Source organism: Arachis hypogaea, chromosome 19 (assembly GCF_003086295.3).
Source record: "Arachis hypogaea cultivar Tifrunner chromosome 19, arahy.Tifrunner.gnm2.J5K5, whole genome shotgun sequence".
Taxonomy (NCBI): Eukaryota; Viridiplantae; Streptophyta; class Magnoliopsida; order Fabales; family Fabaceae; genus Arachis; species Arachis hypogaea.
In genome coordinates, this window is record NC_092054.1 from 147435898 (window position 1) to 147580076 (window position 144179).

Consider the following 144179-nt stretch of genomic DNA (forward strand, 5'->3'; position numbering starts at 1 on the left):
CTTTTTGGATAATCACCCAGAGTTGAGTCAGGTTGTCATCCAATTGTGGTTTTAATTAGTATATAGATATAGATATAGTAACTTTGTTTCTTTTGAAATTCCTAGAGAAAACATAAATTATTATTGATATATTTGTTAAGTATTTTGTTTTGTTTTTTGTTTTTTGTTTTTTGTTTTTTGTTTTTTTTTTTTTAGGGATCTTATTGCAAAGTTGTTCCATTGAAACTCATTTCAAGTCTTTTTCACAAAAAAGTTATATTCATGGTTGATGCTAGGCCTGTGGGTTATGAGATGAATCGATCTGTGTATATTGTTCAACAAATCTGGGATGATGCCTCTGTTATTAATGTTTTTGAGGTTGCTGCTGAGATGAATGACCAGAAGGTTTGTTGTATATTTTTTATAATTTGTTCAATTATTAGTGTTTAAAAATATCAATAACTAAGAGGATTTCAATTTTTTTCAGATTCATGTTCTGGTTGATTCTATGCCTGAAGTTGAAGATGCTTTCAGCCAATGTGAAAGTGATCATAAGGCTGTGGAGGATCTGCATGCTTTTTAGTTTAATGTGTTCACATACTATTTTAAATTGTTGTTTGATTTGTGATACTTAGTGTCTGTTGAATTCTAATATGGATATAATTGTGATATTTATGTATTTAATGAAAGTTCTTTTTAATTACAAGAAAAGAAAATCTTCGTTTATTTGATCAATTTCAAATGAACTGGCTCAATAATTAATTAATTATTACTGTGTTTATAAAAAGAAGAAAAGACAAAATATATTATAGTTACAAAAAGTCCATTATTTTTTATTTTAAATTATTCTCAACGTGTACGTAATAACATGAAAAATTAAAATACATTTATATTTAAAGAATTATTTGTATTTTTTTTTTGTCAATTTATTAAAAAAATAATTAAACTTTAAATTTATTGGTGTACTCTTTTCATGCTCACCTAAAAGATCTTATATAATGTTTATTGAGTTGTGGTGTAAATTTTTTTTCCATGGTATTTAAACGGAAAAAAATAAAATCTTATTTTAATAAAAAATTCATAATATATCTTTAAAACAAAATAATAAATTTTAAATATTCTTTTATAATAATATATAAATCTAATTAATATACATATATATACAATTTTAGTTAGTTTGCTTAGTGAGGTGAACGTCATATCATTATTATAGGGTAGCGGTGTCAGTGGCATGGTCGTGATGGTAGGGTGTTTTTGCATCAGCCGTCTCATCAATCACTAAAGCTATAACACCAAATAATATATATTTTAAATATTCTTTTATATAACATAAAAACTTCTATTATTGTATTTACATTTAATATCATAATTTTGTTTTAGACAAAACAAAATTTATTTAAATTTTCATATTATATACCTAATATATATTTAATATTAATTTTTTTAAGATTCTAATATATCTTTTTTTTATAATTTAGTACATAGATTTTCAACTTTTTTTCGTATATTATTTATTTTAGTTTTAAACACCAGTAATTTCTTTTGTTGTACAGATATGTTGATTTTAATATTTTTATACTATTTTATTTTTGTTTTGGAGTTCAAGCTAATATTTGAAACTTATAAAAGAATTTAAAACATAAAAAAAAATGCTTCATCTGATTAATAGGTTAGGTTTTTAAACTCAGATCATTCAAATAAGATATAGTAAATAAATAGTTTAGATTTAACCAATTAACAAAATGTACAACACTCCATACTTAATAAGGAGTGTTTAATGATGAGCTTTCATTGTTGCTGATTTTATTTGCTTTTAATTACAATAATATTGGATTAATAAAATATAATTATAATAATCTTCGAATGTTTAATATTGGTTTATTTTGGTTTCATTACTTTGTTCGGTGCTCAAGGGGTGTTATGGAACATCAATAGTCATCTTCCTCATAACTTTCTCCTTTCTTACCGAGACCTCAGCCCTATCTTTCTCTTTTCTCATTTTGCTAGTTGTTGCCACTCTCGGGTTCCTGCCTCTTTCTTCTCTGTGGTTGTTGTGACCCCGATTCGTTGCTCAGCATCCTCAACCCGTTTTCTTTATCCCCATGCAGTTCATGTTTCTGGATCGTTTCTTGGATTATCCGAGTTCTCTCTCTGTCGGAAAACTGTGCATCAAGGTTACCCATTTCAGTCGACATTTTTGGTCCCAAACGTCTCCTCGGAACATTATTCCTATCATCGTCGTGCTCTCTGTGATTTGTTTCCTTTTGTTTAAAGTAGAATTCTAATTTACTAATTTTTATACTGTAATCTGTTGGTAGATGAAGATGTATAAGAGATCAATTGAGAATGGAGCTGGTTTTGGATCTGAAATTGCAAACGGGTTCCACTGAAAATCGAGATAGGGTCTGTAAATTTGCAACAAAGTTAAGTTAAATAGCTTTTCTTCTGAGCTATCTGCGTAGAAACTATGTTCAATTGTGATCGGTTTTTTTATTTTTCTTACCAGCTGTTTTGGGTCATTCGTTTTATTTCTGACTGTGTTCAGGTAGTGAAGGAGAGAACAGATTCAAGTGGGAAGCATGCAAGGGACTATACCGTTTATACAGGGGCTCTTGGGACAGTATACTTGTTTTGATTTGTAGGGTTTTTTCCATGTTTGGTCTCAGGAAAATGGTGTCCTTCAAATCTATGCTGATAAGAATGAAACTAGGATCTCAACATTTCTTCAATTGAAATATCTCCAAAGCCTGTTGTTATTGGGAGCTCTCCTGTATTTAAAAGATAACAATTTGAAAAAGGGATATCTTTTTTATGTTGATTTCTGTTTCAGGTTAAAAACAAAATTATCCACCACAAAACAAGTGATTTATTGATTTTGAATTAGTCTGGGCTGGTTTGAAATTTATCTTTTTTTTTTGTGTATTTTTTACTTTCTTTTTCAGCTCTCTTGGAGTTTCAGCTGAGCTCTTGGGCATGATTGATAAAAGTTTGTAGCTTTTATTTTATTTTTATTTGGGTGAATCTTGATCATGTGTTCTATCTCACCACTCATATTGGTGGGAAACAGTATAATTATATAGTCAAAGATATCATGACTCAATAGGTATGGTTGGTTTATAGATAGATAGATAGATAGATAGATAGATAGATAGATATAGATTCATAGATAGGTTGATATGACATAGCTATATATAGAGGTATGAGTATATGCAATTTAATTAAGTATGGACACATTGAAAGTCATATGTCAATCAATCAATCAATCTATGCAAGGAGTTCAACAGAAACGTATTCTACAAGCTTTGCCTTACAGGGTTGCTCATTTCTCTGCTATAAGTAGTGATAAGGTGATGGAGTATTGTGCTGAACTCTCAGAACGTATCACTTGTTCCTTACTTGGTTCTATTCTCTTGCATTCCCTTCCATTGAGATAAGACTCAGATCCGACACAGTTTTCTCTTACCAACATTTTACTTTCTGTTTTTTTCATCTACATTCTTTCATTTCTGCTATTTATAAGATGAGTATTGCTATTGATGCTCTTAGAAAAATCTCTCCATGGAAGGAAGCTTGGATTATTGAGGTTAATATATTGACCATTTGGGAAGATGCTATGATTGTTAATAAAATATGTAGAAACTCTTACACATGGTCTTGATGGATAAGCAGGTGAATATGTGTGTGTGTGTCTGTGTGTATGTGTGTGCATATGTTCTATCAAAAACTCATTTATTAGTTAACTAAATTCTGTTTTTTAAAATTCTATATGTGATAATTTTTAGCATGTAATGTCTCATGGTATAATGTTTATAAAGGCTGAGGTGTTTTTTTTCCTGTTTTTTTTTTAGCACCACAAAATCCAAGCAACTGTTGAGGATGATTTGATTGGAACTTTTATTGATCAGTCAAAAGAAGGAAAAGTATTCATTATTTCTGAATTCAAAGTGATACCTAATCGTGGATTGGTCAGGGTTACAAGACATCGATTTCGCATCATTTTCAAGTGTAGTACATCTGTTGTTGCTGCTGCAAGTACACTCATACCCAACCCTGGTTTAAGCGTAACTTCTACGGACTAGATTCTTCAGAAGTGCGTTGATTATGAGTACTTAATAGGTAAGTTTCACTTTTTGAAATATGAACCATTATAAAGGTGTTTAAAATTGAAATTAAAAAAAATTCAACCAAATGTCTCATGGTATTCTATCTGAGGGTTTAATCTTGTCTTCTATAATTTTACTAAACAGATTTTGTTGGGGTCCTTTGTGGATTGAAAAAGAGAAGGGATGTTGAGTGTAATGGAAAGATATTGAAAGTTCTGACCCTTGAAGTTTTTGCTGATGGGTATCAATTATGTTTCTGTTTCTCATCCTTTTTTTAAATTACCTTGTGTTTGTTTTTCTTGTTTTTTTTACTGCTCTTGAATTATTCTATTGTTGTCTATCCTTTCTTATAATCATTACCCAGGAAGAAAATCTCCTGCAATTTTGTTGGTGATTGTCCTGCTCTTATAGACATGAATACTTTGAAAAGGTACCAGAGACCACCTGTTGTAATTCTGCAATATTTCAAGATCAAAGTCAATGGAGGTGAAGAGTTGTCCATGTTGCACATGTCTCAGTTTGATTTGTTTAAATATTTTTTTTATACCAATGAATACTTTCTTTGTGAATTAATTTCTTCTTATTGTCTTCTCTGATTTGTAGATAAAGTCAGTCTCCAAAGTGTCATCAATATTTTCCGAGTTTTGATCAACCTTGATATGCAGGAAGCTGTGAATTTTCTGAATCAGTTAGTTTTATTCAGTTCTCTTTAAGTTTTGCCTGTCTAAACTCGAAATTTGTGCCTCGCTCTCTATCACTCACTCTCTCTCTCTATCTCTTTCTGTTTCTCTCTTTCTCTTTGTGTCCCTCTATAACTCTCTTCTTGAAATTCTTTTATGCTAATATTAATTTTTTTTCCTTTTAAATAGATATGGTATTGCGAGCCACCATTTCAGTAGACTCCGTAGTAATGAGGTTGGGGATTTAGTATGTGTAATTGATGATGAATCTTTTGATTGGAAGCTAATACGCACTATTGATAATCTTAAGGCAAACAATGAGGTGCGCACTATTAGTTTTTTAACATGTTTTAGTGCTATGTAAGAAGTAACCATGTTAATTGATTTTTGAAAATTGTAGACATCCCTTGCCGATTCAATTCATATTTTTTTTCTAATAGGATGGACAATTCTTTGTGGTTGGAAAAATTAAGGAGATTGTTGAAGATCCAGAGTGGTGGTTTTTTTCTTGTGTTTGCGGTCATCCTATTGTAGGTGATGATAATGTGTTCCATTGTCAGCTGTGCAGTAGAGAGGTTCAGCATTTTATGATAAGGTAAATCCAGGTTATGATTTACAAATTTTCTTTCATGTGTTCTGATTCAATAATATAAGTAGCCTTCATGTATCAGCCTCTTGTTGGACTCAGAAATAGGTGAATCTCATATTTACTTTCTTTGTTATAGTTACAGGCTGATACTTATTGAAGACGGTACTTCTCTTGGAATATTTGTCTTGTTAGACAGCCCAGCCACTAAGCTATTAGGGAGAACCTGTTCTGATGTCTTTTTGTTGTTAGAAGATGAAATCGATGTAAGGTTTATCCACTTAGATTTTATTGTTGTATACTCTATGAATAAGTATTTCTTATACTTCATTTTTGTGCACTAATTAGTGATCACTTTTCAATATCTATGACAGAGAATTGAGCACCGATACTATCCACAGTTTTTTCATAAACTCCTTGGAAAAGAAATTATTTTCAAAGTTTAAGCAAAGAGGATTAGCACTCAAGGTTATTATGGTACCTTTAAAGTCATCAATGTCATTAGTGATGCACGATTTTTCAACAAACTTCAGGCTGATCAGTGCATCAAGGTTAGTGCTCTTTCTTTATGTTAGATATGGATGAATTGGAGGAATCATTTTTTATATATAGTTTGTCAATCCCCATTTTCTAATTATTTGGCTGTTGTTTTGAATGGTTTCCTTTACATGCCAACATGATTTTGCCTCATACTTTATAAAATTGGTTGTGTTTAATAATTCATATTTTCTTTCCAAATTTTAAGGATGTTAGTTCTGATTCGGGCTTTAGCCCAATATTTGAAGACTTCTCTCGGTATGGACAGCTTAGAAGTTATGAGAACCAAGTCATATCTGGTGTTCCAATACAACTTCATAGCATTAAAGAGATGCTTGCTGACATTCTTTGTGCTAAGATATATTCTTCTGCATCAAGAAATGTTAGTATTTATGTTTTTGTTTTCAACCATCTGAACTGTGTTTCAAAATGTGTAGTATGATAAAAAAAAATGTATCATAATATACCAATTATTGTTTCTCTACAGGATCAGATTTGTTTTTTGATCGGTGAGATTATTGATGTGCTAAAACATCAGAAGTGGTGGTACTACTGTTGTTTGTGTAATGCACCTGTTTCTCATGTTGGAAATGTATTTTATTGTTATCTGTGTAGAGTTGAGTGTGTTGATGCCATAAGAAGGTATCTATTTTATCTCTCGGAGTTGTTGGTACCAGTTTTCTTTTTGCTTTATTACATCTTCTGCACATGTTTTTCACTGTATATTTTTTTTCTTTACATTATTTAGGTATCGGATCAAAATTATTGTTTCCCATTCAAATGGCAGCAATATTTTCATACTTGAGGATGATGAGGTGATGCAAGTACTCAAAAAGAGTTGTTCATACTTTTTTATAGACGAAAGTAAATCCTCCCAAGTAATCATTTTGGTTTTAATTTAATTTAGTTGTCCTTCTTTTCGGTTTAGTATTTATGGTTCAGGTATGTCAATTTTGCTAATGTACCTTTTTTTATTTTTTCCTTAGTCAACCGATGATTACACTATTCCGAATGGGATGATTTCTCAGTTGATGAACAAGAAAATTGTGTTCATAGTGGATCCCAGACATGTTGGATATGAATTGAACACATCTCTTCATGTTGTTTATGCAGTATGTGATGATGTTGAAATTGTGAAGTTTTTGGAGGACTCCAGCCATGATAATCAACAACAGGTGATAAGATTGTTAATTGAATCTGATGTTGAGTTAGTCAAATTTGTTTCTAATCAGGTCAACCTGAATTGGTTATATTGTTCTGTGTTTTCCATGTGTCATGTGTTAATGGTTACTGATGTTACTTGTTTGTTGTTCAATTTAGAAATTTGATCTGGATCCCTTTGTTCCTCATTTTCCTTTTGAATTTAAGAATCCAGTTCAGTTTCACTCCAATGCAAGCATTCAGTGTTCATCGAGCTCAAATACTACAGTGGGTCAGGCTTCACCCATTTCTATTCTCAACTGGAATTGTTGGGTATTTGTTGACCTAATTCACTTTGATTCTTTATCTCTTTTTAAACTATGTGAACAGTGACAGATATATTCCTACGTATGTATCGCTTAAATTTTTTTAGTTTATTTGTTTAATATTTGTTTTATTGCTCTTTAAAGTTTCATCATACCTGGTTTCTTTCTCATCTTTTTTTATTTTATTTTATTTTTTTGTGGCTTCTTCATTCGTTGTTCTTATATTTTGCTCTGTTATTTGTAGACTGTTAACCATGATTTTCATGCAAGAATCTCATCCTCACAAGGTTCGAATTTATTTGGGAGTCATCAGCCTCTCACTATTAGGGAAGAGCTTTGAAGTGCTTTTGGACAATGTGAAAATACTGTCGTGGCTGTTGAAAGGATGGATGAGTGTAGTGGCTAATCATTTGTTACATTACAATATATATATATAGATATCTATAATATAATTCTAACTCTGTAAAGAATTGTCAGAACTTTGCTTAGTTGTGTTAAGTAGTTGGAAAATTGGTAAAATCTGTTGTCAACATATCTATTTTGGTATGTAATATCAAGTCATTTTCAGAGTTATGATGTTTATGAAACTTATTGTTCTCTTTCATATATTTAAATTTCTATGTGTGGGTATGTTTCTTTGTGTTGTTGAATAAACCATGGTTATTATATATAGACATGTGCTTTGTTTGGTATATATATATCCTTATATATATGTGATGTGTGTTTTTGTGGAAAAACGAATTCCAAACACACAAATCTAACCGGCAAGTGTACCGGGTCGCATCAAGTAATAAAACTCACGGGAGTGAGGTCGATCCCACAGGGATTGAAGGATTGAGCAATTTTAGTTTAGTGGTTGATTTAGTCAAGCGAATCAAGATTTGGTTGAGTGATTTGTAATTAACTGAAATTTAAATTGCATGAAAATTAAAGGGAGAGGGATAATTGCAGTAAAGTGAAGAGAACAGAAAATAAAAGTGCTGAATCTTAAAGAACAAGAAATTAAATGGCAGAAACTTAGAACGCAAGAAATATAAATTGCAGAATCTTAAAGTGCAAGAAATGTAAATGGCTTGAATTATAACAGGAATTGGGAATTGGATTTGCAGAAATCAGACAAGGAAAAGTAAATTATGATAAACAGAAAAGTATAAAAGGAATTAAAATGAAACGGATCTCAACTGGAAATGTAAATGAACTTGGAGACGCATTCAACAGAGAAATTAAAATGAAAACTCCAGATCTCAGGACCCAAGAGACTAGATAACCAAGTCTAGATCTCAATGCCTTCCTAGATCCAAATTCAGAATTCAATTGCAAGAAAAGTAAAGATCAAGCAGTAGAAGAAAGGAATGCAAATATAGATTTCTCAAAAATTGCAGTAAATGAAACAGAGAGATCTCAGGGTGAGATTGAAACAGAATTCCTTCAATTCTCTAACACCCAAGATTCAAGACGAGTGTAAATGAAACTGAAAATAAGAAAACTAAGAGGAAGAGAATTCAATTCTCCTTCCCCAAGACTCAGAATCTCCAAATAACTTCTAACCAAAAGCTCTCCCAAAATCACTTAGTAAAAACTAAAACGGAAAGCTCCCGAAAATCACTTAGTAAAACTAAAAAGGAAAAGCTCTCTTAAAAACTTAAATTCTAAGCTATTTATACACTCTCTTCAAATGATCTTCAAGCCTTGAATTGGGCCTTTGCTCTTGATGGAATTGGGTTGACAAAAGCCTCGGTTGATTACTTTTGGAGTTGGAGAGAAACCCACTTGTGAACCGGACCATGAACCAGAAAAGCTTGAGTAAAAGTTTGAGTCAAACTTTTACTCAAGCTTTTCATATCAGCTAGCCTCCCTTGCTGTCATCCACGTTTGAGCCAAAGTTTGAGGTCAAACTTTGAGCCAAACGTGGATCCCTCTTGCATACCTCTTGGGGTGCTACTTTGTCCTCTTGTCAACGTTGCCAATTTTATGCCCACTATAGACTATTATATATGGTTGGAAAGCTCTGAATGTCAGCTTTCTAACCCAATTGGAATCACCTCAATTGGACATCTACAACTCAAGTTATTTTTGTTGGAAGTATACCCCTTCAGGCTGTTGTGGCGCCAACGTTTGCCTAAAAGCTTGAGGTCAAACGTTGGCGCAAGCTTTTGCTCCATCCAGGGTGAATTCAACTCTTCCAAAAGTTTGAGCTAAAGTTTGAGGCAAGCTTTTGCTCAAGCTTTTTGTTCTCTCTTGCTCCTTGCCATTTCTTCTTTCTTCAACCTTCTTCAAAGCTCTTTTCACCTATCATCAATCGACCAAGCACATCAAAGCTATGCTCAAAATCATGAGATTGTTATTCTTTCATAATATATAACAATTATAGCACAAAATCTCATGAAAATGCATTAATTTATCCATGGTTGATTGAATCAAAGGAAATATGAAATTCTACCCAATTGGCTTACTTATGGCTCAAGAAAGTGCATAAAATCAATTGAAAACAAAAGAAAAAGACTAGTGAAACTAGGCTAAGATGACTTGTCATCACAACACCAAACTTAAAGCTTGCTTGTCCCCAAGCAAGAAAGGAATTATGCTCAAAGGTTCTTTCAATTAAGATGGATTGAAGAATAACTTGTAATGTCCTGTGAGTGAAGTGATTAAGTGACAGTGGGGTGAACTCTAAATTATATGCTCATGCAAGGGCTTCTGTGCTTACTAGTCCTTACATATTAGAAGTCTTAGGTCCTAGGACTTTCATCCAAATGATATCATGGAGATCTCTCTATAGGTAATCACCTTGAAGCAGCTTAGAGTTGCTGTGCTTTGGCCTTGACTCTAAGTGTCATGTCTCAAAGCGGCTTTTTAGATAAGCTTTCAATCAATACTCCTAAACCAGTTGGTTTTAAGGTATTAGGTGTTAAAGCACCCCTAAGGATTTACTTACTCAAGCCTCTCTCTTTGACACAATTCGACCACAAGCATTTACTAGGATAACAACTCTTTGAGTTCTTGTTTCTTTCTTCTTTTCTGCCTAGTAATTGATGCTCAGAGCCTTGGGCCACGTTCTTTTTGTTTTTATATCTTCTTTATTTTCTTTTGTTTGCTGCTTCTTGGATCAATAAGTGTTCGAAAATCTCCATAATACTTCTTTGAATTCTATGTTCTGCCTATGAACTCCCATGCAAGTTTTCATAAGCATGCAACCTCAATGCATAATCACACAACCAGAACCACCACTTCTCCTAATCTTTTGCTTGCCTCAAAATTGTTTAATTCCTCAATCCTTCTTTTCAAAGAACTATCATGTGGTGCCCGCAAGTTTGAAAAGTGTAGTGTTGTGAATAATCAAGCAATCTTAATTATTGAATTGCAGAAAACTATACTATGTAGACAGGCAGGGGTATTATATCACTTTCAATCATAGCAGTATCTGATATAAAATGGTCAATGAGCAATACAACCTTTTGGAATTTACTTGATGTCCTCCTCCTCATCATCATCATTGCTGGTCTTCACATTCCTCTTTCATCTCTTTGATTGATGATGCTAAATCTTCCCAAAAGTTTGTATGGTACTCTGCAGTGATATTGAAAGTTGCTTGTTTCCCAAGCACTTGAAAAATGGTTAGCATGCATGATTTATTTGTGGGCTTTTGAACTTACTTTGGTGTGGGAACACCAAACTTAGTACCTTGCCAATGGTCCTTGTGCATCAGATTAACCATGTGTAAAACTCTTTTTCTTTTTTTTTCAAAAGCAGTTAAAGCTGAAAACTTAGGAAACAGCAGAATAGTTAACTAGTTTATCTAAATGCTTGAAGCTAGCATTATGCAGAAAGTGAGAATGCGTTTTATGATGAAATTTTTGGTGGAACACCAAACTTAGAATCCTTCATTCTCCCTTAGATTGTTTTGGTGTGCAACACCAAACTTAGCTTCTTACAATATGGAATAAACTAATTAACATTTTTATTGAAATAGATATGAAATGATGGTTACCTCCGGTTGGGTTGCCTCCCAACAAGCGCTCTTTTAATGTCACTAGCTTGACATCGATCCCCTTAGATCATGGGGGTTGAAAATCATAGTGTCTCAGCTTTTCTCCTCTTACTGTGAACTTCCTTCCAGTCTCCTTTTTGATGATCTCTAGGTGTTCAAGTGAAAGGACCTGGTTCACAGTGTAGTATTCAGATGATTGTGGAGACACCTTCATTGGTTGGGTGTTTAACACTACTTTATCCCCTGGTGAAAAGCCTTCAGTAGGGATCTTCTTGTTTCTCCACCCTTTTGGCCTCTTCTTCTTTTATTTCTCAAAAGATACTCCCTGCCTTGGTGGTTCCTTATCTGAGATATTGAATTTCTCATCTGGAGGTTTTGGATCTAGTTCCTCCTCGATTTCTTTGGTTTGTTGCACCATCTCTACTGCTTTCAAGCATGGATTTAGAAGTCTTGGAGCTAACTCATTGACTACCTCCTTCAAACTTTGATCTCTGGCCTTATCCTTCATATAATCTTTTTCTTGAATGGGCTCATGCAAGGTTTTAAAAACATAGAATGCTAGGTGCTCATCATGCACTCTTAGCAACAATTCCCCCTTTTCAACATCTATCAATGCTCTGCCCGTAGCTAGGAAGGGCCTCCCCAGAATGATGGGAGTGTTAGGGTCCTCCTCCATATCCAGGATGACAAAGTCAGCTGGGAGAAGAAATTTTCCCACTTTTACCAGCACATTCTCTACAACTCCAAGTGCTTGCTGAATGGATTTATCAGCCATTTGAAGAAGTATTCGTGTGGATTTCAGCTCGACAATTTGGAGTTTCCTCATTAGAAACAAAGGCATCAAATTTATGCTTGCACCAAGATCACAGAATGACTTCTCAATTGTTATGTTTCCTATGGTGCAAGGTATATAAAAACTCCCAGGATCATCTTTCTTCTCTGGCAACTCTCTTTGGAGAATAGCACTACATTCCATTGTCATCTCAACAATTTGTCCTTCTTTTAGGGACTTTTTCTTTGTCAGCACTTCCTTCATAAATTTGGCATACACTGGCATCTGTTCAAGTGCTTCTAAGAGAGGAATATTGATGCTGAGTGTCTTGAATATGTCCAGGAACTTTGAGTATTGCTTATCTTCATTCTCTTTTTTGAACCTCTGAGGGTATGGAAGTTTGGGGATATATGGCTTCACCCCTTCCTTCTTCTCTTGTAGCTGTGTTTCAAGGATTTCTTTGTCTCTCTTTGAGCTTTTTGCATTCTTAGTCTTTCTCTCCTCTTCACTTCTCTCTTCTTTCTCTTCTTGTGGAACTTGTCTGTTGTATTCTTCCTGATTGATGGCTTCCTTCTCACTTCCCACTATGATTGCTTTGCACTCCTCCCACTTTGTAGCTTTTCCTTTGTCCCCTGGGTGGTCTTGAGTGGCACTAGGGGATGCATTTGATTGCTTCTCACCCATCTCTACAATTTGTTTAGCCATTTGCTCCATATGCCTCTCAAGATTTCTGATTGAAGCTTCTTAGTTTTTGCTTGTTGTGGCTTGATCTTTTCTTGCTGCTTCTTGGTCTTTTCTTGCTGCTTCTTGATCTTGTCTTGCCATCTCTTGATTTTTCATGAGTTTCTCCATCATTGTCTCTTGGTGCTTCATCATCTTTTCCATCAATATCTCCAAGTTGGAGATGCTTTGAGTGTCTTGTGATGTTTGTGGATGGTTGTGGGGTGTTGAAGGTTGATGGTAGGTGTTTTGGTTAGTGGTTTGGTTATTGGGTGGACAGTAGCTAGAATTTGGGTGGTTGTTTTGGGGTTTTCTATATGGATTGGGGTTAGTGTTTTGCTGGTTATGGTTTTGGTTGTTTCTTGAGTTGTTTTGGTTTGAATTTCGTTGCCATGGTTGCTGGTTTTGAGTGTGGTTATCTCCCCATCTTATGTTTGGATGGTTCTTCCAGGATGGATTGTAGGTGTTACCATAGACTTCATTTTGGCCGGAGCTTTGGTTGTGCACATATTGAGGTTGTTCCTGCTGCTGATCTTCTTGGTTTTCTTCATTTTGCCCCCATTTGGTTGATGATTGGCTTGTGTTGACTGCTGCAACTTGGAGACTATCAATCCTCTTGGTCATTTGCTCAAATTGTTGAATTTGCTGCTGCATCATTTTGTTTTGAACTAGGATGGTGTCCACTCCTTCCAATTCTAGCACTCCTTTCCTTTGTGATGGCTGGCGTTGTCTCTGATGAACAAAGAAATATTGATTGTTTGCCACCATATCAATGAGGTTTTGGGCCTCTTCAGCTGTCTTCATGAGTTGCATTGAGCCTCCTGCTGAATAATCAAGTGCCTCTTGAGCTTTCATTGTCTGTCCCTCATAGAAATTTTGGAGTTTATCCCATTCATTAAACATCTCAGGAGGGCACTTCCTGATTAGAGCCTTGTATCGTTCCCATGCCTCATACAGGGGTTCAGCATCCATTTGAGTGAATGTTTGCACTTCAGTCTTCAATCTAATAACTCTTTGAGGTGGGTAGAACTTGGCAAGGAACTTGGTTACTAGATCATCCCAATTGTTGATGCTGTCTCTTGGGAAGGATTTCAACCATTGAGTGGCTTTGTCTCTGAGGGAAAATGGAAATAGCAGCAATTTGTAACTGTCAGGATGCACACCATTGGTCTTCACTGTGTTACATATCCTCAGGAAGGTGGATAGGTGCTGGTTTGGATCTTCCAAGGGGCCTCCTCCATAAGAACAGTTGTTCTGCACCAAGGTGATGAGTTGGGGCTTCAATTCAAAGTTATTTGCATCGACATTTGGGGTAAGGATGCTACTCCCACAATGCCTTGGATTAGCAAATGTATATGAGGCCAATACTCTCCTTTGGGGCTGACCATTGTCGTTGGCCACTCCCACTTGTGGATTTGTTGGATTTTCCTCCATTTCTTGGTTCTCTTCTCAACCTCCAAAGTGTTTCAGGATCAAAAGGTATGGATTCATCGCTTCTTCCTCCTGATATAAACACAGAACCAGGAACCAAAATTAAGCACTCTATTGCTAGAGTGAAGTTAGTGTTAACTTAAGCAAAAATTCAAACAGTTAGTATGCTTAGTAAAAAGAAAAAGAAAAAGTGCTTAATCTAGATCTCCACTTCACTTAATCATTGTCAATCTATTTCAATCCCCAGCAACAGCGCCAAAAACTTGATGTGTGTTTTTGTGGAAAAACGAATTCCAAACACACAAATCTAACCGACAAGTGTACCGGGTCGCATCAAGTAATAAAACTCACGGGAGTGAGGTCGATCCCACAGGGATTGAAGGATTGAGCAATTTTAGTTTAGTGGTTGATTTAGTCAAGCGAATCAAGATTTGGTTGAGTGATTTGTAATTAACTGAAATTTAAATTGCATGAAAATTAAAGGGAGAGGGATAATTGCAGTAAAGTAAAGAGAACAGAAAATAAAAGTGCTGAATCTTAAAGAACAAGAAATTAAATGGCAGAAACTTAGAACGCAAGAAATGTAAATTGCAGAATCTTAAAGTGCAAGAAATGTAAATGGCTTGAATTATAACGGGAATTGGGAATTGGATTTGTAGAAATCAGACAAGGAAAAGTAAATTACGATAAACAGAAAAGTATAAAAGGAATTAAAATGAAACGGATCTCAACTGGAAATGTAAATGAACTTGGAGACGCATTCAACAGAGAAATTAAAATGAAAACTCCAGATCTCAGGACCCAAGAGACTAGATAACCAAGTCTAGATCTCAATGCCTTTCTAGATCCAAATTCAGAATTCAATTGCAAGAAAAGTAAAGATCAAGCAGTAGAAGAAAGGAATGCAAATATAGATTTCTCAAAAATTGCAGTAAATGAAACAGAGAGATCTCAGGGTGAGATTGAAACAGAATTCCTTCAATTCTCTAACACCCAAGATTCAAGACGAGTGTAAATGAAACTGAAAATAAGAAAACTAAAAGGAAGAGAATTCAATTCTCCTTCCCCAAGACTCAGAATCTCCAAATAACTTCTAACCATAAGCTCTCCCAAAATCACTTAGTAAAAACTAAAACGGAAAGCTCCCGAAAATCACTTAGTAAAACTAAAAAGGAAAAGCTCTCTTAAAAACTTAAATTCTAAGCTATTTATACACTCTCTTCAAATGATCTTCAAGCCTTGAATTGGGCCTTTGCTCTTGATGGAATTGGGTTGACAAAAGCCTCGGTTGATTACTTTTGGAGTTGGAGAGAAACCCACTTGTGAACCGGACCATGAACCAGAAAAGCTTGAGTAAAAGTTTGAGTCAAACTTTTACTCAAGCTTTTCATATCAGCTAGCCTCCCTTGCTGTCATCCACGTTTGAGCCAAAGTTTGAGGTCAAACTTTGAGCCAAACGTGGATCCCTCTTGCATACCTCTTGGGGTGCTACTTTGTCCTCTTGTCAACGTTGCCAATTTTATGCCCACTATAGACTATTATATATGGTTGGAAAGCTCTGAATGTCAGCTTTCTAACCCAATTGGAATCACCTCAATTGGACATCTACAACTCAAGTTATTTTTGTTGGAAGTATACCCCTTCAGGCTGTTGTGGCGCCAACATTTGCCTAAAAGCTTGAGGTCAAACGTTGGCGCAAGCTTTTGCTCCATCCAGGGTGAATTCAACTTTTCCAAAAGTTTGAGCTAAAGTTTGAGGCAAGCTTTTGCTCAAGCTTTTTGTTCTCTCTTGCTCCTTGCCATTTCTTCTTTCTTCAACCTTCTTCAAAGCTCTTTTCACCTATCATCAATCAACCAAGCACATCAAAGCTATGCTCAAAATCATGAGATTGTTATTCTTTCATAATATATAACAATTATAGCACAAAATCTCATAAAAATGCATTAATTTATCCATGGTTGATTGAATCAAAGGAAATATGAAATTCTACCCAATTGGCTTACTTATGGCTCAAGAAAGTGCATAAAATCAATTGAAAACAAAAGAAAAAGACTAGTGAAACTAGGCTAAGATGATTTGTCATCAATATGTATGATATATTTTTTTCTACTTACAAGTTATTTAAATGTATGCAAAAATATAAATAATGAACCCCAAAATCATTGAAAAACTGTATTTCTTTTCAATTGTGTTATAATTTGTACTTATTTCTACTTCCCTTTTTTTATACAAAGAAATTCTTTTTTTTTTCTGTTAATAGAATGAAAAATAAAACATTCTAAATAAGTATCACTCTTACATAATGTGTGTGTGTTGTGTTCTTGTTATTGTGACATATTCTTTTTATGATTTCTTTCTTCCCTTTTTTATCGGAAAAAATATATTTCCTCTTAATACATTTATAAATAATTACTGAAAAAATATTACTTTATGCATTTATAAAGAACAAATATATATATATATATATATATATATATATATATATATATATATATATGCATACATATTAGAAAAATAATGAGTCAAATATATGTTAAACAAAATAGAGACAGAATAAAAAAAATTAAAAGAAAGAAGAAGAAGGAAAAAGAGAAAAAAGATTTATAAAAAAAATTAAAAAAAAAAGATTTGAAACATTAAATTGTAAATTTAGTAATATATATCTCATTAATTTTTTTCATAAATTAAAAAATCATTTAACTTTTATAATTTGGTCAAATTTAAAAAATGTGAAAAGTTTATATGTGAACAATTTCTTTCTATTCCATTATGCAAATTTTTTCGGTCACATATAATCTTTTCATACTCACATTAATGGATTACGTGCTCATATATAATCTTTTCACACTTTTCAAATTTGACCAAATTAAAAAGGTTAAATGATTTTTGAATTTATTAAAAAAAATTCATGGGATGTATATATGATTTCTTTCTTCCTTTTTTATGGGAAAAAATATATTTCCTCTTAATACATTTATAAATAATTAGTGAAAAAAATATTACTTTATGCATTTATAAAGAACGAATATATATATATGCATACATATTAGAAAAATAATGAGTCAAATATATGTTAAACAAAATAGAGACAGAATAAAAAAAATTAAAAGAAAGAAGAAGAAGGAAAAAGAGAAAAAAGATTTATAAAAAAATAAAAAAAAAATTGAAACATTAAATTGTAAATTTAGTAATATACATTCCATTAATTTTTTTCATAAATTAAAAAATCATTTAACTTTTATAATTTGGTCAAATTTAAAAAATATGAAAAGTTTATATGTGAACAATTTCTTTCTATTCCATTATGCAAATTTTTTCGGTCACATATAATCTTTTCATACTCACATTAATGGATTACATGCTCATATATAATCTTTTCACACTTTTTAAATTTGACCAAGTTAAAAAGGTTAAATGATTTTTGAATTTATTAAAAAAAATTCATGGGATATATATTACTAAATTTACAGTTTACTCTTTCTCATACTTTTTTTTAAATTTTTTTTATAAATCTTTTTTCTCTTTCTTCTTCTTCTTTCTTTTAATTTTTAATTTTTTTTATTCTATCTCTATTTTGTTTAACATATATTTGACTCATTATTTTTTTAATATGTATGCATTTTGTTATATTTTTTTTTGTTCTTTACAGATGCATAAAGTAATATTAGATGCATATTCCCTTTTTTTCTTTTTGTTTAACATATTTCCCTTTTTGAAACCCTAACGCTTTGGCTCCTCGACACTCTTCGGCCGGGGGGATTAGTCTCGAGCTTCAATGGAACTACCTCAATGTCACTGTGAGTTCATGCTCTTTCTCTCTCTGTATCAAAAGCCTAGCCTTTCTCTCTCTAGGAATCTTTTATTATCCCCCTTCTTTTATGTCTAGTTTTTTATTTTCTTTGCAAATCTATGGTTGATTTTCTCACATTCTGCGTTGGGCTCGATTTTGGCAGCTTGTGCAATCGTTTGTGTATAGTATGGTGAATTTGGATACTGATTTTTAGGTGGAATTGTGCCGCGTTTTCGATCTTCTGCATTTTGGGGGTAAATTTGAGATTTACGAGTGATTTTAGGTTTTCGGGATGAGGTTAGTTGAGGGGTAAGTTGGGGGAAGGAGGTAGTAATTGGGGGCTTTTTGTCTGTTCTGTTTCGTCTCATTTCGGTTATAAGTGGGATATTTTATAAGAGTTAAGTGAAATTGTGCATAATATTATATTCTTGAGTTTCGTTGTGGTTTCCTCTTCTCTATCTCTTAGTGTTTCATTAGGTGTCTCATAGATATAACTGTGTGCTTTTTGGGTTTCTGATGTACATGGATGAGAGTTTGAATTAATGCCATCCCGGTTTAAGTTAAGCTTGATCACTTTCATATAACTATAACTTTGATATGCACTGTAAACGAAATGAAGGAGAAAGCTTTTTTAGTGCAGATGTTTTAAAATTAGTAGATTCTAACGTTATGTTAATGAGTAGGTATTTTCTTCTCTTTAAATTTTATTTCCTGTGGATATGGATCCCTTGCAACAAATGGTGGGTTTTGATTATTATGTGTTTACAATCTTTGATGCTTTTATCTTCTAATTGTTAGTTAATCATGTGTTTTCAAAATCAATTTTATGCTTATTAGTTTGTAAGAATTCATCATTAACACTAATTAAACCTATATTAGTATGTTTTCTAACTTCTTTTTCTAATTATGTAGGAAGGTGTTTCTCCTCTATGATATTAAACATCACATGTCAATTGGTTTACTCATCCACCAAGAATCATGATTTTGAGCTGATTCTTTGATTAATGGGGTCTTCTCTTCTGATGGAAGTAGCAGGCTTGCTAGCAGCGCCCATTTTAATAGTCTCTCTCTCTCTCTCTCTCTCTCTCTCTCTCTCTCTCTCTCTCTCTCTCTCTCTCTCTCTCTCTCTCTCTCTCTCTCTCTCTCTCTCTCTCTCTCTCTCTCTCTCTCTCTCTCTCTCTCTCTCTCTCTCTCTCTCTCTCTCTCTCTCTCTCTCTCATGTTCCTTTAGTAATCAAAGTTATGTTATTTTTGGTATGGTAGGATAAAAATTGAGTTATGTTCATATGTTTTCAGAAAGTTAGTAAAGTGTTAAAGTAAGACTTTAATCAACCTCCTTAATGATTTTCTAATCTAGATTCAGGTTAAAAGAATATTATCCATAAGAAAAAAAAGTGATTAGTTGGTTTTGAATTGGTGTGGGTTCGTCTCAAATTTGTCTTTTTTTTGGGCTTTGCTTTTATTTTGTTTTTCAAATATCTTGAAGTTTCAGCTGAACTCTTTTGCATGAGTGATAAAAGTTTATATTTTTTATTTTATTTTTATTTGGGTCAATCTTCATAACTGATGTGTGTAAATGAATTATCTAGAGAAAACATTCTGATTTATTTCCAAATTGAGTTCTCGAATATTATGCTCTTGCTGGATCCATTTCCTATTAGTGTGATTTTGCAATTTGTGAGGCTTCATTTGGTTTGCAGCATGATATATTTTGCAGTGTGGTTCTTATTGTTTTCATTTCCCATTATTTGCAGATTGCATTATATAAAATCCACTTTTCATCGGTATTGAAGTTTCAAACGTAAAAAAAGATCTGATTGTATGCTTATTAGTTTGTAGGAATTCATCGTTAACATTAATTAAACCTATGTTAGTATGTTTTGTAAGACCCAGAATCTTTGAAAAGTCTTATTATGACCAAATCTCAAATCCTACAGTTATTTATAGCCTTAATTTCAGAAATTATTTTATTAAAGATAATTAAGGCAATTTTTGATTTATTGAATTTGAGACGAGTTATGATTATTATCCAATTTTATAATTATTAGATTATTTTCTATATTTGAATTATAAAATTGATAGTTATGAAGTAATAATAATTTTATATGATTTGGATTGGATAAGTAATATTTTAAATATTAATATTGCTATTTTAGGAAAATAAAAGATTTAATTATATTATTCCCAATTATTGGATTTGAATATTTTATTGAAAATAATTTGTAAAATGGATGAGCAAATGGTATTTTCTATATGCAATTAGTGTTGGATTTAATTGGATTTCAATTACTATATTACCCCTACTTCTATTTGAAATTACAAAAGTAACCCTAACCCTTATTTTCAAAAATGAAACCCTAATTTTCCCAACCCCTAACTCTAACAGAAGCAGCCGTCACCCCTTCACCCTCTTCAATGAAAAACTTCAGAAAAAAGAAACAGAAAATCATGGAGGAGGGAGCTTGAGGAAGAAAAGAATCAGAGAAGGAAAAGAGAAAGGAGGCCGCGTTGATGCTGCTACCAATCCGCGCCGCCATGGTCGTCCCGTCCACGGCGCCATGAGCCGCGCCTTGCCGCCGGACTGCCTTGGATCTGCCACACGCGTTATCACCATAGAGAGAGGGAGCAACGCGATTGAAGAGAGGCGGAGGAAGGGAGCTTCACCGCGCCGTCACCCAGCCGGTCGTGTCTGCTGCCTCACCGCCGCCGTTGTCGCATGCGTCGCCACCCCGTAGAGCCGCACCTTGCTGCCGATCTGTCGCCGGTGCTGCAGCGTCGCCATGGATGAAGCTTCTGCCACCACCATGAACTGCGAACAGAGGTGAGAAAGAGAAGGCTGCGATCGAGGGAACCGCTCCGTCCAATCTCCGCCTGTGCTGCCAGACCCGCCGCGGCCAGCTGTCACAGGGTCGCTGTCAAGCCGTGTCGGAGGAGGAGCGCCGCCGCCGTGCCTCCATCGTCACTGAGGACGCCGGTTGTCGCTGCCGCCATCAGAAAAGGGCTCAGGTCGCCGCCGGTGTCGCTACCGGATAAGGGAGCTGCATCTCTGTGATTCTGGCCGCTGGGGATGGTCCTGTGACTTCCAGGATCTCCGCCGGAGCTCTGGGCTGAGCTTCTGCCGCTTGAGACCCTACTGCTGTGGCCGGAAAAGGTTGCCGGTAAGGGTTTTAATTGTGGTTTCTGTCCTTTTTGAATTCCGGGAATACTATAGTCGCTGCGTGTTGGTTTCAGATGTCGTGATCAGAATTTGTCGCCGCTGCCGCTTGAGGTGGCTGTCGGGCTGTTGCCGAGCCAGCCGGAGAACGCCGCTGTTTCGGTTCAGCCGTCCTTTCTTAGTTTCGGTAAGTATTTATGTTTCGGAAAGCACGCGTTAGTATTCTGTTGTGTTCGGTTAAGGAATATGAGTTTTGATAACGTGGGGTTGAGTCCTGGTTATTATATGTTGCGAATAGTGTTGCGATGGTTATTGCGAAAGTGGCTGGGAGCTGAGGTTTTGGTTGCCGTCAGTCCGGGTTGAGGCGGAAAGGACTTGGTGAGGCATTTGGGTTACGGAATTGCGTTTTGAGGTAGGGGCGCTTTCCAAAACTATACTTTATGTATTGAAATTATTACATATGGATACTAATGTGAGAAAATGTGTATTTGGTGATTATATCGGCCTTATGTATTATTTGATTGTCTCGAAAGCTTATGAATGATTGTTTGGCTGAATTGTTGTGTGGCTTTGTGAAATGTAATGTTTGGAAGTTGATTCTTTAAAGATTTGAAATATGAGTTTAATCCGTTGAGGATTGGTTCGAAGTGAGTCAATTATTTTGATGATGTGAAAGATAGAATACTCTTGAAATTCAGCCTGGGTTGCTTTAATTGATTTGGTTTTGATAAATGATTTATTGCTGAACTGATTCTTTTAAACTTTGGGAACGAGTTAAATCGGTTGATATTGAGTTGATTTTGAAATGGTTTCCTTGAGATATGCCACTGAGGCATTTAGCTTGCTTTTGAATTGATTTCTGGTTTCGGGCTGTTAAAAAGGAATGAGAAAACGGTTTAGTTGGGACCCGAACCGGGTGGCAAAGTCCAAGTTTTAGGGGAGGTGCTGCCGAAATTTCTATAAAATCCGAGTCTTTATTGAAATGTTGTCGGGCAAATGATGAGTTAAAGACTTCTACTATTTTATTTGAATTATCAAGAAAAGGATGATTCATGCTTTCAAAATGAGTTAGTAAAGAGGAAATTGTGATTTAGTCTTGCTTCTTAAGAAAGGCATTGTATCTCTTTCAGGAGAAAGTTATTTAGATGAAACTTGTGTTTTAAAGCTGTTTGAATGTAAAAAGGGTTTATGCCTTTGAATTTGACTTGGGGATTTCAATTAAAGAAGTTTTAATGATTTTGAAAGGACCTGAATGTCTATTGACAAGTTTCATTTTGAAATGTTTTGAGAAAGGTTTTAAGTACTCTTTGAATTCTGAATTCTGGCAAGACTAAGGCAATTTTGAACAGTTGAAACGCTTTAGAATTTATCATGGGGTTGAAGTTGGTTTTGCCTAAGTAAAGGAAACGGCTTTGAAAGAAGTAAATGATTACGTGACTCGGTTTGGTTTAGATCCTATTTTATTACTCAAATCGGAAAGCGAAGGTTTTAATGATTTTAAATGAATTTGGCGAAATGAGTTATGTTATTCTCCTCTAAAGACTCGGGACTCTACCAAGGAAATTTTGTTATAAAATTCCATTGTTGAATGGATGATTTTGAATGTTTCAAAATAAATCTTTAACTTGCCATGGTTATGGAAGTTTGGAAAGAGGATGCCGAGAGTGGCATTGTTTTCAAAGGGGAATTTACCTTGAGTAAAAGTGGCTTATGAGCCTGAGATGATTTGAGAAATGAGATCTTTAAAGCCAAGGCTGAAAAGAATTGAAACTCGATTTCAAAGTGAAATGAATTGAGAAAATGATTTATGGCTTAAATGCCGACTTTATGAATTTAATGATGTTGAATGGTGGAAGTGCTGTTTTATTGTGAGCCGGAATGGCTGTGTATGATTTATGAATATTGGCTGGTTCTGGATTGAACCGTGAGCCGGAATGGCTGTGCATGATATTGATTTATGGCTGATTGCCGAATGAGTTATGGGCCGTATGGCTGACTATGAATTATGAATTTAAGCCGGATGGCTGAGATGGATGTTGATCCATGGCTGGGACTGAATGAATATATGCTTGAGATACCTGGGTAGTAGCAAGGGTTGTGGTTCGTCCCACTTGCTCCAGGTTAGAGACTGTGATGCCTGGGTAGTAGCGGTAGTAGTGGTGATTCCACTCGCTCCAGGTTGAGCTTTTAAACACCCGCCTGGGTAGTAGCCGCAGTAGTGGTTATTCCACTGACTCTGGGTTGAGCGGGTAGTAGCAATGGGGTTGTAGCTCAAACCTAATTGCTCTGCGATGGGTGTTTCTGTCCATGGTTAGCTACCAGGACGTGTCGGGTTGGCTATATAACCGACAGATGATATCATCAGCCACTAGGGACAGGCATGCATCATATGCATCTATGTGACATTGTTTGGGTGTGCATATTATACTTGGTTTGCCTATGTGATTAATTGCTAATTGTTCTACTTGCAATAACTGTTTGTTTGTGCTTGCATCTTCTTATTTGTGTTTGCTACTGGGACTCTGTTGGACTGTGGTGATTGGTTGATGGTTGGATTGTTTAGGCCTAGAGCCGTGGTTGGAATGAGATGAACCGATGGTTGATTTCGGTTTTGTGTTTCTGGTTTGGAATAAAATATGAAAGGCTATTTTGGTTCAGCATAGATAAACCGTTTTGAAAGGCTTTTGAGCTTTTGAGAATTGAACGGTCCTCCTTTCAGAAAAGATTTTCAGACTTTACTTTTGTTGTAAACCGTTGTTTTTGAAAAGGAGGCATAAGACGGTTATTAATCACTGGTACGGTTTATCTTCACGTATCCTATTACAGTAATTCCCAAAAACCCTCTACTAAGAACCCTTTCGAGGATGATGTTCTCACCCCCTCCCCCCTACATTTTTCCCCTTTCAGGATATGGGCGCAGAAGTCACGAAGAGTTTATTTAGTTGTTGTTGAAAAGCTCTGTATTGCTTTAGATTATTTATTATACCCTCGCCGTTATCTTGATATATTCTGTAGAGGGATAGGAATTGTATTGGTTAATGTTTGTAATATTATTTATATATATTTATGTATATATATGGATGTACTCTTTGTGAGTTGTTGTACGTTGAATGGTATTTATGGATGTACGTTATCGAACGAAAGTATCTTTGGGAGCGGTATTGCGGTTTAAAGTTTTAAACAGGCTCATATTTTAGTATTAAATAGTATAAGCGTCGTCGTAATGTCGGAGCTATCAGAGTCGCGCAGCCGGAAGCGTGAGCTTTGGTAGTTAGGGTGTTACATTATGGTATCATTTGAACAAAAACAGAATAGAAGGTGAAGCCTATAAGGATGCCCTGGATCTATCGGGTATATTACCCAATAAAGCAGCTTTTTGTGATACAGCGGAGCCATGGCAATTAGGATTTCAAGACGCAGCAAGTCCTATGATGCAAGGAATAATCGATTTACATCACGATATCTTTTTCTTCCTCATTCTGATTTTGGTTTTCGTATCACGGATCTTGGTTCGCGCTTTATGGCATTTCCACTATCAAAAAAACCCAATCCCGCAAAGGATTGTTCATGGAACTACTATCGAGATTCTTCGGACCATATTTCCTAGTATCATCCCGATGTTCATTGCTATACCATCATTTGCTCTGTTATACTCAATGGACGAGGTAGTAGTAGATCCAGCCATTACTATCAAAGCTATTGGACATCAATGGTATCGGACTTATGAGTATTCAGACTATAACAGTTCTGATGAACAGTCACTCACTTTTGACAGTTATACGATTCCAGAAGATGATCTAGAATTGGGTCAATCACGTTACCGACTATGCTTCAATTGCATACTCTGAGCGTTTGTCATGTATTAGGTCTTGTCGAATGACGAGAATTAGAACTTTATGCACATGACGGTCTATTGATTAACGTTGTTAGTCTTGCATTGCATAATTCCTGATATTAAGTTCGGCCGGCTTAATACTAGTGAATTATGTATATGAAGGCACTGATGGGTTATCATAGATGTTATACGAGTTTTGAGTAAAGCGAATCGCGTGTTTTGGGAACGTTGGAAACTATTTCTCGAGGCTATTCAGTTGCGTGTTTTGAATTCTGTTCAAGTCGACATGTTCCTTCATGTCCTAATTTGAGGTTCTTGTTTGCTAATCCTTTTGAAAAGTAGTTTGATTTTTCAACTCTATTCCTCTATTCATATGCATACTTGTTTGATCTTAATTGCATATGCTTGTTTGGAATCCTTGTTGCGTCTATCTTCCTTTGTTTGAGTTCTTCTTGATTCAGGTATTCTTTGATATAGCTTTGAACTTGTCTCAATGCACTGTGCCTTTTTAACTCAGGGTTCTGAGTCCATTCTTAGAGAAATTGTTGATTCAGTGTTCCTCTTATTTGATAGTGAATTACAGCCAATTTTGAGATTTTTATAAAGTTGTTGTTGATTAGATATGTACTTATCTATATATGAATCTTTGAAGATTTCTTATACAGTTTAATAACTGTTTATCTCTAATACCTTGCATGTACTTTTACTGGTTTACAGAACTGCACTTACTTTAAAAGTAAATTGACTTTCTAGTAATTCTACTATAGCTCCAGTGCACATCTTCATTTGATTATGTATTTGGATATTTTTCAAAATTTTGAAAAGAAAGGATTTACCACTTTTGTCTCGGTTGAGTTTCGTTTGATAAACTTTACTTAATTCATTTTGATTTGAGTTTGATTTAGCATACTACATGGCTTATGCCATTGTTGTTCTTTTGAAAATGTTGGACTCATGGCTTTCTTCTTATGAGCGAACTCGTTCTCTCTTAAGCTTTTCACCTCTATGAATGTCATACATGATTCTGTTTTTAACTAATCTTTTACATCTTGTAAAATTACCATTGATCTTGGTTTGTCCTCTCTTGTGAATCTCATCCGTATGCGAGTCAGTTTGATTTGTTTCAAATTAGTGCATTGTTTATTCTCTCATTTCCTCTACAAGAATTTTTAGTTAAAGATTTACCTTTGAGAAATTACTAATGATTGAGTTGTCTTTTCCTATGACTTTTGTATTCTTTTGGATCAATTGAAAGCTTGTTTGATGACTCACGCCTAGTGAATCTTGTTTGGACTACTTTGGTTTAAGATCCTTTCTTGTAAGGCTTGACTCCTTTTTAGTACATCTTAAACTTCTTGAATGTTCTTCTGAGATGGTGATTTTAAGAACACTTTTGGGAGTCTTGTTCTGAACTTTTTAAAGAAGTTTTGGATTCTCTTGTAAGAAGTTTTAAACGGAATTTATTTTCTGTTGCTTGATTTAGATTGAAACCATTGTTCGATTTTGACGAAGTTAATTTAAAAGTTGGCATGCGCTATTTTAAATGAAGTTTTGAAAAGCTCCCTTGTTTAGTGGAAACCAGTTCGTTTGTAACGCACCACTTATTTCCTTTACCAAGTTGTAAGCAAGTTTTTACCACGGAGTTTCTTTTCTAAAAAGAGTTTAACTTCCTCTTTCGTACTTGCTAAAACTTTTATACACACTTGTTAAATATGGACTTTGGAAATTTTTGAACAAGCATTTGATTACTTCCGAGTTTTTATGAATTGCTTTTGGTTAGGTCGTGCAGCTAACTATCTTTCTAAAATACTTGAGGAAATATTTTAGCTATTAGTCGAACTTGTGTGCATTTTGTTTTAGAACTCTACAAAGTCTACTTCAACATGAATTTGCATTAAAGCAAAGACACGATTATGCTTTTGTTACTCTCTTGAAAAATGGTTGTTGCTTAACTTCTCTTTTAGACCGCAAAGTGATTTTTTTCGCAAGTTTTCGGCTCTTTTAACGAACAGCATATTCGGAAGTATTTTAATTATGCTCTTGAGTTCTGTGAGCTTGGTCTTGGGTCTGAGATATTCTTTTCTGTAAACCTTATACCTCTTCGACTCAGCTTGAGTTTGTTTTAAACTGATGCGCTGGTTTTCTTCCTATCGATCCTGTTGAACTTCTTTGATCCAAGGATTATCTTTGAAGTTGTCAATTGATTTATTTCTAGCAAACTTCATTGCTTGAGCGTCTTTGGTTATCTGAAAATTGGATACCTTCCCTTAAACCTGAGTATTACCCTTGACAATTGTCTCTTCGTTCTAAATCTGGTATCCTTCTGAGTAGACTCGAGAATTGTTTTGATATCACGTGCGACTTGTAGACATAGTAACGCGATGCGTTAGTTCTTTAAGACGTGATGTGTGTATACGGAAGTTGAAGCGGTAGGTGTGCAACGTTATGAGTTGTGGGTGTTTTGTTCTTTGCGGACGGGTTTGCGGTTGTAAGGCTTGTGATCGAGTATGGGTTTGTAAAGTGCTTGATGGAGTTGGAAAGTTGAAACTTTGAGGTTGATATGAGATTAGTGTGTGGAGGTTGAGCACGTCGTTTTAACTCCATCCTGTTTGATAGCCTTTGATGCCTTGCCCCTTCTATCACATGATTGACCCATGTTATCTTTTGCATTGAGCCTACCTTATAACGTTTGCTTTGCAATCACACTCCTACCTTACATCCTTATGCTTATGACAATCAAAGTATTTGAAAATCGTATATATGACTATATTTTGAGATATTTTTGCTTCTTCCTTAAATGTGTTCAAGGGTGAACTGTTATGGAATTTCTTTCATTTTGTATCAATTTTCGAGGGCGAAAATTTTTATAAGGTGGGTAGAATGTAAGACCCAGAATCTTTGAAAAGTCTTATTATGACCAAGTCTCAAATCCTACAGTTATTTATAACCTTAGTTTCAGAAATTATTTTATTAAAGATAATTAAGGCAAGTTTTGATTTATTGAATTTGAGACGAGTTATGATTATTATCCAATTTTATAATTATTGGATTATTTTCTATATTTGAATTATAAAATTGATAGTTATGAAGTAATAATAATTTTATATGATTTGGATTGGATAAGTAATATTTTAAATATTAATATTGTTATTTTGGGAAAATAAAGGATTTAATTATATTATTCCCAATTATTGGATTTGAATATTTTATTAAAAATAATTTGTAAAATGGATGAGCAAATGGTATTTTCTATATGCAATTAGTGTTGGATTTAATTGGGTTTCAATTACTATATTACCCCTACTTCTATTTGAAATTACAAAAGTAACCCTAACCCTTATTTTCAAAAATGAAACCCTAATTTTCCCAACCCCTAACTCTAACAGAAGCAGCCGTCACCCCTTCACCCTCTTCAATGAAAAACTTCAGAAAAAAGAAACAGAAAATCATGGAGGAGGGAGCTTGAGGAAGAAAAGAATCAGAGAAGGAAAAGAGGAAGGAGGCCGCGTTGATGCTGCTACCAATCCGCGCCGCCATGGTCGTCCCGTCCACGGTGCCACGAGCCGCGCCTTGCCGCCGGACTACCTTGGATCTGCCACACGTGTTATCACCATAGAGAGAGGGAGCAACGCGATTGAAGAGAGACGGAGGAAGGGAGCTTCACCGCGCCGTCACCCAGCCGGTCACGTCTGCTGCCTCACCGCCGCCGTTGTTGCATGCGTCGCCGCCCCGTAGAGCCGCACCTTGCTGCCGATCTGTCGCCGGTGCTGCAGCGTCGCCATGGATGAAGCTTCTGCCACCACCATGAACTGCGAACAGAGGTGAGAAAGAGAAGGCTGCGATGGAGAGAACCACTCCGTCCAATCTCCACCTGTGCTGCCAGACCCGCCGCGGCCAGCTGTCACAGGGTCGCCGTCAAGCCGTGTCGGAGGAGGAGCGCCGCCGCCGTGCCTCCATCGTCACTGACGACGCCGGTTGTCGCTGCCGCCATCAGAAAAGGGCTCAGGTCGCCGCCGGTGTCGCTACCGGATAAGGGAGCTGCATCTCTGTGATTCTGGCCGCTGGGGATGGTCCTGTGACTTCCGGGATCTCCGCCGGAGCTCTGGGCTGAGCCTCTGCCGCTTGAGACCCTGCTGCTGTCGCCGGAAAAGGTTGTCGGTAAGGGTTTTAATTGTGGTTTCTGTCCTTTTTGAATTCCGGGAATACTATAGTCGCTGCGTGTTGGTTTCAGATGTCGTGATCAGAATTTGTCGTCGCTGCCGCTTGAGGTGGCTGTCGGGCTGTTGCCGAGCCGGCCCGGAGAACGCCGCTGTTTCGGTTCAGCCGTCCTTTCTTAGTTTCGGTAAGTATTTATGTTTCGGAAAGCACGCGTTAGTATTCTGTTGTGTTCGGTTAAGGAATATGAGTTTTGATAACGTGGGGTTGAGTCCTGGTTATTATATGTTGTGAATAGTGTTGCGATGGTTATTGCGAAAGTGGCTGGGAGCTGAGGTTTTGGTTGCCGTCAGTCCGGGTTGAGGCGGAAAGGACTTGGTGAGGCGTTTGGGTTATGAAATTGCGTTTTGAGGTAGGGGCGCTTTCCAAAACTATACTTTATGTATTGGAATTATTACATATGGATACTAATGTGAGAAAATGTATATTTGGTGATTATATCGGCCTTATGTATTATTTGATTGTCTCGAAAGCTTATGAATGATTGTTTGGCTGAATTGTTGTGTGGCTTTGTGAAATGTAATGTTTGGAAGTTGATTCTTTAAAGATTTGAAATATGAGTTTAATCCGTTGAGGATTGGTTCGAAGTGAGTCAATTATTTTGATGATGTGAAAGATAGAATACTCTTGAAATTCAGCCTGGGTTGCTTTAATTGATTTGGTTTTGATAAATGATTTATTGCTGAACTGATTCTTTTAAACTTTGGGAACGAGTTAAATCGGTTGATATTGAGTTGATTTTGAAATGGTTTCCTTGAGATATGCCACTGAGGCATTTAGCTTGCTTTTGAATTGATTTCTGGTTTCGGGTTGTTAAAAAGGAATGAGAAAACGGTTTAGTTGGGACCCGAACCGGGTGGCAAAGTCCAAGTTTTAGGGGAGGTGCTGCCGAAATTTCTATAAAATTCGAGTCTTTATTGAAATGTTGTCGGGCAAATGATGAGTTAAAGACTTCTACTATTTTATTTGAATTATCAAGAAAAGGAAGATTCATGCTTTCGAAATGAGTTAGTAAAGAGGAAATTGTGATTTAGTCTTGCTTCTTAAGAAAGGCATTGTATCTCTTTCAGGAGAAAGTTATTTAGATGAAACTTGTGTTTTAAAGCTGTTTGAATGTAAAAAGGGTTTATGCCTTTGAATTTGACTTGGGGATTTCAATTAAAGAAGTTTTAATGATTTTGAAAGGACCTGAATGTCTATTGACAAGTTTCATTTTGAAATGTTTTGAGAAAGGTTTTAAGTACTCTTTGAATTCTGAATTCTGGCAAGACTAAGGCAATTTTGAACAGTTGAAACGCTTTAGAATTTATCATGGGGGTTGAAGTTGGTTTTGCCTAAGTAAAGGAAACGGCTTTGAAAGAAGTAAATGATTACGTGACTCGGTTTGGTTTAGATCCTATTTTATTACTCAAATCGGAAAGCGAAGGTTTTAATGATTTTAAATAAATTTGGCGAAATGAGTTATGTTATTCTCCCCTAAAGACTCGGGACTCTGCCAAAGAAATTTTGTTATAAAATCCCATTGTTGAATGGATGATTTTGAATGTTTCAAAATAAATCTTTAACTTGCCATGGTTATGGAAGTTTGGAAAGAGGATGCCGAGAGTGGCATTGTTTTCAAAGGGGAATTTACCTTGAGTAAAAGTGGCTTATGAGCCTGAGATGATTTGAGAAATGAGATCTTTAAAGCCAAGGCTGAAAAGAATTGAAACTCGATTTCAAAGTGAAATGAATTGAGAAAATGATTTATGGCTTAAATGCCGACTTTATGAATTTAATGATGTTGAATGGTGGAAGTGCTATTTTATTGTGAGCCGGAATGGCTGTGTATGATTTATGAATATTGGCTAGTTCTGGATTGAACCGTGAGCCAGAATGGCTGTGCATGATATTGATTTATGGCTGATTGCCGAATGAGTTATGGGCCGTATGGCTGACTATAAATTATGAATTTAAGCCGAATGGCTGAGATGGATGTTGATCCATGGCTGGGACTGAATGAATATATGCTTGAGATACCTGGGTAGTAGCAAGGGTTGTGGTTCGTCCCACTTGCTCCAGGTTAGAGACTGTGACGCCTGGGTAGTAGCGGTAGTAGTAGTGATTCTACTCGCTCCAGGTTGAGCTTTTAAACACCCGCCTGGGTAGTAGCCGCAGTAGTGGTTATTCCACTGGCTCTGGGTTGAGCGGGTAGTAGCAATGGGGTTGTAGCTCAAACCTAATTGCTCCGCGATGGGTGTTTCTGTCCATGGTTAGCTACCAGGACGTGTCGGATTGGCTATATAACCGACAGATGATATCATCAGCCACTAGGGACAGGCATGCATCATATGCATCTATGTGACATTGTTTGGGTGTGCATATTATACTTGGTTTGCCTATGTGATTAATTGCTAATTGTTCTACTTGCAATAACTGTTTGTTTGTGCTTGCATCTTCTTATTTGTGTTTGCTACTGGGACTCTGTTGGACTGTGGTGATTGGTTGATGGTTGGATTGTTTGGGCCTAGAGCCGTGATTGGAATGAGATGAACCGATGGTTGATTTCGGTTTTGTGTTTCTGGTTTGGAATAAAATATGAAAAGCTATTTTGGTTCAGCATAGATAAACCGTTTTGAAAGGCTTTTGAGCTTTTGAGAATTGAACGGTCCTCCTTTCAGAAAAGATTTTCAGACTTTACTTTTGTTGTAAACCGTTGTTTTTGAAAAGGAGGCATAAGACGGTTATTAATCACTGGTACGGTTTATCTTCACGTATCCTATTACAGTAATTCCCAAAAACCCTCTACTGAGAACCCTTTCGAGGATGATGTTCTCACCCCCCCTACATTTTTCCCCTTTCAGGATATGGGCGCAGAAGTCACGAAGAGTTTATTTAGTTGTTGTTGAAAAGCTCTGTATTGCTTTAGATTATTTATTATACCCTCGCCTTTATCTTGATATATTCTGTAAGAGAGATAGGAATTGTATTGGTTAATGTTTGTAATATTATTTATATATATTTATGTATATATATGGATGTACTCTTTGTGAGTTGTTGTAAGTTGAATGGTATTTATGGATGTACGTTATCGAACGAAAGTATCTTTGGGAGTGGTATTGCGGTTTAAAGTTTTAAACAGGCTCATATTTTAGTATTAAATAGTATAAGTGTCGTCGTAATGTCCGAGCTATCAGAGTCGCACAGCCGGAAGCGTGAGCTTTGGTAGTTAGGGTGTTACATGTTTTCTAACTTCTTCTTCTAATTATGTAGGAAGGTGTTTCCCCTTTGTGATATTAAACATCACAGGTCAATTGGTTTACTCATGCACTAAGAATCATGATTTTTAGCTGATTCTTTATCTAATCTTGTCTTATCTTCTGATGGAGGCAGCAGTCTTGCTCACAGCGCCGATGATAATACTCTCTCTCTCTCTCTCTCTCTCTCTCTCTCTCTCTCTCTCTCTCTCTCTCTCTCTCTCTCTCTCTCTCTCTCTCTCTCTCTCTCTCTCTCTCTCTCTTGTGTTTCCTTTAGTAATAAAAGTTATCTTATGTTTGGTATGGTAGGACAAAAATCTACTTATCTTCATATGTTTTCAGGAAGTTGGTAAAGTTTTAAAGTAAGACTTTAATGAATCTCCTTAATGATTTTCTAATCTAGGTTCAGGTTGAAAGAAAATTATTGATGAGAAAAAAAGTGATTAGTTGATTTCAATTGTTGTTGGTTGGTCTCAAATTTGTCCTTTTTTTGGGTGTAGGATTTATTTTGTTTTTCAAATGTTTTGAAGTTTCAGCTGACCTCTTTTGTATGATTGATAAAAGTTTGTGTTTTTTATTTGATTTTCATCTGAATCAATCTTCATAATTGATGGGTTTAAATGAATTTTCTAGAGAAAACTTTCTGCTTTATTTGTGAATTGGCTTCTCGAAAATTATGCTCTTGCTGGATCCATTATCTATTAGTGTGATTTTGCCATTTGTGGGCCTTCGTTTAGTGTGATTTTGCCATTTGTGGGCCTTCGTTCGATTTGCAGTATCATATATTTTGAAATGTGGTCCTTATTGTTTTTATTTTCCATTATTTGCAGATTGCATTATATAAAATTCATTTTTTCATAGGTATTGAAGTTTCATTCTGGTTTTACTTATGTGGTAGAGAAAGATAATTGATATATTTAATATTTAATTTTCTTCTTTTTTTTTCTTTGTTTGTGGGTTAATTAGAAACTTCATTCTACAGTACATATAAACAATTAATATCTACACAAAGTTTACTTTTTTTTATGTTATAAAAGTTATTGATTCTGTCGATATAAGAAAAAAGGAAATATTAGTTTAAAAAATTGTTAGGAAGATTTTATTACTAAAAAAAAAATTTTACTGATAAAATTAGTAACAATAATTAACTTTTCTTTTAACAAGTTTCAAATTTAAGAGGAAGAACCATATTTTTTTATAAAAAAATAAATGCATTCTTACTTATTTTTTTACTTATAGTTGTTAATTTGTATGTTAATCTGTTTTATATTGCGTACAATTTTCGTTAAGTAATTATTTTTTTCATTTTTTTCTGTGATTTTCCATCATTTTTTCTCTAATTATCAATAGAAAATAAAAATAGAAAAATTTGTGAAAATTAGTTAAACTTTGGGACACATAAAATTTATTGATATCAAAAATTCTGAAATGAATAGAAAAAAATTATATTACGATATATTTTTCTCAATATTTAGCTATTTTTAGCTATCATAAATATTAAAAAAATTTTCTGATTAATAATTGTGAAATTAATTGTATTGTCTAATGATTCATTTCTCATAACTGTTCTTTTAGTGTCATTTATTTTTAATGAATTATCTACATTATTTTAATTATAATCTTATATCTTCTATTAGTATTTTTAGTTGTTTAACGTTACCAAAGAAATATTAAAAGACCAAATGTGTCTCTCTCTTCTCCCACCCCCTCCCTACCCCCACACACACGCAATAAAAAAATAAAGTTCACAAACAAGACACACACACGCGAAAAAAAAAGAAGGTCAGAAAGAAGAGCTAACGTCGTCACCGTCCATCCTCTCCCTCTGGGGTCTCAGCTCACTCAACCCATAAAGACACCGCCCTACTTTTTGTAGCGTTAAACCTCAAATAATCCTACAAGCTACAAACTTATCGTCATCTCCAGTGGTCCCGGCGTCTCCATTTCTTTGAACAGGTAAATTTTCTAACAATCGAATAACAAGTTAAAGTTTTGCCCTAACTATTGCAGTCCCTACATAATCTTCTCTTCACTTTTTTTTTTCTTTTGCTTTTCTTTTTCATTTTTGGTATCTTTCCTTTCGGTGATTTCATCAACTAAAGTTTTGTCTTCTGAAAATATCCAGTTAATACCTTTATGTGAATAACCTCAGTTCAAGTATACTTTCTGAGTATTTTTTTTACTGATACTCAAATCTTTGTTGCTCTCGCATCTTGCTGAGTCTTAACTTGAACCAATATAAGAGATTGTCATATATTTTGGCATGCATGTATCATTCAAGGAGAAGTTCTTCCCCGATTTAAAAAGAAAGAAAAAAATTTTTGATTTCCAAAACAACTGATCTTTGATACTTGGATATGTCAAACGTCTCATTCTTATTAAGTTCTTTTTTTTATGCTTTTTGTTAGCAGATTGTCACACGTGGGTAGCTACTACTTTTGTTAATTATCTTGATTAGGAAGCTACATTTAAGGTAACACACTATAATGTAAATTATTAACATGAGAGAAGTTCAAAGGATAATAACAGGAAGCTATTTTTTTTTTGTTAATTTTTTTTTTAGCAAGTTAATTAATTCAGTTTCAGTGAGGTTGTATTGGCCGTGTGAAATTCGGTAATTTTGGTATTACTATATTGTATCCAATAAGAAAAAATATTAAGCAGATAATTTAAAATATTTTTAAGAGTAAAAAAAAAAATCGTATTTATAATTTTTTAATACTGATTCTGTTCTTTTATATTTTAATATTGATCTAATTTTTGTATATTTTTTTTTCATATCGTTTGTAATGCATATTCTAATTAACAAATTCATAATTCATGATTGTTTCATTAAATTATTATTAGTATTAGTGGTTAGCTTTATGAAACTTCTCAACATTATAATTAGCATTAGTAGAAATTTAATTTAGTAGAATAAATAATAATATTTTTGTTCGTCTATTTCTTCTTTTGTTTATGAATGGTTGCTATTCTTTCTTTATGTTTGTTCTTTATGTTTCTCGATTCAATTTTATCACCTGTTTTTCTTGAATTTGTTGAAATCTCCTATTAGGGTTTACTTTATTATAATGCTCTCTTTTGTAGTAAGAGACAAGATCTTTTCTTTCTTCTTGAATCTTTATACCAAGTCTCTCTATTTGATAAGTCTGAATGGCGATGGATGCCAATAGAGAAGATCCAAACAGGTATGGTGCTGAGCATTAGAGAAGATGTTTTCTTTGCTGCATTTTCAATTCGATTGAAGTCTCATTTACTTTTCCATTCAATATATTTCAGATTAACTTTTGAAAATTTTAATGTCAATTAAATATCGATGTTATGCCATCTATAGTTTTTTTTTTTTAATTCTTACTCAGATATTTTTTATGTTGTAATTTAATTTTATTGGCTTCTCATTTATATGTAGGCCAGATTTCAGAAGTTGTTGTAATCTGTAAAATATGTTGTGTAGTAGTTTTTTAACGTGGTCTCTTGGGTATTTTTCATTAATGTGCTTTTAGTTTGTTACTATTTTTTTTTCTATGGTTAGTTAGTTGTTTTCTTGGTTAAAAGTCTCAGTCTTAAATTATAATCGTACCATTATGTGCTAATAGGAGGTTTTTAGCAACCCAGCAATACTGGCCCAACGAAAAAGAACTGGTTTTTAGATTTTGCGTTTTCAGTAAGTAGGTAACGAAATATATAATGTTTTTTAATGCAAAAGATTAGTTTTGATAAATTATCAATGTCCATTCAAAATAAATAATATAATGTTTACTAATCATACATATATTCATACTGACTTTAAAGATTCAACATTTATTAATACCTGAAAAGATGATTCGAAGTTCATGTACATGATTTAGTTTCAGAATCCATCAAGATAACAAAAATTTGTTTTTCATTGTTGAAATCTCTCAGTTTTGTCTTTGATTCTTAATAAGCTTGATGGCCAATGTGCAGTTTTGGCCAGTAGTATCAATCTCAACTAATTAGATTCCTGATTTGACTTGATATTCTTTAATTTGTTATTTTCTACTATTTTCTGCATGTGTGAGAGTGATTGCTTTGCCCCTTTGTCCCTTTTCTATGGATATTTTGTTTAAATTCATTGAGCTGTTTACTAAACTAGAATCTTCTCAATTATTTATTCTAAAAGCTTTCTTCTCATTATAATGTTAGTTCATTTACGTGATTATTGTTCTGTTGTGTTGCTCAGTTGGTAATAATGGCAGATTTAAAATACCTCTCTTTGCTAAATAATTAGGTAAAATTATGTGAAGCTTTTTTAGCATGTTGTTACACATGAATTAACTTTGGGAAGAAATTTGAATATAGGGTGACAGAGCTCTTCCCCCAAATTTTGTTTCAACTCATGGGGAACGATTAGGGCCAATATTCTATGTCATTGACGAGTTAGATAATTGTTTATCGCTGGAGGTGATCAGAAAGAATGATCAGTTGTTCATAACTGACTCCTCATTTGAACATATTAGAACTTTCTATCTTATCGATAGAGGGGCATCTGTTCAATTTAGGTATGTCGGTTTTAGAATTTTTTTTATTTCATTGTGGGATAAGGACAACCAACCCATCCAAGTTCACCTTGATCTTGACTGCTATGTTCCTGAGCTAATGGACCCAGAGACACTTGATAATGTATCAAGAGTGTTCCACATAAAGTATACCAGGATGGATGAGGACTCATCAGCTGATGTGATTGTTTTATCTGGGTCTGAACCATCGGATGATCAGTTTTTATCAGATGGTGATGAAGACAATGATCAAAATGGGGCACTGATAGGGGATAATCCACATAATCCGATAGATTTGTCTAGTGGCAGCAGTTTATCATTAGAGGTCAATGAACACATTAACGCGTCAAATGAATTGGCTGATCCTAGGTAATGCTTGATGTAACTTTTTTTGCTTGTGTTTTGAATTTTAATATCATGGGATAGCTTGTTATTTTTTAGTGTGGTGACTAAGATTCATATTATCCTGAATTAGATATGCTCCAGAGGTTTCTTATGAAAAGAAAATCACAGCTTCGGATCTCGGACAATCTAGATTGGTAACTTGATCTCAAAAAAGTGTTTTCTTTTCTTTTCTTTTTTTTTCCTGCAAGCTTATTTAATGTTCTTCCTAAATTTGTTATTCATTGTGTATGAAAATATTATGTTTATGTTAACTATGAATTATTCGTTGCAGTATTTGGCTTCAAAATTTGCTGTGTATCTTATACCATCTGGAGATGGTTCGATTTAGACGATCACCGGTCCAGATTCCAATGTAGAGAAGAATGTGTTCTTTTTTCACTTACTGAATAGTGGAGGAAGACGTGGATAATGGAAATTTGGGGTCAGATGGAATAAATGTTGTAGAGTATACAATTTAAAGAAGGGTGATATCATTACTTTCAAAATCAGCTCGATAGCTAACTGCCAGATAGAGTTATCGATTCAGCGACGTTAGGCCTCCTATGTATAACTCTATTTTATGGATATTTTGAATTATATGTTAAGTTGTCTTGGACATATTTTATTTTTTGTTTAATGAACAAATTTATATATGTTGTATATATTTTGTTTTGCTATCAGTAGGTATCTTGACGTTATGTGTTTTTAAGATAATACGTAATAGTAAACTACATCTTTGTTGGACTTCTTTTTTTTGTTTTTTTTTTTAGTGTCTACCAATTGTTTGAATATTTTATTATCTTTTATTATCTTACAAAATATGTTATACTATTTATTAACATATTGAATAATTGTTGTAGTCTATTTTTTTATTTTAGTGTAATGATAATTTTGTAATTATCCAAAATTAATACAACATATTTATTTTTATAGAATACATTTTAGTTATATTCTTAGTATTTTTCTTTTAAAAAGGTTTAAATTTCGTGAATCCGTGCATAGCACGGCTAGTAGATAAAGTATTTGTCGTCTAACACGTGATACAATGTCCAAAATATCCCTGAAATAATGCATAAAAAGACTAATATAGCATTGACAAAGTGTGGCTTTGTTGTTATATGATGATTGATGAGAGATGTTTCAAGGGAAGCCAAGCTTTCTATGAATTGCAGCTCATGGGCTAATTTTTCTGAGGAACCGTGAGTTAGTTCGCTGGAGTTTTTTGGGATTATTTGTTGTAACATAATTAGGATTTATAGCTGTATTTTATTATTTGGTGAATTCTATGATGTAGAAGGAAGATTCTCTCTACACCTATATATTTGTGTTGTCAAAAGGGTTAGGAGACAAGTGTATAGAGAGAGAATGTGGTTAAAGACAATCTATTCATAGTAACTGACATACTTTATATGTTACATCAATATTAGATGATGGTGGTATATAGAGGAAGCTGCTTAATTGTGTTTGTTATGATTAATTATTAAAAATGATATTGGGCTTGGTTGTAGCTGTGTTTTTAGTTTAAACTATTTTGAAAAAGTAAAAATAAATTTTGATTGTGGATTAATCTATTCATCCCAATATATTTTTGTCCTATCGAATTTTGAACGTGTATTTTATGAATTGTTAATCTTGCAAAAGGACTATACGTACTCATCAAAGTAATTCCACTAAACTTGAATAAGATTCAGACTCTCTTTTCTCATGAATTAATTTCTTTTATTCACATATAAAAAATTAAACTTAACTCCCAAATATTTATTAATAACTACTTATTTTAATATGTATATATAATTATATATCTATATATAAATATATATTTAATTATTTATATATAAATAAATTAATATTTTTTCAAATTATATATTACTAATTAAAATTTTTATTATTAGGTAATTATATTCTAACTGTTCTCTTAATAAGTTTTAACAATTATTTTAAAAAAAATATTTAAATTAGTACTTTAAATACTAAACACATATAGCCTAAACGGTAAACATTCATTTAAAAATATTCAACGTTAAATCTTACACCGTATACCCTAAATTTTAAATCATACCTTTTAAATCCTAATCCATAAATCTTAAACTTTAAACTTAAATTTTAAATTGTAAACCATAAATTTTAAACTCCTAAATTTTTAATCTTAAATTCTAAATCTTGTAGTTAAAGTCAAATTGTGACTCTAGAAGTAATACTTCGAACAAATCTAATTACTTTCAAGTATTTTTATATGAAAAAATGTTGTTTATACCATTAATTATATCTATATAATAAAGAAAAGTTTAGGAGCCAACACTTAACCAATCAAAAAATAAAGTAAATAATTCAACACCATTAAATATAATTTCATATTATTAAAAATATTAATAATAATTAATTAGTAATTATAAATCACAAAATTTAATGTCTTCAGCACTCCTCTGTAATAAAACTATTTGATATATTCCATTCAAATTATGTCATAATTGCCAAATTAGTATATCAAAAATTTAATATCATCATATTTTAATGAAGTATATAAATATATTTCATTGACATATTAATCAACTAGGCATCTTTTTATATATACTCAATCAATAGTTGAAATTCATTCAGCTTCTTTTTATAGCTTTTTGAAAAGAAGAAATATTAGGGTCATATTATTATTATTATTATTATTATTATTATTATTATTATTAAATGTCATTGTGTCACGTTAATAAAATTGGTACATGTAAAAATAATATACTATGAAAACATATCATATGTATCATAGTTAACCACCAAAAAAAGTTTTCGAATTATTCAAATCCTGATAAAAATGTACTCGAGTTTTATTATCAATAAAAATGTCTTTAAATAATTTAAAAACGCGATAAAAATATCCAACAGTAAATATGTATTTTCAAAAAATGCTTTAGAGATTGAATTTAGATGCGATTTTTTGCAATCATGATTAAAAAAATGAGATATTATTCTTAAAATTTGGTGACTTTTTTGCTAAGTATATATTTTCTTATGATGTTTTAAAAATATTATTGGTTGTTAACAAAAAAATTACAAAAAAAAATATATACTTAAAAAAAATGATCAAATTTTAAGGATAATAATATCTTATTTTTATAATTTTACTTACAAAAAATCACATCAAAATTTAATATCTAAGACATTTTTTGAAAACATATATTCACTGTTGGACATTTTTTTTGTGTTTTAAAAATATATATTTTTCAAATAGTTTCATTATAAAAGAGTGCTAAAGTTAGTAAATTTTGTGATTTGTAATTATTAATTAATTATTATTAATATTTTTAATAGTGTGAGATTACATCTAATGGTATTGAATTATTTTTTTTTTTATTGGTTAAGTGCTGAGCCCTAAACTTTTTTTTTATTATATAGATATAATTAATGGTATAAACAATATTTTTCTATATGAAAATACATGAAAATAATAAGACTTTTTTGAAGTTTTGCTTCTAGGGTCACAATTTGACTTTAACTACAAGATTTAGAATTTAAGGTTAAAAATTTAAGAGTTTAAAATTTATGGTTTTCAATTTAGAATTTAGGTTTAAAATTTAAGATTTATAGATTAGGATTTAAAAGGCATGATTTAACATTTAGAGTATACAGTGTAAGATTTAACTAAATATTTATAAATGACTGTTTACCGTTTGGGCTATATGTGTTTAGTATTTAAAGTACTAATTTAAATATTTTTTTTTAAAAATGATTGTTGAAACTTATTAAAAATACAGTTAGAATATAATTACTTAATAATAAAAATTTTAATTAGTAATATATACCTTGAAAAAGATATTAATTTATTTATATATGTTAATGTATATACATAATTTAATTTATTTATATATAAATATATAATTATATACACGTATTAAAATAAGTAGCCATTAATAAATGTTTGGGAGTTAAGTTTAATTTTTCATGTGTGAATAAAAGAAATTAATTCAGAGAGCCTGAATTTTATGTGAGTTTAGTGGAGTTACTTTGATGAGTACATATAATCCTTTTGTAAGCTTAGCAATTCACAAAAATACACGCTCAAAATTTCATAGGACAAAAATATATTGGGATCAATAGGTTAGTCCATAATCAAAATTTATTTTTACTTTCTCAAAATAGTTTAAACAAAAAATACAACTACAACCAAGTCTAATATCATTTTTAATAAGAGTAATTCTCCACATACAAGTTATTTTCAATACAAGTAATACAAGTTATTTATATTCACGCCGTTTCACGTTTTTTTTTTGTCTCTTTTTCGTCTTCCTCTTCCTCTTCCTCTTCCTCTTCTTCCTCTTCTTTCTCCGTGTCTCTTTTTCTTCTTTTTTGTAATTTTTCTCTCTCGTTATCATCGTCACCAACACCACCTCTTCCTCCCTCTTTTGTTATTGAAATTTCTTCTCCTCTTTTCGTTTTTTCTTTCTCCTTCATCAAAATCACCAAAAAAAAATGAAGAAACATTATTCAAGGTACTGTTTTACTGTTCTTCTAGATTTTTTTTCCAGATTGTCTCTGTCATGTGCCTAATCCTTAACCAGCAAAACATTAAAAGATTTCAAGAAATATACTGTCTCCCCCTATATTGGGTGTATTTCTTAAATCATTTGGGTGTATTTTTTAAATCCTTTGGGTGTATTTCTGTAATCCTTTGGGTGTATTTCTGTAATCGTTTGGTTTATTTCTGTAACTGTTTGGGTTTATTTCTGTAATCATTTAGATGTATTTCTGTAATCGTTCGGGTGTATTTCTGAAGTTTCATCATCTTCAAAACAATTTCAAAGCTTGATTTCAGAAACCATGAAAATAAAATAAATAAAAAAACAGAAAGAGATCGAAGGTAAAGAGAGAACAATTTTCCATACAAATCATACAAGTCATTTATATTCACGCCGTTTTCACGTTTTTTTTGTTAGGCCCAACTTGTAAAACTTGTAAACAAAAATGACTTGTATGTGTAGCACTCCTCTTTTAATAATTAATTATAATAAATACAATTAACCAGCTTATTTTTAATAATTAATTGTAATAAATATAATTAACTAACTTACTCTATATATCACTATACCACTATCACGTGACATTGATGTCAACATAAAGCATGTCAATTACCATGGACAGAGTTTGTCTTTAACCACACTTTCTCTATACACTTGTCTCACAATTCTTTTGACAGCACAAATATATAGGTATAGAAGGAATCTTCCTTCTACACCATAGAACTCACCTTATTATTTTGGGCTTTTTTTAGATATTGAAATTTATATTTTTTAATATAATTAAACAATTTATGTTATAAAAGGTTATTTTATTTTTTCTTTTAAGATTTTAAGAGATTTTAATTTTTACTCTCTAATACAATAAAATAATTTTTAATTAATTTTATAAAAAATAATTTAATCTTTCTAAAAATTCATGATTATAGTCTATGTTTTGTATCTTAAATTTGATATTTAAAAATATTTTTGTCTTTTAAAATTAATGTTAAAAAAGTATTTTAATCTCCAAAAATTTTAGTATTTTTCAAGTGATATTCAGATTTTATTTTCTAATACAAATAATCATACTTAAACCTCAAGTATTATAGTCTTTTAAAATTAATCATAAAAAATTATTTTTGTTAGAGTTTTAAAGAGGCTACTTTAATCATTACACTATAAGAGAAATATTGATTATCGTTAGATTTAGCATCGAACATTATCGTTAGATTTACTAGCAGTTGCAATACTAAATTTGTTATCCAAAAAATATTACTGTCAAATTTATATTTTCAACCTTAAATCCCACCGTAACAAATGGCACAGAAAAAAGTTTGGTGAGCACACATTTTACCAACGAATTTAGGGGAGAAAAATTTCGACTGTAAAGTAATTAAATAAAACGCGCTATTTGGGTCACAGACTATGCATTCGATGATAAATCCACCAGTAGAATTGACCCTAAATTCATGAGATTGTTTTTACCATGGAGGAGCTTATTTCTTCTCTACAAATTGCTACCTCCATCATTCGTCACCGCCGCTGCCTCCCTTCGTCAACTACGATGTTACTCTTTCTCTTTCATCCAGGTATGTCTTCTTTCCTTCCTACTTTCATTTTTTTTTATATTGTTGGCATTTGCTAAACTCTAACCCTACACTCCTCTAACCCCAATATCCATTGCCGCTGTCACCGCTGGTTATTTACTTAAATATTCAAAAAATTAAACTTGAATAAAGTTTAACTAGATTAATGGTATACAATTTGATTATGTATCATTAACTGAATGGTTTGAGGTAGAAAGTGTGTATGAGGTGTTTAAATTTCGGGTGAAAGGTGAGAATATAGTATTTTGAGAAGATTGGATATGAGAGTTGAGTGAAACTGAAACTTTAATAAACTTTAATCATAAACTTTGATGTTGGAAGTTGTTTGTGAACTTTGAATTAAAAGTTTTAAATAAATTATTATGGTAAATTATAAAATTTAAATTTTGTTAGTTTAATCATTATTGAATTTAAATCTTTAAAATTATATATTAAAATTTAATTTAAAAAATAAAATAAAATTTAAGTTTACTGTAGCTTAAATCTGCTAGCAGTTATTAATTTAATTATTAATAAATAATATACTACCGTCAAATTTCACCGATTACAAGTTTATACTTTATATTCACTGCTAAATTCGTCGGTAATTAGCGACAGACGAAAAAATTTGCTGCTAAATAATTACTGACGAGATTTATATCGTCAGATTTATTCATCGCTAAATTCGACAGTTCCGACGACTTTCTTATAGTGTTAAAATAAATTAAAAAAAAATTTCATTTCTAAAATTAACATGAAATTTCTAGTTTCTAATTTCTTATACAATAAAATAATATGAATTAATTCTAAAATGATAGTATTTTGAAAATTAACCTTAAAATATTAAATTTTTATTTAAAATCTTTTAATAAGTTTATTTTGCTCAACCTTAGTTTTTTTATAAAAAAAATATCAAAATTACCATGTATAATATAATTATACAACGTTGTACTCTAAAAGGTAGTTACTCTTTTTTAAAGAGTATTTTAGTAATTTTAAAGATGTTGCTTAAAGAATATTTTAATCTTTTTAAAATAAATGCTAAAAATTATTTTTATTATTTAAAATAAACTTTGCAAATATTTTAATATTTTTAAAGTAGAATACAAGTCCTTCGAAATACAATTAAACAATACTAAGACAAAAGGTTTTTAGTCTTTTTAATATTAATAATAAAATACTGTTTCTTTAGAATATTATAAAAAATTTTAATATTTTTAATAAATTTTTTAAGAGAATATTTGAGTATTTTTATAATTAATTTAAAGGATATATTAATATTAAAGAATATATAATATATTTTTACCATAATAAATTATTTTTGCGAATGATATAATCCACATGTTAATTTATCATTAAATAATACACGTATTAAATCAATACGTATTTATTTGTTAACGTATCATAGTAATCAGTATTTATTTTTTAACGTATTGTGGGCTTGTGGCAATCATTTTAAAAAATTTTGTTGTAAGAAATTCACAACTGCCAAACACATTCAAATGAACCCAGAACCACACGTACCTCCACCCTGGCTTGTCCATTGATCGGCTCCCATAATAAACAACAGCTAGCTAGTATCCACGCTAACCATCAAACCACAGGAGGACAAAGTTGGTATTATGAACTTGGATTGTTGGGTGAGGGTGAAGGGAGCAACACGTCTAGTTTTCACAATGTTCTACATAAAAAGACTCCCATATGAGAAACTACCTTGTCAATCTGAACCTTATGTTTATTTTATTATTAAATCGAACGCTTAATAGAAAAGGTATAGCGGTGTTTCAATAAAGCGCAATGAAACATGTGAAAACTTTTCATATTTATTAAACGGGTTTAACAATTTAAATTCGGGAGCCACTTAAATAAAGATATCAAAAACGTCTCTTTTTTAAAGATATTTTTTAAAAATTAAAATTTAATATATATAATCAATTGAAATTATATTATTTTTATTAAAATTAGACTAAACAAATCAGTTTAGCAAAAAAATTAATAAATTAAAATTTTAAATCGGTATAAATTAATATTTTTTATAAAAAATTACTACAATATTCTTATTATAAAACACAACTAAAATATCCATATATATATATATATAAACTTTAAATTCTAACCCTATAACGATAGAGAAGAAAAAGACTAGAATTTAAAATTTTCAAAATTAATATATATAATAAGAGTATTTTAGTCATTTTATATAATAGGGGTATTGTAATCATTTTTTATAAAAAAATAATATTAATTTAGATGGATTCAAAATTTGATTCACTATTTTTTGGTCAAATTAATTTGTCTGACCTAATTTTGACAAAAATAACATAATTTAAGTGATTATATATGTTAAATTTTAATTATTAAAAAATATCTTTAAAAAAAGATATTTTATACGTCTTTATGAGAGCATCCCCTTTAAATTTTAGAAAAAAATAAGAAAAAACCGATTTATTATAGAACCTGTAAACCCAATTTTTATGACCCACACTGGGTCACTCCCCCACTGCCATGCAAACCCATACCCAACCCTAAGACAACCCACCTTCCTCCCTCTTCTTCTTGGTGGTTGAACGCCGGCGTTGCTATTGTCGGCCTTATTGGTGTTGGCATCACTGCTCCGTTCTCACTTTTCCTCATGCGTTGTTGCTACTATTCTCTTCTTCTCCTGCACTGCCAACGAGATCTCTCCAAAGTGCCTCTCCGCCATCCGTGCTTGCATTCTCACTTTCATCCGCCTTTCTGTCTATCTTTCTGCTATGGCAACTTCTCTTGTTCTGGTGTAAATAAGCTTTTCTACTATGCATACTCCTTTTCTTATATTTTGCTTTATTTCAATCAATCGCGTTAAATTAAATCTTTTTTTGCTACAATAGTCATCAGTATCTTATATTTTATCGTTTAATTTTAATAAAGTAAATGCCTCTATCTTCTATATTATAAAAGATTTTGATTTTGCGGGAGAAGGTTTATGTAAATAAAAGTTTTGATTCTACTAAAGATTACAATCCTGCATTTTAATTTTGTGAGTAAACTAAAACTTGTAACTTTATTTATTTTTAAATAAATTGTTCACGTCAAAATGTCGGGATGCTTTGGCTTTTTTTATTCTTAATTTGTTTGGTCTATTGATTATTGTAATGGGGTATTTAGTTTTTATTTTACTTGTAGCTAGATTTAATTTGATGTGATATATGGAGTTGATGGTTTGTTTTATTGTATTTTGTTGGAGTTGATGGTTTATTTGGAGTCTTTCTCAACTTATATTTATTATTGTTCTTAGCAGCTGTGAGATACATCTCTCATCATTTTTTTATTTGATTTGTTTATCACTTTATCATAAATTTGTATTTGTAGGATTAAAGTTTCTTTAGCTATTTTTTTTTTGTTAAAAATCATCATTAAGATGAATTTATTACTAATTATCATCACTAAATCTTAAATTTATTGTTATTTGTCTGCTGTCTACCGAAAATGACGGCACTGAAGAGTGAGAATAATGTCGGTGCACCATAGCATTGGCAGAAAGAACGGGGCACAAAAGGAGGAGAAGAACGATGTTGAGAGACTGAGCAGTGAACACGACGCAAAGAAAAAGACTGAGAATGACGGGTTTTACTGGGCTGGACGGCAACAACAAGAACTAGAAAGAAGTAGAGGTGGTGATTTTGTTACAAGAGAGTGAAAGGGAATAAGGGTGGCGGATGACAGTGAGAGGAGAGATTGAGAGAATATGAGAGTTGTCAAAATTAATAATATATAACGAGGATATTATAATCATTTTCTATGAAAAATAATTCACTTGGTCTAATATCATTAATTGGTTCAAATAAAAAAAACGGTTTATAACAAAAAAATCATAAAAAAATGAATCGAATTTGACTAATACTACATGTCAAGAATTAATTAGTGAAAACCAACTTGGGTTAGTCGAGTGGTCAGCTCACTCGTCTGCTTAAGTAAGTGTCGGGAGTTCGAACCCCGCCTTATGCATGTAGCAACTCATTGGCCAGCGGCAAACCCTTAAATGGAGCTTAGATCCGCAACGGATTAGTTCTCAATTGATGACCAAACTTCATTAATAGCTGCAATGAATTTTCTATCATCGCACAGTAGTCCCATAAAATATAAAGAAAAAGTATAGGTAGACAATGAAAATATTAAACAATGTGAACAATGGATGTATCGGATGTTTAATTCACTAGGTGTGCGGATGGTTATTCTAATATTAAGATTTAGGTGGGTAATTTAGAGTGTAGTGTGTTTTACTTGAATTAAGCCCATTTTATGGCCTGTTATTCATGTTGTTCAAGAAAGTTATTGGTTACCTAGTATAACCCAAATAAAAAACATCTTGGGAGCTAGGATATGTAATTCCATTAACTGTATGTACTAATAGACTCCTATGTTGTACAACCTTTTTGAACAGTTAACAAAATTCTCATATAGTAGATATCACCTGTATCCGGTAAACATAGTTTAACCATCCGATAGGATACTCTCTCTTGCGTGGATGTCATTCTCTTTCTTCTCTATCATAAACAAATTAATTTGAAAACTCAGCATACGTTAAAGTTTGACTTGCTTCAAATTTTTTATTGACCTCCATCCATGCTAATAACATCGTACCTTTCCATTTCTCTTAATTTATGATTTTTTTAAGATTGTCATCATCTTTAAAGATAATATTTTGATTTTCAGGCAAATAAAAGGTTAATGTCATCACTGAAGGTCATCTCTAATGAATATCATAAGTCAAAATTTTTCATACAGCCTTCTATATAGACAAATACCCACAATCATAAAATTATTTGATCTCATAATACATTTTTTTAAATATGCTTATTTTTTATATTTCTAATATTAACACACCAACAATAATATTTTAAATAAAAAGATAAAAAAATACTTATTCACCCAAAATAATTTGTTTTAACAAATTAAATCCTTCAAACACAAAAGAAATTAATACTACAAAAATATTTATAACAAAATAAAGTTAAAATAACCTTATAAATTAAATACATTTTAAAAATTAATAACCTTATAAACTATGTAAATTAAAAAAAAACATTTTAAATATTTTTAAAATACTAAACTGATCCAATTTTGTCGGAACAACATTAGAAATAGAATTAAGTATAGAGGAATATCAAATTAATTTTTTATTTTAAATAGCATAAATAACCTCACATTTTAATAAAATTGGTAATTTTGTTTAATTTAATATAATCTTTGAGGTTGGAAGCAAACTACTGGTGTAATTGATCAACATCATGAGATTATTATTATTATTATTATTATTATTATTATTATTATTATTATTTATAAATTAGATACTATTAATGACCAAAGAAGCAAAAAGTGAATTGATTTTTAATAGAAAGTACAGTTAGTCATAATTTGAATAGGATGAGCCTCTTTGAATTTATTTATGAGATCCACATCATTGATCAATCATCTTAAATTTATAAGAAGATGAAAAATATGGATTATTAGATATTTATACTTCAACGATGAAGAAGAAGGTCTTATCAATTAGGTTGAGCAAAAGTGTGGGTGTATCTGATAGACTTCCTTTTTACAAAAGATCATCTAATATATTAATAATAAAAAAATATAAAAATTATCATTAAAAAAACCTCCACTAATGTTTTAGAAATAAATATTGGTTGGAACCTATCAATAGCAGTGGATCAAGTAGGGGTGGCAAAGTGGGTCGACCCGCCCTAATCCGCCTCATCTCACCTAGTAGGGGTGTTCGCGGTGCGGTTTAGTTCGGTTTTAAGGGAAAAAGTCATCCGATCCGAACGTTTAATTTATGTGCGGTGCAGTTTGGATTGAATGAACTTTTTTTGAAAATCCGATCCGATTACAAGCGATTTGGATCGGTTTGAATTTACGGTTTTTTAAATAAAAAAATTAAATACATATAACATGTCTTAACATCAAATTTTAAATAATCAACAATAACATAACAAGTCTTAACATATCTTAAAAAGCCAACGATAACATAATAATAGAAATAAAATTATAAGTTTGTTAAAATAAATAAATAAATAATATTTTAAACATAAAATATTTATTAAATAATAATAATACATAAATAATAGAAAAATGTATAACAAATTGAACATGTTATAAATATAATTGTAAATATAATAAAAAATAATAATATTATAGCACATTGTGCGGTTTAGATTAGATTGGATCGGTTATGAAAAGTAGATCCAAAATCCGATCTAATCCAGCGGTTTGCAAAAAATAGAATCCAATCAAATCCGAATTAGTGCGGTTTTAATCGGTTTTCGGTTTAGATTGGATTGGATGAGCGTTTAATTTGGATCGGTTTGGATTTGAACACTCCTATCACCTAGGCCCACGCCACAACATGGGACGGGTCGGCCCACCTTGCTAACTAAGGTGGGTTTAAAATGCTAGCCACCCCATTTTATGGCGAATTGACAAGCTAATCCGCTTGACTCTTTTTTATTTTTGAAAAATAAAATTTATTAAAATTAATAAAAAAATAATAATTAAAAAATCAAATACAAATAAAAAATAGTCAAATTATAATATAATTTTTTACTATTTTTTTTTATTTTTAACTTCAATAAAATTGTTTAAAATAATATTTGTCAATAAAACCATCTTTATTTTAATAAATAAGTCACATAATTTGAGCATATATACGAAATTATAAAATAAAATAAATAAAGGTAATAACTAAAAGAAGAATAAAAACAAAAAAATAAAAAAGAGTTTAAAAATTATATAATTATTAATTTTGCAGCAGTAATTATTCTTTTATTTAATAAAAAAAGAAAAAATAAAAACCTTTAGGTGGCGGATCGGCCCACCCCGCCCCGTCAAAATCTGCAAATTTGATGGTGCGGATATGGCGTATTTTTATTTTATTTGGTGGATTCAAATCCTAGTCCGACCTATCCTTTTTAGCGAGTTCGACGGGTTCGATCCGTTTTGCCATCCCTGAAATCAAGTATCTCTATACAGCTTTTTTCCAAAACTTATTTTGGCTTCTTGTAAATGATTACGAAACATACACAGTTAGAATTATTAATGACACCAAACTTTATTTGGTACCTGCTTAATAAAAAAAAATCAACATAAAAAAAATTAAATATAGACTTATTCAATATCTAACCCATTGTGATTAGACTTTAAACGTAAAAATATGAAGTTAGTTTCTAACTTTTGAAAAATTATAACTACAATTTTCTCGTGTACTATAATTTATAAAAATTTTAAAAATAACAATTTAATTAAATAATTTATAGATAAATTTTTTAAATTAGTTCAACAATATTAAAAACTAAATATTAACAATTTAATAAAGCATATTTAAAAATAAAAAAATAACAATTTAAGTAAAATAACCTAAACAAATAACTTAACCTAAGCAAAATAACCTAAGCAAATAACTTAAAATTAAAAATAAATTAAAATTTAAAAAATTTCTGGTGATTAAATTTGTAGATAAAATAAATATAAATTTATTATTAGTCGATTTTTTTAAAAGAGCAATATTGCCAATAAATAGATTTTATAAATAAAATATAACTATAATTTAAAAATATAAAATGTAACCATCTAAGCAACTAATTTACAATTTAGAAATAATTATTTCAACACTCTAAGCAAATAATTAATTTAACAATATTAAAAAGTAAATATCTAACCATCTAAAAAAACGCTTTTAAAAATTTAAAAAGTAATAACTTAAATAAATAATAATGTATAATTTATAATTAAAATTTCAAAAATTTCTACTAAAAATACTTAAGCAAATAAATTCTCAAATTCGACGTATAAGCGCCACGTCAATATAAGAACTCTCTATTTATAATTTTGTATTTTATATTACTATAAATATAAAGATGATTCTATAATTTTTGACAAATAAAACTAGAAAATTAGAATTTTTTTTATTGAGACTTTCATACTTGTATTGTATATATATAATTAATGACTTCCTTTTTTCAATAATAATAATAATAATAATAATAATAATAATAATAATAATAATAATATAGCATAAGTATTCTTTTTAGATCATATATCTTCGTAATCCACGTTTGAAATTTTCTTTTTCACTTTGTTTTAAACTAGTGCTAAACTCGTGCGATAGACGAACTAATATTTTAATTTGATATGATAAATTAAAAATAGTATTTTATAATTATAATTTTTTTAACTTTAGTATAATACATTGTCATTATATAATAAGTATATTGAATATATTATTTTATATTTATTTAAACAAAATACAAATAGAACAATTTAAAATCTATAATATTCTTGAACTATAAAAAAAGAGACCTGAAAATATAAGAATATATATAATTGTATTGGTAGCATATCAATTGTGCACTAAACTTTATGTCTAAAAACTAACAAAAGTTTATCGACAATATAATATTTTACTAACATCATTAGATAAACAATTGTCATATGATGTTGTGCTCTATGTTACACATTTCATTTCAAGTCTGAAAGTATAGTTATAAATAAATTAGTTAAATTTACGACAAATATTTGTACAAAAGTGTAAATCATAACATGTTATTAAAATAAAAATACTATTTTTCTTACCTAAATAGTATTAAAAACTTCTTTGAACATGATATTTGTTGTTGAGGGACTTTGAATTGCTATCTTAGCCTAAAATTAGAATGTTCAAGTCATTACGACTCTTAGCTCTTGACAAAACAACCTAAAAAGTTGTCCATAGGTGAATACTGATTTTGGCAAGTAAAGTCCTACATCTGATAATGATTTACCACATAATAAAATATTTTAGTTTTTCAATACTTTTCTCCTCTTATATAGTATCCCGTCAGCTAATAATGTCCAAGTTGTATTGTAAATAGAATTCGGTTTGCTAACACTATTAGATATTAATAATATCACAAATAGTTTTCTCAACTGATGACCAAATAGCTGTAATGAATTTTCTATCGTCATACAGTAGTCCCAATGAATAAAAAACATTTTGAAAGTTAGGATATGTAATCCTATATATTAATTGTCCTAATAAACTCATATGTTGTGCAACATTTTTGAACAGTTAACAAAATTCTTATATATTAGATATCACCTGTACCCGGTGGAACATAGTTTAACCTCACAATAGAATACCCTCTCTTACGTGAATGTCATTCCCATTTTTCTCTATCATAAATAAATTGATTTGGAAACTCAGTATACATTAAAGTTTGACTTGCTTTAAATTTTTTGTTGGCCTCCATCCATGCTAAGAACATCGTACCTCTTCCTTTCTCTTATTCCATAATTTTTTTAAGATTGTCATTGTCTTTAAAGATGATATTTTGCTTTCCAGACAAATGAATGATCTCATCACTAAAGGCCATCTCCGATAAATATCATAAGCCAAAGTTCTCCACAGCCTCACGTGCAGACAAATACCCGCAATCATAAAATTGTTTGATCTCATAATAATCTGAGCATTCTCTCCACTGAAAGCTTCCTTTGAAACCTCAACTGCCACCTTGTCTGAACATGTATTTATGTACTTGAACAAATATTTGATAGTATTTGACTTGTTGTAGTACTCTAACATGTATTTGATAAGACATTAGCAGGTATGTGTTATAAGAAATTACATTATTATTATCCATATGGAATCCCTTCCTTTCAGTAACTACTCTTGTGTCTTATCTTCTATATGATGGGTATCCACCATAGTTAATAAATGTGGTGTTATTGAATGTTTTAGGATAATATTTGGTATAGTACCCATCTTTCATGCAGGGAGATTTTGAGCAAATAGTACATGAATCATATATGTAGACACAACTCTAAACAATTTTGGGTATCGAACAGGATCGGACAATCCTAACAATATTAACCGGTCAATTTAAGTTGTGTTTGTTATCTTGTGGTCTCCACTCCACAAAAGAATATGAATATGTGGTGGACCTCTCTTTTAGAATTCTACCATGTACATCAATATAATAAAAAAATAAAAAAATAAAATGTTATAAATAAACTATCTATTTTATAGATATGCTTTGATAAATATATAACTGTGCAAATAATTTAACAAATTTTTTTTCTAAAAATAAGGTCAAATAATGAGCAATACCTGCATCTAGCACTTCGAATGGAATCCCATGCTTAAGATTGGAGGTTATCATGTCAAACTTAATTTTGAACACTCTATTTAATTTTAATCTAATATTTTGTAGTGAGCAAATTTACTTATAAATTATGTAAATAAAAAAGATATTTTTAAAGACATTTGCTTACTTAAAAATTAAAAAAAAAATATATTTTAAATTAAAAAGTTTAAACAAAGTGTTTTAATTAGCAATTAGAAATTAGAATTAGGATTTTTTAAATAATTACACATTAAAAATTAATAACTAACTTAATTATATCAACAATATTTCATATTAGAAATATAAAACTTTATGATATCAAATACTAAATTAGAAATTAACAAAATATCAACGGTATAAATTGAAAAAAAATCACAAGTAATAACCAAATAACATTAACTTATATTAAAAAAAATTCTAAATTCCAAACATAAAAATTCAAAAAATAAAAAACTTAAGAACAACAAATATTTTCACCAAAACAAAAATATGTTTGGCATTATTCTATTAGATAGACTTAAAAAGGGGATTCTAAAATATGCCCATTCAAATTCTTAATTTTTATTCTCAACGTTGATCATCTTGCAAGTTGAAGTATCTCCTTCTGTCCCCGAATCTTCGGACTCCAAGAATAGTCGTTTGGTTGGTGTAATAGCGTTTTTCAACACTTCAGATCCACCATCGTCCGCATTCTCATTGGAGAATTCAAATAATAAATTCTGTTCAAAACACTACGTTAAATAAAAGACATCATTCTTACATTTTATTTTAACTCAATAATATTTTTTAAATAAAATCAAACTTCAACTTTAAGAAAACAAACAAAAAAAATCTTTTGAAAGAGATAACCACAACTCGAACACTTGAAGATTTTTTGTAAAAATATAGGTAGATCTCTTTAAATTTTATAAAAATATTGGTAGAATTTAAAATTTAAATTTTATTATATCAAATAAAATTAAAAAATTAGCTCTATGTTAATAATTAACTATCTTTTAAAATGTCATAGTTACTTAATTATTTTACAATAATGTGTTGATATCAAATTTTATTTTATTTTATTTAAATTTTAAAATTTTAAAACATTAATTAATTAATTATTTTTTTGGAGAAAATAGATATTAGAATTACAATTTGTTATGGTTGTAAAAGATATTTTATATTTAAATTTTATTAATTTATCAACATTTAATTTAAGTATAATTTAATTTTAAAAACCAAATTTAAGTTTGATTTGAATATAAAAAACAAACAAAACTCTTAATTCAGTGAATTTTCAAATCTAAAAAAAAGTTAAATAAATAAGATGAATAAATAAAAATAATCTATCTACAACGAATTGAAATTATCTGTTTTTTAAATTTTTTTCAATTAAATATATTAACTGAAAGTAATTGATTGTACTAAACAATAAAAATGTTGTATTATGTATATTTAACTCGTAATTTTATAGTTTACTCATAGCTAGAATTTTTTGAAACATAATTGAGTTTGATTTGAATTTGACTTAAATTTATAGATAAAATAAATAAATTTAAATTATAAACTCTAATAACTAACTAATTAACATTATAATTTTTTCAAAAATCAAAGAGAGTAAAAAAGAATATAAGGTAACTACAATAATTACGTGAACTTATTTATTGCGATTAGTTATTAAGTGAACTTAATTTTTTCAAAAATAATAATTTATTAGCTTTTTCTTTAAATAAAAGAGTAATATTATTATAATTAAAGTAAAATGTAACTATAATTTAAACATTTAAAAGTAACTTTTTAAGCAAATAATTTATAAATAATTTTTTAAATTAGCTCAACAAAGTAACTAAATATCTAACAACTTAAGAAAGTGTATTTAAAAATTTAAAAACTAACAATGTAAGCAAATAACTTAAAATTTTAAAAATAACAACCTAAGCAAAAAAATTTAAGCAAATAACTTAAAATTTAAAAAATAACCACCTAAGCAAATAACTTATAATTTATAAATAAAATTTTAAAAGTTTCTAACGACGATACCTAAGAAAATAATTTTCAAATTCAATGTGTGAGCGACAAAGTCACCAAAAAAAATGTGTGAGGGACATGTGAGAAAAAGACTACTCTAAATTTTAAAAATAATAACCTAAGTAAAACAACTTAAGCAAATAACTTGAAATTTAAAAAATAACTACCTAAACAAAACAACCTAAGCAAATGACTTAAAAAATAAATTTAATTTGATTTGAATATAAAAAATAAATTTCTTGATTCGATGAGTTTTTAAATATAAAAAATGTATAAATAAATAAAATAAACAAATAAAAATAATCTATGAGCAAATAAAAACATAGACAACTTTACTAAGATTAAGTACAGAGAAATCTATGATTATAAAATATTGCAATTTATTATAAACTAAAATTTAAAAATTCAGTTAAAAAGTTAATATTACAATATTAAAATATTTTTTTCTTAAAAAATGCTCCAAACAAACTAATTTGTACGCATTTAAATTAGTTTTTTTTAATTTGAATTTATGAACAAATAACTTAAAATTAAAAAGTACAACTTAAGCAAATAATAATAATTTATAATTTAAAAGAGTAATCTGCAAATAACTTAAAATTTAAAAAGTAACTACCTAAGCAAAACAATTTAAAATTTAAAAAATAACCACCTAACCAAAATAACTTAAATTTAAAAAGTAGCAACTTAAGAAAATAATAATTTATAACTTATAAATAAAATTTTAAAATTCAAAAGAGTAATATGCAAATAACTTAAAATTAAAAAGTAACTATCTAAGCAAATAATTTAAATTTTGAAAAATAACAACCTAAACAAATAACTTAAAATTTAAAAAATAAATACCCAAGCAAAACAATCTAAAATTTAAAAAATAACAACTTAAGTAAAACAACCTAATTTAAAACTTGAAAATAACAACTTAAGCAAATAATAATTTATAATTTATAAATATAAATTTAAAATTTTCTAATGACAACACCTAAGCAAATAAATTCCTAAACTCAACGTATGAGCTCCCCATTTGTATTACTATGAACGCCACATCAGCATATGAGCTCTCCATTTGTATTACTATATATATATAAAGATAAAGATAAAGATAAAAAAATACGATGAAAAATAAAAGAAATAGGCATGAGGATAAATGTAAAACTCATCTCTATCTTTACAATTTTTCTTTTCTTTTCTTCTTATTACGTTTTGATCCTATTTTAATACTTTTTTCTTTTATATCTCATGTTATTATTTTTTTTAAATATACCAAATCAAGCACACAAATAATACATTTGTCGATATACTTTACTATTTACTTATAGATGCATATATTAACGTATAAAAAATAATTTTAACAACATGCTAAAATATAATAATGCTTGTGTCATTATTACTTTTATTTGAATATAAAAATTTTCACTTATGAGCGAGTTACCAAAATAATTTAGTCAACTTTGACTTAAAAAAGGACTCATTAAGAAATTAGAAATTTTTTATTGTGATTTTCATACTTGCATTATATAATTAATGACTTCTTTCTTTCAAAATAATAATAATAATTTATTATTATTTTTTTTACCAAAAATAGGAAGACTCGAATCTATAACTTTTTAGATAAATAAAGAAAGACTATATCATTTGAGTTATAACTCATTGGTTTAATAATAATAATAATAATAGTAATAATAATAATAATAATAATAATATTATTATTATTATTATTATTATTATTATTATTATTATTATTATTAATAAATATAGCATAAGTATGTTTTTTTGCTTTGTTGTAAATAAGAATAAGAAAATGCAATGAAAAATAAAAGAAATAGGCATGAGGATATAAGTGTAAAACTCATCTCGATGTTTAATTTTTTTTTCTTTTATTCATACATTTGGGTCCTATTTTATACTTTTTTTTTTCTTTTATATCTCATGTTTTTATTTTAATATACCAAATCAAGCACAAAAATGATATATTTGTCGATATACTTTACTATTTACTTGTAAATGCATATCTTAACATATAAAAATTAATTTTAACAAAATGCTTAAATATAATGTTTGTGCCATTATTACTCTTATTTGAATATAAATTTTCACTTATGAGTTACCAAAATAATTTAGCCAAGCCAATGAGTAATAGCTCAAATGGCATAGACTTCCCATACTCAATTAAGAGGTTGCGGGTTTGAGCCTCCTATCTTTCCAAATTTTTTGCCAATGAATAACAGCTCAAATGGCACAGGCTCCTCATACTCAATTAAGAGGTTGCGGGTTTGAGTATCCTATCTTTCCAAATTTTTGTCAATGAGTAATAGCTCAAATGGCATAATCTCCCCATACTCAATTAAGAGAAATTTTTGCCAATGAGTAATAGCTCAAATGACATAGTCTCCCCATACTCAATTAAGAGATTGTGGGTTCGAGTCTCCTATTTTTGCTTTGACCCTGAAAATAATAAGATAAGACTCGTTAATTCTTTTCCCGCCTTTGAGAAAAGATTAAGAATCTTACTATGAAAATATTTGGAACGATGTGTCACGGTTAGATTAAAGAGTGAGTAAAACAAGGAAGGATTGTTAAATGATGATAATGAATTCTAAAACTTAGTAATATGGATATGAGATTCCAAGTTACCAGTTTTGAATAGGATAAGAGATAAACAGAAACTTAAAAAGGAATATGATAGATATAGCTGAGATAAAAAAAAAATCATAACTGCTCATCAATCATTTTGAATTTGATAATCATGATAGGATAACTATGATTTTGAATTTTGAGTGTGTAACAACCTAGCTAGGTAAACCCTCTATATCTATGGACACAGTACATGAACTTCAAATCACTGAGCATTGAGTAATTAACAATCCATTATGGACTCAACAAAGAGATTCTTCTCTATAGCGTTGTTCTTGTTCCTTCTTAGCTTCTCCTTTTTTGTTTCCACTGACTCGATCCATGTGTCTCATGATGGAAGAGCCATCAAAATCGATGGAAAACGTAGGATTTTGATATCTGGATCAATCCACTATCCTAGAAGTACACCTGAGGTAACTAATATTTATTTATAATAATAATGATTTTGTGTATGTCACGTTCTATATTCATATTAATTAGTTGATTTTATTATTTGATAGATGTGGCCGGATTTGATTAATAAAGCTAAAGAAGGAGGGTTAGATGCAATTGAAACGTATGTGTTTTGGAATGCGCATGAACCAAGTCGTAGATCATATGATTTCAGTGGCAACAAGGATCTTATTAGATTCCTCAAGACTATTCAAGAAGCTGGACTCTATTCTGTTCTTCGCATTGGTCCATATGTTTGTGCTGAATGGAATTACGGTGGGATTCCTGTGTGGGTTCATAATCTCCCCGGTGTTGAGATTCGAACTGCAAATTCTGTTTATATGAATGAGATGCAAAACTTCACTACCCTCATCGTTGACATGGTCAAGAAAGAGAAACTCTTTGCTTCTCAAGGTGGCCCCATCATTATAGCCCAGGTATATATATAACAATCTCCATTTAGTTTTGATGCATGTTTTAGTTTTTTATTCTTATTTTTGTTATTTCATTTTAGATTGAAAACGAATATGGGAATGTCATGGCGGATTATGGAGATGCCGGAAAAGCTTACATCAATTGGTGTGCAAATATGGCTGAGTCTTTGCACATTGGGGTTCCATGGATCATGTGCCAACAACCTGATGCTCCTCAACCAATGGTATATATACATTTATATTTTTACATGATTAATGTTTTCAAGATTATATATATTATAGTCTCTAATAATAATCTCTATGTGTATATGTTAATTTAATTTAGATCAATACTTGCAACGGTTGGTATTGTCATGATTTCGAACCCAACAATCCTAACAGTCCAAAGATGTGGACTGAAAATTGGGTAGGCTGGTACGTGTATCTCTCTCTCTCACTACCTTATATATTTTCTCATTTATTATTGGAATTCTTGTCTGATATTTTTTTCATAAATTAATTAAGGTTCAAGAACTGGGGTGGCAAAGACCCTCGTAGAACTGCTGAAGATGTTGCCTATTCGGTGGCTAGGTTTTTCCAGACTGGAGGCACATTTCAAAATTATTACATGGTAAATTATATTAATCATAAAACTTATACATATAAATTGTTTTAGTTAATTTCATACTAAACGTGTATATTTATTTTTGGTCAGTATCATGGTGGGACTAATTTTGATAGAACCGCTGGTGGACCATACATTGCCACTTCATACGATTATGATGCTCCTCTTGATGAATATGGTAAAATTACATTGATAAAGAATCTCATTTTCTAATATTTTTCCATGAATGATCCTTGAGTAATTAATTAATTATTGTGTGTAGGAAACAAAGCTCAACCAAAATGGGGTCACCTCAAAGAACTCCACAGAGTTTTGAAGTCCATGGAAGAGAGTCTTACAAACGGGAACGTTTCCCAAATTAATTTTGGCAACTCTATCACGGTACAAAAATATATGAAAACAAAATTACAACTCTTCATTATTTTTTCCCTCTAATTGAATTAGAACAATAATAAATAATTACTTTTCAACAATAATTATTTCAGGCCACTGTGTATGCCTCAAAGAAATCATCAAGTTGCTTCTTGACCAATGCCAACACTACCACTGATGCTACTGTTTCATTTAGAGGAAGAACTTATGCAGTTCCAGCATGGTCTGTGAGCCTTCTACCTGATTGTCAAAATGAAGAGTATAACACAGCCAAGGTATCATATAACATAATTAATTAAATATTTTAAGTTTAATTTATTATTAATTATTAATTAACTTGACTTGTATGTCTTGTTATTGTTATAAAAGGTGAATGTGCAAACCTCTGTGATGGTTAAAGTAAGCAACAAAGCTGAAGATGAGCCGATGTCTTTGAAATGGACATGGAGGGCTGAGAACGTTGACCATGCTCTTCTTGCTAAAGTCAACGCCTCTGAGTCAGCACACGAACTCATTGACCAGAAAGATGCTGCTAATGATGCTAGTGACTATCTTTGGTACATTACAAGGCTCCACCTTGATCAGGATGATCCTGTTTGGAGTGATGATATGTCCCTCAGAATCAATGGCAGTGGCCATGTTATCCATGCATTCGTCAATGGACAACATATTGGTAAACAATGTTTCACACCATAATAACCTTAATTAATTAATTAATCAATTAAATAATATTTCATATCCTTTGTTTGTTATGTGGATAGGGTCTCATTGGGCCACTTATGGAATTCACCATGACAAGTTTGAGACAAAGCTAAAGTTGCAGCCTGGAAAGAACACTATCAGCTTGCTTAGTGTCACTGTTGGACTTCAGAACTATGGTGGTAACTTTGACAAATGGCATGCTGGACTTGTTGGACCAATTGAGTTGATTAGTAAAAAGGGTGATGAGACCATAATCAAGGATATCTCTGAACACAAATGGTTGTACAAGGTTGGATTGCATGGTTGGGATCACAAATTCTTCAGTAGTGACTCACACTTCGCTTCCCCTTCCAAATGGGAATCTCAAAGTCTTCCCACTAACAGAATGTTGACTTGGTACAAGGTAATTACGATTCTCAGCTATCATCTTCACGTGATTAGTTAGCATTTGACATACTAACTGTGGTGATCTTGTGTTTATTTAATTACTAGACAACGTTCAAGGCTCCTCTGGGGACAGACCCTGTTGTGGTGGACCTGCAAGGTATGGGCAAAGGCTACGCTTGGGTTAACGGCAATAACATCGGCCGCATCTGGCCGAGTTACTTGGCCGGCGAAGATGGTTGCAGCGATGACCCATGCGATTATCGCGGCCAATATGATGACTCAAAATGTGTTTACAATTGTGGAAAGCCCTCTCAAAGATGGTAAAATGTTAACCATTAACATAATAATCTATGTCACTAATTAAGATGTTATTATATGTTTATGGATTAATAATTGTGATTGATTGTTTAGGTACCATGTTCCACGGTCATTCTTTGTTGAAAACGGAGAGAACACATTGGTTCTGTTTGAGGAGATTGGTGGAAATCCATCACTTGTGAATTTCCAAACAGTGACTGTTGGAAGTGCATGCGGAAATGCACAAGAGCACAAGACATTGGAGCTCTCATGCCAAGGTAGACCAATCTCTGCCGTCAAATTCACAAGCTTCGGCGATCCACAAGGTATCTGTGGATCATTCTCCAAGGGAACTTGTGAATCCCACAATGATGCTCTCCCCGTTGTTCAAAATGTAAGACTCTCTTACTCCTAATTATTATTGCATTGCTTTTGTGTTTCTACTAATCAAGTTGTTAGCAGGATACTAATTTGAGTTGATGTTTTTAATGTTGTAGGCATGTGTTGGCAAAGAAACATGTTCAATTGATGTTTCAGAGAACACATTTGGTGCAACAACTTGTGGAGATGTTCCTAAGAGGCTTGCAGTGGAGGTCCTCTGTTAGAAGGGGATTAATCAAAATTAAGATAATGGAAGCATAGATTTTTAGGGTTAGTTTATGGTAGTATATGAATTTTCTTTGTTCTCATTTAACAACTTGTTAATTTGAGCTTTCAAATTTCAAATTATATATATATAGCATTTTTGCATATATCTAAGTTATTTTTCTGCTCATCAACGTTGAATAATAAGCTCTTACATTATAATCTAATTAATAATTCTGTTATTCTTGGTTGTTACCTTTCAACAATAAGCACTCACTGGGATTTCGCTAGGCTCGAAAAGAAAAACTGAAAGAAAAATTGCTATCCTGCGGATTCGTAATTGCATTAGTATTTCATTAATAACAAAACAATATGTTGATCGATTATTTACGGAAAAGTTCAGTCCGAAGTTGTTAGTTTCGAAGACGACATTAGATAGTTAAATCAAATCTTTTAGTTAGCAATCAGCAGTATCTATTAAGTGGCATTTTAAAATTTAATCTAAACTTATCTTTTAGTTAAATAAAATTAATGTTTGTTGTAAACTGAAAATCAAAATTAAAATTTGTTATGAAAACTACCATAATTTTGTGAAAAAATCAGTATATCAGAGGTGTTACCACTTTTATAGTGCTAAGTATAATGATTATAAAATTTAAATTAAATAAAAAAGTGATTGTTTTTTAAAAATAAAAAATATAATTAATTAAAAAATAAATTAATAAAATATTATATTTAAAAATTGAATAAAAATAATATTTAAAAAATAAATAGCCAATTTTTTAAAAAAAGAGCGAGGAGAAACACATCATATAAATCTTGAAAGTCAACAAAGAACCACTACTGAGTACTGACTAATGTAAGTCTGAAGGGCAAATGGTCGGTGAATTTGATTGGGACGTTATGACACGTGGCAATATCACATTGGCGTGACTGTGTAAGATAATAATCCAGCTTGGTCATCATTGACTATAATATCACACTTATTTTCACCAACTTATTATTGGTGGCTGACGTTGTCTTCCTTTCCACAATTCTTCATTTCTTCTGCTGCTTTTTTCAGGACCAAAATTTCTACTATAATGTTTTTTTTTTATTATATAATTATGTTTTTAATTTAAATTATGCAAGTACAATTTCCATAAACACTCGTTACTTTTATTTTCTGATTAAATATACTAATAAATTAATAATAATATATGTGTTATAATTCATTAAAAAAAATGTATGTGTCTCTCTACCTTTACTTGTGGAATTTTTATTTTTAATATTGAAGTGGTAGTGATGTTTTTTTTAAATGTGGATTGTTGAGATGTTATACTCAAATGTGGAATCGTTTAATTAGAGAAATAAAAATCAGACCGTCCGATTTATTATAGGTACAGAAATCGAACCATCTGATTTCTAGAGGTACATAAATCGGACGGTCCGATTTGTAGAGGTACAGAAATCGGACCCAAGAATTTGTGTACTTCTACAGTTTTAAAAAACACAAAAAATTACAATGTTAAGGTATATTACCACTTTTCCTTCTGTAACCAAAAAAATTAGCCTTACTTGTGTGTATGTTTTTTTAAGAATAAATTTATATATATATAATTTAGTGATCATGAAGTGTATTCTTTTTCCGACCCATTTAATAAAAGAAAAAACATTGCGTTCTTCTTAAATCTTAACCACATATATACATCTGACATGATTTAATTATTTATTATAGTGAATGATCCCTCGTGGACATAAATGAGTTACAAAATTAATGTGGTGATCCCTTATGTTTGTTTCTACATATATGTATGGAGTATGGAAGACTCTGATTCCTTTCAACTCAAGCATTAACAATGTTTCTGATTTGCTATCCCTACAAGTGCTTCTCCATTATCTTGTCGCAGCGCGATTCCAGGACTTAATTTTTTTTTTTTTTTATTTCTCTGAAGCACCTTTAGATTGAGAGTGTGAGTATCATTTTAGAGAAGCCAATCCATGCATCTTGTTAGAATTTTATTTATTATTTTTTTTAGGTGTTACATATCATAGCCCATATTGTTAACGTGGTTTCTCAGCCTGGGAAATCGTAGAATAATTCTTGATTACTAGACCATATAATATTACTCTACTTAACAACATTATCTCTTTTAATAATGTGATCATAAATGTTCTGAGGAAATAGAGTGTTCATGCAGATGTCTTGATTAATTATTACCAACGATTGTCAATAACTCTTTTGTCCCCATCAATTGTCACTGTTGAATCATATGTTGCTATATATAATCTAACCGATCAATATATAGTTTTCAATAACCCTAACACACACAAACTATATATAGTATTGTTCCACATTAACATGCATTTACTAGTTAATTATTAAAAGGATATATTAAGATATATGAACAAGTACAACACTGTGGAGCCATGCAATGCATAGTGAATTTCAAAATTATTTTATAAGTGAGAAGGAAATTTGTTGGCAAAAATTGATATAAAATAAATATATGGTTGAGGACAAACCGGCTGAAGAATGAGGTAAGAGAAAGTGGGTTTGTGAGTGCCAAAAGCTTCATAGTGCTTTGCTGGCTCACCGCTTATTACCCAATCAATATGCGTTGTCTGTGGATTTTTAAATACAAAATATAATAGCTTATATATATATATATATATATATATATATATATATATATATATATATATATATATATATATATATATATATATATATATATATTTGTGCAATCCCAAGGTCCAAATGAGATGTGTCTTTGGAGTTTGGACGGCTTATCCATTGCCTTTTTTTTCTTTTAAAAAAATTAATTGATATTAGTTGATTTTTTAGTTGGACTAATTAACTAAAAAAAAAGTTGCGAATAACACTACAAAAAAATAGAGTTATTTTAACACTTTATTTTTTAACACCATAATTAAATGTCAAAATTAATATATATTTTTGACAAATATCATAAATGTCAAATTTTCTATATTTTCTTGATGAATAATTTGACCGTAGAAAATTACTCATCAATTTTGACACTCATTTGTTTTCAATTTACTCCACTATTTTTCTTCTTCTTTGACTCTGTTAATTTTGACATTACACTGCTCTCAGTTTATGATTACTACTCATTCTTTATCTTCAAAATCTCAAGTTATTTTTTAGTTTCAAGATCTCATCTCATTCTTTGTTAAAATTTTTTGTTGAGAATATTTTATAGTCAATAAGTGTCAAAATAAATAATATTTTTGACAATTAATAAGTATCATAAAAAATATGTTCTCAAAATTTTCTAATAAATTATTTTTGACAGTCAATATTTATCAAAATAAGATTTAAATTTTTTTCACAATCACTTATATGTTAAAAATACTATTTTTGACAAAACTTTTATTAACATATTTTCATAGTTAAAATAGTGTCAAAATTTATTTTTTTGACAAATTTTAATTTTCTTTTACACATTATAACCCTAAAAAAAATCTATATTATTGTAGTGTAATATTTGTATAGTGATGGTCTGATGGATATAGCTAGAGATTTTATGACCTACCAACAAAACGTTACGTTATGTCATGTATGATAGAAATACACACTCTAATTATGTTCACTAATTAATGAACCAATAAGAATATGCGAACTTTGATTTCATGAGTTTTCCTTGGAATCTATATATGAGAGATGAGATAATATTATTATTCTCTTGGATCTAAGAAGCAGTGTCTCCTTCCTCTACTCTCTAGAAGTATATATACGGCGATGTGATGTGTCAGTCCAAATTAGAGAAGAATCTTTGGCATATATTATCATCAATCACTATCATGGAGATAATCAATAAGCATGTGTGTGAAGTGTGAAGTGTGATTGATATATATTCAGGGTTTTCTGCGTTGTAAATCTAAAATCCTTGTTGTTTTGAGCTGTATTAATGTGTATGGTTTCCATATCTTATCATACAGATTTATGCACATGACAAGCTAGGCCAGGATATATATGACATGTTCCATATAGTTTTGTATCTTACGGAAATTTGTATATTAGGAAATTAGTCTAGCAATTTCACAAATACTCTACTCTACTTCTAAGAATAAGGTTAACTTTTCTTATCTTAATTAACGTACGGTAAAGTTAAAACGTAATAATTTGGTGTTCGATATGTTAGTCTATTACCACATTATTCTTTATTTCCATTTATGTCCTTTTCATTCTCAACCTTTAGACAGCATTATTATTATGAGTATGTAGCTGCACATTGTTTTACTACTTTCTTCGTCCTAACACCCTTACAAATTTAGGCTGACAATGGCTAGGGTAAAGTAGGATTTGAATCCTACTCTAATCCTATTTACGGATTAAAAATTTTATTAAAATTTTATTTTATTTTATTTATGGGTTGAAAATCTCTTAATTCTAACTATATTCACATTCTAAAATTTTAAATTCTATTCTATTCTATCCTACTCATAGAAATATCAAATTTTTTTAAAGCAAATATAAAATTTATCATTCTAAATTTCATACTATTAATAAAATATAAAATAAAAAATTAAATTTAAATTTAAATTAAAAATAATAAAATTTTAAAGAAATCCAACATAAAATTACAAACATATATATTATTATAAATATACAAGTGCTCTAAATTACTAAATTAACTAACTAGTTTAGTAATTGTTCACTTATTGCAAGTCATTGTATAAGGAAAGTTGTGGGTTCAACTCTCATCTCCTTCGTTATATATCTAATCTTATAAAATGTATGTTATATATGAGGTGCAGATAGGGTAGAGTACACCCTAAGTCTGTACCCTACCTTATCCTGCAGATATATCTGGACCGATCTCTATCCTATCCCACCTTCTACAAAATAATTTTCTTATATATATAGACACTAATTTACTCATTGACTTGTATATCATTTTGCACTATAAATTAAATTAAACATTTATTAGTAGTTTACTTAGATTTTTTATTAGATCAAATAGTAAACATTGCCAAAAGAAGTTAGTTAAATGGAAGTGGATGAGCCAATAACTAATAAGTCGTAACTCTAAATTTTATTTAACGCTTTGTTAAAGCAGAATTTAAATTTCTGACAATTTTTAAGAAAGTGAGTAAACTAACAATTTTCAATTTGGTTAAGTGGACACCTTTTATTATTACCAATTTTACCCACATGATTAAAAGTAAACTCCTAAAAAGCTCTTCAGTATTTTTTCTAAACATATTTATGAAGGATTTTGAGAAATTTCAACAATAATATTAGAAACAAGAAAGTTATATGAAGAGTGTATTATTCAATCTGTGAAAAAGATACAATACATAGGGGTATATATAAGTGATAGAAGAATCAAAGTAATAAGAGCATACAATTCTATAATTAATATACACATATTCTATATAAATATAAATGATACTAATTATTCTCTAACATCCCCTCTCAAACTCAAGTGGGAGCTAAAGATATCATCTTGAGTTTAGATAGTAGAATTTGAAAACCAGTAGGATGATGAGCCTTCGTGAAGATATCAGTAGTCTGATCCAGAGTTCCAATAGCAACAAGGCGAACAGTATCAATAAGGAGACGTTGCTGAACAAAATGACAATCAATATCAATGTGTTGGGTGTGTTCATGAAACACATCATTGTGCGCAATCTGAAAGCACTGCGATTGTCACAAAAAATATCGGTTGGGGATGACTGAGGAGCACCCAAATCTGCAAGAAGCCAACGAATCGAGACAACCTCATCGGTGGTGTCAGCTAGAGCGCGGTATTCAGCTTCTGTGCTTGATTGAGCAGTGAACTTTTGCTTCTTAGCTCGTCAAGAAATGAGAGCATCGCCAAAAAACAAACAATAACTAGTAGTAGAACGACGATTAGTGGGATCACCAGCCCAATCAGCATTTGAGTACGCTTGAAGGGATAAAAATGAATGGATAGAAAAATAAAGGCCATGAAATAGGGTACCTTTGATGTAGCAAAGAATGCGAAGAACTGCCGCATAGTGAGTAGTACGAGAAGCTGATAGGAACTGGCTAAAAAAATTAACTGGATAGGCGATGTCCGGTCGGGTGACAGTCAAGTAGACGAGACCTCCAACTAACTTTTGATAAAGAGTAGAATTATCCAAAACAGTGCCATCTATAGGATAAATCGAACATTAGGCTCAAGGATTTTATTAGTAGTTCGCTAAGGTTTTTTATTAGATCAAGTAGTAAACTTCGTCAAAGGGAGTTAGTTAAATGGAAGTGGACAAGCCAATAACTAATAAGTCGTAACTCTAAATTTTGAAATAGAATTTAAATTTTTAATACTTTTTAAGAAGGGAAATAAACTAATAATTTTAAATTGGTTAAGTGGACACCTTTTATTGTTATCGGTTTCACCCACATGATTAAAAGCTAATTCCTAGAAAGCTTGCCAGTATTTTTTCTCTGCGGTGATGTAGTAGAAAACCCTAAACCTTGTGACAATGTTTTTGTAGAGAAACTTTCGACTTCTCTGGGCAGTAATACTTGCTAGTGGTTCTGCCTCAATCCACTTAGTGAAGTAGTCGATTCCTATTGTGAGGTATTTGATTTGTCTCGGAACTTGAGGAAATGGTCCGAGCAGATCGAGACCCTATTTCGTGAATGGCCATGGTGAGGTGACGCTAATAAACTCTTCAGGAGGTGCAACATGAAAACTGGCATGCTTCTGACAATGCGGATACTTTTTAATGAACTCAATCGCTTCTCTTTGTAAGGTTGGCTAAAAGAAGCCGGCCCGGATAACCTTCTTGGCTAATGATCGGGCTCCCAAATAGTTTTCACATATGCCATTGTGTACTCCCTCCAGAACCTCCTTTATATTGGAAGTCGGGACGCACTTTAAGAGACGTATTGATATTCCTCTTTTATATAAAATATTGTGGACCAATGTGTAATTTTGTGTTTCTCTTATGAGTTTTCGAGCTTCATTTTTATTTCTAGGAAGGACGTCAAATTTAAGATAGTTTACTATGGGGGTTATCCACCCCAAATTCTGATTGATTATAGCTATTATGTCTGAGTTGTCATCTTCCTTTGCTATTGATGGCGATGGAGGGTTTCCTGGATGAGGCTCCTATTGTTGCCCCCTAACTTAGTTCTGGTTAACTTGGATAGGACATCTACTCGGGCGTTGATTCCCGAGTTATGTGTCGGACCTCTCCTTCCGAGAACTGTGCTAATTGTTCCCGTGCTTCGTCTAGGTATTTCTTCATATTGGAGTCTTTGTCTTGATAAGTGCTATTAATTTGTGAAGTTACCACTTAGGAGTCACTGGACACTATCAACCTTTTTGCCCCCACTTCTTTAGCCAGCTTTAAACCAGCAAGCAAGGCTTCATATTCTGCTTGATTATTGGAAGATGAAAACTCAAACTTTAATGAGAGTTTTATCCGAGTTCCTTGCTCACTTTTCAGGATGACACATGCTTCACTGTCGGCCTTATTGGATGACCCATCCAGGTATAAGCTCCATATTGTTAGGCTTCTCCGACTTTCAATTTATTCAGCTACGAAGTTGGAAAGATATTGAGGTTTGATTGTTGTCCAAATTTTATACTTCAAATCGAACTTGGGTAGTTCTACAGCCCACTGCAACATCTTTTACACTAGGTCCGTCTTTTGTAGATTGTATTTCATTGGTTGGTTAGTACAAACCTTTATAGTGTGAGCCTGAAAATAAGGCCGAAGCCTTCAAGAGGTGAGGATAAGAGCATACGCGAACTTTTTCATCTTTTGATAGTTCAATTCTACTATTTGTAAAGCTTTGTTGACAAAGTAGATAGGTTATTGTCCTCTGATCAAGGCTGAAGCTATAGCTCGGCTTGCCACTGCTAGGTGGAGGACGAACTCTTCTCCTGCTATAGGTCGGATAAGTATGGAGGGTTGACCCAGAAAGGCTTTGAAGTCTTGAAAGGCTTGTTCGAATTCTAGAGAGCATCTAAATTGCTTTCCTTTTCTGAGGATCGAGTATAGGGGTAGTGATTTCAATGATAACCCTGCTAGAAATCTGGATAGTGCTGCCAACCTTCCATTTAATTGTTAAACTTCTTTAAGACAGATCGGGCTCTTCATGTCTAGTATAGCTCTACACTTGTTCGGGTTTGCCTTTATGCCTCTTTGAGTTAGCATGAAGCCTAAGAATTTTTTCACCTCTACTGTGAAGGTGTATTTTGAGGGGTTTAGCCTCATTTCATTCTTATTGTATAAAACACCTCGAAGAGGTCGGACAAGAGTGTTGAGTTGACCTTGGTTTTAACTTTTAACAAACATGTCGTCCACATATACCTCCATAAGTTTCCCTATGTGGGGAAAAAATACCTTGTTCATCAGTTGCTGGTATGTGATTCCGGAATTCTTTAATCTCAATGGTATTACTACATAACAATAGTTAGCCTTTGGAGTGATGAAAGAGGTATTTTCTTGGTCTGGCTTATACATCGGGATTTGATTGTATCCCGAATAGGCGTCCATAAAGGACAGGTACCGATAACCTAAGGCTGAGTTGACCAGAGCGTCAATGCTCAGGAGAGGGTATGGATCCTTGGGGTAAACTTTATTGAGGTCTGTGTAGTCTATACACATTCTCCACTTTTCATTCTGCTTCTTTACCAGGATCATGTTCGCCAACCACAATGGAAACTTTACCTCTCTTATGAATCCTGCTTCTAATAAGCCTTGCACTTGTTCTTCCACGACCGGTGTCCACTCAGGTCCGAGTTTTAGATCCTTTTGTTGAATAGGTCTGGAACCCGGATAGATGACGAGCTTGTGAGACATCAGGTCAGGATCTATACTAGGCATGTCGGAGACTTTCCAAGCAAAGAGGTCGAAATTTTGTCTTAGGAGGTCAAAGAGCTGTTCTTTCAGATCTCCTTCCAGATTGGCCCCCTATATTTATTATTTTTTTAGGGTGATCTCCAATTTGTACTTCTTCTACCTTTCCTTCAGGTTGACTTCCTTTTCCCCCAGACTGCCTTTTAAAGTAAGGTTTTCATTATAACATTTAAATGCTAGTTTTTTATCCCCCTTTATGGTGGCAATTCCTTCTGCAGTGGTGAACTTCATGCACAGATAGGGTATAGAGACAACTGTTGCAAGTCGGTTTAAGGTCGTCCGACCTATTAGGGCATTGTATGTTGACATGACGTTAACCACAATATAGTCGATGCTTAACGTTCTTGACTTTGTGCCCTTTCCAAAGTGTATAGAGAGATTTACCCGAGAGGTCGGATCGGCACGTCGCCTAGCCCGAAGAAGTCATCCAGGTACGCCTTTAGATCCTTTACTTTCAATCTGAGCTTATAAAATGCGAGTTGAAATAGCATATTTGCCGAGCGGCCTCGATCCACTAGTGTTCTATGAAGGTTTGCATTGACGAAGATCATTGTTATCACCACTGGGTCATCATGGCCAAGTGTTATACCTTGAGCATCTTCTTTAGTAAATGAGATTAGGGGTGTTTAGATCCAGATCATTCAAAAAAAAAAAAACAGTGAAACCGCACTGATCCAAACAGCTCAATTTTGAATGTTTTTTTGGATTTTGAATTGGTTTTATTGCGGTTCGATTTGGTTTGTAGTTCCACTCTGCACCACCAAACCAAACTGAACCACATATAATAATAATACCCATACGACCATACTCCCTTAGTCCCTTACCTTTCCCCACAGTGCTGCACACACTTATTTCCCTTTCCCCAAACATACACAAACCCTAATGGCCTAACCTAAAGAAAGAAACCCTTCTCACAACTCTTCACTATCACTCACTTTCACCGAGTCACCGTATCATACCTCACAGACTCACACACACCTCACTCACTCTCACCGTCATACGCCGACTCCGTCCACTGCCTCCTCTTCTCAACGATACCCTCTGCCGCCTCCTCTTCTTGGTGACGCCGCTGCCGCCACCTCTTCTTGATAACATAATAGTTTTTACTTTTTTTATATGATGATCATATCAAAGTGCACTCGATTTTTTAGTCTATTTTAAGCTCAATCATCAAATAATCAACATTATATATGTGTCTTTAATTTTCAAACCATAGTTATAATAATAATAATAATAATAATAATAATAATATCCACGCACCACCCCAACCCTGTTTTTTTTATGACTTTGTTATTAAAAATAAAAAGAAATAGTTTTCTCCTTTATTTTTGTTAATGTATTAAACTTGAAGTCAATATGTTCTTGTTACTTTGACAATCTGTTATGTCAAATTTCTTATTTTTGACAATCTATTCTTGTTATCTTTGAAAATCTGCTATGTTAAATTTTGTGTTGTACTTTTGCAGATTTTATATTTGTTCAGTTGATTTTAGCTTCCAATTTGAAGGTCAACAATGTCAACTTCATATCTTGAGGTAATATTCTTATTTTGTAATGTGTATGTTGGTATATATTCAATATGTTGATTAATTGAGAAAAATATTAAAATAACATAAACTGATTTTGGTTATCACAGGATGTTCAAAGCAGTGAGCCAGGATTCACCAGTGCTACTATGTCCACTTTAAATTAGTCAAATCTTCGGGACAGTCAAAGTCAATGCCGCCGCTACAGCCGCAGTTGCAGCCACAAACACAGACGCAGACGCAGCCACCATCGCTGCTGCCGCTGTCGCCACCACGCAGTGATCAGAACAATGAAAGAACTAGATCTAAGAGGAGGAGAGGCAAAGTAAATGTTGCTGATGAGTCACATAATCCTGGCCAGTCTGAGGAACCAGGTATAAGTAACACTAAAAAACCTGTTAGACCTAGATCTTGGACTTGGGAGCATTTCAAAAAAGATGAAAGTGGTCCCAAACCTAGGGCTATATGTAAGTAGTGTGGAGCATCTTATGCGGCTGATTCACATAAAAATGGTACTAGCAATCTTAAAAGTCACTTGTTGAGTCAGTGTAAAAAATTTCCAAAAGATTCACTTAATCCCACACAAAAAATACTTGTTATGCAGCAACTTAAAAAAGAAGAAGAAAATAGGATGGGTAATTGTTTGACTGCTGTATCATTTGATCCTGGTTTATGTAGACAAACTTTTGCTAGAATGATAATCGTAGGTGAGTTGCCTTTTAGATTTGTCGAAGGAGAGGGGTTTCGTTATTTCATGAGTGTTTTGCAACCAAAACTCCATATTCCGGGTAGGATATTAGTTGCTAGGGATTGTTGGAACTTGTTCATGAATGAAAAACATAAGTTGAAGAGTGTCTTTATAAACTCAAATCAAAGTGTGTGTTTGACCATTGATTGTTGGACTTCTGTACAAAATCTAAATTATCTTTGCCTCACTGTACATTTTATTGATCAAGATTGGAAGTTGAAAAAGAGAATTCTTAACTTTTGTCTCATCAAAAATCATAAAGGTGAAACAATTAGTAAGAAGATAGAAAAATGTCTTTTAAATTTGAGAATAAGTAGAGTCTTTAGCATCACAGTTGATAATACTAGTTCAAATAATGTTGCCATTTGTTACTTGAAAGGTAGAATGGAGGATTGGAATTCACATCCTTTAAAAGGTGAACATTTGCATGTTAGGTGTTGTGCTCATATCTTGAACTTGGTGGTGAATGATGGTTTGAAAGATATGCATTCTTCAATTAGTGATATTAGGAATATTGTTAGATATGTATGTGCTTCTCCTAGTCGTATGGATAGGTTTAAAAGTTGTATTAAAGAGGCTAGGATCCAAGACTGCTCTTGTGTGCAATTAGATGTCCCACTAGGTGGGATTCCACTTACATAATGCTTGATAGTGCTTTAAAATTCCAAAAGGGCTTTAAGAGATTAAGTGAGAGGGATGCTGAGTTTGTAATGATGCAAGGGAGTATTCCAAAGAATGAAGATTGGGATAATGCAAGATGCTCTGTGAGATTTTTGAAGATTTTTTCTGATGTAACAAAAGAAGTCTCGGGTTCTACATTTGTGACATCTTTTTCATATTTTCATCACTTTTGTTCAATTCTTAGTTCTTTGAAGACTTGGGCTGATAGTAATGACATATTACCTAAGGGTTTGGCTACAAAAATGAAGGCTAAGTATGATAAATATTGGGGTAACTTGAGGAATATGAATATGATAATTTTTGTTGTTGTGGTATTTGACCCTAGATATAAGATTAAGTTTGTTGAGTGAAGTTTTCAAAGGTTGTTTGAGAAGGAGGATGCTGATTTCTTATGTGGTAAGGTGAAGGAAGTATTCAATGGCTTGTTTAACAGCTATAGGGTTGCTCTTAATGGTGATCAAACACACCAATCTGCACAACACAGCTAAGATGCGGATATGGATGATAGTGCCTTTGATGATGTTTGCTTTGCAGCAGCATTTGAAAATGATGTACAAGCTAGTGAGAGTGTCAACACAAATGAAGTAGATTTATATCTCATGGAGTCCTTGGAGAAACCAGTTGATCCAAGTAGTTTTGATATTTTAACTTGGTGGAAAGTGAGCTTTAACAATTACAAATATCCTGTTCTAAGTTAAATTGCGAGGGATATTCTAGCTATGCTGGTGTCAACGGTTGCTTCTGAATCTGCCTTTAGCACTGGAGGTAGAGTACTTAATCAATATAGAAGCTCTCTTACCCCAAAAACTATGAAGCTTTGATTTGTGCACAAAATTAGTTTCGAGCCAATTCATTGCCAATTGACCTTGAGGAGTCTTTTGAAGAATTTGAAAAACTTGAGAAAGATAATGTTCTTTATTATTATGTTTTATTCTATCTACATATATTGATTAACTTTACTACTTGATAATATGTTTAAGTTACTAATATTTATTTTATTATATTTTATTGTAGAACTTGAGCCAATTCATCAACTAATAGATGAAGAAGACTCTGGTGATGAATCTGATTAGTGATCGGTGCTTCACCTCTCAGCTTGGAGTGTTTTATGTTATGTTTTTATTAAGACTTTGTTATATTATTTAATTTTGTGTTATTGAGACTTGTTTAGTTGTTTTATGTTGAAGAATTATTATTCAAGACTTGTTGAATAGGTTGGATTGTTGGATATTTGGACATATTGCTTTATAATGTTTTATGGGATTTATGTTTTGTAATTATGTTGGATTGTTAGACGGATTATTAACTCTATAAATTAAGTTATTATTTTTTATTTAAAAAATCACAGATCCAAACTGATCAAAACCGCTTGTAATCGGATCGGATCAGATTTCCAAAAAAAGTTCATCCAATCCAAACCGCCCCGCACATAAATTAAGCGTTTGGATCGGATGACTTTTTTCCTTAAAACCGAACCAAACCGCACTGCGAACACCCCTAAATGAGATGGTTGGTACGTTGAGAGTGTTGTTACCTTCCCCAATGTGGTATACCTCTTTGAGATGCCTTTTTCATGATGATTTCAAAATTTCTCCTCCATCAAATCTCCCATTAATCATATGTATATGTCTTTCAGGAGTTTGAGGTGGACGTTCTTACCGTTCTCCTTCGTCATCTCTTTTCCTCTTCCTTTGATCATCCGACTTTTCCACTAGGTATCTATCCAATTAGCCTTCTCTGGCCAACTTTTCAATGACATTTTTTAAATAATAACAGTCATTGGTAGAATGCCCGTAAAGCTTATGGTACTCAGAGTATTCCACCCGACTTCTAGTTTTTTTGTGTTTGATTGGTCGAGGAGGTGGAAGTTTCTCGGTGTGACATATCTCCCTGTAAACGTCTACAAGAGAAACTCGGAGTGAGGTGTAATTATGATACCTTCGAGGCTTTTCTGAGTTATACTCCTCTTTTTTCTTAGCTTCTTTCTCCTTTTTCCGAGGTCGGTAGGGCAGGCCGAATCTCGAAAGAGGCTCACTAAGTTGAGAATTCACCTCCATGTTGACGTATTTTTTCTGCCCATTCTTGTACTTCGTACAAGGAAGTCGGGTTTCGCTTGGATATGGATTTAGAGAACGGTCCTTCTTAAGGCAATTAACTAATCCCATTATCACTGTTTCAGTAGGTAGGTTTTGAATCTCCAAGCATGCTTTGTTGAATCTTTCCATGTAATCTCGGAGCTTCGCTCTGACTTCTTGTTTAACTTCTAGTAAGCTCGGGGCATGCTTTACCTTATTCTTCTGAATTGAGAATCTAGTAAGAAACTTCCTTGCCAGGTCATCAAAACCAGTTACCGACCTGGGGGGTAAATTATCAAGCCATTTCATCACGGATTTGGTCAGAGTTGTCGGGAGGGCTTTGCAATGAGTAGCGTCAGAGGCGTCGGCCAAGTACATCTGGCTTTTGAAATTGTTAAGATGGTGCCTCGGATCAGTTATTCTGTTATAGAGATCCATGTCGGGGGTTTTAAAATTCCTTGGGACCCTGACTCACATAATCTCTTCAACATACGGATCTTCGCCTCCTAGAGGACTTTCTTCCCAATTTGCTCGATTGCTCCATTTTCTGAAGTCAGCTTCTAATCATAAGTACTTTTCTTCCAACTCTTTTTGTCGTTGTACCTCCCTTCGCAGTTCCTGTTCAGCCTCCCATTATCGTTCAACTTCTAGTTTGAGTTGCTCTAATCTTCCACGATGCCCGTGAACTAAGCTTAGTATTTCTGTTGGATGGGGAGGTTCTTCATCTTCGGGTGGGTGGATCTCTGATTGGATCCGCCGCGGCTGAGGGTTTTTTTATGTTCCTTCTCTGTGGGTAATGTAGGTTCTTTCCAATGGTGGGGGTATTGCGAGTACCAAGTCATCACGGTAGGGTTTTGGTTCTGACTCAGATGTCGTGTGACTGTCTTCATAATGGTCGGCCGCCATTATCAAGCGTCCGACTTGTTTTTGTGCCGATGTGCCTCCATCTGAGTTCCCCGTGATGAAGTGGAGGGTGGTACATGCAAGAGACTCTGATGCTTAAGTTAGCAAGGGCTTTAAGTAGGGTTTTAGTAGAATAGAACGTGAATATACTTGAGGGGTGTCATTGTATTTATAGTAGAATAAATAACCACCTTTTTTGGAGTAGTTCCACCTTTAATTAACAGATATCCGTTTTCTTTATCTTTGGGAGTTTATTGGGATCTATCTTTAAGTGGAGACAGAGATAGTAGGAGAGATTCGAGGAAGCACTTACTTGTTTGGACAAGTATGGCTGGACTCCTTGTATCGTGTTCGACCTCTTTAAGAGGTCGGGCAACTGGTAAAGGTCATCCCTTTTGGGTTGGACCTTTTTATGCTTATTGGGCTTGGCTTTGTGTTTTGAGTCAGGGTATGAACAAAACGCATTCAAGAAGAGTAAATAGTCATTTCTGACCATAAAAGATTTGACTGCTGACAAAATTAACTACGAAAAAAATTAAATTAATGTTGTACCCATAAAAGATTAATATCGTTTGACAAAAATATTCAATCGTTAAATTTAAAATTGACTCCATTAAAAATTTGATAAAATTCCCAAAATACTATTTTCATCACTTTCTCCATCCCAATCCTTTAACCTAACTGATTCCATCATACAACCCTTAGCCCCTCACTTCACCTCCTTCATTCTTCCTCACTCACCACTCTCGACTGCTTAATCTCTCAACTATCACTCTCAATGGCTTAGCCTCACTCACTCAATCACAACGACGACCTCACAAACTGGCACATCAAAGAGATCAAAGCAAATACCACCAAAAAAATTCTCTAATCTTGAGTCCCAAATTGAAATCTCCAATGTGGCAGTGTTAGCATTAGTTTTGTTGTAGCTCAAGGCAAAGACCTGATGATTCCTCATGGGCAAGTCATTGGGACGGTAACTCGATAGTTTCAACTCCACATGGTGACTTGACGTTTGAACCCTAATGTATGCACCCTCGCCTGTGCCGCTTGGTTTCTTCAGGATTTTCACTCTCTCCCCTCTAGCCGCCTGCATTCTCCTTACCTCTACCGTCGTCAGGCCTGAAAAGGGTACTGCATCATCTCCGGCGGACCACCAGCACCTCCAACGCCAATCTCTAGCCCTAGTGGCAGATCGTGATGAACGTGAACAACTGGCAACTGCGGATACGACTCCACCACCATCACACGCAACGCGTGAGACTGTGGTTTAAGAAAAGGCATACAATTCGAATGCATCTGCAATGGTTTTATTGTTCCTGGACCTTCAAAAACCCTTCTTCCACAATCATAACCCCACGCCACTCTCAGTTAGCTCAGCCACCTCCAATGCCCCCAAATCATTGCCATCAGCGTTGTCCCTGCCAGATTTACTCCTCGTCACCAACGCCTGACTACTTTGTGTTTTTTTTCATTCTAAATTAGCATTTTGTACTGGTTTTATGTTAAAGTTGGGGATGGGGATGTGAATATGATACATTGACGGTTTGGTGAAGTGACGAGTTGCTTTGTGAATGTATGCTTGAGTTGATTCAAATGAGTGAGGGATCTATACAGGTGAGAGTGACGGGGTGGATTTTGTTTCTTGTTCTAAAAAAGTGGTTGAAGAATAGTGGAGATGGAGAAAATCATGAAAATAGTATTTTTAAAAATTCTATAAAATTTTTAATGGAGGCAATTTTAAATTTATTGATTGAATATTTTTATTAAATGATATTAATATTTTATGTGTACAATATCAATTTAATCTTTTTGTGATTAGTTTTATCAGCAGTCAAATTTTTTACGGTTGAAATTTACTATTTACTCCGTCTATCTAAAAAAAAGGATAAAAAGAGATTTCATTTCAACTTTTTTTCCCCCTTTTTTATCTAATTTTTTTTTTGTAACAAATAAAAACTAAGCCTATTATTCCGGCTAATACATTTTTGCTCGCCACAAGAAATATGTACGTAAACCCTTCATGAAGATTCGAATCATGAGCTTGATTCGTTTAATCAGATCATGAATGAGGGGTGATGCATGTATTTAATTCTCCAAACTTAATTTGGAAAAAAAAAAGAAAAAGAAAAAGAAAGAGCTTTGAAACGAATCAATATATATTATGTTGTTCACATGTGAGGTGTGACTGCGGCAGTTTTCCAGCAGCAACGCAACAACTAAGACTAAGCAATACTCTTGTATTATTCTATGTACATTTTTTTTTTCTTTCATAACATGTGAGACAAAAAGTATACCTCATCATTTATTAAATCCACATTGTTTATTATAGTTTATCTTATCTGATAATCCCCCCGAATATATAAACTAATTAAGATTATATATTTATAATTTTGATATTAATTTCACAGCCGAAAAGAATAACAAAATTAAATAATAATAAGGAAGGAATAATGCACTATAGCTTATGTTTATGATAAGAGTGTTGCAGAGCCAAAGAAATTAAAATTATTGATCAGGATACTACTGGCACGATGATAATCATTTAAGACCAATGATTAAATAGGATTTGGTCATATACCCTTTGTCCCAGCTAGCTTTTGCCACTAATGATTTGCATTATTGTCATGTCTCAACCTCCAATCAATTTTTTTCTTTATAAAGTAATTAATTATTTTGAAAATAGGAGAACCCTTAAAATATATAAATCAACTCCGATCCACAAATAACAAACTGGAATGCATAGCTTAGTTTTGGAAAGATCTATAAAGGAAAGGTTCTAAGGTACAAATGCAGAACACAATCTTCTAATAATATACAATTGAGTTCATATTATCATGTAGCCTAAGCTAGCTTGGTAGGTCAGTTATTAATTATCATCCAACTTAAAAGAGAATCCTTTCAAAACAGTAATTTTCAATGGCGCAAATATATATTAGTATAGATATAGAAGTCGTAATAAACATATATTTGTTAACAAGATTACTAATGTCAAAAAATTTATTAATATTGAAAAATAAATAAAAATCTAAAATTTAAAAATATTTTCATCTAAAATAGCTTTAGCAAGATCATAAAATATAGAATTTAGTTATCTTTAATATATTATTTTAAAAGTATAATAATAAAAATAATTTTGAACAAAATATTTTGTATAATATTTAAAAAATATACTTTTAAAACACATTTTAAAAAAATCTAAATTTTTTATTAATCAAATTTAATTAAATTGATCTAATATAACAAAAATTAATTATAACTAATATTATTTTAAATTTTATTATTTAAGTTAGTTGAATTTGGTTCATAAACAAAATTTGGATGTCAACCTAAAATTAATCCATAAAACATTGCGCAAAAGAATGTGGTATGGGTAAAATAAAAACTAAAGAGAGTGAAGTTTGTGGAAATTTGGGGTATAATGATGTCACTGTTTACAAAAGTATCCGTTGTATTACACAAAGCAAAAAGAAACCGTTACTCTTTGGGAGTGACAGGAGGTGGGGCCCACGCGCCCAACGTTCACGGCGGGAACCGTCAACTGGTTTCGGACCACAACTTTTGTTGTTTGGTTCCGCCGATATGCGTGTTGCTCTCCTTTGCCTTTTTACCGCCAGAGTAACGATCCAAAAACACGTGGCGTGTCCCAGACCCCACCACGTGTCCATCATCTACTCTCTCCAGGCACAGCTTCCTAAAAAGAGGATTGCATCTATCTGTTACGCCCACTACAAACTCGACACGTGTTCATGTGTCATTAAGGCTTAGCTGTGCCTCTAGTGCAACGGCTTAAACCCGTGCAACACAAGCTCTCTTTTCTTCTCTCCAATTTGAACTAGAATCATCAACTCTTTTGACCTATCCCATGAGCCCATGACCCTATTCCACTCTCATATAATTATTTATTTATGTTAGAAATTTAGCTGCAGTTAATTTTATTTAAAATTAATAATTAAAAATAAAAATTTAATTAAATTATTTAATAATTTTTAATTATTAATTTTACGTAAAATTAATTATATTTGAATTTTTATTTTTATTTATATAATAATTTTTTTATTAATTCTCAAGTCAAATAACAATAACAAGAGTAAATATTTTTTTTGTTCTTTTGGAATATTTGTCTAAAAAATAAAATATTTTTATATAATTTAAAGATTTTTAATTAGTCATTAATTATTTAAATAATTAATCTAAATAATTTTTGTTGTTAATCTAAATGATTCCTAACATATTAACAGATTACTATATATAAAAATCACTTAAACTAATTATTTAAATTATTAAAAACTAATTATAAATTTTCGAATTATAAAAGAACACTTTATCCTTGGAAAAACAATGAGAAATCGAAAAAAAGCATTTATTCCACTATCAAATGATCCTACAAAATATTTGATATGATATGATTGGAGGCACATTGTAATGTATAACTTGACTAAGACCAATAGGGTGTGTAATTATGGGGAATATGGATTGTTTGTGAAGCACATCTGAAATGTAGCCCCTCCCCTATTAATACAATCGTGTTCATTGGGGTCTCATAATAAAAAATATTTGCCTGCCTTCTAAAAATCTAAAAGACAATAACAGGGGCCAACCTATATAATTTCATTCACGAACAATCCACATGTTCTGTTTCTATGCTCACGACAAATTTAAACCAAATAGTAGTAGAATTGATGCCATCACTATGGAATTGTAAAAACTAAAAATCATTGTTTTGTTTAATTTCTTGAAATGGATGAATTACTACGAGTTAATTAAGCAATGGTAAGTAGGTCATTTTAATTTTGTTTTGCTTGTTTTAATTCAAAGCTAAACTTAAATGTTTCATTGGTTGATCCATCGCAATTCAACAAGGTGATGTGTTGCACTCAAAGAATGCCTCCACGAATGAAGCAAGAAGAAGTAGCTAGCTAGTTCTCCCAAGTCATCCACATTTAATTCACCAAACAAGTCTTCAAAGTTGGAGTACTCATTTAATGAGTATTTGAAATTTGATTTCAACAAGTACTAATGTTCTAATGGATAGAAATTGTTCTAACGACAACTAATTAAGTAAAAAACTTTCTTATGTTTTAAGTTTTTCATTTCCCTTTAACGTGAAATGAGATTTTGAATTACGTTTTCTTTTTTCGTTACTTCAAGCCGTTACTTTGAATGGGGGTTTGATTTCCGTTGGTGGTAACTGGTAAGAGTTCTTCGCATGGAGAAAGAAAACCATTGAATAATGCAAAAATGAGAAAACTTGATGAATTCCAAAGTCTATTGGCACTACAATTTCCCATAGTTCCAGTTCCATATAGACAATTAATTACATTCTTTTTAAAGAAAAATAGAATAACATGATGAGAATATATTAATCTTAAAAGAATTGCTTTTGGTATCTCTATATTTGGATGCTTATAATAATGTACAGTAATTTTTGTGTAGAATACCTAGAATCAGTCTTTGCTTGTTTTTTCAACCCTTTTTCAGTTAGTTCAAGTAGAAAGGTATGTGGTCCTAATAATCTCACTCTATTTTAGTAACCTGAACGTTCATTGTTGAACTAATCTCAAAGATACTTTTTACAAATAGAAAAAAAAGTAACTTATATTAAGACAAGTAACTAAATTAGAAGCACTAATTAAAATAGAATATAAGATTCGTTTGAGTTCAATGTACATACATTTTTCTATGAATTTTGATTATTTTTCTTCACATAAGAACTACTTGTTTCACATGAGTGTCAACAGTCCGGTACAAATTAAAACACCGAAAGTAAATTAAAAATATGTAAATATATGAAAGAAGTGTGAAATCAAAAGAATTAAATTGTAGAATAATGAACAAGTTGCGGAAGCTTGAAAAGTTACATTACCCGTGAGTGCAAGGCAAATTAAGGAGCCAACCTACTCTTCTAAGATTAGATTCCGAAGACACAATAAAATGACAAAAACTTGTAATAAAAATTGACAAATGAAAAAGAAGGGAGTAGAAGAGTGGTGAAGTGGTGAGGTGGTGGACGGTCGGTGAAAGCAAAAACCACACCAAACCCTAAGAAAATTAGGGCAAATAATTAGTGCTATCTTGTTCACCTTCAAATTGCATTAATCAAATTGAAAATTAACACACAGGACACACAATCTTTTATTTTTTGTAAGTAATAATGTGATATACTTATTATTTTATTTTATTCACAGTTATGTAAATGTGATTTTTTAAATAATAATAATAATAATAATAATAATAATAATAATAATAATAAATGCTAAAACTAATATATTGTGGTTGCAATTTTAAATCTTTAATTATGCAAATACAGAATTCAATTTTAAAGAATAATTAAGAAACTTACATGATCAGGAAAATTTGCTGACTTCGTATGGGCAAGAAAATGAATGAACATATTATTTTGTAATTAATAAATTTAATTTTTTTTTAGGAAAAAAAGGTGTATATTTATGCGCACATATGTGAGTAATTTTTATTGTGTTAATAAGTTATTGAATCAATTTAATTATCAAAATAATTGAGTGATATAGTATTACTGCAAAAAAAATTATTTATAAAAATAATAACTTTTAATTTATTTCATGCAATGAGAAATGTATATGTTGATTTTTTGTACCATTAGGTAACTTCATCAAGGGATAATATTATTTTTTTCATACTATTAAGTATTAACATAATTAAACACTAATTTCATATTATATTATAATTTAAGTATAATAAATAGACATAACCATGTTAAACTACCCGCAATAAAATTATCCACGTCGGTAAAGTAAATAAACTATGAATAATACCAAAAAAAATAGTTACTAAAATATTGAGTCAAGTCACTGTCTCTACTCTCTACCTCGATCTTCTAAAACTAACATTTTTATAAAATATTATTTATATTATAATTAATAAAATAGTATGTTTAGAATAAAATATGGTCAAATAATATGACATATTTAATTATTTTTAATAAATATAAATATAATTTATTATTGATTAAATAAATAGTATATATAAAATAATATTAAAATTTTTAATATTTATTTAAATAAAAAAAGTATAAGAAGCCAATAAAATATTTGTACAATGTGTATAATAAAAATTTAGGAAAGTATTAGAAATATAATTATTAGTGTTATCTTTTTTCATTAGCTGAAGATTTTGGGATGAGCGGTATCATAACATGTATCAGAACTACTTTTGAAATAAAATGTTTATTATCTTTAGTACTTGGATAGTTATTCTAAATAGTATAAATGATGATCATTTTTTAACTCATATAGTTCAATACTTCTAAATAGTATAAATTATATTATTTTTTAACTCATATAATTTATTATATATATTGTGCAAATATTTCATTAAATCTTTAACAGGACTCTTAAATAAATTAGTGATGCAATAAGTGTAGCAAGCCAAATGGGATAGATTGCTGTTTTTATAATACATGTGTTTAATCTAATAAACAACAAAAAGAAAAGAAAGAGAATTGACAAAAAAAATAAAAAAATAGAAAGAGATGGTGATGTGGTGAGTAATGAGCAGCATATATACCCCTGTCCTCTGCGCACTCTCTCACACACACTTACCCATCTCATCTCTTTCTTTCTTATCTCAATTTTGAGAAACCCAAGAAATGACGAAGGACCTTGAAGTTACCGAGAGAGGCTCTTTCTCCGGCAAGGACTACCATGACCCGCCACCCGCACCCCTCATCGACGCCGAGGAGCTCACCAAGTGGTCTTTCTATAGAGCTCTCATTGCTGAGTTCATTGCCACCCTCCTCTTCCTCTACATCACCGTCCTCACCGTCATTGGCTACAAGAGCCAGAGCGACCCCAAAGCCGGCGGTGATATGTGCGGCGGCGTTGGCATTCTTGGCATTGCTTGGGCCTTTGGCGGCATGATTTTCATCCTTGTTTACTGCACCGCCGGCATCTCAGGTCTCCTCCTCGGATCTCTTCTCTTTTTACTACTCTTTATATTCATTCAAATATATAACAAAAAAATAACTTACTTAGACTAGTAATTAGCTCACTCTTCTTCTTAAACAAGTAGTAGAAGCCAAATGTATACATGTTATAAAAGAAAAAAAAAAGGTGGAAAAAGACAAGAGATACGGAAGAGAGCATTAATGTTTCTGAGAAGAGTAGTGTGCATTCTGCAAAGGTATTGTGGGTTGGTTTGAATTAATTAAAATAAGTGGACATGCAGGAGGACACATCAACCCGGCAGTGACGTTCGGGTTGTTCTTGGCGCGCAAGGTGTCGTTGATAAGAGCAATATTGTATATGGTGGCTCAGTGCTTGGGTGCTATCTGCGGTGTTGGCTTGGTCAAGGCCTTCCAGACATCCCTCTACGTCAGGTACGGCGGCGGCGCCAACTCCCTCGCCGACGGTTACAGCAAGGGCACCGGTTTGGGTGCTGAGATCATTGGTACCTTTGTTTTGGTCTACACCGTGTTCTCCGCCACCGATCCCAAGAGAAATGCCAGAGACTCTCATGTCCCTGTATGTTTTCTTCTGCCCATTTTACTCCTTTTCTTGTCATATTATTTTTATGTCAACGGTAAAAAACAAACTATAACATTTAATACATCTTTGGATGTATCAAAATCATCTTGTTTTGTTTGTTAGCTAAATTCACATGCATACTCCTGTTGAATTGTGTCAATTATTTCAAATATTAACTACCCATTCAATTATTTACCCTGTTTCACAATTATTAACTGCATCATATATCTATGTTGTTACTTGTTAGGACTTGGGGCACCCACTTTATATTCACTTATTTATTACTTAATTAGTTGTACGGCTAATATAATTACTTTTAATAATATTATCATGACTTGTCCAACCGACTCTCATAAAATTAGTTCAAGTTTCATTCTCATGAAAAAACTCGTTAGTGTTCAGTTCCATGATTACTTTTTGTCCCTGCTTTTCTTTTAGTTTTTTGCTATATAAAAAAAGTGCCATAATTCATTTGTTAGTGGGATATTGCTTTGAATTGATGTATTCATGAGATACAAGGCATGAACAAAGCTTTTATCTTTTCCTTCACCATAATTTCGCAAATGAAATGATGGTGCTAATGAAATGTGCAACAGTAGCATGCGCTTGATGTGTTTAAGTGTGGAACCATGGGGTGAGGGGTCCCCCATTTACCTTCTTTTTGACAATGAATTTTGTGGTGGTTGAATTTCATGTCCCAAACATTATGAAATAACGTCACACAATTAATAATTTCATCCCAACCTTAGAAAAAAGGAAAAAAAAATACTTTATTATTACTATTATGAATTTGTGACTATTCTATCTTGTTCCTTGAAAGCAAACCATATCTTTGTTAACAAATGGTAAGGTAAATAAATAACTAGTACTAATGTCTTAAGGCCTAAGACTAAAATTGATTCATAATTGTTCATGATTCTCACGTCATTTTCCGAAAGCTGGCAAATACCATCTTGTGTTGTTGTATTTGTATTCACCTTCAAACACTTTACAAGATTCTCCAATAAATAAAGATGAAAAAAAATTATGGGCTTCACATGTTAGGCATGGCCCATGTTGTCCCCTACTTAAATTTATATATTCTTTGTTTTTCTGAATAATTTGGATTTGGATTCATGTGTTTGGAACGTCAATCACATCAAATTGCTTATTATGATTGTGTATATCGTGCAATTCTCTTAAAGGTTTTGGCACCACTTCCCATTGGATTTGCTGTGTTCATGGTTCACTTGGCTACCATCCCGGTCACCGGCACCGGCATCAACCCTGCTAGGAGTCTTGGTGCTGCTGTTATCTACAACAAATCCCAGCCATGGGATGACCATGTGAGTATAATCAACATTTATAATATTCGGTTGCGACTGAGTGATTGGACGACTGTGTAAAACTAAGTTTGTCTGATGTTATGTTTTGGTCAGTGGATCTTCTGGGTTGGACCATTCATTGGAGCAGCCATTGCAGCCTTCTACCACCAATTCATCTTGAGGGCAGGGGCAGCGAAGGCTCTTGGATCATTCAGGAGCAACCCCAATGTCTAAGTTTGATTAATGAAATGCAAGTGCTTGATTGTGCTATTGTATTTTTCTATTTATATTTTATTTTATTTTAACCCTCTCTCTTTGAATTAGTTACCTCTCTAAATTTGGTGGTGTATGAAGAAGATTTGTGGATAAGTGTAGATTTAAAAAAGTCCCTTTCATGACAGTGGGGGAGGGAGGCCTTTTGCACTTTCCTCTGTGTATTCCCTTTAGTGTGTGTCATGCCATCTGTCTTCTTTTGTTATTCTCTTCTGTCATCTTTGTTCTCATTATATATTTATGGAAAACCTTTATTTTATTTGCACAAATTCTCCTCCCTTCTCATTTATCAATTTTCATGATAATCAGCATTGTTAGAGAATCAAATTACAAATATGTTATGAACCTACTCCATGTGGTTTCAGACTATGTATAAGATATCCTACTATATTGTATTGTATTAATGTAGGGAGTACATGCACTTTCTAAAAAGTATTAGTAAGAATACTATTTGCATGATAATCTAGTACTAGTTCAATAATTTATCTTGCTGGTCACTGCTTCCTACTTTTATCAACCACATTTTAATTGGCCTACTAATCCGTTACCTTTTGTTAATATAGGACCACACGTCAATTACCTTTGCCACATCTTACATGTTTATTAATTGATTAATATTTAAGCTTAAAACAAGCATTATTCCATCTACTGACAAGAAAAAGGGTTTAAAAGCAAGTATAAAATTATCAGGCTCATTCAGTTAGAGTGCTTCCTTGGAACCCTTTTTCGGTTTTCCCAACGAGGGATTGAAAACTAAGGATGCCCGTATAGATCGGGTAAAATCGAAATTATCCTAATTTAGATTCAATTTTAAATATATATTGGGACTATTTTTTAGATAAATATTTTGGAGTCATAATTATATTGGGACCAAATCTAAACATTTGCCTTTAAAGCTTTGATAATAATTTATAAATAAAAATTATTTATAAAAATATATTTATGATACATTTATTTATAAAAAAAAATTATTACTGAAAAGTTGATATCTATATTTGATCTTGAATTTGTTCATAAATTTTAATTTGATATTTTTTTATCTATTTTTTAATTCAACAATTGTAATTAAAAATAAAACAATAAACTTATAATTAATATAACATAATATTTGAATTAATTTAAAATATATATATCTTTTTAGTTTTCTTAGCGTGCACATGGGTTAGGTGAAGTCAGACAGTGAAATCACACTAAATTAGCTCCTAAAATATTCGGGTCTAAGCCGGATCTTTAAGTTGGGTTGGATCATATACACTCCTATTGAAAACTACTATATTCTGGTTACCAAAATTAGATGAATATTATATAAACTATTTTTGTGTATTTTTTTTATATTTTTCACTTTTGATATTAAAAATGGTTTATAAAAAGTGGAAAAAAATTAAAATATATTTTTTATATAAAAAGAAATATACAAAAAATGGTATAAATATGATTTAGAATAAAGTATCATGTTTGTCGACTTTTCTCTCTCTTAACCTATCTTGCTAGGTCATGATGGGATTCCACATAATTTCACTCTTGCCTCTATTTCCATTTTCTTAGAATTTTTTTTTACCATAGGGAAGTGTTTAGGATTTAGGAAGCCATGGATAACTTTTAAAGCATGCTTCCATAAGTCAATTAACATTGATTACAACATAGAAATTGAGGCTTGCCACATGTGGAAGCTAAGGCACAATTTTCATGCTATGTTTTGAAGGAAAGTAACTTTCATTTTCACTTAATTATTCCTTGGTAATATGAGTCCTTAGGCAAAGTCTTGGGAAGCATTTATGAGGCAGACATTCAAAATTGAAAATGACTTGTGATGATTCATGACAATCTCACCGCTATAATTTATCTTGGTAATTGCACATTGGTCCCATTTTTTCAAATTAAAAAAAAAAAAATAGGTGTTATAGTATTTGAAATCAAACATGTGGAATATGAATTGATATGAAATATAAATCAATTTTTATGTTTGGAATTCAACTATATATCCATATATTTTATTATGGTGGAGACATAGATGAAGTAAGTCATCATATGAACCTTGAAGATCTCAAATCAATTTTTTTTTACATTATTTTTTAATCAGACAAATTAAAAATTAGTTCGTCATTGATTAAAGCTTTATTTAACCGTTTGTTTTTGGTTAATAGATTGTTGTATGCATAAGATAAGATTTGAATTTTCGACACTTGTTAAAATGGATAAGTGAACTCACCACACGATGAATTCAAGATGATTTATATGTTTTGGACGTACAAACCAAGTTTATTATTTTCTTCTCCTAAACTTTTTTTTGTTATGCGAATTCGTCGTCTCCGTCTTCCGGGGTGGCTGATTTTGAAGTGAGGGTGAATGATATGTCCACTCCGGCTATGACTTTCAACAAGCCTTGGAGCACGGCGGCAGGGTGGGCGCTGGTTCCACCGATCAACCAGAACTGCTCATTTCGCCACCAGTCGTGAAGAGTGATCCCTGACCACTTGATCTCAAGGAGTGCAAGCAAGCAGAGTGTGATTGTGATGCCAAGCAAGAAGACTAAGAATGTTGCACTTAAGGATTGCACTATGAACTTTCCAGTGAAGAGAGAAATTGCAGGCAGGAAGCAATACACAATCAGAAACATTGAGGTGAAAGGGTACATTCCAACATTGAAGTATGCCACTCTTTGCAAGAACTTCATTCTAGGACTTGCCAGCATTGCATTGTTCTTTGAGAAGAAGATCTCCACCGATCCGGTCGCCCAGCGGAGAACTTGGTGGAGCCTATCTGTCAAGTTGATCGGAGCTGTTCCTCGAAAAGCATCCCTCTTGGTGACACAATACACTGATCTCCACCCTCTATTGTGCATTCTGTAACCAGTTACTACATCTTCTGTAACAGAACCATATATCCACCCAACTCGCTTCCCCCATTCAGTTTTGTCCTCATACATGGTAGATTGATCACTAACTACAGAAGGAGTAAATGGTATGGGACTTCCCCCCTCTGCCATTATTGCACAAATCAAGTTGAAGACACTATGCATGTTTTGAGAGATTGCGAGGGGGCAAAGGTTATCTGGAAAAAGCTGGTTAGAAGCGAGTTAGCGTTGGAGTTCTTTTCCATTCCAACGTCTGATTGGTTCCATGAGTGTTTGAACAAGGATTGGGGTTGCTCGATTCAAGCGGAATGGATTAGTATCTATATGGTTGCTTGTTGGAGGATTTGGAATTGGAGAAATATGGAAATATTCCAAAGATCCTTCAAGAGACCAGTGGTAGCGTACAATCTTATTCAGGATTATGTTAACACCATTCAAAAAGCCTTTGAGAAGTATCTCGTTGGGACCAATACTCACAGGAGAATGACTATCAGTATCAAGTGGCAACCCCCACAAAGTAATTGGATTAAAATTAACACAGATGGGGCAGTAAAAGATAATCCAAGGAGGGCGGGATGCGGTGGTATTCTAAGAAATAGTGAAGGAAGATGGATCATGGGTTTTTCCAGAAATCTGGGTGTCTGTTCCGCACACCTTGCTGAGCTTTGGGGGGTATACACCGGCCTGGAAATAGCCTGGACGATGGGGTTCAGAAGAATTTGGCTTGATTGTGACTCAAGTGCAGTAGTAAACAGTGTCAAAAACCCTTCCTTGAAGAGGAATTTTGGGTCGGTCCTCTACTACAGGATCAGCGAGCTCCTTGACAGGGGTTGGCAAGTTAGGATTGAGCACGTTTATCGCGAAGCAAACGGTTGTGCAGATTTTCTCGCCAATCTTGGAGCGGCACAAGAACAAAGCCTCATGGTATGGAATTCCCCTCCTCCAGGGAGCGATCTTTGGGTACTTAGTAATATTACTGGCACCTCTTGGCCCAGAATGATTAATTTAGTGTAGTTCCTTTTGTTGTTTGGGCTTCTGGCCCCTTACCTTAACCAAAAAAAAAAAAACTTTTTTTTGTTGGACATGTGTCCTAAACTTGGATAACTTTCGATTAAAAGGAAAAGGGCTAGGCCAGATATATAGGTGGAAGAGCATACATGAAATCGAAATAAGCCCATTAGTTAGTTTACCACATATGTATAGTGGGTAGAATGGGCTTATTGGGCTCACTTTTGACCAACAGCTCGTTAATAAGCCCATTAGGAACTCAAGTTTAAAGTTTTAGTGTTATCAAGATTCGACCAAAAACAACAACAACAAAAAAGATTCGACCAAAAACTTTTTTTTTAATGTTAGCAGGTTGAGATATACGTTGACCCTAAGGTTCTTTATCACCATTTATACTATCATTTTTAGTTTGGTAAAGCACTAAATTGGTTATTATGTTTGGGCGTAATTCTGTTTTGATCCTTAAGGTTTAAAGTGTTCTATTTAAATCCAAAAAAGTTTCATTTAGCATCAATTTAGTCCCACAGTGAGGTCAAAATTAAATAATTAACGGAATGTCCTACATAACAACAGTACAAGAGCAAAATCGATAATCTAGAGAACAAGTACAAACTCCAGAGGCACAAAATCAATCGTTGATGCATCAATATATTTATTTATCATTCTCTTTAGTTCTATAGAAAATATTTTATTTATATTATAAGAAAAATAATAAATAAATGTATTGATGCATGCACAGTTGATTTTGTGCCTTTGGAACTTGTACTTATTCTCCAGATTATCGATTCTGTTTTTATACTGTTGTTATGTAGGACATTCCGTTAATTATTTAATTTTGATCTTACTGTGGTACTAAATTGATGCTAAATGAAACTTTTTTGGATTCAAATAGGACACTTTAAATCTTAAAGACTAAAACAGAATTATGCCCAAACATAAAGACCAATTTAGTACTTTACCTTTTAGTTTACTTTTTTTAAGGAATGTGCTGTTTGAATTCCCTTTCTCCTTTAATTTTATCATTCGTGGGAATAAAAGTGTAGGAGCATTCTTGTGTGGAACGGACCAATTTCACAATTTCTTAGAAAATATATTGCAACTCGAATGACACTGCAAGAATCTTTTCCAGTTAAGAAAATTGAATGTGAAGAATTCGTATATTCCTAGTGATACGATCAATACCTTTTTTTACTCAAAGACTCGAGCATTTGAAAATATATATAACTTTTCAATTTTTTATTTCAGTTAATTTTATAAAGGGTAACCTCACACTACACAATATGTACGTAAGACTAAATAAAAAAATGAGAAAATTTTATATGATGTGAAATCACACTTTATAAAATTAATTAAGAAAAAATTAAAAAGATTTAATTTTCGGCATTCTAGCATTCTAAGTAATCTTCTATAATTTTACCGAGAGAATTACACATTTTTTTTATTATGTTTTGAATTAATATATAGATATTTTATATGATATAAATTTGTATAAAATGTAATTTTCATGACATCCAGTATGTAATAACTAATAATAAATGAAATGTGAAGAAAAAATATGTGATTGTTGGTGATAATGAGTAAGAAGCAACATGTTTTGTGACAAATGATGAGAAGGTTGCAATAATGAAGAGATGAGTACAAAAGCAAAATGATTAAAAGTAATAAAGTCCCTTGGCACACACACTTCAGCTTATGATGATGACCAATTTGGGCGGCATAACATGATTATAGTTTGCAGCTTCTCATGGGAATTCTCCGAGAAACTATAGAGTCCAAACCCTCTGTTTTTCATGCTTCCAAGTCTCTCCAATATTCAATATATATTATTAGCTTTTGCTTTTGCTCTCTCTCTCCAAGGAAGTTTCCATTCTTGTCCTCATTTCCTTTCATCACTTAACGTCATTTCCCCACCAAACCAAACTGATTTCCCAATTTGTATGTGCTCGCATACTATAATATTATAATACAGTTATATTATTATTATTATTCCACATACACTTTAGAATCAAGGTTCCAAAGCAAGCTAGGTAGCTTCTCTTATCTTCATTTTGAGGCTCTTAAACTAAAACATGGTGCCAATCACCACATGCTTCTTGATGATTATCTCCTCGGTGTTCTATGTTTTCCGGGATGCGGCGCAAACCGTCCTCGCCGAAGATTTCAGCCCTGAAAATCACCTAGGCTTTCCATTCACCACAATGGGCTACGGTATCTCCCACCCCGACGTGCCACTCCTCATCTAAACATCTCGTCAATGCATGCTAGGTATGTAAGTGTTTGGTATTAGAACACTACACAAAATACAGAGACACAAAAACAGAAACAATACATAAGTTTCTATGTATCTTGTGTTTCCTTAATTTCAAGGTTTGTGTTTAGGGATGTAGTGTTCTATGTTGATTAATGTATTTTGTGGATCCTTGAATGGAACTTACTACTAGTTTGATTTTGTTTGTGTAATTAATTAACTGTAGAATTTAGTGGAAAGTTTGTGGTTCTGTGTAACATTGGGTTTGCTTTTGCTTCAAGTTATGGCACCTTTTGCTTTCTTTTTTTTTTTTTTTTTAAAAAAAAGAAAAAGTAAAAGAAAATTTGAAATGCATGGCATGGCATCGCTTTCAGTATTTTCTGTTAAGGCGTGAAAGCAACATGCACGCCAGATTCCTTTTCTTTTTCTTTTTTCTTTTTTTATGATTAATTTCCATAACAGACACTAACTAATGTGAGTATTAATCCACTTTTTTTATAAATTAAATAAGAACAATGATATTAAATTTGGGATTAGTCAAGATGATAAGTGTATTCAATTTTTGAAATTAATATAATAAAAGTTATTTTGCAAGAAAAAAAAAATTGTATACCAACTTTTTTCTAATATCCTCATTATGTATAGTAGATATTTTTGTTGGTTCTTTCGTTATTACATATGTATTTCTGTTCTGTGAAACTTGCAAATGCTTACACAAATTGGTTAATCAGGTACCAGTTTAGTTCTACTTGTGGAGATAACTTTGTTGCTCACTTGTTTTTGTTCTTCTTGTGGAGATTAATAAATTTCATGGCAAACATTTCCATTAAGCGCGATCCACTTTATTTTACTTGTCACCTGCGTCCTTTCTCCCATGGTTAAAATTTAAATAACCCAAGACTCGTCGCTGCTTTGTCCCTTTCCGAATACCCAGAATTATTTAAATAAAAAGTCCAGAAGCAAATAACGAAATATAATATGTGTAGTTTATAATGGTAAATTTTGAAATGGGACTACTGTACAAGAAAATTAAATCGATTAATAGTCAAAATTAGTCTCTAAAAATAAGACATTCTTCAAATTCGTTCTCGAAAGATTTTATCAATTAAATTGGTCTTTTAAAGATTACGAATTAATTATATTTGTCCTTTTAATTACTCTATTCACAATTTTCGTTAAAGATTGATGATGTAAAATATTATCTGATAGCATACATGACACCTAACATGTTTAATTGGACGCTAATTAAATATATTTATGAAAATCTATCAATTTAGTCATGAAATCATATTGAAAATAGGATTTTTGTAATTGGAAAAAAGAAATAGATTTTTATAAACATATTTGATAAATGTCCGATTTGACATGTCAGTTATTAAATAACGCACCTAGTTGGTCCCTTGCCTTATTCCTGATCAGTTAGCCTTGCCGCCGGCAGTGACATTGATACGAAAAAAGATAAACAAAATGACATAAATTGAAATTGAATAAGAAAGATACATTAAAATTGAAATAGAAAATAAAAAGGATAGATTGAAATTGGATACAAAGAGAATAACTCTACTTTTTATCCAATTTCTTGATGCAACAAGAAAGGAACTCTTCAACCTAATTTGTTCACACTATGGTTTGGGAATTGAATCGAAATGACTCTTCAACATTCTGCACAATTTCTCGTGCAACAAGAGATGAACTTACTCAATCTCACTTGTCTACACCATGGTTTCATCACGAAACCAAAAAGTGCTTTGGCACCTGTAATCACTCAATTACAACTAAAATAGTTAAGGAGATATTTATAACCTTTTATTAGGTTAAAACAAAGAAAATCCTAAAGCTCACAAACATAAAGCCCAATCTAGAAACTAAATAAATAAGAATCAAAATAAATTAATAACTTTTAAATAATATTTGATCTCTTCATATCATGAACATTTAAAGTACGTATCAGACATGGCACTGACATGTCACGCAGGAGTATATAACGGCTATTTTTAACCCTAACTTGATTCGCCATTCTTCTTATTTAAAACAAAAGCATTGGTACAGAATCATGATTGGATGTTCGAGTTAGTGTTAAGGAAGTTTTTTTCAATCAACAACGAGGACTCCAAGTTGCAGTAGAGATTTGCAGATGCTAGAGCGTTGTGAATGCGGCTGTCGCTGTGTGTTTCAATAATCTGGAACAGATACAAATCTAAATAAGCTCTTATTTAGTTGTCCAAATTATAATGTGAGTTGTTGATTAAAAATAATTGTTCTTTTATATTTGTAACTCCTAACCCTACTTCATGTAGACTATTGGTAAAAGATGGTATGAATAAACTATCAAGTCTGGAACACACTAATAACCAAGCCTTACAAAACAAACACCTATTATCCTAAACACCTTAATAGATTAATTAGCTTCAACAAGTACATTGAATATCAAGGATTCTTTTTTCTTGGTGCTTTAAAACTAGGAGTTAGAACAAACTTTAAAAAACTGGACAATCTTAAAGTTATTGCTGTACTTGCTCTTTGTATTAGATCCATTCTAATGGATTGAAGTGGTGGTGAATCTCCTCCTTTTTGTTGGCAACTTCTCTAGTCTTATTAGTGGTGGTATTGCTGATGCCTAGACGGAGGAGGAAAAATGAGCTCGGACAGAGAATAACAGACAGCTCGAAGAGAAATGTTGGCTTCGGACACACATACACAGAGAGAGAGAGAGAGCTCGAAGAGATAATGATCGACCGAACAACCTTCGCAACGATAACACCACCGGGTCAATGCGTCCTTCGTGCGATGGCAACAAGAAGAGGAGCGATGAGAAGAGTTTGGCGATGAGGAGTGTGATGGTACCCATACTTTGCCCCGGCCGACAACGACAACATCCTCTATCGGAGGAGAAGAGTTCGGCGATGAGGAATGATGATGGTAGTTGGCTGGGTTTAGGGTTAGGTTTCACCGTTTCAGAGAGTGAAAGAAATGGGTGCTGAGATTTTTTTCCTTCTGAATTTTTTCTTTTAAACAATAGTAAAACGGCGTCGTTTTTAAGTGATGTACCGAATCAAAAACCATAAAAAAATTCGGTCGATTTAAATGGTTCATCGGTTAATCGTCAGATTGATAATTTTTTTATTAACTTTTTATATAACAGTTTTATATATTAACCGAATTAGTTAAATAATCGATTTTTGGTTAATCTGATTAAATTGACCGATTCAATTCGATTTTTAAAACTATACATAAACTAAAATTCGAAATTTCATAGTTTGTTTAAATAAATAAATAAACTAATTATTCAACCAACTCAAATTGGTTATTCCTCTTAATAGCTTATGCCTGATGGCTGATATTTATACATTATTATTACATCTTTGCTCAAGCTAGCTCCATGCTTCAAACTTTGCAAGAATTAGCTTTTACTTCTCTAAACTGTCTAACGCACTCAAAACCAAACACGTAATTCGTCAATTAATAATTGAATATGCATGTCATTATTATTAACTTGAGTTACTAACCTGAGCCTAAACATTTAATTAAATATAATGTCATAAGTAAAGAAGTTGAATTAAATTTTTGAAAATGATATTTGAACAAAGATGTATTTAAATATTGATAGATATTCCTATATATACAGATAATTTTTTGTTCAAATATCAATTTTCTATACAACGATAACACAAAATAAGTTAAAAAAAATAATCAAATTAACATCCAACGAACTAAATGTTAATCTCCAGAGAGGATCATCTCTGCAGAAGAAACAATGTTAGGCCATGGGTATAGAACTTTCTTTTTTCTGTGTTATATACATTTGTTTCCAATTTTTTGGATTGGAGATTTTTTGGCCCAACCTACACAGAAAACTATATAGCTAAATAAATTGGCCTATATCAGGGAGTTTTTATTTGGACTCAACAAGTAAGTCCATATTCTTTTATTATGCTATACTACTACTAAAATAGTATAGTACACCGAAAAAAAAAACATCGTATATACAAAAAAGAAAGTATGTACTGAAAACGAAATTACTAAAATAGTTTCAAATGTTTTGATTAAAGTAATTCTAAAAAATATGAATGAAAAATATATTTTTGAAAAAATTATCAAAAGTAAAAAATATAATTTTTATAACTAGGGAACGATTTTTATATTTAGCAAAAGATTCGTACATGTGATTTGAAGTTTTAGAGATATTTAAATAATTATTTAAAAGGTGTATAAAAAATAAAATTCAATTTTAAAGTTAAAGAGAAAAATATTTCATTTTTTAATCATATTTTTACAAAATTTGTATTAAAATATAATGTCTAAAATTATCTTTGAAAAAATACATTTAATATATAATCATTTTTGTCACATTTTAAAATCTTAAAAATAAAAGAAAAAGGTTTTAAATTCAGTCTACTAATAATTGAAAAAAAGAGGGGAAAAAAAAAGTCTTTCCATTCCATAGCTTCTCTTTGATGGCCATCCTCCCAAGTCACAAGCATGTCCTAAATAGTAAATACATATCACCTCAATTTCTCACCGTAACGATTTAAATTATTCATGTTATATAAACACGTCATATAATTTGTAAAAGTATTTTGTCTCTAAGAAAAATTGAACGAGTAGATTAGTTATGTCAATTTCAAATGATAGAAGGATTAATTACGGAAGAAAAACGTAGGACACAGTACACACGATATTTACTTACATAGGAAGATCTTTTTTTTTTTTCCTGATGGAAGAGAAAATTTCACAAGAATGCATAGGTCACTTTTGCCTGTGCCAACTACTTTCCCCTGCTTCATTCAATTACTAGACATAAAACTTCAAGTCTTCAACTTCCATTCCATCCCCACTTGCAGTTAATGTGCCCAACCTCTTCTAAATATCCAATTATGCATAATTTATTGTGACCACAATTTTTCTTTTCCTTTCTTTTCTTGTTTGCATTTTATTTTTTGTGTTATATCGATTTGTAAGTGACAATATCCACCATCTTATTAGAAATATTGCTAAATACTATTAACATTAAGTGTACATTTTCTTTAAGATTCAAATTACATCATTGAGAATCACATTTGTATTTGGAATGTTCTAACCTAAAGTATCATTTTTGTACATTAAATAAAGTGTTTGTTTAGCATTAACAATTCTTGAACAAGTCTTTGAGATGTCTTACAATAAACGAAAACTTAATTGTTTATTATGATATTTTTAAACGAAAAAGTATGTAGAGCTAAGTTTTTTTATAAATGATTTTTTTACTCAACAATTTTTTTTTTCATTTACACTTATTAAGATTTTATTTTAATTCTAAATCATTTTTTGGTGATTTCCGTAAAAACTTTATGACTTTAGATATTCTATTTTAGTTTTAGATGTTATTTTTAATGAAATTTTATATATTCTTCTAGTATGTAATTTAAGATATGCATTTAAATATTAATATGAGCTAGAAATAAAAATTAATTCTCTAGTTGAACTCTTTTTAAAATTATATATATGCATAACTATTAAAATACTAATGACATATTTGATTGTTTTGTTATAGGATAACACATCATCAAATATATGTAAAGAATAAACATTTTTCCTATGTTGGTAGTTCATTTGAATAAATTTCACCAACAATATCAATTGAAAAAATTGGGCCAGATGATAATAAATAGTGAAGGAGAGTGAAATAACAAAAGACACAGTCTAATCCAAACTCCAAAGTGAGTCTGCGAAACGGAGGGCGCATTTTAGCGACGATGGTGCACCCAGTAGCGGAAGCTAACGAGCGCAGCCCCTTTGGTGACTTAACAGCGGAAGAGTTCTACGCCCGCCACTCAGTGAGTCACGGCTCCGAGTTCATCACAAACCCTAGGGGCCTCAAGCTCTTCACTCAGTGGTGGCTCCCGCTACCCCCGGCAACCGTCACCGGAACCCTCGCCCTCGTTCACGGATTTACCGGCGAATCCAGCTGGTTCCTCCAGCTCACCGCCATCTACTTCGCCAAGGCCGGATTCGCCACCTGCGCCATTGACCATCAGGGTCACGGCTTCTCCGACGGCCTCATCGCCCACATCCCTGACATCAACCCCGTCGTCGACGACTGCATCGCCTTCTTCGACGAATTCCGCTCTCGCTTCGATCCTTCTCTTCCTTCCTTCCTCTACTCCGAATCCCTCGGCGGCGCAATCGCGCTATTAATCACTCTCCGCCTCCGCGACTCACCGGAAAATGTCTCATCCGGGAAGCCGTGGAACGGTCTGATTCTTAACGGCGCCATGTGCGGGATCAGCGAGAAGTTCAAGCCACCGTGGCCATTGGAACATTTTCTTTCTATAGCTGCGGCGATAATCCCTACGTGGCGCGTGGTTCCAACGCGCGGATCGATCCCGGACGTTTCCTTCAAAGTGGAGTGGAAGCGGAAGCTGGCGCTGGCGAGCCCGCGGAGGAAGGTGGCGCGTCCCCGAGCTTCGACGGCGCAGGAGCTGCTGCGGATATGCAGGGAGCTTCAGGGAAGGTTCGAAGAGGTTGAGGTGCCGTTTCTGGTGGTTCACGGCGGGGACGACGTTGTTTGCGACCCGGCTTGCGTGGAAGAGCTTTACGCGCGTGCCGCGAGTAAGGATAAGACGCTGAAGGTGTATCCTGGAATGTGGCACCAGCTGGTTGGGGAGCCAGAGGAGAGCGTGGAGCTTGTGTTTGGCGATATGCTTGAGTGGCTTCGTGCACGCTCTATACGCTCGGCCGTTGACGGTGGCGCGTAAGTGCACGTGTTGTTTAGTGAATCTGTTATATGTTGTAACAAACTTATCTCATGTGTATATGACGATGATGATAATGTTGGTTGGTTCATGCTTATAATTTGGACTTTAATAAAATTAATGAGGCTTCAACCAACCAATAGTTTATGTAGTTTGGATTAGTTTTGCGAAAATGAAAGAATTATAATAGGTTTAAATAATATTCTTACTATTCTTTTATGCTCGAATATCAAAAAGCAGGCTTTTAACTAGTTTCTTTAATTATGGTGTTTTCAACTTTTCATTTAAGAGAAAAATATGATTTCTAATTTTTGCTAAACAATAATGGAAAATACATGTAATAACATGTGTGTTTTGCTATATCAATCGATTATGTGAAGGTATATTAGGAATTTTGTTTGTACATTTGTGCCAATCAGGTCCGAAAATTATACTGATGCATTATAGAATTTATAAATTTAATGATGATTTTATTTATTCTTTTTTTTTTTCAGTATAAAATTGGTTGACTAAATTATTAAAATGAAATATTTTGTTTCCACAACTTAAATAAAATATTATTTCATTACAAAACTATATTTGATAAAGAAAAAAATTTAAAATTTAGAGCAATAATTTGTTTTGGGCTGGGCAATAAATGTTGTTTTTTTTGTGAATTTGGTTTTAAGACGGGTACCCTAACCCCAGTTTCTGTGTTTTGTTATATGGCCAATACAGTGAGTTTTTCCCTTCCCAAAAACAAAATTGTATTTTTTTATTGCTTTTGGTCAGAGTCCAATAAGTCTTTTCTCCATTATATTTTTGGGTTGGACATTCTTTGATTTTAGGTTGCAATTTCCAAATTTATGGGATGGCCATGGCCCATGGGTGCGGTACTTGTGAATAACTGTGTTGAGTAGATATACCAAAATAAATAAGGGTCATTATATGGTACAGATTCAAATTGATACAGATTTACAAATTTTCTACCCAAATGACCATGAGATCGACACGTTGCTCTGCTTTGCAGAGCTTGTCTACCGGTTGATGGTAGGGTTGGCTGAGCTACCAGCCGAAGCTTTTTGGTTGCACTGTCTGTTAGTGGACTTGTTAAGGTGGGCTATGCCAAGAAAAATATTTAGGTATCCAATGGAAGATGGGTTTTGTTTTTTTCTATTGAAAATGGAAGGGAGGAAAAAAAAAAAAACACAGACGCGTACCCTGATGCATCAAAGGAAAGCGAAGCACTGACGAGGATGTTATGCCCAAAAATGATGCCCTAAGTTCGAGGCACAGGGAGATAGTGCTGCTGCAGAGGCAGAGGTCGAATGCTCGAAACTAACTCCGGTGTAGGTTGCTGGTTCCTCTCCTATCCGGCGCTGATTGTGGCTGTGCGTAAGACGTTACCGCTGCGGGCGGGGGCGAAAGCTGGTGCTGCGCTACTTCCCGGGTCGGGGCAGGTATGAAGTAGGCTGGTTTTTGATCTGTTGGGTTATACTCTGTTGAAAACGGTGTCTTGATTTAGAGGTTTGAAGCATTTGGTGTATTGAAGTGAACTCAATCCATTAATCTATTGAAAACGTCCGTTGCATTGTGTCTGGCTTTGGTTTCGGCTAGAAGCATGAGGTACGTGGTTTATCCAGTTTTGTTGTATATGTTATTGCCTTTATGCTTTCCTCCTTTTGAATTTCTACGACTAGAATGTCAACTTGTCTCGTTCAACCTGAATACTGAGTTGTTGGTGTTATAGAGTTTTGGGATTGATTTACAATTGCTACTTGTCGCATGAAATTTCTCGTCCCTCTTTGTGTTTTTATGTTTGACATTCAGGTGTTCCTTTCTTACCGTAGCTAGTCATTGCATAGAACACATGAAGTGAGTCATCTACACATTGCCATGCTTCAATGTTGTCTTTAAGGTACCTTTTTATGGATTTGCCAACATTGTAAGAACAAAAATGAGATTACGAAGAAAAAGAAGTTAATTGTGATAGAGAATAGGGTTCATACAAAATTGTTTGACATGTTTGTGGATGTGTACTGGGCGATCGTAGATCGTGCAAGTAACAATTGAATAGTCTTTAGTAGTCATATTTAAAAAGATGGAAAGTTTCAGTGTATTAGTATGCAATGTCTTTCTCACACCGAAGGTACGAATAAAAAAATCATGTGATTTATAGCGTGAGAGTTGGCTTAAAAGACTAGCTATACCGTTTACATGTTCCATTGGTTGAGTAACGTGAGTTATGTCTTATGTTGTGCTAGTTTTGTTTGTATGGCATTAGGCTATTATTTTTTTTTAATTTTTGATAAGTCAATAATAAGTAAAATATATTATGTAAGAGGAGGTGCTGAATTAGTTGTATTCAATGTAGGTTCCCACATCAGCGGTCCCTATCGTAAGAAAGACTATTTTCTTTTCTTTTTTGGCAAAGAAAACATTTCTTATACTAATGTTGTGATAGAGCATGGCTCCCACTCCTTTTTTTTTTGTTCTTGTTATGATCTCAATTGAAAACACTTATTGTTGTTATTCTTTATTATTTTGACCATGTGGATAACTTTGCTGCATTGCTCAAATAATCCATTCATTCAGGCTGAATAAATTGGACAGAAAGCAAGTGTTGAGGGTTGGCTGAAATTGATAAAGATTATTCATGGTATCCACACCCTGTCCCCAGGTTGGACCCGACTATATGTAAGTATGTTGGTGTTGTGGCATTGTTGATGAGTTTACCGGTTATTCAGTGTGCGTTAAAATACGTAGTATCATTTATAAGCGGAGAGTTGCTGTCTATATAATTATTTAAATATTTGCTGGTTGTTACTTTGTATTCGATTTGAGATTGTCACACCATGTTTCCCGTCTGGGACTACTAATTGCATCGATCGATGTGTAGTAAATGTAGCGTGAGGAACACTCGTTGTTGTATGAAGTTTGGTTTTTCTATTTAAGTATGCTTAGCCTGTTTTAAGTACTTATTCCGATGAGGGTGTTTAATTAAGTTGCATAGTAAGTCATGATAAGTTACTTGCCGACTAACCATCTTCCAGGTGAATGACTTCTTTTCTTGTCAAAGATGGATTCGAACTTGCAGTGCACCGTTGGAGAGGATGATTCGGGCGGGCTTAGTGAGGAGGAGTATTTTCGTATCACTTCTTCGAGTGGGGATGACGAGGATGACTCCTACGAGAATGACTCCGAGACGGCTGAAACGGGTGACGAAACCCACAGGAACGGGGTTGGCCCAGGCCAGGAGACATGTGTGGGTGATGCTCCCAGTTTTAGGTCCACAGAGGATTTCTTGGACAAAGTGTTTAGTACTGAGGAAGAGGCTTATGCGGCATACAAACAGTTTGCCAGGCTCAGGGGGTCTGGTGTAAGGAAGGGTGATGTGGCTCGAATGAACGGTGTTTTGGTAAGACAAGACTTTTTTGTCACCGTCAAGGTACAAGGCATGGGAAACACTACGATTGTCCAGAAAGAGTAAGGGAGGAGAAGCCGAAGAGTTGCACGGGTTGTTCAGCGAAGCTGAAAATTTACTATGATTTGCAAGATCAGGTATGGAAAGTCCGGAGGATAGACGACAACCATAACCACCCTCTTGCTACAACCGTGTTTACTCATCTTATTCCCAGTCATCGGAATCTGAGTGAAAGTGATAAGGCTCAAGTTGATAGTCTAAAAAAGTTTGGGATTGCGACCTCGAAGATTATGGCGTACATGGCCGGGCAGTCAGGGGGGTACGGGATGCTTCAGTTTACGAAGAGGGATCTGTATAATTACGTTCACAGCCAATGAATAGCACAAATTAATGACGGAGACGCGGCAGCAGCAATAAGTTATTTGGAAGGCAAGGCCAACGCGGACATGATGACTGTCGCTAGATATACGAAAACAACAGGGGATCAACTTGGCAGCCTTTTCTGGGCGGATGGGCAGATGATGGCGGATTACCAGCTGTTCGGTAACGTCCTTGCATTTGATGCAACATATAGGTCCAACAAGTACAAGAGGCCTCTAGTGGTGTTCTCTACATCAAATCATCACAAGCAGATGGCAATTTTCAGATTCGCGTTGCTAGAGGACGAGAAGGTCCGTACATATAGATGGGTGTTGCTGAATATGCTTGATGTCATGGAAAACAAGAAGCCTTCTGTTGTGGTCACCGACGGGGATAAAGCCATGTGGGCAGCGATTGCGGATGTGCTTCAGTCAGCTAGGCATCGCCTATGCGGGTGGCACTTGGAAAAAAACTGTGTCTTAAGGGTGAAGGAGCCCGAATTTCGGAAGGTCTTCAAAAAGGCAGTTTATGCAAACTTTGATGTTGCCGAGTTTGAGGAGTACTGGAGCACAACCGTGAAAATCTTGGGATTAATGGACAACAGCTGGGTTAAAAGCACCTACAAATTAAGACGGAGTTGGGCAACGGCATATCTACAGGGCACCTTTTGCGCCGGCTACAGGACAACTTCCAGGTGTGAGGGCATAAATGCATTCGTCAAAGGGTTTCTGAAGTCCACAAATAGCCTTCTTGAATTGGTTCAGAGCCTGGATAGGGTGGTGAAAGATTACCGCAACAACGAGGTCCTTGACAAATGCGGTGCCTGGGGGGAAGAGGTGTTGCTGCACTTCTTGTGGGCTTCCCGGTCACACGAAGAGGACATGCATGTCCCAAAGGGAGATGAGCCAAGCTGGCATCCGAGAAGGGACATCAGCCACAGTCGGGGATCCATCATCAGGAGAGCCCAGTGGGAATCGTTCGGGGCGTAGTTGCTTGGAGGTATGTTTCATGCTTTGGGTTATTTTTTATATGTGATTTACCTATGCAAGGTGAGATACAGTGGTTTGGAAAATTCGATGGGAATATGACAAGCCAATGGTTACTGAATAACTGGATTCATATTATCTGCTGGAATACATCTATGCACGCATGTTGAATATAGTATGTGTTGTAAACTTGACACATTATATGTGATTTACTTTTTTTGGTTGGTGTCGGTCCCACGTAACATGTTGCTTATGTTTATTGAATTGCCTTTTGCTTCGCAACGTACAATTTATTCTTCCATAGCCCTCTTATGTGAATAAGTTGTTTATCTACTTGTAGGCTGTACATGGCATCTCTCAACCTGGTAATCCCGGCGGTGCGGATCCATACATACCGAGACCCCCCGAACCAAATGCAACCAACTCGAGTCTATCCCGGCTGAACCCAGGGGTTGGTGGCGGCAACTTCTTCCTTGGTGGGCAGCACATAGAACAGTTCTTTGCCGCTCCCAGCTGCTCAACAAAGCACGGGGTCGTTCCTACTCAAGCAGCTACGACAATTTCCTCACCTGAACAAGCTCCCGCTATCACTCCTACGCAGTTTAATACACTGAGTTCCGATACCTTCCAACAGTGGGTTCTAGAGGTATGCATGTTTCGTATTTTCAGTCATTGTGCTGCTGACGTCAGTTGTATCCATGTTAATACTACGACAGTTAAGGATGAGATTATGAATGTTAAATCTTATTTTAGAATGCAATGGGCAAACAGTGGTCCGGCAACTTTTTATAGGCTGAGCAGCAAGACTTTGCGGGAGAAGAGGACTCGGAATGGCTACAACCGCGCAGGTTTCGACAAGTTTTCATTATCTGACGTTGTTGCTTTGAGAGAATTATGTTCGAGATTACAGGATGTTCCCTGGAGTACACATCTGGGTGTACTGTGTACGTTCATATGGTTGCTTTGTATTATTTTTACTTTTATTTTACGCACGGTTTCGGAACTTGTAGTATCAACATGTTTCCCAAACATGAAGTCCATCTTGTGTTCAACTATAGTTTAATGGTTCCTTTACGGTCCTGGGATTTGTTAACATGAATTTATAAGCGAAAGTTAATTAAAGCTTTAATATGTGATTGTCATCAGTCATGCTGAATTGTGCCAAGTCTTTTCTCTATAATTGTAGGCACGTTGATTGTTAAAAGTTAATCATTGGTTTGCGTTGTGCGAAAGGTTGGGCATAACTCATAGTCTACATGTGGTTGCGGGCCAAGTCATGCTGAATTGTGCCAAGTATTTGTCTCCATAAATGTAGACACGTCGATTGTTTATTTATATGAATGGTTGAAGGCCAGCTTAAATTAACGCAGCTTGTGAATTATGTTGTTAGTTGCTTAGTGGTTTATTGATGCGTTTAAACTTGTTCCACACCCTATTATTTCTTTTACAGGGTGATCAAAATTATTGAAGTTGGGCCCAAAACCATTCAACGATGAACTCAGCTAAAGTAACCATAATTCATACTGCAAACATATATATATATGGATGACACCAATGTTAAAGTTTACAGCCAACCACTGCTACCACTTTTGAGCAAACTAACTAACTGCCTGTACACTGTGCAAGATGGTCAAAAAAAATATTGTCTGCACCATTTGTGAGTATGCAGTGTCACATTCTTCATAGTAATAATGAGAGTGTAGTTTCCAACCAGGATACTGGTTTCAGACTTGAGAAATGCTAACCGCATCTGGGCTGGAAACTCCTATCATTCTTACTATGCGTATCAAGTGCCATGGGCTCCCACGCGAAATAAAGGTTGACCCTAATGCTGGTCTAACAAAAGACAAAAAATATAAAAAAAACGATGCGCATGTAAACAGCTCCTTAGGTGTCAATGTCCATGATCACCGGTCGTATGTTCCGATTAGAAGAGCACGCAAACCAAAAAATAATTTCCTGAGTCCCCTCAACATCAGACTTATATGTTCTTCCCAATGTATAATCCTATCGCTTCCGTCCACGTTGCGAAGACGTAACCTTCTTTCTCCAGAAAGTCATGGCCTTTTCCACGACATCGATTATCTTTGCATTGTGTGATCTCAATACAAAGTCAACGGCTATTCGCATCCTAGTTTGATCGTTTACTGTCTGCAAGTCATTAAACCGCAGTTCATAAGTTCCTCGATTAACAACACTGTCATATCACATTTTAAGTATTTTCATCGTTAACAAATTTCATTCAACTAACTCATCATCCATGTTTGTGAAACACGCACCGTCACACTGTGTATAGCCCATAGAGCTCCCCTAATAATCCATTGCAAGACCCATACACCGCAGTCCATCCTAACACAAACAAAAGAATAGTTTGTTTAGAGACTGATAGAATAGCGATGCTATACACAAAAGACGTTGCACAAAGATAATGATACACAACGATTATTAAGAACATTATGACAACAGAACTCACGATAGCCGATGTTGCTGAGGCACCACAAGCTCCTCGAAAGGGTAAGACGAGAAGCGTGGTCTTTCAGCAGTGGTCTTGGATAGCCACTTGGGTCCAATTGTTAACGATTCCAGATGCAATGTCTGATTAAGAAACAAGTAGGAGGAAAGCATTTACGATAATATTCCCAAAAAAAATAAGGCCTACATATAACAGTAGATGCAGCCAGTATAGGTAATTAAGTCATGTCCAGGGGTCCGACTTGTATCTAACAAGTTCAACCTACAAACGGTGGCTCCGTCAGGTGCCATGCTATTTATAATATCTGACAATGTGCATTTCTCTTAACATTTCACACTTTTATGAATTAATATAGCAACACTAACAAGACTAGCAGAGACGAAGGAAATAATTCAGCCATCATAGTCACAACAACATAGTTTAACCGTGTATAATATGGCACATAGTACGTAGTTCAGAACTAACAAGCATAACATGGTAAATGTATTAACCTAAGTAACATGTATTAACATGTATGATCTGGTACCCAGTCACTACACTTACAACTTGCGTCATAGCAAGTTTTCTTGACTCAGTCTCCATTGGATACTTGAAAGAGTCGAAGTACATAAGCCTCTGTCGGCGTACGTCCACGACCATCAAGTACCAGTGTCCATCTGTCCACATCGGTTGAAAAGATCTGTTGGTCGCAACTTGGGCAACAAAAGTTTATTAGGGAGTATAACGTACGACCTAATGAATCACGCCTTCCAACAGATATGGAAATCGTTTACAAACCTCGGTAACCTTGTCGACCTTGCACCTCATATGCTTGCTCACAACCACGTCCATGTTAGCCTGTGTCATACGTGTTCCTTGGAGGGCATCTTGCTGAGGTCCAAGCAAGATGGGTCCCTTGTTAGTTAACGAAACTTATCCTAAACTTTATTGACTTTACCACACGCGTAAGAAAGACTTAACCACACCCATGTACATGTTCGCTGCTACATGTGTCGTGACTCACCCTGATCATAGTCGGCATGAACCACTGGTGCTGACTGGAGGTCTTCGACAACATCGTTGCCACGATAGTAATAACCTGCAAATTAAGTAAGCAACTTATGAGTGATGATATGGGACATTCAGCCGAATGATAATTGTAAGACAATAACTAATGCATTAAGTTAAATGTAAACACTCACGTCATCCATGACTCTTTAATTTGGGCCAAGCGTTAATAATGATGTTCTATCCGCAACACAGTGATCAACGTCAGCCAGAATTTCACTGAAATGACATGCTTTCAGGGGTCAAAACATACTCGCTGATCCGATTTTGCGTAATCGGAAGACAAATGTGTAACAAAGCAGAAACAGGGTGGAGCTAATTGTTGCCTAATAACGTTGGAGTCTCCAAATCTTTTTCGCAAACATTTTTTATGCCATAATAAATGAAGCAATGCACCCTAGAAAGAATTGGCTGAAAACATTTGATATACCTCTTCGGATGATCCTTGCTATTAACAGCAAGCTCAACCCCTGTGAGGTCCATGCTCCGTGTTGGTACGAAGGCTAGGTTGAAAGCCTACATCAAACAGTGGAATATCACAACCAGTCTCGTGTCAGTCATGAAGGAGTTGAACGGTTTATAATTAGATGAAAGGAAACCTAACCTTGGGGATCTTGTCCGCATTCATGCATAAAAGAGCCGACTCGTGCACAACTCCGTCGCTACAAACCAGGGTGAGGTAATTGTAGTGCTTCTGTAGGCAGTTAGAGCGCCGCGGCAACTTGCTACGTGGATGATGAGGACGTCGACTCTGCCATTCTCGTTCGCCGGTTAGATCAACCTGGCAGGAATCAGACGAGCACTACTTAGATAAGTATAAAAAGGACAGGGATGGTGAAAGAAACAGTTGCTTTACCATGTTAACTAACTGTTAACGGTGTTAGGCCTTACCAAGTTATGGGGTATTTTCGGCTGCGTCTTGTCTCGGGCGGATCGCCGATTGCGAGGGGCTCTCTTAGACCTCTTGGATCTGAAAGGCATATGATCCATGCTAAAGTTTGCATCCAGCGTCGGCGCATAGGTCGGATCATGGTGCTGCGACGGGTCCGTTTCCTGAGAAATAAGATCATCTTGTTGAAAATCCTCTGGTCGTAGCCGCCGCTTTGACGGGATCCCATTCCAACACGGGCACCTGACTCCATTTTTCCGGTCACACTATTGCTCCCTATCCTAAATCTTCGCCAACATAGTCAACGCCTTCTAAAAGTCTGTCACGACCTGATTGTGTCAGCATATGCATTCGGTGAGCCTTCGAATTTCTTTATTTAGGCCGGACACGCTGGTGACAACACTCAGTACGATTGGGCTGCAATCCTGTTTCGACAACAACTTCAGGACATCGATAACTAAACAGGTTTCAATGCAGCTGTTCATGGAATTTACCAAACTAATTACTAGAATGGTCACATCTATATCCTTACGTTTGCAACACGGGCACAGGAGGATCCAGTACCGGCAAGGGACTGGCCTGGATCGACATTGGTTCGCTGAGGTAAGCTGCGGACATAACGATTGACGATGTCAATCTACTGATATAAAAAATAACACATTTACAATTGAAATGATAAATATCGATAGCGGAACGGTCTCCAACCTGTTTGAATGGGCTGGGGTTGCTCGCCTGGCACACGAATGCGTCGATTCGGACTGCGTCGGCAACCAAGGACGGACACTGACCGGCGGTTCGGAGAAACCAAACCTCGACGGCGACCTTGTTATTCTGTTGCTTGTTGGACGCCTGCAAACATCATGTAAGTGAGCGGTTGCGGGAACAAATATTCAAATTTTATTAGAGACAAATGTGCCTGACGCCCAACGAAAATTATATCCAACTTAAACTTTCTGCTTTTTTGGTTTTCTGTTTAGGTCGGCCCGTTAAAGGTTGTTATCTTCTACTTACCACGCTCATACAAGGGCGAGCAGTGGTTAAGTATTCGTGACCAGGTATAAGGTCAACAATGATAGTTTTCTATCAAACCCATTTCTATTACTTATTTGTCGGCCCATGAATGCACCCAAAACAAAAGCTTAGTTGGTCCTACCAGACATGCCTTTTTTTATTTGAAATGCTTTCGAAATCCAGTACAACCCTGGCCCTACAATTTTCAGACTTTTTTGCCAAAGGTAAACCGTGTTTAATTTGCATTGGGTTGAATAAAAAAAAAATTTTTTTCTATCAATTTTGCGAATAGTGATTGGCTGATGTGGCTTAAGCGGGTGGAGACACAGGACCTCAGATTGCGCTGGAGGACCCAGACGTCAACCTTGGGGATGACGTTCCCCGTAGAGATGAAGTGGAATACCATGATTAATTTCAACAGAATCTAAGGTGCATCCACAAATGAAACTTTTCTGGAACGTGTAATGAGACAAAGTTTCGAATGCTAACCTCCGTGAAGAACAACTTGAGCCTCCACCTCCTTTTGATGACGCGGGGGTATACGTGGAATCACCATCTTCCCGCTGCGATGACATGTGTCCCCGACGAATGGTTTCAGGAAGTGGAGCTTATCCTTGCCTGTTAGCCGTCAGAGATTCTTTAAAGATAGCACACCATGTGACCTTCAAATGAAAAATCAGTGTAGGCCGTACCCCAATGCCGATCATGTCATCTTCATCGATCACATTGACATGTCCTTCCAAAAGATAGGAAAATACCACAAAACCGTTGGGTTTCTGGAACACGAAATGCCTTTGGGGGCAGTTAGGTTGACTTTGTTAGTTGTGGCTGGTTCTTTGCAAAGAGACGAATCTCACTCATTAGTCCAAGTTCACATGCATTGTACACATGCATTGAGGTTGGTGTGGTGAGACAATGGAACTGTATCTCCTATGCCAGCCCTGTGACTCAGTTATCTGATCCCCTCAGTCAACCCATTTTTCCATCAACACCCCAACTGGAGTATCATAAAACTAGGTGCAGCACATAAGGGCTGATGCAAATAACCAAAAATGTCACGGGTCCATTGCAGGGACACTGTGGTCTTTTACAGTTGAATTATTCTACAAACCATGCCCGTAGCAGAGCTTTCCCCCAAGATCTGTCAATCACGTCACGTCCAACCTAATCCCAACCTCAGGCACACAACTGCGGTGGCCTGCTCTCCCTACCAATGGTGCATGCTGTTATAAATTCATAGGCATGTGACTCTACCGAACAGGGGTCGGGGACAACGTTACGGACCAGGGTACACTGTAGGCGGTACTGATGTGGTACATTCAAGGATTTTCAGTCTTCGAAAGTTGCTGTACCATTACGACTTCGACGGTATAGTATGAATAGAAGCCTTCCCTTTGCATCTTCGGTATCAAACGGGGGCTGCTTCGGGAATTTATATTAACTGGATTTAATGATTTAACCCGTAATCATGGATCCATTTTATCTGGAGGATTCGAGTTAACTCTTTAAAAAAAATAAGGTGATAATAGTTAGCATATAGTTTCCTAGTAGTAATTATTACTAGAAGGTCCATTATCTGAATCAGTGAAATAGTATTCCTGTTAGCGTAATTCCTTAAATAATTATAATTTAGTATAATGAAATTATGACCCCTTAAATTTCATTTTGAGTTGAATAATATAAACCGACACTTAAATAATTTTATAATTGCGTAATGTAATTAAAAATTATAATCGTTAAAAAATAAAGTACAGTTTAATAATTTCATGTAATAATTAAACAAATAAGCTGAATTAAGTTCAGTACAAACAATACTTATCAAAGGAAATTAATTATCGTACCTGTTGATAATAAATATGTTTTAAAATTTGTTTATTATGATTATTTACTAATCATGAATTTGTGTAACTATTTATTTTCCAACAGATCACCACGTGGCGGGTTATTAGTCAAACAACAAAGGCCCCAACTCAACGGGCTCTCTCATCGTCCAGGGCATGCAAGGAATCTCGTAATGAACACACGTTAGGAACTTTTATTTATTCACAAGAAAAATATCTTTTTCATATGAGAAAAACATGTGTTAGAAGATGTTGTAAATTACGGCGTCACGGAGAAAATGTTCATTTTTTCAACTTCCAGTTATTTTACTTTTTACACTAAAGATTTGTGAAACACCAAAGAAAATTAATAAATTTATTCCTTCGATAAGTACAGAACATGTTTTAACAACAACAGACGTCGAATAGCGCAGAACGTTCACACGAAGCCACACTAAACGAGCACAAGATATAAGTACAGATCTCGAGATTCTTGAGTAGATATATCAAAAGATAATAATGATAGGGATCTAGCCGCCACTTGCGGAGTTTAAGCCGGCTAGTTATGTACAGACATACAGAATATAGACAGATAAAATAGCTTGTACAAATTTTCTCTCAAGTAAGCTGCTACTACAGATCACCTAAATAGGCAAAATCATAAAATTTACTCAAAAACCATCGCCCGAATACGGACAAATCTAGATTGGAAACTAGAGTGTGTGCTTCGAGTTCTTACGAGGTTTTCTTAGATAGAAACCATGAAGTCAACGAGAGCTTCACGTGCCCGTGAACAGCCCGTCAATCGGGGCTCCATAGCTCAAGATATTGTTATCGGAAGGCGATGATAAGTAGTAACATCACCTCTTCTCTTCTTTTTTCTCAAGCCGGGCCTCTTTCTTCTTTTCTGCTGAGAATGAGCTGAATGCTCATTAGTAGAGCATATAAACGTTGGGCATTGTGCCCGGTTTCGGAGAACCAAATTCGCTTGACTCTGATTTAGTTACTCAATCTGGCGAAATGCTCCTTTGGTAGAAAGTACTGTCCATCCTGACACAAATGTCTCGCAAAAAACTCATCGGAACTAAAACTTCTCACCCGGGTGTTCTCTCCTTGCTCTAGTAGGAACAACAATTTTCACTCCAACACTTCCTGCATGTTACTGAGTTGCTCTCATTCAAATTTCAATCCCTATACTGTTGGTACGGAGTTTACAGCCACAAATTAGTCGGAAAGTGAGCCGGGTCATACCAAGTAATAAATCAGGTGAGTGAGGGTCGATCCCACGATGATTGATGGATTAAGCAACAATGGTTAAGTCATTTGCTTAATTAGACAAACAGAAAAGAGCGTTTGGATCTCAATTGCATTAAACAGTAAATTCATAAAATTAAACAAGCAAGCAGTGAATTTAAGAGGATTATATGCCAATTAACTCCAACTAGAGGGTGAAGTTCAATTCTAGTTATATGCCATGGAAATTCTAATTACCCAAATATAAGAGGATTATATGTCACGTATCCCGTTAAGTCCAGATAAATAGAAATTCAGGAGAATATGTCTTCAAGATGTTGTTCAAGTGAGGAGCTTTTCCAAGTTATACAAGAGCTCAATTAGAAAGAATGTCATACTTCCGTTCCACCCAATTTCATAAGATAAAGAACGAGAACAATTCTTGAATTATATGAATCAATTCATGAGTTAAAATAGAAAAAAAAACAATAGAATCAATCTATACAAAAGAGAGAGCTCCTAACCTTAGCAGTGGAGGTTTAGTTGCTCATAGTTCAGAGTGGAAACAAGGATTTTCTTAAACTAAAAATTTGGAATGAGGTGGAATCAATATCCAGAAGAGAAGTTTCTTTTCTCTTTTATATATAATCCTATGGAATTTAAAATCTATTTTCTAAAACTAAAAAAATATCTTTGCCTATTTTAAAGTAAAATACAAATTTAAATTATAATTAATTAAATAAATCTTCGAGCACGCCAAAACTTTGGACGCTGGGACCACCAACCATGCGCATAACTTGAGATGAGCTGTGCCTTACTTGGAGTGGCCAGTGAGAGTTGGGTTGCAAAGCTCTTAGTGCTACGCCTTACTTGAGATATGATTGCGCCTTACCTAGGATGTGAGTTGCTCCTTATACGTGCTTGTTGGTGTCTTATGCCTAACTAGAGAAATCTCAAGTTAGGCGTAGCCTTGGCAGCGTGGTTGGACAAGAAGTATGAACTATAATATATCGTTGGCAGGCTCTTGAAGTTAGATTTCGAACGACACTAGAATCACGTCCGTTGGACCTCTGTAGCTCGAGATACTCACGTTTGATTGCAGAGAGGTCAGGGTTGACAGCAACATTTGTCTTCTTCTCTTTCTCTGCGGAAACTCCATCGAATATACTCGAATGCTACCTAAAATAAACAGAATTGCACACGACTCAAAGTATCATCTATAGTGACAAAAAGATAATTAATTCGTCATTAAACTCAACAAATTGAATGCAAATTCACTAGGAAAAGATAGAAAAGATTCTCACGCATCAACTGTGTGCTACGGACTAAGCATTTTACTTACATCGACGAATCCTCAAAGACATAGATTTCGATCAGAACATCTTTCATTGACCGAACCACTCAGAACAGTAAGAGAAAACATTTTCAACCGGTAGACCCAGAATAATCGATTTTGTCCGCTGATTCATAACACATATCAACAGAGATAGTTTTCTCCATTTTTTCCAAACAGGAGTGTTAGAGGGTTGACGAAGAAGAACTAGGAGTAAACTGCATGCAAATGGAAAGACTACACCCCTAACCTATTACTATAGTTTCATATGGTTCCAATGTGGAGGATTAACTTGGAGAGGTCAACGTGAGCGATATTACTTGGGTTTAAGGTTTTTTTTACCATGCCACCCTTTCCGTTGCCGCATGAATAAATTATCCACTAACTCAAAAGGCATAGCAACGTTGCTGTGAATACTGTATCAAAGTATTTTGATTCAATGTACCTGACCGATACATGGGAAATTTCTTTTCGAAACCTAACTGTCCCGAATTTAAGTGCACCATGGGAACTCACGTTCTGAGGTGTTTCGTCCTACCAAGGGTGGAGCTATTCTCTTGGTTTGTATTAGTTGAGAGGGTGAATACATAGGAAAGACTATGCAGATTAGGCCTAAGTCACCATTTTCATAGTCTGTGTGTTTTACGTGGTAACTCTGTTTACTCTGCTTTTTATTGGCTGTGACCTCTGTCAGTGACCAACTTGACAGTATGTGTGTTTTTTGGTGTATCTCGGTTGAGTCTGCTTGTCATCTGTTTGTTGGCAGTGAGCCTACTTGGCATGTGTGGTGTGCTCGACTGTTCGCTCTTGCAAGGAATTGGACCACGCCGGGTACACTAATGCTACACTCTCAGTAGATGGACGGATGATTCACAAAGGAAGATTGCGACGAAGAGGTAGTTGATTTATTTCGTTGCTGTTATTTGGCAATTTGGCTACAAAGTAATTAGTATTAAGATCAACGACGGTACATGAGAATAGTTGTTGATCATAATAACAACTTCAAGAGAGGTATGGTACCTTAAACATTTCTGCATTAAAAATGTTAATCTAAATTCAAAATTACGCTCTATGTGAAATTTTTTTAGGAAAAATTATTGTAAAGGACTTTTAGGAAGATTTAATTTTTAAAAAGGATCTTTAATATTAAAATTATTAAGAAGGACTAAATATTTTTATACTATTTCAGAAGGAAAATCAAATATTTTAATAAAGAGATAAATATATCTTCAATTGCACTTTTATTTCTTTACTATAACCTTTATGTTCATAAATTCTCTTTCTCTGACTATTTTAATAGTTTTTATTAATTATTTTTTTATTTAATTTTTTATTTTTGTGATCTTTACCCAACGAGAAAAAAAGACAAAAGATCATAAAAAAGTAAAGTAAATAAATAAATAAATAAATAAATAAAAATTACTAAAATTTTGGAAAAAAATTGTTAATATAAAAATTATAAAAATAAATAAAATATAATTAAAGATATATTTATCTTTTTATAAAAAAGATTTCATTCTTCTTATTAAATACTGTACAAAGATTTGGAATTTCTTAATAATTTTAATATTAAAGGTCCTTTTTAATAATTAAATCTTTCCAACGGTCTTTTACAATAATTTTTCCATTTATTTATATATGATTATTTCCCTCCAAAATATTTTTGCTTACTTATTTTTAGAATTGTACAAAATCATTTAAAAAAGATAACATAAAGATAAAATTTAAATTATATCTATGATTATTATTTTATTATTGATTTCATTATGAAAACATAATTTTGTATAACTATTTTTCCTAAAATGGTTTTATATAATTTTGTGTTATGATTGTCCTTCTGAATAATTTCAAAAAAAAAAAAAAAAACACTGATATTACTTTCTTGGTTATTTTTATTTCAGAAGATAATTTTTAGTAATTGCTTTTTTTTTACGAAAATGGTTTTTTTATGTTTTTTCTCGAACTTTTGAAAAACTAACACCGGAATGATATTCTCTCTCGTAAATTGTTATGTTTTTTTTTTAAATTGTCCCCAGCAGAGTTCCACTCATGTCGGTGTTTGTAAACCCCGATAAATTAGTTTTTAATAAGAGAGATTAGAAATTCGAATATTATATTAAATTAAGATAGAGCTCATCGAAACGAGAATTTTGACACTAATTTCGAAAAAATCGGCCCAAAATTGGACCGAACAGGCCGAACCGGTTGAACCGGGCCCAAATCGAGCCCGTGGGCCCAACCGGCCCAGCATTTAATGAATCCAAGCCTCTCTTCTTCCCCCCATTCAGCAGAGGTAGCGTGAAACACATTTAGGGGAAGAGAGAAACGAAGAACATTTCCAACCCTTACATCACTTTTCAAAATCCCGTAACTCCTCCGTCCGAGCTCCAATCGCCGCACCGTTTGTGGCCACGCATCCACCGCATCGAGCTCTACATTTCTACCGGAATAATTTCATAGGTAAGCCCTTAAATATTCTCAGCCACTCTTTTCCCCTAATTTTCAAAATTTGAGAAGGAATGTTGAATTTCTTTGATTTCTGATGTTTTAGGATCCAATTAACTTGAGGAAAACGTTCACTCTTGCTTATGTGAAGCTTGGGTAAGGTGAGGATACGATAATTCTATTTTAATTTCATTGGATTTGAGCTTTGAGTATTAAATTGGGTATATATATGTTATAAATGTGTATTAGGTTATGAATAAATAATTGGAGCTTGGAATTGTGAATACTGGAACTTGGAGGAAGCGGATTAGTTGAGGTTTTGAGGGCTTTGTTCTTTTAGGAAAATTGTCTTGGAATAATACTTGGGAATCGGCTAAGGTATGGTTTAGGTTTCTTGCATTTAATATGTAATGTTCTGTGAAAACTTAGGCTAGATGACCATAGGATAAGTTGGAATGTAGGTATACATTTAATGTTTAGTAATGGGTTGATGATTATACTTGGTTTGGTTTGGTGATTTGTTTGTAAGATGATATTGGTTGCTAGTTGGATCTTTGAAAGGATATGTGATTGAATTGTTGATTATATGGCTATATTTTGGTTTGGTTGAATGATGATTGATGATAAGATATGGAGCTTGTTGAGGATTATTGTTGGCAATTTGGATTGGTGGTAATAGGTTTGAAAATAATTGGAATGGAAATTTCGAATGAAAAATGAGATATTTTGTGTTAAAAACCTAGGATTTGTGAACTATGATTCTTAGTTGAATTTTGGTTGTTGGATTTGAATATTGTATGAGTATAATTGTTAATCTGAGGTAGATTTATTGTGGTGATTGTTATGATGATGAGGAAGGGTATGTTGAATTGAAAAGAATGCAGTTTTAGACCCGAAAAGGGTGGCAAAGTCCGAGTTTTAGAGGAGATGCTGCCGAAATTTTATAAAAATTAGAGATTTTGTTTAGATGATTATTTAAAAAGCTTTAGATTCAAAGGTTATATGGTTTGATTTTGAGTTATTAAGAAAATGAGTATGTTTCAAGTTTGATTCATTTAGAAAATAATGAATTATGTTTTGAATTGGAACTATTGAGAGACAGAATAGAAGGTGTGATAATGAAAGATAAGGATTGAATATGATTGATGTATGATGATGAATGAGATGCGATTGAGAATGATGTGGATGATGATGAATTATAATTGAATTATTTATTTGGCTTGAATGACTTAATGATCTGAGATACGAGGTTCCCTGGATTAAGTGACGTGGCTTGCCACCACGTGTACCAGGTTGAAAACTCGATACTTTGTTGACCCTACGACGTAAGTGTGACCGGACACTATATAAATTCCCGGAAATGTTACCCCCATTGAGTAATATTGATTATTTGAGAAAAAGTTATGCATAGACTCTTGGGGATGCACGTCGGGGGACAGTCTAAGGACAATTCAGACTTGTCGGGTTGGCTGGATAACCGACAGATGAGCCTCATCAGCCATAGGACAGGCATGCATCATATGCATAATACTTGAATTACTTGCTTGTGCTTTAATTGGGTGTGCCTATGTGTACTTGCCATGTTAAATGTGTATTTGTTACCTGCAGTAACTGTAACCTTCTTGTGCTTGCCTTTATCTGCTTATTTGTTTGTGAAAATGCATGATGGAGTTGGAGGTAAGGAGGAATGGTAGTATGGGACTTAGATTTTAAGGTTAAGTTAAGTTAGGATTAAATATTCTTAGAAAAACACCTTTTATGGCTCCTGTTTAATACTTTAAGCTCTATAATCTGAGTGTCGGCGTTCTAGGATTGCCTCTGGCATTCCCAGGACCTTATATATTATGTGTGTGGCACCTTTACCATACTGAGAACCTCCGGTTCTCATTCCATACGATGTTGTTGTTTTTCAGATGCAGGTCGAGAGACGTCTCGTTAGGCGTCTGGACTCTTGAAGTGAAGTGGTTACTGGGTAGTTTTGCTGTATAGTGATGTATATATATGTACTTAGTTTTCTCTCCGCATAACTTGTTCTCTTGATCCTCTTAGAGGTTTATGGAGAGGCAGGATTTTGTTTATGTGTGTGTGTAAATATTCTCCGGCCAGTCTTGACTTCACAGGCTGAGTTAGGAGCTTGTTATTTTGTATCTTTGGCACTCTATTCCTATTTTTACAATCTTATGTTTGATGGATATAGTTTTCTTAGCACGCAAGTTAACTCGTTCCTTGAGCGTTGCGCTTTTATTTTGCGATTTTTATTTCCTCTATTCTTCAAGGCTCCTAGCATATTATAATTCTTCTGCTATTATATATACTCATTTTATTTTAGAGGTCGTAATACCTCTCCACCTCTGTTTTACGACTTAAGCATAAAGCTTAGTGTGGTAGGGTGTTACAATATTAGTTTCTCAAAATTACACTAAAAATTAATTATAAAAACAGTATTTTGGTGAAAAAGATCATAATACAACAAAAAAATACTATTTAAAGTAAAAAAAAATTTTGGTATTATTTTTAGAAATTATTTAAAGTATATATAACAAAAAATATTTCAAATATAACAACAAATTTAAAAAAATCACTCTCGTAAAAATAATTATAATAAATTCATTTCTTGAACATGAAGAACATATAAACATCAAAATAAATTTATAAATTATAAATATTTTTAAAGAAATGAATATCGGGCCATTTGGAGTCAATCTTAAGGTAAAATGAATCAGCAAGGAAAGTGAAAACCCTTAGCAGTGGACAAGTCGGTTACATATGGGGAGCCCAACACAGGTTTAGGCTATACTCTTTATGAAGGCACTAAACCCATCCTCGTGGTCCAACTCACAACAAGCGTAGACAAGTTCTTCGGTGGCCGTCCGAACGAAAGGATGTCCAACAGCAACACTTTTCAAGGCACTTATGAAGAGGCGGCATCCGTGGAGCACATCCGCGCTCTAATCGCTGAAGCACGCGGCGACAGTCCGAATCCGATCTCCGTTGCTGATCGTCTGAGGCAAGAATGGTGGGCTTCCGAAAACCCCGACGAGGTTGCCAGGCTCATAAGCAACACACGGAGAACGGGACCAGGTATTCCATCTCACCTATTTCAAGTACACTTGGTTTCATTCTTTTGGGTGACCAGCTGCTAACGAAGGGATCCCCGTTAGTACATTTCCGTTACTACTTTTAACATAAACTTTTTGTTCCCGCAGCCGACGAGATGATCCCAGATCATGACTGGAGCAAGGTCGCGGGTTGGAGGAACCGCCAAACAGCCTTAAGACAACTATGCAATGAGCTCTCTAGACCCACTCCTTATTACCAGATCCAAACACGAGACTTTACTATTGTGGGCATTGTTCACAGGTTTTTCATGTTAATCCCTTCGAGACTGCGCACCGGTGCCTTGTCTGCAGTTGGCAGATTCTCAACGAACCCTCACCTTGCTCGGGAAGATGCCGCGGCGGAGATGATCCGCGTCCTTCTGGAGATATCTGGAAAGCACCTTGATGATTACAACTACGACCTACTGGACGAGGCCCTGTCACTAAATTACGAACTACAATGGGAGATCGGGGCGGTGAAGTCCAGCTACAGAGAGCTCCGCTCCTCCTACAGGTACGCTCTCCGGTGTAACAACCCGGATTTGGTAGACTCCAACTCGGACTCTTCTTAATACTTTCCTCAGGGACCACTCTCGTCAACAGCGCCTCCGAATACAGTTGGCCAACCACCGGTTTTAGGCGTCCATGCGTGTATCGTCCATGAACTACATCCACAAGGTCCTTGTTGTTTGTGTGTATGCTGTTCTAGTTTTCGTGATGTTTTCTTCTTTTTTTTTCTTTATTTATTGTATTCTGTCTACTGCTCGGATCAACGTATGAAGCCGTCTGTTGCTAGGGTTAAAATAATTTTACCATCCTAATCTCTTCCTCGAATTTCGGTACCCAAAATTTGGGAGCCTCACTAACGAACGAAATTTAAAGGGATGCGCACACAGCTTCGAAACCATGACTAAACCGTAACTGAAAGAGTTAACCTCATACGACTTCCAGTGACCAAGTGTACCCACGGGAGGATGTTCAAATTACTATAAGCGACATACCAGCCTTGTTTTGAAGTCAGTAACTTAGCAATACATCATGCGTTTTTGTCGACGCTGTGTTACATGTTAACCTACTGTAAACGTTGCATGTCACGGGTACTCCTTTTACTTCGACAAGTATGACAACACAATTGATCGGTTCCATTTGGTTGATTACCCGTACTTGATAATTTTCTAATCCCATTAAAGAGCTACGGTTGGGAGTAGTTTATGGTGGGACGTACATGAGTTAATAAAATAGTAACAAACATTAACAATGAGCTTCATTTCAAAATTAATATCACTTCCAATTACTTGTTTAAGGCGACCCTACGATAGAGTTTACTGAGCATAAGGTGCAGGAGTTTTCCTCTCATCGTACATGCCACAAATGTATAACGGAGAACCACTAAAATAAATCGTAACGCCTTCTACAATGACTTAAACATAAGTCGTACGTAGACGTTATAAATAACTAACCATCCACGCAAATTATTTGATGCACATGTTGTAAACCCCGGTTAAATTAGTAGATAATTAGTCAATAAATTAATTTTTAATAAGGAAGATTAGAAATGTGAATATTATATTAAATTAGGATAGAGCTCATCGAAACGAGAATTTTGACACCAATTTCGAAGAAATCGGTCCAAAATTAGACCGAACGGGCCGAACCGGTTGAACCGGGCCCAAACCGGGCCCAACCGGACCAGCCCTTTAAGTGAACCCACGTTCTTCTTCTCCCCATTTTTGGCAGCGTCGAAGAGCATCAGGGAGAAGAAAGGAAGAACGTCAAAATTGTTACGTTAACTTCCGATCCCCGTAACTTCTCCGTCCGAGCTCCAATCGCCGCACCGTTTGCGGCCACGCGTTCACCGCGTCGAGCTCTACATTTCTACCGGAACAATTTCATAGGTAACTTGCTATTTCACTCTCAGCTTCATCTTCCCCCAATTTTCGAATTTTAAGTGGGAATATTGAATTTCTTTGATTTCTGATGTTTTAGGATCCAATTAGCTTGAGAGAAACGTTCACTCTTGCTTATGTGAAGCTTGGGTAAGGTGAGGATACGATAATTCTATTTTATTTTCATTAAATTTGAGCTTTGAGTAGTAAATTGGGTATATATGTATTATGAATGTGTATTAGGTTGAAAATAAATAATTGGAGCTTGAAATTGTGAATACTGGAACTTGGAGGAAGCGGATTAGTTGAGTTTTGAGGGGCTATCTTGGTTTTGAATAAATAGCTTTGGTCGTTACGTGAAAATCGGCTAAGGTATGGTTTAGGTTTCTTACATTTAATATATAATGTTCTGTGAAAACTTAGGCTAGATGACCATAGGATAAGTTGGAATGCAGGTGTATATTTAATATTTAGTAATTTGTCGATGAATATATTTGGTTGAAGTTTATTGGATAATTAGTTTTTAATTTTGGATGGTGAATGTTGTTATGTTAATTTGGAGAGAATTATGGTTGAATGTTATTGTTGATTAACTAATGATTTGGTGAATTATTGATTTGAGGTATAACTATTGTGGAGGTTGTTGTGATAATGAGGTATTTTGTGTTAAAAGCCTAGGATTTGTGAACTATGATCCTTAGTTGAATTTTGGTGGTTGGATTTGAATATTGTATGAGTTTAATTGTTGATTTGAGGTAGATTTATTGTGGTGGTTGTTATGATGATGAGAAAGGGTATGTTGAATTGAAAAGAATACAGGTTTGGACCCGAACAGGGTGGCAAAGTCCGAGTTTTAGAGGAGATGCTGCCGAAATTTTATAAAAAATTAGAGATTTTGTTTAGATGATTATTTAAAAGAGATTTAGATTTAAATGTTATATGGTTTGATTTTGAGTTATTAAGAAAGTGAGTATGTTTTAAGTTTGAAGTTTGATTCTTAGAAAAGAATGAATTATGTTTTGAATTGAAACTATTGATGGATGGAATGGGAGGTGATATAATGAAGGATAAGGATTGAATATGTTTAATGTATGATGATGAATGAGATGCAATTGAGAATGATGTGGATGTTGATGAATTATAATTGAATTATTTATATGGCTTGTGAATTTGAATAATCTGAGATACGAGATTCCCTGGATTAAGTGCCGTGGCTTGCCACCACGTGTACCAGGTTGAAAACTCGATACTCTGTTGACCCTACGACGTAAGTGTAACCGGGCACTATATAAATTCCCGGGAATGTTACCCCCATTGAGCAATATTGATTATTTGAGAAAAATCTATGCATAGACTCTTGGGGATGCACGTCGGGGGACAGTCTAAGGACAATTCAGACTTGTCGGGTTGGCTGGATAACCGACAGATGAGCCTCATCAGCCATAGGACAGGCATGCATCATATGCATATTACTTGAATTACTTGCTTGTGCTCTAATTGGGTGTGCCTATCTGTATTTTCCATGCTAAATGTGTATTTGTTACCTGCAGTAGTTGTAACCTTCTTGTGTTTGCCTTTATCTGTCTATTTGTCCGTGAAAATGCATGATGGAGTTGGAGGTATGGAGGAATGGCAGTATAGGACTTAGATTTAAGGTTAAGTTAAGTTAGGATTAAATATTTTTAGGAAACCACCTTTTATGGCTTCTGTTTAATACTTTAAGCTCTATAATCTGAGTGTCGGTGTTCTAGGATTGCCTCTGGCATTCCCAGGACCTTATATATTATGTGTGTGGCACCTTTACCATACTGAGAACCTCCGGTTCTCATTCCATACTATGTTGTTATTTTTCAGATGCAGGTCGAGAGGCATCTCGTTAGGCGTCTGGACTCTTGAAGCGGAGTGGTTACTGGGATATTTTGTTATGCTATGATGTATATATATGTACTTAGTTTTCTCTCCGCATGACTTATTCTTTTTGATCCTCTTAGAGGTTTATGGAGAGGCAGGATTGTGTATATGTACTTTTGGGTTTTGGATATGTATGTATATATATGTGTAAATATTCTCCGGCCAGTCTTGACTTCGCAGGCTGAGTTAGGAGCTTGATATTTTGTATCTTTGGCACTCTATTCCCACTTCTGTTAGCTTATGTTTGATAGTTATGGTTTTTTTATCACGTAAGTTAACTCGTTCCTTGAGCGTTGCGCCTTTATTGTGCGATTTTTATTTCCCCATTTTCTTCAAGGCTCCTAGCATATTATAACTTTTCTGCTATTATATGTACTTATTTTATTTTAGAGGTCGTAATACCACATCACCTCTGTTTTACGACTTAAGCGTAAAGCTTTGTGTGGTAGGGTGTTACATTATGGTATCAGAGCAGTTCGTTCCTATAGAGCCTGAAAGACGGACTGATTGTACTTCTGTGCATTCTCTGTATCTGTGTTTATGTGCTATTAGGATATCTGATTGATATATATGGCATAAACGTTTGTGAGCATGCATTTGGAACTTAAAGCATTAGACCTGCGATATTGAGACTGATCAACTTAATATCACTTGTTTGGTGTGTATAGGGACCAGATGTCGACTCGCGGACGCGGTCGCGGGCGAGGTAGAGGTAGGACAGGCACCGATACTCCTGTACCCACAGGGACTGATCCAGTAGATTTTATGGCTGCCTTGGGAAATATGGCTGCAGCTATGCAGGCAACAGCTGAGGCACTGGGTAATCAGATAAATCAGGGTAATCATGGGAACAATAATGATGAGGACGGTCCTATGACACTTGCTACATTTCTGAAAGTTCGCCCTCCGACTTTTAGGGGAACCTCAAATCCCACTGATGCAGATAATTGGATTCAGGCTATGGAAAGGGCATTACAGGCACAACAGGTTCCTGAAGAGCAATGGGTTGAATTTGGAACTTATCAGTTGCAAGGTGAAGCTCAATATTGGTGGCAGGGAACACGACGTATCCTGCAGCCTGATGGTGCTGCGATTCCTTGGGAAGTTTTCCGGACAGAGTTCTATAAGAAATACTTTCCTAATTCAGCTAGAAATGCCAAGGAACTTGAATTAATGCAGTTAAAGCAGGGACAAATGACTGTTGCTGAGTATACCAGTAAATTTGAGGAGTTATGTCGCTTTTCTCGTATCTGTCAAGGTGCGCCTGAAGATTTTGCTGAATGGAAGTGTATTAAATATGAGGGAGGTCTTCGGAGCGATATTCTGAGCTTCGTTGCCCCAATGGAGATCAGGGTGTTTTCTGAATTAGTGAATAAGAGTAGGGTGGCTGAGGATTGTGTGAGGAAGGCGGCAGCAGAGAAAGGGAGTTTGAGGATGCCTTTTCAGAGGCCTTCAGGGAGGAACTTTGCTCCGAGAGGTAGGAATTTCAAACGTGGAGGTTTTGTTTCGCAGCAGACTCAGGGTCAAGGTAATTACAGAAGGCCGAATACCAATGCTAGTCAAGGAAAAAGGTTTGGGAAGCAGCCACAGCAAGATCTGAATTGTCAGAAGTGCGGAAAGTATCATCCTGGAGTTCCGTGCAAACTAGGACTTGGAGTGTGCTATTCCTGTGGACAGCCCGGGCATATAGCCAGTAATTGCCCTGAGAAGAAGTATGAGACTGGTAGGGTGCAGCAGCCGGGGAGAGTATACACCACTTCTACCATTGGTGCTGAGGGATCTGAGACACTGATTAGAGGTAATTGTGAAATGGCTGGTAAAATCTTAAATGCTTTATTTGATTCAGGAGCAAGTCATTCATTTATTGCATTTGAAAAGGCCCATGAATTAAGATTGAGAATGGTGGTTCTAGGTTATGATTTGAAAGTATATAATGCTACTCATGAAGCTATGGTGACTAGGATAGAATGTCCACAAGTTCCTTTTCGAGTGCAACAACGTGAATTTGTGCATGATTTGATTTGTTTGCCTATGACTGGTCTTGATCTCATTTTGGGATTGGATTGGTTATCCAAGAATCATGTTTTACTTGATTGTTCTGAAAAGTCAGTACAGTTTATGCCGGAAGGGTCAGAAGCACCGGTTGTGGTGAATAGTTACTATTTGAATTCTATGATAGTAAACTGTTCTGGAACCGAATGTCAGGGTATTATGTTATTAACTGCGGGAGTATCAGGTGATGATCAGAGTTTAGAGCAGATTCCTGTTGTATGTGAATTTTCAGATGTGTTTCCGGATGATATTAATGAATTTCCGCCTAATCGGGAAGTTGAATTCGAAATTGAGTTGGTGCCTGGAGCCGGTCCGATTTCAATTACTCCTTATAGGATGTCACCTTTAGAAATGGCTGAACTGAAAGCTCAGCTGGAAGATCTGTTGGGTAAGCATTTTATCCGACCAAGTGTTTCTCCGTGGGGAGCGCCAGTGTTACTTGTAAAGAAGAAGGATGGGAGTATGCGGCTGTGTGTCGATTATCGGCAATTGAATAAGATCACTGTGAAGAATAAATATCCGTTGCCTAGAATCGATGATCTAATGGATCAGTTACAGGGTGCCGGTGTATTTTCTAAGATTGATTTGCGATCCGGATATCATCAGATAAGGGTTAGAGACGAGGATATTCCGAAAACTGCTTTCAGAACCCGTTATGGTCATTATGAGTATACAGTGATGTCTTTTGGGTTAACTAATGCCCCGGCAGTATTTATGGATTATATGAACAGGATTTTTCGACCGTATCTGGACAAGTTTGTTATTGTCTTCATTGATGACATTCTTGTTTATTCTAAGACTGAAGAGGAACATGCTAATCACTTGCGGATTGTGCTTCAAATTCTGAGAGATAGGAAGTTATATGCTAAGTTATCTAAATGTGAGTTCTGGAAGAGTGAAGTGAAGTTTCTTGGCCACGTGGTGAGTAAGCAGGGGATAGCTGTGGATCCTGCTAAGGTGGAAGCAGTGATGAATTGGGAGCGACCAACTTCAGTGACAGAGATCAGGAGTTTCCTAGGTTTGGCGGGGTATTATCGTAGATTCATTAAGGGATTTTCACAGCTCGCCTTACCTTTAACTAAGTTGACTAGGAAGGATACGCCTTTTATCTGGACTCCGGAATGTGAAGAGAGTTTCCAGGCATTGAAGCACAAGTTGACTACTGCACCTGTATTGGTATTACCTGAACCAAGTGAACCGTTTGAAGTGTATTGTGATGCATCTCTGAAAGGGTTAGGGTGTGTTTTGATGCAGCACCAGAATGTTGTAGCATACGCCTCACGGCAGTTAAGGCCGCATGAGATGAACTACCCGACACATGATTTAGAACTTGCTGCTGTTGTGTTTGCTTTAAAGATTTGGAGGCACTACCTCTATGGCGTTAAGTTTCATGTTTTCTCAGACCATAAGAGTTTGAAGTATCTTTTTGATCAGAAAGAATTAAATATGCGTCAGAGGAGATGGATGGAGCTTCTAAAAGACTATGATTTTGAATTGAATTATCATCCAGGAAAAGCGAACGTTGTGGCGGACGCTTTGAGTCGGAAGTCTTTATATGCAGCTTGGATGATGCTACGGGAGGAAGAGTTACTGAAGGCATTTCAAGGTTTGAATTTGGGAATTAGAGAAGAATCTGGAATCCTGTGTTTGAGTCAGTTACAGATTTCAAGTGATTTTAAATCAGAACTTCTGAAGGCTCATCGAGATAGTGAAGCGTTACATAAGGTATTACCAGCAGTTGAACAGGGAAAACAGTGGAGAGTGTCAGAAGGTCAGGATGGTTTATGGAGGTTCAAGAACCGGATTATTGTGCCTGATGTTGGAGACCTACGACAAAGTATCTTGAAGGAAGCTCACAAGAGCGGGTTTTCAATTCACCCAGGGAGCACTAAAATGTATCAGGATCTGAAAGCGATGTTCTGGTGGCCAGGTATGAAGAATGATGTGGCATTGCATGTATCTAAATGTTTAACGTGTCAGAAGGTTAAGATTGAGCATCAGAGACCATCAGGGACCCTTCAGCCTTTAGAGATTCCACAATGGAAATGGGAGAGTATCGCAATGGATTTTGTGATAGGGTTGCCTAGAACCCGATCAGGTTATGACGCTATTTGGGTGGTTGTAGATCGATTGACGAAATCAGCTCACTTTCTTCCTATCCGAATAAGTTGCACAATGGAGGAATTGGCTCGAATGTATATCAAAGAGATTGTCAGGTTGCATGGTGTGCCTTCTACTATCATATCTGACAGAGATCCTCGTTTCACATCAAGGTTCTGGGGAGCTTTTCAGCGTGCATTTGGGACTCAATTAAGCTTGAGTACTGCGTATCACCCTCAGACAGATGGTCAGTCAGAAAGAACTATTCAGACCTTGGAGGATATGCTAAGGGCTTGTGTTTTGGACCAGCCGGTAAGCTAGGACCGGTATATGCCATTAGTAGAGTTTGCTTATAATAATAGCTATCATGCGAGCATCGGAATGGCTCCATATGAGGCTCTGTATGGCAGAAAATGTCAGTCTCCGTTGTGTTGGTATGAAACTGGAGAAAGGAGTTTATTAGGGCCTGAGATGATAGCCGAAACGACTGAACAGATAAAGAAGATTCGTAGTCGAATGCTTATAGCCCAAAGCCGCCAAAAGAGCTATGCTGACCAGAGGCGAAAGCCTTTGGAATTCGAAGAGGGAGAACATGTCTTTCTGAGAGTTACACCAACCACTGGCGTGGGAAGAGCTATTAAGACCAAGAAACTGAATCCTCGTTATATTGGACCGTTTGAGATTCTGAAGAGAATTGGACCAGTGGCTTATAGAATTGCCTTACCGCCGTACCTTTTGAATTTGCACGATGTATTTCATGTATCACAGCTTCGGAAGTATACTCCTGATGCAAGTCATGTTCTAGAACCAGAACCAATTCAAGTGAGAGAAGATCTAACACTCCCAGTAATTCCGGTGAGGATTGATGACACCAGTGTTAAACGATTACGAGGAAGGGAAGTATCATTGGTAAAAGTAGCTTGGAGACGAGCTGGTATCGAGGAACATACCTGGGAACTCGAATCAGATATGCGAAAGGACTATCCAAATCTCTTTTCAGGTAACTATATTTGAATTTTGAGGGCAAAATTCTTTATTAGGTGGGTAGGATGTAAACCCCGGTTAAATTAGTAGATAATTAGTCAATAAATTAATTTTTAATAAGGAAGATTAGAAATGTGAATATTATATTAAATTAGGATAGAGCTCATCGAAACGAGAATTTTGACACCAATTTCGAAGAAATCGGTCCAAAATTAGACCGAACGGGCCGAACCGGTTGAACCGGGCCCAAACCGGGCCCAACCGGACCAGCCCTTTAAGTGAACCCACGTTCTTCTTCTCCCCATTTTTGGCAGCGTCGAAGAGCGTCAGGGAGAAGAAAGGAAGAACGTCAAAATTGTTACGTTAACTTCCGATCCCCGTAACTTCTCCGTCCGAGCTCCAATCGCCGCACCGTTTGCGGCCACGCGTTCACCGCGTCGAGCTCTACATTTCTACCGGAACAATTTCATAGGTAACTTGCTATTTCACTCTCAGCTTCATCTTCCCCCAATTTTCGAATTTTAAGTGGGAATATTGAATTTCTTTGATTTCTGATGTTTTAGGATCCAATTAGCTTGAGAGAAACATTCACTCTTGCTTATGTGAAGCTTGGGTAAGGTGAGGATACGATAATTCTATTTTATTTTCATTAAATTTGAGCTTTGAGTAGTAAATTGGGTATATATGTATTATGAATGTGTATTAGGTTGAAAATAAATAATTGGAGCTTGAAATTGTGAATACTGGAACTTGGAGGAAGCGGATTAGTTGAGTTTTGAGGGGCTATCTTGGTTTTGAATAAATAGCTTTGGTCGTTACGTGAAAATCGGCTAAGGTATGGTTTAGGTTTCTTACATTTAATATATAATGTTCTGTGAAAACTTAGGCTAGATGACCATAGGATAAGTTGGAATGCAGGTGTATATTTAATATTTAGTAATTTGTCGATGAATATATTTGGTTGAAGTTTATTGGATAATTAGTTTTTAATTTTGGATGGTGAATGTTGTTATGTTAATTTGGAGAGAATTATGGTTGAATGTTATTGTTGATTAACTAATGATTTGGTGAATTATTGATTTGAGGTATAACTATTGTGGAGGTTGTTGTGATAATGAGGTATTTTGTGTTAAAAGCCTAGGATTTGTGAACTATGATCCTTAGTTGAATTTTGGTGGTTGGATTTGAATATTGTATGAGTTTAATTGTTGATTTGAGGTAGATTTATTGTGGTGGTTGTTATGATGATGAGAAAGGGTATGTTGAATTGAAAAGAATACAGGTTTGGACCCGAACAGGGTGGCAAAGTCCGAGTTTTAGAGGAGATGCTGCCGAAATTTTATAAAAAATTAGAGATTTTGTTTAGATGATTATTTAAAAGAGATTTAGATTTAAATGTTATATGGTTTGATTTTGAGTTATTAAGAAAGTGAGTATGTTTTAAGTTTGAAGTTTGATTCTTAGAAAAGAATGAATTATGTTTTGAATTGAAACTATTGATGGATGGAATGGGAGGTGATATAATGAAGGATAAGGATTGAATATGTTTAATGTATGATGATGAATGAGATGCAATTGAGAATGATGTGGATGTTGATGAATTATAATTGAATTATTTATATGGCTTGTGAATTTGAATAATCTGAGATACGAGATTCCCTGGATTAAGTGTCGTGGCTTGCCACCACGTGTACCAGGTTGAAAACTCGATACTCTGTTGACCCTACGACGTAAGTGTGACCGGGCACTATATAAATTCCCGGGAATGTTACCCCCATTGAGCAATATTGATTATTTGAGAAAAATCTATGCATAGACTCTTGGGGATGCACGTCGGGGGACAGTCTAAGGACAATTCAGACTTGTCGGGTTGGCTGGATAACCGACAGATGAGCCTCATCAGCCATAGGACAGGCATGCATCATATGCATATTACTTGAATTACTTGCTTGTGCTCTAATTGGGTGTGCCTATCTGTATTTTCCATGCTAAATGTGTATTTGTTACCTGCAGTAGTTGTAACCTTCTTGTGTTTGCCTTTATCTGTCTATTTGTCCGTGAAAATGCATGATGGAGTTGGAGGTATGGAGGAATGGCAGTATAGGACTTAGATTTAAGGTTAAGTTAAGTTAGGATTAAATATTTTTAGGAAACCACCTTTTATGGCTTCTGTTTAATACTTTAAGCTCTATAATCTGAGTGTCGGTGTTCTAGGATTGCCTCTGGCATTCCCAGGACCTTATATATTATGTGTGTGGCACCTTTACCATACTGAGAACCTCCGGTTCTCATTCCATACTATGTTGTTATTTTTCAGATGCAGGTCGAGAGGCATCTCGTTAGGCGTCTGGACTCTTGAAGCGGAGTGGTTACTGGGATATTTTGTTATGCTATGATGTATATATATGTACTTAGTTTTCTCTCCGCATGACTTATTCTTTTTGATCCTCTTAGAGGTTTATGGAGAGGCAGGATTGTGTATATGTACTTTTGGGTTTTGGATATGTATGTATATATATGTGTAAATATTCTCCGGCCAGTCTTGACTTCGCAGGCTGAGTTAGGAGCTTGATATTTTGTATCTTTGGCACTCTATTCCCACTTCTGTTAGCTTATGTTTGATAGTTATGGTTTTCTTATCACGTAAGTTAACTCGTTCCTTGAGCGTTGCGCCTTTATTGTGCGATTTTTATTTCCCCATTTTCTTCAAGGCTCCTAGCATATTATAACTTTTCTGCTATTATATGTACTTATTTTATTTTAGAGGTCGTAATACCACATCACCTCTGTTTTACGACTTAAGCGTAAAGCTTTGTGTGGTAGAGTGTTACACATGTCCCGTCATGGATTGTAAGGTAAACAAGCCTAATTGGAGGAGGTTACAAATTTATTCAAAACCCCCTATGAAACCAACTTCCTCTCAAAATGAGCACATACAACAATGTACACCAGAAAACAGACCATGATTTTCAGAGTCGCACATAAAAGTACGTATTACCCAAATGTTAATCAAAATCCATTGAGTCTAGGACGGTTGAACTTACAAAACTCCACATTGTAACTAAGTCACTTGAAAACACTCACCTATCAGGAAAGTATGTCCAATACATTCACCCAAGACCAAAAATTAAAAAACTTCCATAATCGAACTTAATACTCATAACTGTAAAATTGCTTCTGTTACATTACATCAGATAGAATGAACTGGATAAATGGAAATTCAAAAGTCCATGAAAATGGAAAACTAACGACATGTATACTGCCACCGATGCTCATAATTAAGTTAAAAAAACAACAAAAATTACAAGTCATCTTACAATTACTACATTGCCTTTTCCCTACGAGCGATGCAAACACTACCAGTCCAAAACTTTGCAACAACTAGACCAAGTAATCCTGTGTATGAATTGCGTGCTTCTGCAGATACTCTCTCATTGCATCTGTCACGTTGTAACAACCAGCAATCGGACTCATCCGAGATTTGTCATTCCACCTCAAAGGCAACAATGATGAGCTGCTGAAGAATGTGCGATGATGTAAATTACAAACAAATAGCACCACCAAAAATTACAAACTAAGGGGGAAACTGTCCTCAGCACAGAGGCCTGGGATATTTATCTATTTGAACAGAACACGCTTTACTCCAAAACTCATCTTACCTGTCAGTTGTTGTTCCAGAAACCGGCATGACCACAACAACAACCTCTGCACATATCGCATCAAAAAAGGATAACATGCTCAGAGGCTGCTTTGAATCAAACGTCTATGATACAGTTAGATCCGGAATTCCCCTCCAAGTAAGCAATTGAATGATAAGCATTCTTAGGCGGACATGGACGTATTGTTTGCAACGTCTACGATCAATCTTCTTGTTCTTCTGATGCTTCCTGTAATACCAACTTTGCGCATCGATTGCCTGTTGTTGCCCCATCCTCTTCCATGTCCTCGTCAACAATCGGGGTAAGAAATTAACATCACTCGTATCAAAAATTTCCGTCAAAATTTGTATGTAACAGTTTTTTTCCGAGTAAAATTCAATTTAATATTCCCTCAACAAAGAAAAAACAAACATCATCATCCATCCAGTTAATATTTAATCTTCTGTGTCGATTGTTAATATCTTGTTTAGTATGTGTTGCCGGGTACGGTCTTTCCCGTCGTTTTTTCAAAAAGAATTACTAGAAAGGACTATCAAATCCAATATCGTTGGAATTTTCAGCTGCGGATGGAATAAAAGCAAAATGGATCAAGAAAGAAGATGACAGTGTTTGGTTGAATGCAGCTTGGCACGGAGTTGTCGAGCTATACAGGTTAAAGCATCGGTATTTTGTGATTTTTAAGTATAATGGTGAATCTAAATTTAATCTCATGGTGATCTGTTCGAGTGCTTCGGAGATTGAATACTCAAGTTTCAGAAGTTTCCATAATGCTCACCCCATATGACTCGGAAAATTATTTCCCACAAGGTAGTGATCGTCATGGAAACTTATGAAACTCGAATAATCAAGCTCCGAGTCACTCGAATGGATCATCGGGAACTTAAATTTAGATCTTCCGTTACACTTAAAAATCACAAAATACCCACGCCCTAAACCCAATAACTTTACAATTCCGTACCAACATTCATTAAACCAAATACTAACATCTTCTTTCTTATTCCATTTTACTTTTATTCCTTCCCCGGCTGATACCTTCACTGATATCGGACCAGACAGCCCTCTCCAACAATCCTTTAAAACTATCCGACTTTACGGCAGCACGTACTCAACTAATTACTAACAACAGGCACAAAAAACTATACAATACACCAGTATTCTCTGTTCTAACGACTTTTTATTCACGTACTAAGTTGAACTGGAATGAATGAAATTTAACCAAGTTCTGAGTGATTATTTTGCCTTTTTTTTGTCAAGAAACTATAAATTGGAGTTTCGAAACGAAAAAATTTATTATAATCCAGGATAGCTTTATACCCAACAAAAGTTACTATATTACTAACCGATTCGTGATTAGGTATAGAACGAGGGAACCACTAGCCGCCTAAACAATTTTGGAGCTGCCCTTCCGTGTTAAATTATTCCTTCCGTGATTCTGTCGGGGCAGAGGCGAAGCATTACAATGCGGGGGGACCGGAGAAGCAATCAAAAACAGAAAATGCATTTAGATAGGACTATCAACAATCAATCAGCCGATGAACATGGACAGAAAATCCAATAACAATAAAAATCATGATTCGTAAAAACTGCTTCTATAATACAATTCCCCCAACACAGAACCTTCTTTTGATGTTCCATTCCATTACCTAAGACTACCCTTACATTAATTAATTGTGGATATTCAACTTTACTTTTTTTTCTAAACTAATCTGTTGCCTTCTCAATTACACAACATGCAAGCATCAACGTGACTCATTGCAATTCATACATGCGAAAATATATTATAAGTATTTTAAAAGCAAGGTATTTACATAAATTTAGGTTTAGAATTGATTCTCTAACTTATAAATAACATAGTCCCCAGAACAATATGGAATTTGTCAGTTTACCTGGATTTATCAACAATAAGCTTTCCACTCATATATGATTGAAGTAACAAAGCACCAACAACACAATATCGATTAGGGTCTACATCACTCATCGCCTACAGAACAACAACACCCTATAATAAAATTAAGTATCTAAAATAAAAAAAATACATGAATTGGACCAACCTTTCACCTCCTTCATTCACAAAAATAACATATCTGAAGAAATATTGGTGGTTCAACGTACCTTTTTTCCAGTTCTACTGTACGCCACCTACACAATTCCCTCCTCAGTGCGCATCCCAAGGGTAATCGCCCTCATCAAAGCACCGGATCTCTTCCTCCTTATCCCGCGGTGTCTTTGTTCTGAGGTTATCTAGATCTCTCCCCCACTCATAACCCCCACCTCACAATTAATCAAACAATGAATCACAGCAACACATAGCAGCGTTACAATATAAATAACCCACAAATTCACACTTCTGAAATACCAGATGACATGGGCGAGGAGTTACCTTAAATCCCGGACCGTTACATACGTTAGAAGGGGTCGACGTTTCTGCTTCTAGGGGTGATGAACTGGGGTTAGGGTTCTCCTTATTATAGAACGGCGGCTGCTACATTCTCTTTAAACCTATTACGTTTAACCAGTCTTGGGCTAAGCCCAAACAAAATAACCTGAACCAAGTAATACCTCTATGGTCATCGTAGGATTGCAAGCCTCGATTACCCAAATCGGCCACTTCTTGCTCCTCCGAATCACCTCTATTCCGAAAAGGTCCTGTTCTACCATGTATTCTCCTGTGTCTCCTTGTTATAGAACGGCGGTTGCTACATTCTCTTTAAACCTATTACGTTTAACCAGTCTTGGGCTAAGCCAAAACAAAATAACCTGAACCAAGTAATACCTCTATGGTCATCGTAGGATTGCAAGCCTCGATTACCCAAATCGGCCACCTCTTGCTCCTCCGAATCACCTCTATTCCGAAAAGGTCCTGTTCTACCATGTATTCTCCTGGGTCTGCAACCAGGAACCACTGTAAGCCCAAAAAAATTTAAAAACCCTAAAACATGAGATTATACAAAAAGGGAAAATAAAAGTGCAGCCACAAGTGAATTTAACAGCACCTGACTTCTAACGGACCTTGTCAAATACTAGGTAAGTATTTCCTCAGGGTATATAACTTTTCCCCAAAGGTGGACACCATCAGAATAAGTCGCGATTTCATCGGCCTTATCTGCAGGTATTTTAAGTCCATCACAGGCCACATCTCTCAAACATTGTGAACCTGATATCCGATTCAGTCGATCAATACATCGAAAATGAACCACAAGGACTTTCATATCAATAATGAAGAAATTCACACATGTGAATCAGAGAAGATAAGGACCACGAACTACGAGGAAGGTTGACGATTCTGAATTTGATCTTACTGAATTGGGGTTACAATTTTGTTTATTTCTTACCAGAGCCTGCATTCTTCTGGACTCCACCATGTCATTTTGTTTCTTATATCATTTTGTTTCTAGTCCACTCATGCCCAAAAACTAAATTCTAAAGCAAAGGCCCAGCCCACTCACTAAATCCAATTTCAGATTTGTTACATCGGCTCCAGCTTTCATTAGCCAGCTCCACCTACAGCAGCCAAGGCAGACAATGTTATAAAGCCCTGCCAAGCCTGTTCCCTAACACCATCATCTTTGCCACTTGTCAACACCTCCTTAAATCTGTATGAGTAAATCTGTACCTTATAATTGGCCAATAAATAAACAAAAGAATTGTACCAAATAAATAAATAAAAGAATGGCTTGAGAATGAAGATCTCGAGAAGCATGAGCCAACTATTTTATTTATTACTTTGGAGGACCAACAGTGTGCGATGTCATTACAATTGGAACTATTATTGTGCAATTGCACTTGTCTTTGTATAATAGCTTTTGTTTACTGAAATTAAACTTTTTTTATTCATTAGTATGATTTGGTAAAAGACACTTAATTAAGTTGGAAGTAATGAAAAGAACTTTTTTAATCAAAAATTCAATTTTTTATTTTGCACTGGATGTAGGTTGGACAAGTCCAATTCGAATCCCACAATAGAACTAAACTTTCACTCCATGATTCTCCACGCTCCACTCCCTACATTGAAATTCAAATTAAATGTCTCCTAATTTCTCAAGTCTCTACTCCTATCGAAGATGGCAAAGACTGAAAATGTGAGATGCTCTCTTCAAGAATGAATAGAATCAATGAATCTCGCATTCCATGAAACGTTGAGTGGAGAGACTCTGAATCAGATGGGCACACTTCCAGATTCAGACCGATTCTAATCAACCTTGTGCCACCGAATTCCTGCCAAAAGGACGAGCCTCAGTCACTGCCTTTCACGGTCTTCATGATGCCTCTTCCCGTGACTCTGTTGTTGGTGTATACTGCCTGCCGCTCCTGTTTGTCGATTCCTGATCTTGCAATAGTCTTTCATCAGCTCTACGATAACCTCCGGAGGAGGGTTGATGCTCTAGTTCCTATTCAGTCGCCCCATCGCCTCCAATAAAGCAACCTTGTGGGCTAATCGATTTTCCTACCTCGGAGTCCAGGTAAAGCCAATTATGTTGTCTTCGCCCTTTAATTCTTGGATATCTCTGAGAATCAGATCAACTTCTTCAATTCTTCTTTTGGTTTTCAGTACTTGCACAATAGGTAGATTGTATGATTCAATTAGAATTTGTTGTATTTCTAAACTTTGTATCAAAACTACTGCATCCCTAATTGTTGTGCTTTCTACAGCTAGACTTGAATTTGCCTCTATCTTATTAGTTGCTCCTGCTATCAGCTTTCTAACTCTATCTCTGACCAATATTGTTGCGACTCCTTCACCTGTTGTTGCCTTGAAGGATGCATTAACATTAGTTTTTACCCACAGCTCCGGTGGAGGATTCCAGGTGATGATTCTTCCTCTTCTCCTGTTGTTCTGTTGTTTCAAAATTAAATCCTGTTTTGAGAATTTTTTGAATTTTGTCCCCATTAATTTAGCTTTGATGATAGTTCTGATTGGATTGACCTCCTTCTTCTGAAATAATGCTTGGTTCCTTGCCTTCCAAATTTTCCAACACAAAAGGCTATTCTTCCCACCATTATCTCTTGGTCTGTTTTTGCTTCCGCTTTTATTTTTCTTATGTTTTTAATGAACCAATCCCCAAAAGATGAAACCATATTCTCTGTCGAATTCAATTGACACTGAGCATCAAACCAGACTGCTCTTATCCATGGACATAGGAGAATAGCATGTTCTGTTGTTTCTACTACTGCATTGCAAATTTGGCAATCAGGCTTTCTTGAGATTTTCTTTTTGAACAATTTTTCATTTACTGGAATTATGTTTTGAGTAGCCTTCCACAAAAATATATTGATTTTCTAGGGAGCTTGTATGTTCCACAACTCCTTCCAAAGTTCTCTTCTATCCCTGCTTGATGTTGTTGAATCAGACTCTTGTTCTACAAGCTCTTTCTTTGCCACATGATAATCAGTTTTTATTGTATAAATCCCATCTTGCCTGAATGGCCAAATAAGTTCATCATCTATCCCAAGGATACTGATTAGAGTCTTTAAGATATTCTCCTCTATCTCCTGCAGAAAATGGCAACAATTTTTGTGACATCCCATCCCTATCCCGGCATAATTAGGTTACTCACTCTAGTAACTGAATTATTCCTACCGCTGTATATTCTCTTTAGACCCAGTACCCAATTGTCCTCCCATACCTTTATTTTTCTCCCATTTCCTACACTCCACCTGCAGTTCCTAAGTAAAAAATCCCTTCCTTGGAGAATGCTCTTCCAAACTCATGACCCTGACTTATGATCCTTAGCCTCCCAAAAAGAACATTCCAAAAAATACAACGCTTTAAGGATTTGTGCCCAAGGAGCCTCGGGGTTCTCTGCTAATCTCCATGCTTGCTTTGGTAGATGAGCAAGATTTTGAATTTGAAAGTCCTTGAAACCTAACCCGCCATCCTTTTGCTCAAAGTTAATTTGTCCTAACCCTTCCAGTAAATACCCCGTTTCTTTCTGGATGCTGACCACCAGAATTTGGAAATTCTTGCACTAAGCCGTTGGCAAAAAATTTTTGAAAATCTAATCACGTTCATGGCATAAGATGGAATAGCTTGTACGACCGCCTCAATTAAAATCTCTTTCCCAACTTGGTTTAGTAGCTTTTTCTTCCAACCTTCCAGTTTGTTAATTACTTTTTCCTTAATTCATGCTAATGCTCAATTCTTAGACCATCTCCAATATCCTGGCAACCCTAGATATTTTCTTGGATTGTCCCATGATGTGATTCTAAGAATCTCCTCTATATCCACTCTGATTTTTATCGAGACATGTTCGCCAAAAATAATTCCAAATTTAGCCAGATTAACTCTTTGTCCCAACGCTTTTGTATATTCATTTAGGAGCGAAACTATTTGGTACACTTCTTCCTCTTTTGCCTCTGCTAAGATAATGCAATCATCTGCAAAAAGTAGATGTGTAATAATCGGTGCATTGGACTTAATTCTGAATCCAGATATTTTGCCTTTTTCTTGTGCTTCCTACATTAGAATTGAGAACACCTCAGCAGCTAAGATGAGTAAATACCGAGATAAAAGATCACTCTGTCTTAAACCTCTTTGAGAAAATATTTTATTGGTCAACTCCCCATTGATTCTAACTCTATAATTAGCTCCCCTCACGCATTTCATGACCAGTTGAATCCACTCCCTCTTAAAATCAAAAGCTTCTAAAGCTCTTTCCATAAAGTTCCACTTAATCCTGTCATAAGCTTTACTCATATCTAATTTGATAGCCAAATTTTATGATCCTTCTCTTCCTTTTTTTTCTTAAAGTATTGAACACTTCTTAGACAATGATTATATTATCCTAGATTAATCTTCCACTCACAAATGCACTCTGAATAGGAGAGACCAACTTATCCAGCACCGTTCTCAATCTCTTTACCAAAATTTTTGTTATAATTTTGTAAATAAAATTACAACAGCTAATGGGTCTTAGCTGAGGCAAATTCTCTGGTTGTTTCACTTTTGGGATCAACACAATTATTGTCTCACTTATCTCTTGTGGCAGAACTTGATTAATGAAAAAGTCCTTGATAACTTCACACACCTCCCCTTTTATGTCCTCCGAATTTTTTTAAAAAAAATAGGTCATTCAATCCATCTGATCCCGGTGCCTTCATTCTGCCGATACTAAACACCGCCTCTTTTATTTCTTCCTTTGACACTCCTTCAGTCAACCAGTCATTCATTTCAGAGGATATTCTCTTAAGTATTTTGCTGATACACCTTTTTAAAGTAGTCGTTGTAGAAGTCTTGAACAGATCAGTGAAGTGATCCTCAATTAGCTTTAGCACTTCAGTCTTTTCTTGTACCTAATTTCCTTGAGCATATCTATGTTTCTCAATTCTGTTCCTATCCCTCCTCTGAATAGTGGTAGCAAGGAAAAAAGCAGTGTTCTTATCACCCCATTTTATCCACTTCAATCTTGACCTTTGATCCCAAAACTTTTCCTCTCGTCTCCATAATTGCTCTATTCTAATCTTAGCTTGTCGGATATGTTCTTGTTGAAATTCAGATAGACTTGATCTTTGGAGTCTTTGAATTTTATTGCTTAGTTTGACGATCTCTTTGTTCGCTCGAGAAAAAGTTCTTTTGCTCTATCTTTTTAATTCTTCCTTGCGATTCCTCATCTTATCAATGAGCTTGCCCCACCCTTGTATCCTTGATGTTTGCTTACTCCACCCCTTTCTTCCTGTTTCATTACACTTCTCATGATCTTCCCAAAAAGCTTCAAATCTGAATTCCTTTGGTTTCTTTTCTTTGGTCTCAAAATTTAATAAAATGAGACAGTGATCAGAACTGATGGCTGGTCTTGCCACAAGAGTAGCATTTTGGTATAATTTTTTCTATTCCCAATTAGCAAGAGTCCTGTCAATTCTCTCCCTGGTTATAAAACCATTCCTCGGGTTGCTGAACCAGGTAAGACTCCCATCCTTCAAGTCAACATCCATGAGTGCATTACAATCAACAAAACTCCTAAAAAATTCCAATTGACAGTCCGATATAGTGCGCAAATCCACCTTTTCATCTTGGTTTAACATATCATTAAAATCCCCTATAAAAAGTTGAGGTACTGAACTGTCATCTCTCTTTCTTGCTAACTCCTCCCACAACTTTTTTCTTTGTGCAAATTTCGACTGGCCATACACAAAATTTTTTATCCATTTATTTTTACTTTTATCTTCTATATTAGCTTTAATGATATTGTTACTCCATATGTAAACATCGATCTTGATATTAGTATTCCATAAAAGACATAGACCACCAGACAATCCCCGGAGTTCTACACAAAAGGATTCAGTATAATGTAATTTCTTCTTAATTTTGTTAATACAATAATATTTAGCACAAGTTTCTATAAGAAAGACTATAGCGGGCTTAATCTGTTTACACAGATTTTGCAGCTTCGAGACTGTCGCGGGTGCCGCTAACCCGCGACAGTTCCAACTTAAGCAACTCATGACTGGAAATGGGGCATGGTAAGGCCCGCCTCTCTGGCAATGATTTCTTCAAGCTCTGATATTGTCCCATACCTCACAATGCTCCTCTCTTCCGCTGTCCCTGCTTGTGGTTCACTTCTTCCTCTCTTGCTTGCCTCTCCATGATGTCTACCTCCTATAGTGACTTGAATAGACCACCCTTTTATCCCTGCCTTCTACGTCCTCATGTCTTCTCTTCAGCCTTAAGTTGCAATTGATCCCCTGCACCAGTTCAGTTTCTAGCGCCTCTGAAATTTTATTAATTTCCTCTCCTTCCAGCTCATCTTCATTCTCTTCCTTTGGCATTTCTACGAAGTATACTTTTTCTGTTTTTGTTTCATGCCTTGTCTCAATTTTCCTGACGTTTTCTCCTTTGAAAAATTCTGATCTCTCCTTTTACTTACTTGCTATAATAACACTCACCGCTTCTATATTTTTTGCATTTTCTCTAGTTGTGACCTGTTCTCCTACTTTTACTAAGTAAATATTGTTTGTATTGACCATCTCTGCCTTGAAGATTGAGCCCATAGTGTGCTTAGGGCCCACGGTTATATCATGATCAACATCCTCTAATCTATACCAAAAAAGTTCTTCATTCCCTTGTTTGCTGAAATATTTCTTAGGTGTGGTCTCTTTACTATTGGACTTGAAGCAACCAGGAGTAGTTTTCTCCCAACTATTAGCTACCTCCTCTTCTCTTGTTGGGCTTTGACTATTCCAGCCCATTATACCCATACCCCTCAACCTTCTTATGTTTTGACTAATATCCCCTTTCTGCCCTGTCATTTCTAGATCTCTCTCTTCATATTTTTCTCTCTCTAGGATCAGATTTTCAGGGATATTTTTCACATGTCCTTTCATCCCTAAATCTGTTGCATTTCCTGACTTTTCGCCGCCTAATTGCCTCTTTTCAGCCGGATTTTTGCTTAGACCTCCATCATTACTTTTTCTACCTCTATCTGTGTCATAATTTTTTTCACTCCATCTACTCCACGTTTTATATACACGCACTGCCTCTGTCTCCCCCAGCCCCTTCGTTTTCTCATTCCTGCTCTTCTTTCTTCCAAAAATCTTATCTATTTGGCCTGTGCAACTGCTAAATCTGGTGAGTATTTTGTCATTTGTAGATTCCATACCGCCATTGCCTTCTCCTCCTTGCATACCTTCTTGCTATGGCCAATTTTGCCACAGTTTAAGCAAAAGCAATCCAGCAGTCTCTCATACTTAAAGTGTATCCATATTTGAGGCGGATTATCCCTATTCATCCAAAATCTCGTTGGTAGTAGCTCATGCACGTTAATCGCTGGCCTTATCCTTAGAAAGGTTCTGACTGTCACATTTTTCACCTTTGAACCTTCTACTTCTATTGAAATTCTCACCATATTGCCTGTTATTTCAGCTGTTTTCCTGTTGATGAACTCTAGAGGCAGCCCATGTACTTGAATCTAAAATTCCATGTGGTCAAGTTTTATGTTGTGAATTGATTCACCTTCGACCCAAAGTCGTAGGTTGAGCAGAGATCCCTTCACACACCATGGTCCATTCTTCAAAACTTAAATGCCTTTTTTCTTATCTTTGAAATTTATGTGCATCTTATTCTTCCCTATCTCAATAAAAAACACTTTTTCCGGATTTTTCCATATACCCATTAGTATCTGATTGCTTGTTTTAAAATTAATCTCTTTCTCTAATAATATTTTTTCCACCAGGTTGATGCTGTCTTCATTGAATTCTCTTTGCTCGTTTGTGGTGAACGTGACGACTCTTCCTTCAATTGATTACAAGCTATAGGTCGCTACTTGCTCTTCTCCTCGCGTTGACATGATTAGTTTAGTTGTTTGGGTGGTATGATTCTCACTTAAAAAGATTAAGATCATTCAGCGGATGAGAATTCCTTCCTGAGAAAGAGAACCAAAGTTCGAGAATCTCTCTTTTAGAGAGAAAAGCTCTCCATGGTACTGAGAGATGAAAATTTCAAATTTTTATACTTATAATACATTTTCGGTGAGTTAAATACTAATATGTACTAAACAAGTGCCCTTCAGGCTAGTATCTATCTCACCTTTCTTTCTTTTTTTTTTTTTTTTTGGTTTCTGGTCAGGAGTATCTCACCTTTCAACAGCACAAGCATTTTGTTTTTTCTTATAGTCTTTTGGTCATAAAAAGGGCCGCTTTGTGTGTGTTGGGGGTCAGAAAAGCACATTTGAATCTTTTTTTTTTTGTCAAGGCACATTTGAATCTTGAACAATCTTCATGCATTAATCATTGCAAAAAAACCCTTTGATGAATCCACAGCTACTCTACCATTTCCACAAAGGCTCAGTTTAAGGCCCAATAATACATTTTCAATTATGGCCCAACAGTATTTTTAACGAAATATATGTTGTGTTGTTATCAACATCATCAAAAATTTAAATTTTATTTTGTACATAGAATAATTATATCGTGGAAAAAAAGCATTTTGACCAAGAATACCTGATAAAGGGCAAGGGCTCCTTTTTTAAAAAAAGAAAAGAAAAACAGAAATAATCTTAAATTGAATATAAAATTTTTATAGAGGTAGGACTCTCCTCTTATTTTATACCAAAATGGACTAGACTGAATTCATAAGTAGGTGAAAACACAAATTCTTCCATTTTTAATTTATTTATTTCCCATTAGTATTAATTATGGGTAGAAGATAAGTAACCACATATTTATGAGGTTGGATTCATTAATTAGGAATGGGACCAAATGCCATAAAGATTACAGCAGATGCAGGACCAAATCCCACAAAAAAGTGATGTAAGAGCCTGTACGAAATCTTGTAAAAATTTGAAGTAATTTATAATAAGAGAAGGTACACTTGAAAATAATCTTCCTAACTTATCTATTAGCTAGTAACAGTGTCCAAAGAGTTTTGATTATATTGAAAGGGTACCCTAATAATACCTTAGATGCACTTATTGCATTCATTTCATTAACAAGCAAGAGATCAGAATGGGGTCATTCATAGAGACAAAATTCATAGATTCATAACACAGGTTGTAGCCGAGGGTAATGAAGGAATCGGAAGATGGGTATAAGATTCTATTATTTTAAAAACTATACTTATTAATGAAGAAGTTCAATTGAATTAACAATTGAAGCAGAAACTAGAGTCTTTTCAGTTCAGTTTTAAGTTATCAAACTTAAATATATTATACCTTAGATATTATTAGTTGAATCAATTATATATTGGTCCAATGCAATTTTAATAACTATATATACTATGTGCTATCAACTTTCAAACTCAACAA

At 34.1% G+C, this 144179-nt stretch overlaps 6 protein-coding genes and 2 long non-coding RNA genes across 8 annotated transcripts; 6 read left to right on the forward strand and 2 right to left on the reverse strand.

Moving 5' to 3' along the window:
* The first annotated feature begins 58312 nt into the window (after window positions 1-58312).
* Window positions 58313-62294, forward strand: LOC112777673 (beta-galactosidase 15). The gene is made up of 13 exons (XM_025822069.3): window positions 58313-58652; window positions 58740-59108; window positions 59186-59329; window positions 59431-59519; window positions 59610-59715; window positions 59800-59887; window positions 59972-60090; window positions 60195-60356; window positions 60451-60754; window positions 60843-61186; window positions 61276-61490; window positions 61582-61861; window positions 61965-62294. Exons 1-13 carry the CDS (start codon window positions 58476-58478, stop codon window positions 62070-62072), a joined length of 2505 nt encoding a protein of 834 aa, XP_025677854.1. The 5' UTR covers window positions 58313-58475; the 3' UTR covers window positions 62073-62294.
* Window positions 62295-75581: 13287 nt separating this feature from the next.
* Window positions 75582-76367, reverse strand: LOC112779011 (uncharacterized). Its single transcript, XM_025823275.1, has one exon. The coding sequence runs from the start codon at window positions 76365-76367 to the stop codon at window positions 75582-75584; it is 786 nt and encodes a 261-aa protein (XP_025679060.1).
* A 7868-nt stretch (window positions 76368-84235) lies between these two features.
* On the forward strand, window positions 84236-87182 carry LOC112780088 (aquaporin PIP2-2). The gene is made up of 4 exons (XM_025824428.2): window positions 84236-84766; window positions 85038-85333; window positions 86521-86661; window positions 86755-87182. The coding sequence occupies exons 1-4, from the start codon at window positions 84460-84462 to the stop codon at window positions 86872-86874; spliced, it is 864 nt and encodes a 287-aa protein (XP_025680213.1). The 5' UTR covers window positions 84236-84459; the 3' UTR covers window positions 86875-87182.
* Window positions 87183-89065: 1883 nt separating this feature from the next.
* Window positions 89066-90828, reverse strand: LOC112779542 (cellulose synthase-like protein D5). The gene has a single exon (XM_025823842.3). The coding sequence runs from the start codon at window positions 89930-89932 to the stop codon at window positions 89204-89206; it is 729 nt and encodes a 242-aa protein (XP_025679627.1). The 5' UTR covers window positions 89933-90828; the 3' UTR covers window positions 89066-89203.
* A 7291-nt stretch (window positions 90829-98119) lies between these two features.
* Window positions 98120-99954, forward strand: LOC112775762 (caffeoylshikimate esterase). Its single transcript, XM_025819599.3, has one exon. The coding sequence runs from the start codon at window positions 98756-98758 to the stop codon at window positions 99755-99757; it is 1002 nt and encodes a 333-aa protein (XP_025675384.1). The 5' UTR covers window positions 98120-98755; the 3' UTR covers window positions 99758-99954.
* A 627-nt stretch (window positions 99955-100581) lies between these two features.
* Window positions 100582-102707, forward strand: LOC114925911 (uncharacterized). Its single transcript, XR_011876962.1, has 2 exons — window positions 100582-101359; window positions 102329-102707. It is a non-coding gene; the product is annotated as an uncharacterized lncRNA (long non-coding RNA).
* Window positions 102708-103459: 752 nt separating this feature from the next.
* Window positions 103460-105643, forward strand: LOC140172869 (protein FAR1-RELATED SEQUENCE 5-like). Its single transcript, XM_072226631.1, has 3 exons — window positions 103460-104516; window positions 104844-105149; window positions 105257-105643. Exon 1 carries the CDS (start codon window positions 103604-103606, stop codon window positions 104504-104506), a length of 903 nt encoding a protein of 300 aa, XP_072082732.1. The 5' UTR covers window positions 103460-103603; the 3' UTR covers window positions 104507-104516; window positions 104844-105149; window positions 105257-105643.
* A 23445-nt stretch (window positions 105644-129088) lies between these two features.
* On the forward strand, window positions 129089-129620 carry LOC140181963 (uncharacterized). The gene is made up of 3 exons (XR_011877670.1): window positions 129089-129257; window positions 129349-129403; window positions 129492-129620. It is a non-coding gene; the product is annotated as an uncharacterized lncRNA (long non-coding RNA).
* The last annotated feature ends 14559 nt before the right edge of the window (window positions 129621-144179 follow it).

Bases quoted from the DNA above. Each gene is read 5' to 3' on its own strand.
- LOC112777673 (XM_025822069.3), top strand. From the start codon at position 58,476: ATGGACTCAACAAAGAGATTCTTCTCTATAGCGTTGTTCTTGTTCCTT. The intron at 59,716-59,799 runs GTAAATTATATT...ATTTTTGGTCAG, and splicing joins CATTTCAAAATTATTACATG to TATCATGGTGGGACTAATTT. The intron at 59,888-59,971 runs GTAAAATTACAT...TATTGTGTGTAG, and splicing joins TGCTCCTCTTGATGAATATG to GAAACAAAGCTCAACCAAAA.
- LOC112779011 (XM_025823275.1), bottom strand. From the start codon at position 76,367: ATGGATCTCTATAACAGAATAACTGATCCGAGGCACCATCTTAACAAT.
- LOC112780088 (XM_025824428.2), top strand. From the start codon at position 84,460: ATGACGAAGGACCTTGAAGTTACCGAGAGAGGCTCTTTCTCCGGCAAG. The intron at 84,767-85,037 runs GTCTCCTCCTCG...GTGGACATGCAG, and splicing joins CTGCACCGCCGGCATCTCAG to GAGGACACATCAACCCGGCA. The intron at 86,662-86,754 runs GTGAGTATAATC...TGTTTTGGTCAG, and splicing joins CCCAGCCATGGGATGACCAT to TGGATCTTCTGGGTTGGACC.
- LOC112779542 (XM_025823842.3), bottom strand. From the start codon at position 89,932: ATGCATAGTGTCTTCAACTTGATTTGTGCAATAATGGCAGAGGGGGGA.
- LOC112775762 (XM_025819599.3), top strand. From the start codon at position 98,756: ATGGTGCACCCAGTAGCGGAAGCTAACGAGCGCAGCCCCTTTGGTGAC.
- LOC140172869 (XM_072226631.1), top strand. From the start codon at position 103,604: ATGATGACTGTCGCTAGATATACGAAAACAACAGGGGATCAACTTGGC.